At 48.1% G+C, this 102,845-nt stretch overlaps 5 protein-coding genes across 19 annotated transcripts; 2 read left to right on the forward strand and 3 right to left on the reverse strand.

The window, feature by feature from the left end:
* Positions 1-4,582: 4,582 nt before the first annotated feature.
* On the reverse strand, positions 4,583-30,665 carry MXRA7 (matrix remodeling associated 7). Of its 4 annotated transcripts, none has more exons than XM_036900328.2 (5): positions 30,344-30,665; positions 15,780-15,837; positions 11,771-11,867; positions 10,624-10,704; positions 5,023-5,160 (listed from the first exon to the last, which is right to left on the reverse strand). In XM_036900328.2, exons 1-4 carry the CDS (start codon positions 30,617-30,619, stop codon positions 10,671-10,673), a joined length of 465 nt encoding a protein of 154 aa, XP_036756223.2. In that variant the 5' UTR covers positions 30,620-30,665; the 3' UTR covers positions 5,023-5,160; positions 10,624-10,670. The 4 variants fall into 4 exon arrangements, with proteins under 4 accessions (XP_036756221.2, XP_036756223.2, XP_036756222.2 ...); XM_036900327.2 differs by lacking the exon at positions 5,023-5,160 and adding an exon at positions 6,633-7,893; XM_036900326.2 differs by lacking the exon at positions 10,624-10,704 and having other exon boundaries at positions 4,583-5,160; positions 30,344-30,663.
* Positions 30,666-31,886: 1,221 nt separating this feature from the next.
* Positions 31,887-42,319, reverse strand: JMJD6 (jumonji domain containing 6, arginine demethylase and lysine hydroxylase). 3 transcript variants are annotated; one of them, XM_036900074.2, is made up of 7 exons: positions 41,956-42,319; positions 41,076-41,464; positions 40,311-40,597; positions 39,101-39,236; positions 37,690-37,828; positions 36,692-36,819; positions 31,887-35,419 (listed from the first exon to the last, which is right to left on the reverse strand). In XM_036900074.2, exons 1-7 carry the CDS (start codon positions 42,082-42,084, stop codon positions 35,383-35,385), a joined length of 1,245 nt encoding a protein of 414 aa, XP_036755969.1. In that variant the 5' UTR covers positions 42,085-42,319; the 3' UTR covers positions 31,887-35,382. The 3 variants fall into 3 exon arrangements, 2 of the variants coding, with proteins under 2 accessions (XP_036755969.1, XP_036755971.1); XR_005027663.2 differs by lacking the exon at positions 31,887-35,419 and adding an exon at positions 38,567-38,660; XM_036900076.2 differs by lacking the exons at positions 31,887-35,419; positions 36,692-36,819 and adding an exon at positions 38,567-38,655.
* A 169-nt stretch (positions 42,320-42,488) lies between these two features.
* Positions 42,489-46,775, forward strand: METTL23 (methyltransferase 23, arginine). 3 transcript variants are annotated; one of them, XM_036900080.2, is made up of 5 exons: positions 42,489-42,847; positions 44,762-44,866; positions 45,840-46,077; positions 46,160-46,244; positions 46,387-46,775. In XM_036900080.2, the coding sequence occupies exons 2-5, from the start codon at positions 44,783-44,785 to the stop codon at positions 46,550-46,552; spliced, it is 573 nt and encodes a 190-aa protein (XP_036755975.2). In that variant the 5' UTR covers positions 42,489-42,847; positions 44,762-44,782; the 3' UTR covers positions 46,553-46,775. The 3 variants fall into 3 exon arrangements, with proteins under 3 accessions (XP_036755975.2, XP_036755976.2, XP_036755977.2); XM_036900081.2 differs by lacking the exon at positions 44,762-44,866; XM_036900082.2 differs by lacking the exon at positions 42,489-42,847 and having other exon boundaries at positions 44,778-44,849.
* A 253-nt stretch (positions 46,776-47,028) lies between these two features.
* On the reverse strand, positions 47,029-50,328 carry SRSF2 (serine and arginine rich splicing factor 2). 7 transcript variants are annotated; one of them, XR_008997473.1, is made up of 5 exons: positions 49,709-50,321; positions 49,069-49,379; positions 48,698-48,801; positions 47,968-48,064; positions 47,029-47,470 (listed from the first exon to the last, which is right to left on the reverse strand). XR_008997473.1 is itself a non-coding variant. In XM_036900079.2 (3 exons), the coding sequence occupies exons 1-2, from the start codon at positions 50,068-50,070 to the stop codon at positions 49,076-49,078; spliced, it is 630 nt and encodes a 209-aa protein (XP_036755974.1). In that variant the 5' UTR covers positions 50,071-50,328; the 3' UTR covers positions 47,029-48,064; positions 49,069-49,075. The 7 variants fall into 7 exon arrangements, 3 of the variants coding, with proteins under 3 accessions (XP_036755974.1, XP_036755973.1, XP_036755972.1); XR_005027666.2 differs by having other exon boundaries at positions 47,029-48,064; XR_008997472.1 differs by having other exon boundaries at positions 47,968-48,801.
* A 111-nt stretch (positions 50,329-50,439) lies between these two features.
* Positions 50,440-71,909, forward strand: MFSD11 (major facilitator superfamily domain containing 11). Of its 2 annotated transcripts, XM_036900070.2 has the most exons (13): positions 50,445-51,322; positions 51,846-51,901; positions 53,440-53,547; positions 54,136-54,215; positions 54,337-54,433; positions 55,489-55,547; positions 56,065-56,209; positions 59,288-59,328; positions 63,531-63,596; positions 64,670-64,795; positions 67,694-67,868; positions 68,564-68,699; positions 69,209-71,909. In XM_036900070.2, exons 1-13 carry the CDS (start codon positions 51,227-51,229, stop codon positions 69,368-69,370), a joined length of 1,347 nt encoding a protein of 448 aa, XP_036755965.1. In that variant the 5' UTR covers positions 50,445-51,226; the 3' UTR covers positions 69,371-71,909. The 2 variants fall into 2 exon arrangements, with proteins under 2 accessions (XP_036755967.1, XP_036755965.1); XM_036900072.2 differs by lacking the exon at positions 68,564-68,699 and having other exon boundaries at positions 50,440-51,322; positions 69,209-69,345.
* Positions 71,910-102,845: the final 30,936 nt, after the last annotated feature.

Raw genomic sequence — 102,845 nt, forward strand, 5'->3', positions numbered from 1 at the left:
GAGGATTCCAAAGTCCCCACATCCTCGCAAACACTTGTTATTATCTGTCCTTTTCAGTACGGCCATTCTAGTGACTGTACCGTGTCTCATTATGGTTTTGATTTGCATGTTGAGCACCTTTTCGTGTGCTTATTGGCCATTTGTCTATCTTTGCAGAAATGTCTATTCAGATCCTTTGCTCATTTTAAAATTGGGTTATCATCAATATTTTTTGAGTCTTATTTTCTTTTTCTGTAGAAGGCAAATAATGTCCTTCCAGAGTTGTTGTGAAGGTTCCTGAGAGAATATCTGCAAGGCACAGCGTTCTGCACTTAGCAGCCCTCAGAAAAGTTGGTGAACCTTTATCTAAACTTGCCTGGAAAGTAGAAACTAAGTCGAGTTCATTCAGCATTACATCATCTAGCATAGCGCTTGGCATGAAGACCACTCAATAAATGCCTGAAAGTATGCCTGCCGATTCACACCACTCAATATTCAAATTTGGATCCTATGTGCCTTGCTCCTCTGCTCCCATTTCTTTCATTCAACCTTTTCTTCCTAGAACAATTTTCTTAATTTTATTCCCTTTGCCAGCTGCTTCCTCTCCTGCAATTTAACAGGCAGGATCCCCGAAGCTGATTTACAAGAGAACCGAAGGCATCTAATAGTTCTGAGGTGAATAAGATAAACTGTTGAAGGATCTGAATGACTACCAAGTCTGTCAACATAACCTGTCCCCTTTTGGCAGCTCAACACACAGTAAAGTGCTGAAAGAAGTGAGAAAAATGAGATTTTTCAAAAAACCCTGATTGCAGACTGAAAGTTATTTAACATAGTTGAATAACCCCTGAGGACTCAGCCCAGCCTCCCTTCCGTTTGTGGAGGGCCCAGGCCACTGGCAGGCCCAGAGATTCGAGGTTGGTGGGCCCTTCTAGGGTGACGAGCCTCCAATGGTGAGGATTTGGGTGGCAGAATGGAACAATTTGGTCAGTCAGCCCAGGTGAATCCATTTGATTTCTCACTAATTCACGGTGCCTTGTTAAACCCCAGCTTAAGTGCCTGGGGCGTGGTGGGAAGGGGCCAGGCAGGTGAGGGAAGGTATGGCTCACTTCGGCCTCGCACCTGCTGGAAGGTCAGCCCAATACCGGACACCACGTGAGAACATGGGTGCGTGCAGTCGTCCCCTCAGAAGGAGCTACTGGATTTTACATTAGGTAGGTCCGGGGACGGTGGGGAAAGCGAAGATCAGGTGTGTTGTGTGGGTTGTGGGGTGTGGTGTGATGGATTCAGCCTCAGGACAGTGGTCCAGACTCTGGGCCACTCTCTCGAGCCGGGGCAGGCTGGAGATGGTGGCTCCTGGGGGTGCAGGGCCGGGTCGAATTTAGAATCGCGTCGTGGCGGCCAGCACGGAGCACTGCGCGGGGGCTGACCCGGCCTCCTGGCCCTGCCGCGGTGGGGAACCAGGAACCGGCCCAGGGTAGTACAGTTCGCCACGCCGCACCCCCGAGGCGTTGGGGCAGTCGGCGCGGGCACAGATCTCCGGACCCGAGCTGCGGAGGGGTAGCCGGGCAGGCAGGGAGCAGCGCGCCAGGCCGAAGCGCCAGACAGCGGTCCCTAGGCCCGACACCGGGCAGCGATTGAGAAGGGGGCGGGGCATCGCTGGGCGGAACGCGCCAGCCCGCACTCCTCGTTGGGCAAAGATGGTTGTCAATCACTGAAGAACCCTAACTGGACGCGCGCGGACATCCGGGACTTCCCACTCGGAGCGAGGCGGGCTCGGGGGCCACGGAGGACGCGGTGCCCAATGGTAGTCAAGATGTTCGCCCGGCCGTGGAAAGTGATTGGGCCAATCTGCCGGCGCGTGAGTTTTCCCGGTGCGGAGTTACTGCTCGTATATAAAGCGCTCGGCTAACGCGGAATTGAAATTGTGCTGTGGACAAAATTTTTTGCTTTTCCTCAGTTTGGTGTTTTGTCTGTCACTAAGGCTCCTGATTTGGAATTACCTAGATTTTTCTGGACTTCTCTGTCAGGGTCAGGCCTGGACAGTAATCGACACTGCCCCCCAAATCGCCAACATAATCCTTAAAAATTGAAAGCAAGTACACGTCATCCAGATCTGTGGGGGAAAGAGCTGTGTGCCCAGGGAGTTCACAGCAGGTTTGCCCTCAGCGTTACGCTACTGGTAAAGCTGCTTAAATTGCACGTTGTCCTCACTAGCCATTTTCAGTGCAGGAAGTGAGGAGACACCTAATTTTGCCCAGATGGTGGCAGTTACAATGCACTCTTTGAGGAAAGCGGGCCCTGAATAATTCATAGCAAGCAGAGCTTGGTAAATAGACATGAACTGTCTGTGGACATGGTTTTAACCCACTGCACGTGTGTGATGTGCGCGATGGGTGTCAAGGCATGTTTATCTGTGTCGTGGAGGGAGGCCAGCCTGTGAGCAGGGCTCCAGAGCAGAGTGGAGGGGCAGGTGCAGGGGGGAGGGACTGAGAGGTTCTGAGCACCCGGAAGTCTCTTGACCCCCAGGCCTAGAGATAGTTCCGTTTGATTGGCTTCTGTCCTCTGGGCCTGTGTGGCAGTGACACAGCACACTGGTGGTGTCCTGCCAAGGCCTGCCTTGTAGAAGTCTTCCCTCCGTGTTTGTTATCTTCCTCTGCCTTGTTGCTTCTTTCTCCATTACTTTATGTAGACGTGTGAACAGTTTCCTCATGGTATCAGCTTGCAGGGTGGAGTTTAGCTTATGGTTGTGCGTTGTTTTTGCCATCGACTCCAGGAAACAGAGTCTAAGAATGGGTTCAGAATCTGCATGTACATTTTTTGGAACGTACTTTGATTTTCCTGACCCTTCGGACTATTGATATCTGGTGGGACATGTGGGCGTCAGGTTGAAATGGGTTCTGTTTTAAGAGGACTCCTCTGGTTACATATGGGCTTGAGGGTCCCAGTGAGGCAGGTGTGACAGAAATGGTGCAAACAGAAGCAGGCACTGATCTGGAAATGGCATCAGAGCCACCCATCAGTCTTAGTGAGCCAGCAGCGCTTCCTCCAGGCATCAGAGGCCCAGTGTGGGTGGAGCCTGGGCAGCAGACCACCCAGGAGGTATGCAGGGTGATGTATGCTGGGTACTGCAGACACTGGCTTCCAAGTGACAGAGCAGTCCTGGTGTCTACCCAATACCCATCCCCCAGGGCCCGTCCTCACAGGGCCCCAATCAAGTCATTACCTGCTCCTCCGAAGGCCATGTGTTTAGGGGATGCTGGCCCCAGCCCCAGGCATCTCAGCCAACCATGGTGGGCCCATGTCCTTGCTAGTGATTGATTGAGGGATGGTCACATGATATATTCTGGCTAATTAGGAGCTGAAAAGAAGGAAAGGGGCATCTGAACCAATCCTCTCACTTCTAAAGACACAAGCAAGAGATGGCCCTTTTCTTGTCTCTGGGCAAAACCCCTGAACCATGTGGAGAACTTGTGAGCGACAAAAGCCTGCATTGCAAGGAAGACTGAGTTAAGAGGATTGTGGCCTAGTCTGACCCTTCAGGGCTTTTGGACTCGTTAGGTGATCAAGCCCTCCTCTTGTTTAAGCAGGTTGAGCCGGAGTTCACTTTTCTTTGTGATTGGAACACCTTAGCTGATCCAAGTGTGCGAAAGCTCCTTCAGTTCACTTTGACTCAAGTACCCACGAGTCATTCCCGTTTGGTATCATCAAAGAAGGACTCGCGGAAGGAAAAGGGGAAAGGACAGTGAAGTGGTGGCAGGGCGTGCAGGCTCTGCAGTGTGGCCCGGGGAGAGATGGTCTGCCTGCCGATATGCAGTTGGGGGCAGTGAGAAAAGACGAAGTAAGGGTGGTGGTGGGGAATCCCTGGGGCCTGAGAAGGGAAAATTTATTAGTATGTCAGACAATTTTTTAGAAGTAGTGACAAAAAATAAAAATGATTAAAAAGAGCAAAGAAAAAAGCACTGACGCGTACAGACTTTGAGAGCAGACCCGCCCGCTGTGTGGCTTGTCAGGGGATTACAGTAAACAGACGGGGAGGGAGCCCCAGGAATATTCTGGGAAGATAGGATGGAGGGACGTTAACTGTATCCCCATAATCACTAACTTGAGGTGCATAAAATGCCACTGCTTCTTTTAATTTAGTGTGCTGACTTGGTTTTATTTCAACAAATAAAAATATTTATAAGAACCTCATAGATTCTCTGTATAGCATACCCTGCTTAACTAAGTTATACTGTGACTTTTTCTGCCGAGAGAGGGATCAGAAACAGGACCTGTGCAGCTTGGAGGAACCCCTGTTATTTGTCAGCATGCATTCACTGACTCAGAGACATTTACTTGTCTCCGAAGGTGTCCAGACACTGTTCTGCGAGTCCATCTGGCATCGTATGGAAGGCTGTCTGGCGAGGTTCTCTTTTCCTGCACGTGTGCCTGTCTTTTTAAAGGACTTGAACGTCCTTAAAGGGAGGCACAGTGTTGCACATTAATTTTGCCTACAGTGGCTAGCATAGTTCTAGGTGCATTGTAAGCACTCAAATAAGTCTTAGTTATATGTAAAGTAAGTCTTAAGCTTAAATGAGAGAAACTCTTAGAGGGTCTTAACTCTCATACCATTGTTTTATTCTAGGATAGGAGGTGTGTTGAGTTAGACTTTTGCTGAAAGAATGCCAGAGCCAGGACAGGCAGCAGCCAGGAGCAGCCCAGCACAGCCCCCTGTACATGGCGTGGGAAGGATTCAGGGCTGCCGAGAGGAAGAGGAGTATCAGGTCCGATTGCCTGGGTGTCCAGGCTAATAACACTACACTCGCATTCTGCCTTAGAAGGATTTCTGGAAGCTTCTGTAACTGTATGGAAGCAAGCAGTAGGGGAGCATTCTTACAGCAAAACTATCCCAGTTCCTCTGAACTGATGTATAAATGGCGAGAACTGAGCAAATCTGTATATAACCTACTTCTATATCTAGGTACGTGAAATAAAACAAAGCCTACAAAAGTCTGAAAGTGGAATGCTTCTGGGTCACAGGTCAGGGCGGAGTCGCGGACGTCCTGCTGGGTGGCAGATGCAGCCTACATGTCGTAGAGGCTGAGCTGCTCCCGCACGTCGCCGTCGGACATCTCACCAAACGTGTCCTTGTTGTCCTTCATGAGCTTGAAGATGGCCGCCAGCTGTTCTTTCTGAACTCTGTTGAGAAGAAAGGAGAAAGAGGAAAAAGGTGCTTCTCCCCCAGAGCAGCCAGCGGAGCTGGGCCCCTCCTCTTCCACGCGTCACTGCGCTTGCTCTCCAGGATAAGAAGAAAATGAAGCGAAAATCAAACCCACTCAGCACACAGGAGCTGGTTTGCTCCAACGAGCTCAACTTGAGGGGTTAAAAACTGGGGTTCTAAGTCTTGGGTTTACCCTGGAGATTTGGGGACTCCAGGTTATCACTCAGGCTCTCAGGGCCTCAGTTTCCCCCTGGCCTCCAGGTACTGCTGACCCCACATCTCCCAGCAAGGTGACCAGGAAGGATATGGTCCATCAAGTGGCTGCAGACCCTATGAGGACACATGTTAGAAACACCCTTAGTTTAGAAGTGGGGGAAGGAAATTATTATTGGCTGGGAAAGAGGGGAGCAGACAGATGTGTACACAAGGTGCTTGGCCAAGGGGTGAGGGTGGGTGCCTGGATGAATAGGTCTCTTTTTCTAATTTGCACAAAGATACCTTATGGTCAGTGGAGTTGCCTCTCTTATCAGGGAACAAGAGGTCTGGCTGAAGATTAACTTGATGTTTAGGCCACACAGGCTGGGTGACTGGCAGCCAAGTTCTGTTATCAGCCACGCCATCTGACCAGCACAGGACAGCACACAGCCCCCAAGACTGCAGACATGCAAGGGAGGGACGAGGCTGCAGCACAAGCCAGGGAACCCTTCAGTTCTTGTTTGCTCCACTGTCAGCACAGCTGGGCACTGCGTGCTGGCACTGTCTCACTGTTCTGGTGCCAGGCTTCTGCAGGTCCTCCCTCCATGCCAGATCACCAGGTTGGCACAGGCCACCTTCATAGTATATAAACCAAATGGCAGGACCAGACCTGTCAGCTCCAGCCTGCAGCTGGGTCAGCTATAGTCCCTGTAGGTCCGGCCACCAGCTGCCATGGCCCCCCAGGGCACAGCACTGCCTGCCAGTGGCACCCCTAACACTGCTGGGGTGGGAGTCCCAAGGTCTGCTCTTCACACTTGTCCTAATATAGTCCTTCTGCAATAACCCCACCCATCCATTGGTTTTCTGATGAGAGCAGCATCTAGAAGCTGAAATACTGAGGTCCCAAATCCCAGCCTCTCTTCATCACCCTGAGACGGTTATGTGGACAGTCTACTTCCCTGTCCAGAGGAGAAGGCACCTATGTTAAGTACTCTGCACCCAACTGCGCATTGAAAGCGAGTGCATTGAGCTCCGTGGCTGGAATCACAATCCACATGTGTGTGAGGGCATCCCCCCTGATGGACACACGTTCCCTCATGTGTTCTGGATGGCTCACGAGTTTAACAGGTGGACACATGACCTCGTACGCTGCTGGAGAGTATCAGGCATCAAAATGAGAGAGCTCAAATTTTAATGGGCTCAAGGGAGATTTTTTTTTTCTCAAAGCAAAACTGAAAAAAAAAAACCACAATAATCAAGATCATCTACTCAAAGTTTATTGGACTGAACAAAGGCTGAATATACAGATCCAAGCCATCAGGAGTATATGAGGCTTGGGGCCTACAAGCCACGTTCAGAAAGTTTCCAAACAAACTCAGATAACTAACCTACTTATTGTATCGGTAAGATCCCCAGCCTGGACAAGGACATCAGTACTGCTGTGTGGGGCCATGTGTGCCCACGGGAGTACACCTGCTCTTCATCTATTCGTGGCTCTGTGCGGCTGTCGCCGGCTCTGCCCTAAGCCCCGAACCTAAGGTATTAGGCCCGGAGGAGAAGGTCACTGGGAACAAAACATCCCCTAGGGGTTGACACTGGACATTTCCCAGCCTTCTATTAAATGGAAAAACATTTTCTATAAACTTACTGCTTTAAAAAAAGTTTTAACCAACATCTAAAAACTGCAGATTAGTTTGGTATAGTATAAATATTGTCAAATATAAAACTCCAGGAAATGAATCTGGGACTGATCTGATTATGTGGTGAAGTTCAGACTCATCTATGAAACCTTCTAGGAAAAGGCATAGTCAAGAAATCTCTTTTAAGCAAACACTGTTATTATTGCTTCTGCCAAAGTGAAGGTGGAGATTTGGCTGAGCTGGTAAAAAAATCAGTGAAAAGGTGTCTTTGCAACAAGCCTCCCCTAAATGAGAAATAAGGGTGATGGTCAATGAACGGGTGGCACTTGTTCTCTGCTGCCCGGGTACATGTGGTGCCTCTCGCCCGCAGCGACCCAGCCAGCCGGGAGAAGGAGAGAAGTGGACCCCAGGGACAGGCGGGCTGTCCACTGTCCTTGACCACTCGTGGGCATGGCAGCCCTGACTCACTTGCCGGCCACCCTGCAGAGCCTTTCACGGTGGGCAGTGAGGGAGAAGGCAGGAGGGCTGGGATGGCGCTGTACTGACCTAAAATGCTGAGGTCATTGGTGATGTCACGGTGTGAGGGTGTGGAGGGCAGGGTTGAGTGATAAAAATAAGCCCCGGGTGTGAGATCAAACTCTTAAAACCCTTCAGCTTAACAAAGCAACCTACACAAACGAGGCGAGACACCTCCACCCGGGAGCTGAAGCCCGCTGGGGCCCCCCAGCCAAGGGGCAGTGCTGCCCGAGGGGCCAGGCGCCCAGGGGCCTGCAGGGCTCCTCTCTGGGGGTCTCCATTTTATCTCCCAAGCTTTTAAGATGCCAAAAGGAAAAGCCTTTAGGAGGAGGCTAAGGATAACTTCATTATTCTTCAGTTCTGTAAAGAGAAACAGGGAGAAAAGATAATTTATTTTACTCATTCTATCTTAGAGGTGTCATGGGGGAGGAAAGGGGCAAGGGGGTGAGGAAGGAGAATGTTTGGAATTGCAGAAGCCAGGCTGGTTTCTCAGACACGGGGCAGTTCGGCTCTTGGGTCACGTGGCTGTGCCGGGACAGTCTTACCAGCCTAGATTTCCTAGTCCCGATAGCTGGGTTCTGTCCCCTCTGGGGACACTGGCGCCCTAGGACACGTGCTCCCCAAGATGAGGCCAGCCACGTGCCGCCTCTTCTAAAGGACACACAGAAGCCCGTGGACGCTGAGGGAACCAGGGGCTCCGTGTGTCCCTCTGGCGCCCTCTTCTGGAGATCAGAGTCATAGCGTGTTCCGAGATGCGCACGGGCGGGTGGTTCATGGACCGCCAGACGGCAGAGGCTGGTAGATATCCCACAGGCGGGGTCCCTCCGCCTCCTCTCACCCTGACTGTTATGCCACACAAAATGCCTTCCACTAGAGTCGTGTCCACTTCCAGGAAGGCCAGGTCGGTCCTGTGGACCTGCAGAATGGAGTGGGTGCTGGGGTCCCGGGTCCCCATCTATCAGAGCCAGCCTGGTCTACAACCTAGGCTTTCTGGACCAGAAAGTGGGAAGAACGGATTGTAGACACGGAGAGGAATGGACAGTGGTGCCCTTTCTTTTTCCTGCCAAGCTGGAAGCCAGCCAAGCTCCCCAGCTTCACTGTCTCTCGGGAGGGGGATGGCATCTTGCTGGGGGACAGCCGCCAGCCTTCAAGCCCACTGTCCAGCCACAGTCTGAGGCTGGAAGTGGCACCTCCCAGAGAAGCTGCTGTGGGAACCCAGGGACTCCCCCAGCCAGGCAGAGCCATGCCTGGGAAGCCGAGGAGGAGGCGGGCAGAGCAACAAGGCAGGGTCTTTTAAGCAGCCGCTGCCTCTGGATTTATAAACCTTATCACTTTCTGCCCCTCGGGGGAAGGAATCTGATCTGTGAGCAGTTTCAAGGGTGGGAATGCCCCATTAAACCTGGGGAGGGAGGGATTCAGGGCCTCCTGCTTCCCAAGTACCATGCCCTGACCGCTTGTAATGGAGACTTCTGGGGAACGCTGATCATGTGACCACTAAAGCTCTAGGCTCTAGATGCTGCTATGTTGGCAGACTTAATGAATTTAAAGTCGGGGGCCTGAAGCATTCATTTGTTAACCAGCTTGTACCTAGACCGGGGTCCTAAAGACCTGGAAGGGAGTTGGGAACAGGCAGGGTTTGTTTGGGGAGGATCTGCCAGGCAAGGAGGAGACCATGGCTGTAGTTTTTGTGGTTGGACAATAATACGTATGTTATTTGTCATACTGGGGATTCCAGAGCAGTTTCCTCCACTAGGCTGGAATCAGAACTGTCTTACACCTGTCACTCTCCCAGTCCCCATGGGGACCATCGTGCTATAGATAAAAGAAAAAGCCAAACCTGTCAGCCTCTGCAGCTCCAAGCATCACCATGTGAGGAAGAGAAGCAGCCTCCAGACGGGTGGGCATCCAGGGGACCCCACAGTGTGGTGGGGCTGACCACATGCGGGGAGGAGGGAGCAAGCAGACATGGCAGATGTGTCGGACAGCCGGGGGGAGCATGCGGGGCGGGGGTGGCCATGGAGATGAGCATGAACTCCAGCCCCCACCCCCGTGAGGGCCCTGCAGCCCACCAGTTCCTCCTTCTCAACTCAGGGCGCACCAGTGCTAAGCACAGCCTGCCGATGTGCAGGGGCACCCCACCTTGGCCCAAGAGCAGCGCTAGGGCACGGTCTCTATCCCACAGTGCAGCGGAGTGTGAACCAGTGACCTGAAGATGCCCAAACGTCCCCTAGGGAAGGACTCTCTCGGGCAACGCAGAGTCTGCTTTCTGAATGTGACCCTGAAGGGACTTTCCCTCCCCACGCCTGAGGTTCCAGCTCTGGAGCCAATGACAGTGCCAGTGCGACCCCTGGCCCGAGGCCTGGCATCCAGTCCACTGACTGGTCTTGCCTGTTCTGAGGGTCCCTCACATTCACGTGGGCATCTGTCTGTGCACACAGAATAAGGCGGGGTCCTGGCCACAGCCTCTGTCCGCTGGGCCCTCCAAGGGACCACAGGTGCCTCAAGCCCTCTCTGTCCTTAATTCAGGAGGCAGATGTTTTCTGTAAAGGGCCAGATACTGACTCTTTTAGGCTTGGTGGGCCATGTGATCTCTGTTGCAGCCACTCCACTCAGCCACTGCAGTATGAAGGCCACCACAGGAAAATGCATGTGGCTGTGTTCAGTTGCACTGGGCTACAAAAATGGCCACAGTCGGCCAGCCCTTGCTCTGATGAAAACCTGCCCGTCCCACAACCTGGGAGCCCAGGGCTTCTGCCATGCTGCCTCTAAGTGCATAACCTGCTCAGGGGGACCTAAAGCCTTTGGGTGACACCAGGCTTGTCCCCCCAGCGCCTTGTGATCCCAGGGACGACAGTTCTGCCCTGGTCTCACAAGGGGGCGCCAGCACCCCACACCTGGCCCATCAGTCATGGACCTGGGGTTGCCCAATGCTCCCTGCGCTGGTCAGTGAGGTGGCTTGGTGCCCAGAAGTGTATGCACTGGTTATGAAGGCGGCGGAGGAGGGGGTTCAGGCCCACGTCAGTCATGTTGGGGACACATCAACAGACAGGATGAGGAAGCACTACTAGTCTAAGAAGTCAGTCTCCTTACCAAAAGGATTTGCAAGAATATTTGTGGCTCAGGACCTAAGGAACTTGCTAGAGGGAAGTGAGGTCAGAGGTCAGCTCAATCCTGAAATATAAAGGCAGCAAACGGGTTCACACCCAGAGGCAGCGTCTCCAGCACCGAGGAGTTGGGGGCATTCCTCTGGTGGGGCTTGCACCCCTCCTCCCATAGACGAGCTCTTCTGGGCCGGGTTTGGAAGAACTGGTGACAGTCCCAGGAGGAGAAACCGGGGTTCTCATGGGCAGAGTGGTGTCTGACCTTTGGGGGTATCAGGTGGCTTGGTAAGGGTGGAAGAGGTCTGCATGCCATAATAATAAGCCCTCCCTTCCTCTGCACCCTAGAACCAGCTTGTGTATGAGTTGGGGGTGATTACCACAAGCGCCTCTGGCCTGGCAGGGCTCCCACTTCAACCTGGGCTCAAACCAAAGGACTGCAGGCTGCAGGCCGGCCTATGTGTGCAGGAGTCCGCTGGGCTCAGGGTCAGAGCATGGCTCCTCTCCTGTGGCCTTCCCTGGCTGTCCCGCTGCCTCTGAGAGCTCCTCAGCCACCTCGGTGGGATGGAGTGGGCAGGAGGTGCAGAGGGAAGCCCATGGGGTCTGGCTGGGGTGGGGCGATAGCCCAATGCTAAGTGTGAGGGTGCGCAGCCCTGCTGCAGCTGCCCCAGAGCTCTATGGAGCAGAAGGGATAAAAATGACTCGAGGCGCTGGCCCGGGAGGGTGGAGGAGGCCGCCTGACCGATGAGCACCGGGAATCCCGCTCTGCCCTGAAGTGATGGATGGCTTTTGTCATGGACCCTCCAGGTAAGTGAACGGCTGGATCTCTTCCAGGCCCTTCCCTGGCATTTTGATTTTTCTTTTCCAGTGGAGAGAGAGGGGAGGGTGCCAGGAATGGGCTTGGCTGCCCCAGCCCATGCCAAGCTCCCCTCAGTGTCCCAAGGGGACTGTCTCCAGGGGAAACCGAGCCTGGCTGAATCATGCTGCTGGCCAGGAAGGGCCCCAACAATGCAAAGGGAGCAGTGGGCCAGGGCGCGGCCTGGGGGGCCTCAGCTCCTGGCTCCGAGCGGGGGGGAAGGGCAGCTGGCTGCAGCCTGGCCACGGGAAGCCCGCGGTCCCCAGGGGAAGGTGCGGCCTACCTCTGTTCTTCCTCCAGCTCCTCTTTGGTCATCATCTCCTTGTACTGGTTCCCCCGCAGCATCCCAGGGCTGTACTTAAAGGAGAATGCCTCTCCTCCTGCAGATAGGGGGTGGGGAAGAGCTGGGGTAGGGGTTTGGGTGCCGGGCCCCTCTCACAAGTTCAGAGTCCCCTTTCCCTTTGTTACTAAAACCATCTCAGCCAAAGGGCCCCCTTTCCATGCGGGGCAGAGGGCCCCATGCACCCCCCTGTGCGGGCGCCGGCACTTGCCCTGCCTCAGAGAGGGTGGGACACTCACAACATCTTCTTGCCCCTCCTGCACTGACGGTCCTCCTCCCACGCCTTCCCATGAAACCACAACAACGTAGGGACTCGAATCAGGGTACATGGACCACAGGACGGCCCCCTCCCAGCGCCGGGGTGAGCATCTGCAGACCCGCCTCCAGCAAAGGCTGTCACTGAGCCTGGGTCTGTGAGACTCCCTCATTTTCGAAGCCCCCAACCGCCCACCATTACTGCTGTGCTAGCGACAGTCAGATGGAGGGAGCCGATCTCTGGGAGGCAGGCCGTGCCAGGGTGCTGGACTCCTGCCTCTTCTCAGGTCCCAGGTCTCTGGAGGGTGGCACGGGGGCCCTGGCCGTCCTACTGAGGTCCTCCCATCTCCCGGGCTTGGGGATGCCCACCTGGCAGTCCAGGGGGGTCACGGTGGCTGCCAGTTATTGGAAATCTGAAACAACGTGAACCCACAATAGGACCCAGGAGTAATGTGAGATTTCTCACAGCGCTTTAAAATCAGGCGTCAAAACCAGCACATATCACTGAGCGGGTACAGCAGACCTGCCGGCCCCCGGGAGCAGGCCCCACAGCTGCTTTTGCACAGCAGACAGGCGCCCCGAGGCCTGATGAGGCTGCGCTAGGGGTCTGGGCAGAGGAAAGCAGGGATGTGTGACATGGATAGAAGCCTGGAGGCGGGCACCAGGCATACCCAGGTGAGGGCTGCAAGGGCAGAAGAGAAAGGAGCCCCGCAGAGTGACCAGAAGGAGAGAGCTCTGTGGGGAAGCGGTGCCCTTAGTGGTCCTGCAGCCAGCAGGCGTGGATGGCCGTCAGCCAGCCCCGGACTGGACGCTGCATGGCTCAGCCGCCTTCCATTAACTCAGAGAGAATTGAGTAAGGGGAATGGGGAGGCTAGCAAATGGCCCTCTTGTGCGGATGTATTCTTTTTCAGTTCTGTTCTGAAAGGGTACCTCTCTGTCACTCCAGTGTCAGAATGCTAACACCTCCACATCGTGCCACCCTGACGTCGCCAGCTGGCGGCCATCCCTTGCCATCAGACAGGCCAATGTGGGCTCAAGGGGAGGAAAAGGTCTCCGTCTCAGATCTGGCTTCTCTCTGGCCTAAAGGAAGGGTTCTGGATGCAAATTCCAAGAATCCCCAAGCCCGTTAGAGCACAGAACCAAACGCCATGTGGTGGGGGTTGTGTTCGCTCTCACCGAAACCTGGCTCAGAAGAACACTGGCCGGCTCCCAGGGCACAGCTGTCAGCAGCCCTCTCACCCCTGCCAGCTGCCCAGGGGCTGAAACCTTGCCTCAGGGAGCAGTAACTAGGCTTGAACAAGGATTCACTTATTTTTCATGCATTCTGCAAATATTTAGTGAGTGCTATGCTGGGCGAGGACCTAGCAGTGAATAAAACACTCGGCAAAGATGAGTACTTGAAGCACAGTTCGCTGTCGGTCCTGGGGGCTGTGCAGAAAAGGACAGCAGCGGGAGACAGAGGTTGGGAGGGGGGTGCTTGGAGGTTTAAATGGGGGTGGGGTGCCAGGGAGGGCTTTACAGAAGGGGAGGTGTGTCACCATTAGTTGAGAGGGGGCAAGCCCTGCGGTGTCTGGGGAGACAGATCTGGCACAGAAGGGCCAGTGAAACTGGTGGCAGACGGCAAGGGGCAGGTGGATGTGGGAGGCCTAGGTTCCTCCTCCTGGTGGGACGGGGCTTGGTGCAGAGCCAGGGCGAACCCAGCCCTCCCACCGCAGCTCCCATAAGCTGGCCCCTTCCTCCAGCGCCCTTCCTTCTGGACGTGCACAGTCAGGAGCTTGTAACAGCATAGGGCTTGGAGTGCCCACGTCTGGGGATCTGGGAACTGTGCTGAGTGATTCGGAGGCATGACTGAGGGGCCTGCGTCTTTGGTTATCAGGAAAGCCCTGAAAAGCCTGCCGTGGGCTGTGACCACACGGAGCTGCCATCTCAGAAAAGTCCACCCCCACGACTCACTTCCGGACCTCAAAAAGAGGCAACAAAGAAAACCAATTAACCTCAACATCAAGGTCATTGTGTGCTATGCTTTAGAAAAATAAAACAAAAAATGCTGCCAACTACTCAACGTTTCAGTTTGTGGGGAAGGTCTGATTGGTTTATGTTTTTCCCAGCCAGAGAGCACAGGCGACTTGCAAAGGCTTCTGGAATCACACCTGGCAACCTAGTGAGGCACGGGGGCCCAGTTTTGCCAGACCATGGGGTTCCTCTCCTGTCTTCTGTGACTCCACCAAGTTGCCAGCAGGCATCCTAGCAACACTAATCAATCAGCCTCGGGGGCTGAGCTGCTCGCTGCAGAGGCCCTGGGCACCAGGCAGGTTTTCTTCTGACAGCTGGGGCCGTGAACCTGTCCTCCCTCTGAGTTGTTAGCGCTGGCAGGAGGCTGCCGGGCACTGGGGGCTGCCCAGGGGCCGCAGTCAGGTAAGGAGGGGGGCCCAGGGACAGCCCACATGGCTGGGTGTGGGGCTGAGCCGGACAGTAGCCACAGCCATTTCAGGAGAGCAGGCTGCGCCCCTCTGTCCTGGCCCAGGGGCCTCCCGCCCTCCCTTCTACATCCCCAAGTCACTAATAGGATCCTGACCGACACCCCTGCAGCTGCCTTGGGGCCGTGTGGCAGGGACCGACCCCAGGCCAGACCCCAGTTCCTATGAGCCCCTAGCTCAGATGATCGAAGAACCTGCAGCTTGGAGAGGGAGAGACCCCCACCCCCCCGCAAGGGGCTGACGCCCCTGCCCCCTGCTGCCCCTGCAGCTGCTGCCCTTCCCCCTTCCTGAGGAGGTGCTAATTGAAACCCACAGTCCTGGGGCCCGGTGGCGGGGGGCTTGGGGCCCCTAGCCCTGCCCTGCTTTCCAGGGCCCCTGCCAGCAGTCGGCTTAAAGTCACAGCAACAGGCTTGTTTTTTTTAAAAATTATGAAGTATCTCAAACACACAAAAGTACAGCACACAGAAAGTCCTGTACTTGCCATATAGGTTTAACAAATGTGGGCATTTTGCCCTTTTTTGTTTCAGCTTTTTTTTTTTTTTTAAGAAATAAAACATGGCAGAGCCAGCAGAAGCCCACCCGTGTTTGGTTCTGTGTCCGTCTGGGGTGACGGCCCCCGTGGGCCCAGGGCACCTTCCCTCGGCAAGTTCAAAGCGGTCCATTTCCGCAGTGCCCCTGGGTACTCCCTTGCTCTTCTCCTGGCTGCCTGGGACCTGATGGCCGGGGAGGTCTGGCTGGTCAGCTACAGCTGCTCAGAAATCAGGCGTTTCCTCTCCTGGGGCCTTTATTCTGCAGAAAGCTCGGGCAGCAGACCTGAGAGCGGCTTTAGTCTCCATAAAATAGGTCAGAGCCATTTGGGAGGAAACATGAAATGCATGAGGCAGCAGAGAGGGGTGTCAGGAGGCAACAGGAAATGGAAGGCAGGGTGCTTGGTTTATCATTCCCAAGATGCTCCACTGCATGCGGAGACAACTCAGCCTACAGAGGAAAAGCAGAAGACCACAGAGCACGGGAGGCGGGCAGGGTGGTGGGTGAGGAGGGCGAGGGCTCAGAGGGAGTGGACCCTGGCCGGACGACCCCTGTCCTCTCCCACTCCACGCGCTCCCCTCGTCCTGCCACTCAGATCCTTGGCTGGGGTGCCCCAAGGGACTTTGGCACAGTCCCGCCTCCGAGGCCAGTGAGGGGCAGCAATGGGGGCCTGGGGGCCGTGTCCCACTCACCATCTTCTTCCTCAGGCTCTGCTTGGGGTGGGCCCTCCTCGCCACCCTGCTCCTCTTCCTGCAAGACAAGGAGCGGGGTCAGAATGCAGCCAGGCGTCACTCTGATGCCGCACCCCCGTGTCCGCCGCACCCCTGTGTCCGCCCCATAGGAAAAGCAGCCTGGGCACTGGGCCCGCTCGCAGGAGATGCACCAGCCACAGCGCGTGCAGACTGGCAACCGGTGGCCGCCTTGGGGGATGGGGCAGCAGCGGGCAGGATGTCCGGGAGGGACGGGGCCGCCAAGGGCCAGCCTGGCCATGCTCGGCGCACGCCCCTTGAGTGTGACTGGGAGGACCCGCTTGGGGCCAGTCAGGCAGGAGGAAACGTTTGGCCGACGATGAGGGGAGACTGTTGGGCTGTGCTTTGGCCCTTGCACCCCAGTCCCTTCTTCACTCCCTGGTGGGTGCTGTCAGAGAGCCTTAGCATGCTGTCCTGATGAGCGACCTGCCCACCCCTCCAGCTGCCCCCAGGACCGTGCGGCTGCCTGAGGCCTGGGTGGTACCACAGAGAACCCGCACTCGTGGGCCCAGGCTTCATCTCTGCTCCCTCTGACGTCCTTTCTGTCCCTAGCCACTAAAGCGTCCATTTACCCAAAATTGGAGCTCTACCTCCTCTAGCCCCAGTTCTCTCCCAGGCACAGACACAGTAAACAGAACGCTGGAAGGAGCATCCCGGGACGGCCTTGGCGGACAGAAGGAGCCACTTCATCTCGCAGGAATTAGGAGTATGAGAGGGATGTGCCCTCCCCCATTGTGAGGGACGGGAGGGGGCACTGTAGCGCACAGACGTGCGGCTCAAGGAACAGGACCGGACTGGAAGCCCAGTGGGCAGAGGAGATGCCGCCCTCGAGTTGCCCCACCACAGGCCCAGACCCCCGGCGTTAGGACCCTGCTTTGCAAGGCCCTACCCAGAGCTTGCAGCCTCAGCAGGAGCTCCAAGCGGCGGCAGGCAGGCCCCGCACAAAACAGCCAACAAAGCTGAGAGCAAAGTTGCACAAGCCCAATAGCCTGTCATAGGTGGCAAGCCCCGAAGGGCCTTGAGCTTCTTGTTGTGACCTTCTGGGCCACACAAACTGCAGCCAGAAGAGCTGGGCGGGAGGCAGGAGCTGGGTCTTCTCCCCTCAGCAGTTTACCTCAAGCTGAGCACATCTAAACGTGAGTGATGCTACCATGAGCGCTGGTCAGCACCTGTCCAAGACATCTCCCAAAATATGCCCAGCAAAGCATCCTTGTGGCTGCAGGGGGTAGGCAGGCCTCTTGAGCCGGCAGGTAAAGGAGACACCCCATTGACTCAGTGAATCCACTTCAAGGGACCTGCCCAGCACTGGAAAACCATCTATCTGGGTTTTTATACAGCAACTCTGGTTGTGAGCAGCATAAAACAAGACAAAACTGGAAACAACCGAATGTGTATCCGTAAAGTTAAATATATTACAGTCAAATATATGTGCTTAATATGTTCACCAAAATATTAACGGGTTGAATACATTATAGCAACACTGTGCAGGAAAAAGGAGGCAACTGATGTGAAAAGTACATCAGGAAAAATTACCAAGAGGAAAAAGCAACACAGTTGGAGCAGAGCAACCGGCCTGGTGTAAATGTTAAAATGGAAGTGCACACATATACTCATAAATGCAGAAGAAAGGGTTTCTGGAAGGACACATAAGACACTGTTAACAGTGACTGCTTTTGGGGAGAAATGCAGGGGCTGGGGCCAGACTTTCCTATTCATCTTACATATTTCAGTATAATTGGGATTTTCTAACTATCTGTATGAATTACTCTTAGCATATTTAAAAAAATGCCACACAGGGGTCTCTGAACTGTGATAGATAGGAGCTGTGCCTTTTTCTTTCTTTATTTTAAAAACAGAAAGACGAAAAAAGAAAAAGACAAACAGCCATTAACCTGTTCAGGGCTGGACACCGGCTGTAAGCCCATATTGAGACGAGAGGTGATTGATTTTCCTATGATGTGCGAGGGACACAAAGATAAAAGAAAACCAAGACAGTCACAGTCCATTCCTTCAGCAGCTCATGGTCCAGCAGGAAAGGCGCAGACACAACTCACTGCCACCTAGAGTGAGAAATTCCAGAGCCAAGATAGCCCCCTCACCCCGAAGGGCCACCATCGTCCCAATGGGACATGGCGATGGGTGACCTGCCAACACCCTCCTGGGGAGAGGCTGGTCTATGTTTGGATTTCACACTTGACTTCTGAACTGTGGTGCTTTTCAAACTGTGGTGGGTCACCCATGGGTGGATTATGAAAGCGATTTAAAAGTCGCTACTAGTATTTTTAAAACTGCAGGCCAAACCTTAGTGTGACTTTAAGCTCTAACAATTGTGGAAGCACAAATGCTAGAAATGTACCCCCAAAATGACATTGGAAAGGATATTTACACTTTCAAATGTATTGCTGTTTCTTATTCAAATGCGTATAACAACACTATCCGATGCTACACATACTGTAGTTGATTTTCAGATTGAAAAAATGGTCACAGGCTAATTGATGGTCAGTGATGGCAGAGGTTGCCTTTGTGATTCCAGCCTTTCGATCTTCCGAGGATTTGATGCACATGTGACAGTTTGGACATGACCTCAAGGGAGACAGACGTGGAAGAGGACGCCAACCTGCCCACCTCTCCTCATTCTGGCACACACAAAGAATTAAAACAGAAAACTTAGCATTCAAATGCCAGGAAACTAAATACAAAATGAATTTAAATAAGCAAATATTCATCTGATGTGTTTTGTAGGCCTGTAGCATTTACACTTAAATTACTAAAACTTAAAACTTCACTAAGACTTTGGGGGCATCCTGTCTCCAAGAATTAAAGATAAATGGTACGTGTGGTAGAGACAGACGCCAACCTGTAAAACTGCTGGTGCAGTTCTGTGACTCTATACGTGGAGATGCAATTTAAAAGACTTTTTATTGTGCATCATGGAGTTTGGAAAACACTGATGAATTGACCACTTGCTGTTTTCTGTCTGCACAGCAACCCCTCTTTCAGGAGGTACCCCTTGAGGCCTGTGGTCCCGTGGAGACTGACAGACAGGACCGCCACCCCTCTGTATTGCAATGCTTCCCTCAGATGTGGATGTGACCCGGGGGCCCAACTTCTGCCTGGGGACAAAGGACCTCTGGTCCCAGAGCTGTGAGCCTGCGTGGAGGGGCCCCCAGCTGCGGCTGCCCCGGCGGCCGCTCCACCCCGGCCTTCCCCTGTATGCCTGAGACTCAGCCCTGGGTCCTGCCAAAGCTGATCCGAGCAGAGATTTGCCACCACCAGCCAGAGAGCCGACCACTGTCACTGTCCACTCGCACCCCACTTTCAAGGCCAGAACATCTCAGGTTCTCCTGGGAGGTCGTCGCCTGTGTCAAATTCCAGTTGCACAGTCTGTGGGGAGGGAGGGGAACAATGATGGGGTTGTTTTCAAACTGCTCCAGGGAGGCGCCCCAGGGCCCCATGTGTATCTGGGTTACGTTACTTAGTGGGCTTATACATGACATCATAACAATGGAAAGGATTCCATTATTAAGAAGAAAAAAAGGACAGCACCTCTGTCTATTGCACTTGCCCTATTTTATACAGACTGTGTTCACAGCAGAAAAGCAGAAGTGCTGATACTGATACTAAGGGCAGGTTTCAGGAACTACGTGACTGAGGCAACGACGCCGTCGTTCCGGGCGTGTTGGTACTGTAGCCTCAGTCCACAGCACGCACGGTGGTGAAGGAGGGGCTGAGGGAGACCATGCAGACGCCAGCTCCACTCCCACCGTCATTGAGGACTGCGCCTTTGTACCTTCTTACACCTTCCACCGTTAGCTCTGCCCTGACACAGGCCATTTGCCGGTATGTTTTCAGGAACGCATTATGCATTTAAGCAACACAGTATGTGGGGGCCTCAAGGAGAGGTGCTCAGCGGAGCCCGATGGTCACAGGGGAGGCCTCAGAGGGCAAGAATTCTGAGCTGGTCTGAGATGGGCTTTTCAGGCTCGGCACATGTGTCTTTTGTTGCAATGTGGTGTGACTGCAGGGAGGGGAGTGGTTGGGATGCAGGACCTGGCCCACAGGGGTCTTACACAGGACAAGGCAATGAGGGGCTCTGGGAGAAACAGGGTGAGAGCTGCATTTTGGAGCAGTATGTGGGAATGCACCGGCAATGGGCGAGAGCAGGAGAGATGCCCAGGAGGGCGTGCGAAGCTCAAGTGAGAGATAAGGGCCTGAGCTTGGATGTAACAGAACCTGGCCCTGTTTTTGTTGAGTGAAATCCTTGTCTGTTGAGTGAACAAGTGGAGGGCTGGCTGTTGCTGGCCAAAGGCAATCCCTTGAGGGTCTCGAGGTCTGAGTCCCTCCTGGGCTTGCTCCCCTGCGGCCAGCCTGGGCAGCTGTGCCTCACAGCTCATGCCTGGAGGCGGTGTGACCCTGCCGGCTGCTCAGAGTGCTGACTGCAAACGTCACAAAAGCCATCACTGCCCATTCTCCTCCATGCCCTGGGTCCTCAGAGTGTTGCATGGCACCCATGTGCTATGATTGCGATTGTGTCCCTCCCAAATGTCTGTGATGAGGTCCTGACCCCCAGTACCTCAGACTGTGACTGTATTTGGAGACGGGGCCCTTAGGTTAAGTTAAAATGAGGCTGTTAGAGTGGGCCCCAATCCCATCTGACTGGTGTCCTTGTATGAGGTAATTTGGGCAGAGAGCAGGGATGCACGTGCACAGAGGAGAGACCGTGTGAGGACACAGTGCGGAGGTGGCGTCTGCAAGTCAGGGAGACAGGCCTCAAAAAACCTAAACCTAGCCAGAGACGGGTAAGATTCCTCAAGGGAGGAACAACCTAAGACAGGCACAGTCGCAGGGGGGTCATCAGGTGAGAAATTGGGGATCAACAGAGGTTAGGCTTACAACCTCACCCCCCCTGTTTTGAGAGAAATCATCTGCATCTGTGGATGTTTTGTTGCCCTTGTCTAGCTTGGATTAATACTTAGCCTACAGGCATGCACCTGATCATCTACTTTTGCTTTCTTACAGCACTAAACTATGTTTTCTACCTTTATCTTGCATCTACCTACCACTTCAGCATTTTATTAAAAAATAATAATAATAATAATAATAAGGGAGAAATGTGGGATTCACATATAAATCAAGTATAAAAATCAAATGAATATTCATATTTGACCTGATTGTTTATAGTTCATAATGCGTGATCAAAACTGAAAGTTTCTGTGATGACTGCCCTTGTACTGCTCACCATGTCAGAACTTATTCACTATGTAAGAATTTGTTCACCATGTAAGAACTTGTTCGTTATGCTTCAGAAGATCGGAGACTGATGAGAATTAGGCTTGGGGTGGATTAATGATTGTGCATCGAGTCCCCTGTACAGAATTTTATTGTTGTTAACTGTTAACAACCATTTGATCAATAAATATGAGAGATGCCCTCTCAAAAAAGAAACCCAAACCTGAAGACACCTCAGTTTCAGGGCTCTGGAAAATCATGCCAGTTGTTCCAGCTGTGCCGTCTGTGGTCCTTTGTTACGGCAGCCCCAGGACACTAATACACTACACGCTAATGAAAGTCAATCAGTTTCATGAGAACTGTGAATTGGTAACACCCTCGGAGAGCCTGGCATGGTCCTGGCTGGGCCCCAAAGCAGGCCTGGGCTGAGACCCAAGCCTGCCACCTCACTGACTAGCCTCTCAGCGTTCTACCTGGGTAGAGACCAAGTTTTAAGATCACGTGTCCAGGGGCACTTTTCTAATTCAGCCTTTTCCTCCAGTGGAGGGGTGACAGTGGGGAGAGACAAAGCCCAGGGACCAGGTGGGTAGGAATGGTGATCAGCGGCTGGGGGGGGCATGGAAGGACCCAGAGGGAGGCATCTTGGAGCCACAGAGAGGCGAATGCACACTCTGCAGGCAGCATATCGCCATTTACGGCTGCCCTGGCTGACCTAGGCCTGATGCACAGCGCTGACGTAGCGCAGAGGCAGGGGAGGAGAGAGACAGGGAGGGACAGACAGAGTTAGGGACAGATCCCCCTGTCTACCTGAGGAAATGGTTCTGCCCTGGTGTCCTGCAAACAGGATCTGTAGGGACCCTGTGACCAGCCACCAGATCCGACTCCTGCTGGGACTGCCCCCAGCCCCCTGGTTAATGAGGTTAGAGGACCACAGCTCCACTGGACGGGGAGAGGGAGGCCTGACCTTGAATGTGGATTCAAGCCTGACGCCTCCTTTCCTTTCTGGCTCCTCAACTCTGTCCCTGCTTTGAAAGAAGTGAGTCTCTGGGACTCACCCTGTGCCTCCTCCCCCTACAGACAAAGGTAACAGGAAGCTGTCAAGGGGCCTGCACGGCTCCCCAGGCAGCTCTCCAGAGCCTGGCTCAGGCCCAGTCAATCACAGGAGCTCTGCAGGTTTCTGAGATGGGCACAGAGATGGGACAAGGGGCAGGCGCGGCCTCCCGGTTCCCAAAGCAGATGGGAGTGGGCCTGAGAGTGCGTTCCCTCCTTCCAGAAGGATTCCATTAGGCAATTCATCTTTCATTCCATTAGGCTGTTGTCTTTTGCATTCAGAGGAGAGCGTCGGCTGCCTGGGGTGAGTGGAGAAAGCAGAGTGGCGCCAGCTCCGGGGGGCCCAGGGCTGGGCGAGGTCACGGTCTGGCTGGTTCCACGCATGCGCACCATCAAACAGCTCAGCCACCGAACACCTCCAAGTGACAGCTCCAGGCAGAGGACGCTCAGGCCAGTTCTCTAAAGCCATATTTGCAGCTGCGCTGACAAGGAAACTTAAGTCTTCTTCTAGACTGGCCCCCACTCAACTCGTCCAGCTTTCTCTGTGGTCACAGCACCTCTGCCACTTCTCCTGGCCAAGGAGTGTGGATTCAAGCCTGACGCTTCTTTCCATTCTTCTTCTCAACTCTGCCCTGCCTTTGAAAGGTCTCTGGGCCTCCTGCGCTGGTCCCCCTGCCCCTGCCCCTGCTCTCCTCCAATTTATCTGATCTACTCTGAGAACATCATGAGGTAGCGACTTAATGATGCTTTTTTCCTGCTCAAGCCCCATGATGGTTGCCATGTTCAATTCAGAGAGTCCCTGGCTTTCAAAGCTCTCCTGCTGCCAGATTTCCTCACGCCTTACTGGGAAGTGCTGTCCTCTCCTGCCGGCTGCATGGCCACAGGGTGGAGGGCGGGCGGGAACCTACAGCTGTCCTTGAGATCTTGGCCTCTAGCAATAATCTGTCCTTCCTGACCCACTGCCTTGCTGTCTGGGTAGGACCCTCCAAGAACACAGGGTCTGGCTTGGCCAGCCTTGAGCTCTGGTTTTATCCTTCCCTCAGTGGGCAGGGCCCTGGAGCTCTGTGGGCATACTGCAGGGGCAGCTGCAAGTTGGAAGACGAGGAGTGGAGGGGCCAAGACCCCCACCCAGGGCACATCTGCTTCTGCACTGGCCTTCCAAGATCAGAGAGGAAAAACAGGTAGCCAGTGCTTCAAAAACATTAGAACACCACGGATCTAGTGTGGCTTTGACCCAGTACAAATTCTAGTGGATAAAAACCTTTGCTGAATTACCAGGTATCCAGTCCTGTGCACACACTTCTAGCCTCAGGGGCTTACTCCCATGCACGGCAGTCTGCCTTTTGGGGGGCATACCGCACAGGTCTAGAGCTCAAAGGTGACATGCAAGGTGCCGGGCAGAGGCCTGGGGCCTGAAGGGAAATAAGACCCCTGCCAGCTGCCCAGGGTGGTCCTACGAGGGGACTTCGTACTTGGGCAGGGAAAAGAAACACAACACTGTTTTCCTTCCTTCCCTTAAGTTATTGTTGTAGCTCATTCATTCAACAAGTACTCACTGAGTACTACGGTGCACCAGCCTGTTATATAAGCAGGGGACGTGGCTGTAAAGTGTAGCAGGCAGGGACCCTATTCTGATGAGCTGACATCTCACTGTGGCAGACAATGCACCCCTAAAATAAAAGACGACCTCAGAAGTACTGAGTGCCAGTGACATGAGGAAAGCCAGATACAGTAGTTGGTGGCGGTGGGGTTACATCCACTAAGGTGGTCAGGGACACAGACACTTGAAAGGTGAGGGGGAGCAATCGTGTGAAGATCTAGGCCTGGGATGGTCTGCCAGGCAGAGTGCAGAGCAAACACCAGGGTCCAGATGTGGTGTGTGCCTGAGCACTGGAAAGGCCTCTGTGGCTGCAGTGGAGGTGGCAGGGGATAGCAGGAGAAGAGACAGGGGGCTGGCAGGGTCCTGCTGGGCCTTAGGGGCTGGGCTGACAGCTGGGACTTTATTCTGCATGCAGCGGACACCACTGGAGGGCTCTAAGCAGGGGAATATGAGATGTGATTTCTGAGTTATAAGAGAATGCTGGTTGCTGGCGGTAGCACGGGTTGGGGCGGACTGGAAGCAGGGAGACCGGTTAGCAGTCTATTGAACAGCCCAGATGAGCCGTGGGCTGGAGTAGTAGCCAGAAAGACGAAGAGAAGCGCCCAAAGCCAGGAGGCCCCCTGGGGACAGAGGTGACAGGACTTGCGGATGGAGTGACCGCGGGCAGGGGAGGGAAAGGAGGAAACCAGGATGACGCCTGGGCTGTGAGCCTGAGCAGCTGAGGGAGTTGTGCCGGGTCTGAGAGAGGTGATGAGGAACCCTGGGTGGGAGGCAGGCAGAGGACGTGCCGGGCAGACAGAAATCAAGAGCTCTTAGCAGACATGTTGGTCCGGGGTGCTCATTGGGCAACCCTGGGGAAGTGTCAAGTGGGTGGCTGGTCTTTGGGATTGTGGAGCTTGGAGCAGGCTGGGCTGGGTGCAGAAATGTGGGCATCACCCACTACTGATCAGGAGGATGATGGGGGCCTGTGTGTTCCGGAAGGCTGCAGTGGTGGTCCAGGCCTAGAAGTCGCCCTGCCCTTGATATTACAGGCCTGAGCTTTTCTAGGGGGGACAAAGAGCAAGGGAGAAGCCTGCCCAAGCCTCTAACTCAAGAAGCAGGGATGGGCAGAGGGAGAGAGGCCAAGACTTGGTTTTCAGGTTCCGAGCTGCACAGCACCCTGGGGACAGTGAGGAGTCAGCCTGCAAGGCCTTGTGGTCAAACACCCAGACTAAAAGACCATCCTGACTCTGACGTTATATCCCAACCCAGGGCACATTCACAGGCCCTAAACTCTCTCTCTCAGACGATGAGCATGCCAGATTCAATCCTATCAGATTAATAGCTTTTGGCATTGTTCCTACAAAGAGGATTTAGAGGACATCAAAAGCTTCATAAACAACAGCCTGGGGCAGCAATCCTACTCTAGCCCTCACCAGTGAGCACTGGGCCAAATTCTAATCTCTACGTTATGAGATAGAGAAGGTTGAGCACAGGGTAGAAAACCAAGGATGGACAGGATCAGATCTAAGAGGGCCCAAGAAAAGGAAATCATCATTTCTGGGACAACTGGGCTGAAGAATTCTGACCATGGCCGGCTGCAAGGACAGAACAGAAGACGGGCAGCCCATGTTGAAAATATTCTGAGGAGGCCTCAGCCACAGGAAGAGAAACCAGTTTTAGGCCTCATGAAAAAATAAAGGTAAGAATGATTTGACTCTGGAGTAAGATTCCTTGGTCTTCACAGGATACCCCGGAGGGGAGGTATGTCCTGTCTCGAGACCGAGCTCAGACTTGGAGTCCTCAGCAAATAAGAATGTAGCCAGGAGAAACAGTACTAACACCAAGGTCACAGAACTGGGGCCTTGCTGAGAACATTCCAGGGTTGTCTCGTGCCGAGCTCAGGCTGGCAAGCACGTTGGCCCTGTGTGCAAGGAGTTCTGACCTGAAAATACTAAACACATACGCACCCCAGGCTACGAAGCAGGAGCTAATGACTGGAAAGCAGGCAATCACGGACAAGAATTCAGAGATGGTGGAGAACATCTCAGCTCCAATCCTTCGTTTTGAGATGGAGAAACTGAGGCCCAAAGGTGAAGTGACTTCAAGTCTTGGGCTATTCAGAGGCCTAAGTATTGGATAAACAAGTTCCTTGGATTCTTACACTGGGTTTCCCCTGGAACCACTTAATCTCATTAGCCATTTTTCAGCCACTGTGAAGAAAAATGATGGATGCTTCTAGCTCCCGAGCAGGAGGGAGGGAATGAGTGCTGCAGCAGCCGGGGCTGCCTTTCCACAGGCAGGATGCCAGCCAAGGCGCTGCCTGTGTGTATGGACCCCTGGCAGGAGGCTTCTGGGCTCCCTCAAACAATCCGGTTCCATTCATCTGTCCTTAACAGTAGCGAGCCGAGTGTGGGTGGACTCACGTTATTCCAGAAATGCTCTGGCCACCAGGGATTTGGCATTTCTCAGGAAGCACGCCCACCAAGGGTCTAAGTTGGTCTTGCCCCTCCTACACCATGGTTTGGGCTGATTGTCTGAGAAAGAGCAGGGCTACAAAAAAGAAACTGTCTTCAAGGGAAGCTGCTTTTATTTCCAACTCTCCAAAGCTAGGCAGCTTTTTTCTTAAGATACGTTCTTTAAAAATGTATTACTTCCCACCAAATAGAAAATTCTAACTGGCAGCTAAATTTTCTGTGTGCAAACAAGATTCTTTATCTCTAAAAGAAAACAAAGTTTAGCTGTTAGGAAAGCCCCCAGACTTCTTTCTCACATGAAAAGAAATTATGTGCTTAAATGACTTTACAAAGAATACCCTCTTGCACTACTGAACACTCGACTGTTCACAGCCCTGTGCATCATCTTCCATCCCACTGAGGTTCATCATTGTAATTACTTCGGACACACCATTACTGTTTTGTGTTCCGTGCCTTTCCTTTCTTATTTCTGCCAATTTGCTAATTACTCCAGTGTCCTCATTAATGGGCATTTGGAGTGTTTCCAGTCCCCCCGCCCCAGCAAATCCCTAGCTCTGTTTCAGGGTGAATGTTTGTGTCCGCCCACCCCCATCCCCACAATCCATACGCTGAAGCCCTGACCCCAAAGGGGAGCCTTTGGGAGGTGATTAGAGTTAGATGGGGGCGGGCAGGCGGGCCCCTGTGACGGGATCAGTGTCCTTACAAGAGGAGGCAGGGACACAGTGCTCTCTCTCTGCCCAGTGAGGACACAGCAAGAAGGCAGTGGTTTGACTGACGGCCAGGAAGCGGGCGCTCACCAGGAGCCGAATGGGCGGGTACTTCTGCCGTGGTCTGCCCAGCCTCCAGAACTGAGACATAAATGTCTGCTGGTTAGGTCACCCCATCTGTGGTATTTGTCACAGCAGCCCGACTGACCAAGGCAAGATTCCGAGGTGATAGGAGCAACTGCCAGGTATCTATCTGGCCCTCCACCAGCTGCTTTCCCCGCTTGTGATAAGAGAGCAGAGAGGGCGGCCATGATATAGTCATGGTCAGGATGGAAGACGGGAGGGGGAATCCGCCTGCTCCCTGGTCATCCTGGGAAGCCTTCGGATGGGCTCTGTGGCCTCGGGGGGTGCACGTCTGCGGTGACAAGGATGGGGAGGGGAGAGACAAGATGGACCCAACGGCAGGATGACTTCCGAAAGGCCACAGCCCAGCTGCGTGGCAACGACAGACAGATAAGGCTGTGTTGCCTAGTCAGACCAACACCACCGCAGTGTTTGAAAAACTAAGCCCTTTCCTGAGAAATTCCCCACTGGGTTCTTTCTTCCAATATTATATATTGAAACATTCCAAACCTACATAAAAGTTGGAAGAAGAATACAGGGAACCTTAATATCCTTTACCTAGATTCACCAGTTGTTAACATTGTGCTGTCTTTGCTTTCTCTCTCTACACAGACACCCACACTGTGGGTGTGTAGCTATTTGAATCATGATATGTCATCCCTAAATGTTTGAGCATGCATTTTCCCAAGGACAAGGACAGTTTTCTACATAACCACAAAGCCAGCATCATGCACAAGAAATTGAGCATGGAGATAAAATGATCTAATAAAACATTCATTTGAAACAGATCTCAATTTTCTCCAAAATATCTTTATAGTGCCCTACCCCCACCCCAATCTGGAATCCAACTCAGGATCAACCATTGTTTAATCTCTTCAGTCGCCTTCAATCTGGGAGAGTCTGTTGTGTTTGGTGACATTTGCCAGCTGCCTTATGGGAAGTCCCCATTCAGTGTTTGGGCAGAGCTGGAACCTGAGTGCCAAGATGTCTAAATTCTGGCACAGACTAAGCGACTTAGCTCTAGTGCTATTCAAATGACCCTTGACCCTTCGTCCAGCAACCACTGTTTAGGAATCCTACAATATAGCCTTGCTGGAATCCCCACCTTCATTAGGTCAGAAGCCTGGTAATCCTAAAATCACACTCTACACATCAGCACCTAAAACTGTTACCTGGCCTCCAAAGAGACCAGCACGTTCTGCAGTTTGCCGTAATTCTTTGTGAGGGTGGGGCATCTCTGTTATGCTTCCTTCCTGCCCACCCCCACACAGATGCCTAAGAGGAATGAAAGAGGTCCTAATAATAGAACTCTGCCTTCTGCTCTGCCTCCCTGCCCTGGTGGGGCTCATCTCCTAGCATTTCTCCAGTCACTTCTCAGTGTCTCAGCCCATCAAGGGCCTTCACGCTTCTTTGATGTCCAGCACCTCAAGGGATGCTTCCCAGTGACCCACAGCCACAGCAGGAGGCTGCTTTCCGGGGTGCAAGGCCCTTTTCAATAATCAGCTTTGTGAGACAGAGGCAGCAGCTGCCCCAGGCCTCCCAGGCAGGGCAGGGAGGGAAGATAATTGGATTAGAAGGGCCTCAGTTAATGGAAAATGAAGGGGGAAGGGAGAGGGGATTGGCGCTGTGGCCATTCTCTGGGACACTGGTTCCCCCACCCTCCCTCCACTCCCCTGCTGGCCAGCACTTAGTGAGAGGCAAGGAGCTGGCCCAGGGCCTCACCTGCTGCTCCCCAAACCCCCATCTGAGTTCTTTTCCCCATAGGTCCTTCCCACCTGCTCTCCAGGCTCAGGCAGTGTGATAGAAGGAACACCGAGATCTGCTCTTGAAAATGCCCAAGTCCATTTTCAGACAATTTCTTAGCAGCTTCTTCAAGGACTGATGCCACCACCAGGAAGGCAGGGCAGTGGGTGTCTGTGTCCCCCGAGCACCTGATCCAGGGCCTTATGCACAGCAATGACCTCATGTTTGCCAGCGGGAGTTGAGGGGGTCTTGCCAGCTCAGAAAGGGCTGGGGGCCTGAACCCCAAAGGGAAAGAGAGACAAGACCTTCTGTGAGGAAAGTGACATCCTTGCATTGGGTGGATTATCTCAGGAGAGGGTGTTGTAGAGGGAGGATGGCCCCAGTCTCAACCTGAGTCCCCCTCTCTGGCGGCTGGCACCCAGTCCTGCCCTCCCCCGATGATTACAATAGCTCTCCCTCAGGCTGGTTAGAATCCACTCTAACGACACAATTAGTCACCCACATGTTAGGCAAAGCGCCTGCTCAGAGGGTCTGGCCCACTACTCAGCAAAGAGAAATGCCTCTGCTCAGCCTCGCTGCCTTCCCCTCCCCCGAGGGTTCTCTCTAGTGTAAACCATTGTGGCCAGCAAAATTCAGAGTGGGCACAGACATGCTGACAGTGCACCAAAGATGCCTGCTCACTGTTTCTGTCCTGGCCATCCCCTCTCCAAGAAAGGGAGCTCAGGACTAAGAATTCCCCTGAGACCCGGGATTCTGAGTGCTGGCCTGGAAGGGCCCAGAGTACGGATATGCTGGCAACATGGGCTTCACCCTGACCAGTAGGTTTCCATTCTAACGAGACGTATTGTAAAAAGTGCATGGGGCTGGCTGGATGAGTGCCAGGGGCTATCAGACACCTCTCTGGGTATCCTGGAGGAGACAGCATGGTCTGGGCACAGCTGATGGGCACGAGAGGCAGGAGGGCCGGTTTTGGGGTGCTCAGTGCGCCATAGGAGGGCTTCATCCTGCTCCTTAAACTCGGTACAGGCCAGACTTGGCTGCAACCTCACCGCGGGACATGTGCCAAAGCCGAATGCAGTTTGAAAAGGACTATACAAATGATGGCAATAATCGGTGCTTTTCTTTCAGTCCTGCTCTACGGGGCTTTGCGACGTCAGACTCTGGAATCTGGATTTCAAATTGGCCTAAAAAGGCAGCTTTCCTTTTTTTCCTCTTTAAATATTATTTTCTATCAAGACACCTCTCATGATTGCAGGTCTTGAATTAAGTCTCCTGCACGTGGATTTGGGAACCCGTGGGCCGGAGGGGTGAGGTGTGGGTGTGACCCGTGCCGGGGGCAGGGACCTGAGGCCGAGGCGACCTAAGGCAGCAAAAAACGCAACTACACAGCTCCGCAGCCCCGGCATTCGGCGACACTTCTGGGGGAGGCTGGTGAGTTTGCTCGCGGGGACCCTCCTTTCCTGCCGGGCGCGGCTCTGCCCTCCCTCGGGGCAGCTCGGCCCGAGGTCGGGCCCGGTTCCCGGCTCGGCACGGGGGGACGCGGGGGTCGGCGCGGGGAGCCGCGCCCGGGGTGGGGGGGCGCCCGGGGCCGGGCCGTACCTGCCTCGCCGCGGCGGCCTGCTCCTCCGCCTCCGCCGGCGCCGCCGCGCGCGCCCCCGGGGGCTGGGGCTCCCCCGGGCCCTCCGGAGTCCCCGGGCCCTCGGGCGCGGCCGCCGGCTCCGGGGCGCGGGGCACGGGGGCGCCTCTGGCCTCGGAGGGGCGTGCGGGCTCCGGGCTTGCGGCCGCCCCGCGCCGCACCAGCAGCCAGGCGAGCAGCAGCGCCAGAGCGGTGGCCAGCGCGGGCAGCGCGGCCAGCAGCTCCGCCGGCGCCTCCATCGCGCCGCGGCCGCCCGAGTGCCCGCCCGCCGGGACCCCGAGGGAGGCCGCCGCGCCCCGCCCCGGGGAGGAGCCCCGCCCGCGCCCCGCCCTCCGGCCCCGAGGACCGACTCCTGCCGGGGACCCGAGCCCGGCTCCCTTGGGATGCGCCTCCCGAGGCCCGACGAGGCCAATCCGTCCGGGCCGGGCAGGCCTGACACTTAGAGCTTGGTCCCCTTTCGTAAACCAGTTTGAAACACTCTGCCCAGGTGCCCTTCTAGTACTGTCATCTTTGGGCATCTCAGGGCATCGTTTTGGCCCTGAGCAGTTGGAAATGTCAGTTGGCCAAGTAAAGCCAGGAAGGCTCACTGGAACTGAGGCACTGGACTGCCTAAAAAACAGTGGACAGCCTTCTTCAACCCGCTTACTTACATTGCCAGGACCTGGCCGGTGGCTGCCCTTTCTAGGTTGAAACCCAGCAACCTTCATCAGGCCTCATCCTAACGGGCCTGTCCCCAAAGCTGGGTTTCAGGAGCCCAGCTCCAAGTGCTTTCAGTCAAGTCTGCTTCAGTACTTTCTTTGCATAATTCTGGAGTGTTATGGGAGGGTGGAATGAGGGAAGGAAGTCTGGTGCTGGTTCTCCAGATCCTCCCCGGACTCTGTTGCTGAACAGTGTATATTTGAGATCAACATGCTGTAACTAAAAACTTTTCTTTACCACTTCCCAACTCTACTCTAGTTATTTTAAATAAACACAAGGCAGGAAAGCTCGTCAGGTACCATGCCAGCCAAAGCTCAGTGCGCAAACAACGGGGTTCCAGTGTCTGCTTGGGATGCATTTGATACCTTTGTGGAGACCTCCAGTTCCCGACTGGATACTGGTGTGAGCCACGATACTAGACGGAGCGCTGCTTGTTAAATGGAAGATGCAAGTACATCCTCAGGCTTCCTCATGAGCGCAGTGTGACAAATGGGATTCAGTAACAGGGCCCACTTACTTCTGCACATCACATAACATTAAGTGGGGGCGAGCAAAAAGGGAAACTAGTGGTGGCTGATGAAAAACGCCCCACAACTATGAAACATGGACTGGGGTTAATCTCTTGGCTACTGGCTTTCGAACACCATGGGACTTTCAGCCAAAGTGTTTGGGCCTTATTTTTGTCCCCTGTCCCTACTGTTTAAAAGCATGTATGTAAGAGCTCCTATTGTGCAAAGTTACATTCTATCAACTTTCAGATGAGAAGGAATCAAAAGAAACAGGAACAAAACAACATAAAAACCCAACTCCAAATCAGTTGCTTTATTTAAAATGATGAACAAGTTTCATCCAAGTGAAAGTTAAAAATACCAATCAAATGGCAGACCCGCAGGCAGGTGGAAAGGGGAGCCGAAGGAGGGGGCTGCTCCGAGTGTTCTGCCTGACAACCACAGGAGGCGTGCGGCACTCAGCAGACAGCCCCGGTTCTTCTGTAACCTTCAGTCCCCTCAGAGACAGCAGGCCTGGCCAGTTCTCCTGGGAGATTCAGTGGGGGGCTAGGTGGTTCATGTTTACGATATAACAGTGAGATAAAGCTGAGCCTCCAAGGCAGTTCATGTAGTTTTGCAGTACACAATGTAATGTCAGTGTAACATCTCGACAGAAGCCAGGGAGGGGGAGGATGAGGAGCAACCAGACTATACACGGAACCACCAGTGGCACCCGGTACATACACGAGACAACTTAGTTGTGGAAACGCTATGCACAATTTAAGGAACCTACACCTGCATGCTTACATGCCTACCTCCTAGAAAGCACTTTTACAACATTTACTGCAGAACTTGTTCCATCCCACACTCTTGCCTAAAGTCCTAAATGATATACCAAGTCTGTAAGGCTGTAAAGCACTTACACTGGCAACTTTCTTGCCACTCACTCCTTAGTTAAATACCCTCAGCTAACTGACAGAGAAGCCAAGAACTAAGTTAAAAATACAGCTACAATGTTCACTGTGTTCTTTTATGAAGATCTCATGAATGTGAATTCCCTAAGGTCTGGTTTTGGAAATGGACGTGCACAGCTCTGCCTACCCTGACCAGCAGCAGCCCTTGTGAACAAGAGCACATCCACTGTTCCTTAAGCTCCACGAGTTTGGGGACCTGGGCTTGTCTCTGCTGCTTCTCTAGCACCTAGAACAGTGCCTGGCACACGAACATTTGTTGACTGCTTAGTAAGTGGACATCTGCAAGCACGAGCACAATGTGAATACTGTCCCCATTTTGGGTGGCTCTCGCCTAGTGGTGTCACATGCCCTGGGCATCACAGCCCTGATGACCCCAGAGGTACTGTGTGCAGCACGGATCCCTGGGACTGATGGGGTGGTGCCTCCCTCAGTCCCAAGAGCCCAGAGCCTCCTGATGTCCTGGCTGCCCTAGGTCCCACTCATGTCCCACCCCACCCATCCTGCTCCTCCCTGTCAGTAGTTAGTAATCCAAGACCTCCTTCCAGGACCCAGCTCCTTGGTTTTCACATTAGCTAGGGTTGTGGAGGTCAGTCCTGAAAATAGTTTGATGTTGCATCTTCCTCTTACTATTGTGACACCACTCAAAAGCAGTAGCTCATGCCAAGTGGGCAGAAGGATTAACTTCAGAACAGATGAACCCTCGGTTCCCACTTCCCACCTTATCCTGATCACCCTGCCCTGGTCCTCTCCCTTCTCAGTTTCCCCACCGCCTCCCTGCCTCGCCTCCATAAAGGTGCGCTCTGGCTGGCCTGCAGTGCCGGGGAAACGAGGGGCTGTTCAATCTCTGGCCCGGCTAAACCAAATGGAGTGTCCCATGGCCATTCAAGGGGTGGCAAACAGCCAAACACAGCACGTAATCTGCGCTATACAGACTTTCGGGAGAGGTGACTGAGTATGTCAGTGGGCCGGTTCCCTTATTTCTGCATATTGTTTGTCAAACAGGAATCCCCTTTGGCATCTGGGCAAGGAAAAACTGGGTGGCTAATCTCTCAAATTCAAACTGCCATTCCGCCATCCCAGCCACTGCAAACGTGTCCCACTACTCCCCCTGTCGGCAACAGCCTTACAGTTTTGGTTTGTCCTTTAAACTGAAGTTTATAGAGAGGAGCAGTTTGTATGAATTTGGGAAGAAGGGGAATGTGAGAGTTCGGTAGCAATACTGGGGAAAAGAAAAAAGCACTCTGAAGATGGTCAGAGAAGTTTTAAGAGGAGGAACACCATTCAGATATTAATACAGAGGTTACACCTTCTGGGTTTGACTTTACTCACACCCAAATGCTATGGGGCCACCTGGGAAGCAGAGGGCGCCCGCTGCAGCCTGAGCTCTGGAGGGGAGGCGGGGTGCTGCGCCACGTGGCAGGCAGAGCTACGGCAGCAGCCAAGGAAGGGGCAGAAGGTCTCCATCCTACCCAGCCACTTATTTGGGCTGGCATTTTAGGATGCAGAAAACTGGACTAGGACAACTTAGGGGACCAGCCCAGTATCAGGAAGTGATAGCCGGTTAAAAACATTAGCATTTGGCAAAGAAGACACCTGGATTGCCCCTCTCATATTACTTTTAGGGGGGATTCTGAGAGGCCACACCAGGCAGTTCTGGTATGTCTGGTGTCCACACATACCCTCCCGCTGCCGGGGCTCTATGGCGACACCTCCTTCTCCCTCCTGGCTGCTGCTGCCCCTGCCTCCACTGCAGCCCAGAATGGTGCTCTTCACGGGGCACATCCCTGATTGACACACTCCCTTGTTTTCACTGAAATTTAATCGCATTTAGGAGCAGATTAAGGCAAGTAGGTGAATCAGGAGGGCAAAAGATGGAACATACTGGTCATCCCTAAGTATTCCTAACAGAGTTATTTAGAAGCCTAAACACATCCTAAAGACTAGTAGCACCATCTCTGAATTTATGGCCAGCATGTAACACAAAAGCTACTGCTAACACCTGCAGGTCAAACCAATGGAGACACTAATCATGGCGCGTCTCACAGAGGGAGAGCTTCTGACTTATGAATCAATGTGGTGAGAAAGAACAGGACGAATCTGTTAGACCCTGGCCATTTGTAATTTTAGTTCTGTGAGAAACCATTAAACACCTTTCTGACTCTGTTCATAAACAAATAACCCTGTGTATCATCCCTCCCCCAAAATACACTATCCAAAACATTCCTGCAATTGAACAGCCTCTCTGATTGTGGAGAAAAGGTTAACAAATTCTAAGCACTTCTACGAGGCAGTGGTGAGCTGCACAGGACACGCAGGCTGGGTATTGCCATGAATGCGTTTTTGGACGTATGGAGACATACAGGATGGTCACACAGTCACGGTACTTCTTACTGGAATGGATTCACACACAGATCAAAGTCGGCTCACCACTCTTAAGTGTCTGCTGGTTTGCTTGCAGCTGCTCTGTGGACAGTGAAGTTCTTTACCTACATTAGTGAGGGAACAGATGATACATGACATCCAAAGGAGCCCAGCTTCCCAGCCTTGTGGTTGGCCAGCTTGGTTTTCAAGGAGGCAGCACAGAACCTTCTTACCCCACATCACGCCAGCCTTCAGAGTGTCAGGGTTTCACTGTGCTTGCCGAGTTTTTAAACTTCTGGGCAATTTATTCTTAGTATGCAGTAAAAACAGTGTTTGTGTGAAGATGGCAGCTTGGACCAGAGAAGGGTTATCCAAATTCACAGCAGACAAAGGAGAAGGTAGGAGCAGAAGACGTGAAAACTGAGTTGGGTGGCACTGACAGCTCGCACGGGAGCCACCTTGGGGAGAGTCTCTATCTGCTCAGGGGTGAGCCCGGCCTCCACAAGTGTCCCTAATCCTGCCAAGGAAAGTACAACTTCCTGTAATCAGCATGTAGATGGCACAGCTCAGCACAAAGCTGGAAGAAAGGGTTAAGCCTAGAACCCCACCCCCACCCCACAACAAGGCCCCATGTTTAAGTAAAGGCAGGCTTTCTCCTACAAATTGCAAAGTCACACATCAAGGGCAGATATAAGCCTATTAATATCAGGAACAACTTACATAGGCAAGCTGAGAAATTAAGTACGGCTGTGAAAAGGACAACTATGGTGAGAAATGCATACTCTAGTCTGATAAATTCACTGGAATAAGACTCCTGAATTTCCCCAGGAAATTCCAGTTAGACCTGAGAGGTTGAGGAAAAGACAGCAGAAAAAGGAATGTGGATCTTGAACTTTCATAACACATTTAAGAATATACTCAGCTGTTCAGGGATACAAAGAACATTAAGAGGAATGTCACCTGCGCAGTCAAGGACTTCACTTAGAACCCTACAAGCTTCAGTGTCTTACTATCTTCGAGAAACCTTACCTCTTCATGCTACTGACAGACACACTTCAACTAGTGCATCAAAAATAGGGTTCTGGGGTTTAGACCCTCGCTGCGTGCAGTCACCCAACTTCACTGTAAGTCTACTACATGCCCAGGGACAGGGTGGGAGCTTGCCAAGAGATTACCTTAGTTTTAATTTATTTAGGTCCAATCTGGTTTCACAAGAAAGGCTGACAACAAGAATAAGACCTTATAAAAAACCCAAGGTCTTTGCTGCTTCCGGCCCGGCAAGAGCACTGAGATCAGCAATGGCAAACTGGGCGGAAAGACGGCAGGTCGCACCTGCTCTTCAGAAGACGCCGTCACTTCCCCTCTTGCCCACCATTACTGCCGCCACTAGCACTGCCCACTGAATGCATGCACGTCCCCATGGAGTCACTGCTTTCCCCCAAGGCCATGACAAGAATGGCAACAAGGGGAGGTTCTGGTAGTCTCAATGTAAACAATTTCAAAGCTATAAAATGAACTTAATTTTTATTAAATAATGTAAAAGGCTTCCTTGGTACCATCCACACAGATTCTTGCCTTTCAGCATGAAACAAACCACATTAATTTGCATTGGTAGCAGAGAAAGAAGCTACTGGGGCAAATGCTCAGTGAGTGGACTCATGTTCCCAGGGTGTCCTCATCTCTGGTGTTCGCCGGCCCCCTCTTCTCTGTGATCTGAAGGGCTGCCCTCCCAGGATCCTCCCCTCGTGTGGGCATGTTGTTCTACACGGACAGCAGCATGCGTGGTCACCTGGAGGAGCTGCGCTCTTTGCTCACACAGTCATCCTGGGAGGTGGTGTCCCCATTCCCCACCAGGCTGCACATCCTCCTCTTCTTCCTGCGGTGCATTGTCCCATCGCCTTCAGACCCAGACTCACACTAGACACGGGAGGCAAAAAACAGAATGAACTAGATGCAATCCACTTCTTCATTAAACAAACCTCCAGCCTCGGGAGACAGCACAAATATTGTTCACTTTCTCCCAGAAGCAAAACAGCCATTTATGATAGCTCCATAACACAGTCTGAATATTTCTCTTCTCAGATGTTTCTGGCTCCCAAAGAACTGTAATCTTCCCTCAGATGCCAAGCGTCCCTGCAGTGCTCCCTAACAGAAGGGTTATTTGTTTGAAATCGAGATAGGCATTCTGGGCGTACTCTGCAGTCAGCACTCTGAGATGGCACTGGGGATCTGGCAGTGCTGACACAGAGGCTGACGTGTGAAGGGGAGTACACCTCTTAACAGTCAAAAAACACTCCTCTCGTGCCGAGAAAAGACTCAGTCAGTAGAGTATGAGAAGTTAAAAAATAGAAGTTCCACCTGTCAATGGCACAGGACCCTGCTACCCAGTATTCTGTTTTTTTAGCAAGTCACTCAATTTGCTAAATTTCTAGGGTTACAGTTTACCATCCACAGAGAGAATTCTTAACCTGGACTTTGAGGCCAGAATGCTCAGAGTGTGAATCTTGACACTGCTGTTCGCTAGCTGTGTGATCCTGGGCCATTACTCAATGAAATCCCCAAATTCTTCTCGCACCTTTGAGGTTACTGTAACGACTCACACACACGTGTAAAGCCTACTAAGGGGGCAAAATCCACCACGCTGCAGGAGTGGTGGCAGCTGCAATGCTTGGGACAAAGTGAAAAATGTCCACAAAAAACTTTCTCCTTCCTAAGGAGGAGAAAAAGTCCCATCTGGTTTTTGCGGGCGACCTGCCCAGGAGGCCTGGCGAGGGAGTCGGGGCTCACCTCGGAATCCGAGTTGGACGAGCTGGAGCTGGAGGAGCTGGAGGAGTCGCTGGAGCTGTCTGAGGCGATCCCTGTGGATTCTTGGAGGTCAACAGAGTCGGCAAGGACGGCCAACTCAGGGTGTTCTTGCTTCAAGATCCTGAGAGACAGGAAGTGGTGTTCTCAGCGTGGGGCCACGCCACGACCCCCACACACAGAGACCCAGACTCAGGGCTGAGACCCGTGTCTCAGGAGCGTCTAGGAATGCCAGGTGCCCTGCTCCTGGCCGGGTGCTCTACTGTGGTCAGGCACACGAGTCCACAGGCTGGGAACAAGAGCCCTAACGGGCTGCTCGGGCTTCCCTGCAAGGAAAACGAGCTACACGCCCTTTACTGCCACCTGCACCAATGAGCCGCAGGGGCTGCCGGGACATGCAGCAGCGTCCCTGAGTCAGTCTCACCATCTTCCCTTTGGAGAAACGGTCTCTCCTTTTTGTTTCTTTCTGAACCTTCCCTAACTGATTTGTTTTGAACCTTTCTTTTCCACAGCATAGCACTTAATGATATGGTGGACTGTGTTGAATTCTAAGAGTAGGAACAATTAGGTTTGACACCTAACAGAGGGGGACCCCCCTCACTCGAGGAGAAAACTGAGCTGGACTTGCAGAGGCAGCAGCCCTCCCCTCGGGACCTAATCGGGCATCCACAGTAAACCGGGGACAAAAGACCTGCTGTAGGCTAGGGCCTTCAGAATGGCCAAACCGCAGCACGCAGTGGCCTATGGGGCAGAGTGAGCGGGCCTCAGATGCCCGAGAGTCTGGGGACAACAAAGCCACCACCCTTGCTGGCCCTCTCAGCAGGGAGGCTGAGCACTGAACAAGCCAGAATCCCTCTCTTACCCCGAGAGCTGGTCCCTCCAGGTCAGGGTTGGGACACAGTGGCACGGGGTGGCTGGGGGTGGCTTGCACTGCCGCTGCCCGTGCTGTATCTGTTCTGTGGATAAACAGAGGAGCTAAGTCTCCAGGGCAGTCACCTCACTCACAAGAACTGAAGGCAGTAAGTTCAACTGGGAATAATGCTTCTGGGTTAAGAAAAAGAAATAACCAAAATAAAACCCAAACAAAACTTTCTCTGCTACTGTTAGCTTTGGGGAAAAAAAACAAAACAAAAACAGAAAATGAGAAATACCAATTATGACCATGTTTTGAGTGACTGGCTTTGACCAACATGCAGAGTCTCACCCTATCATCTCAAGGCTGGCAAGCATCTGAGAACTACCCTGACCTTGGACCCAGTCTCTACCCACGAGGGTCTGCAGCCCCCGCTTCTCCTAGACCTGTCTAGAATCAGCACGTTCCTACAGCAGTGGACTCTTTCCATTTGTCTCTGGGGTAGAAATTGGAACAAAGTGAAAAGAAGAAAAGGTCTCTCACCTATACCATTTCCTCGATAACTTTGGTCTCCCTCTTACTGTCTTGTGCCATACAACAGGGAAGTTGGTGCTGCTGGCAAAATTTTGGGTGATGGCAATAGTGGTGTCAAGATTGAGGACAACGTGCCACCAGCCTCCTGAAATCCAACAAATAAACAGTTAGCCAGGGTTTGGTTCTGTATGTGATCACATATAACATAAACTTTATGTAATGTCACATACGACATAAACTTCAGGAATGGGGATGCCTGTCCACAAGGGAGAGTCTCTGAGACACAGGGTCCAGCGCGGGGAATTCTACTCCTGACCCAGGCATCACACCCCACCTGTCTGTATCAAGTTCTACTGGCGTACAGCCGGGCCTGCCTAAAAAATGTTTACACATTGTCACGGCTGCTGTCTTGCTCCCCAGGCAGAGTACAACAGTTGCACAGAGACTGTATGGCCTGTGGTGCCTAAAATATTTACTCTCTGGCCCTTTACAGAAGAAGTGTGTTGATCTCTGTTAATTTAAAATTGTAATCAAAACTGTAACAGCATGTTTTTCAGCTTCTCAAGGAGAACACTCCTCTTAAATACCCTCACTCCCAACACTGAACCTAACAAAACAGTGTAGTTTTCAGGTGGGGGACTTCCTGCCCATAGGCATTACGTCACTATTTCTTTTCTTTTTATTAAGGTATCATTGATACACACTCTTTCACATGAAAAACATCGTGGTTATTACATTCACCCATATTATCAAATCCCCCTGATACCCCATTGAAGTCACTGTCCATCAGTGTAGTAAGATGCCGCAGAGTCACTACTTGCCTTCTCTGTGCTACACTGTCTTCCCCGACTGAGTCACTATTTCTTGACTCAACACACCCAGTGCTATACTCTATCAAAAACCCAACTTAGAGAAATATGCATAAGTCACTGCACACACACAGAGACCAGAGGAACTACTAGGGATGAAGATGAGTAGGATCTTTTCATACAGGAAGTTTATCAAGAATCATTATATGTTGAGGTTACAAAAAGTGGACAGCAGTCCCCTATGCGCCTGGCAACACTGTGATGTACGTCACTGTCAGAGGCGGGCAGCAGTCAGCTCAGTTAGAGTCAGCACACAGAGGGGTTTCTTTGACTTGCTCTATACACAATTGGGCTCCAAAATGACAAATTACGGAAGTCAAAGGATATATTATCTTTCAGTTCAGCTATACCTGGTACAAAGACAGTCTCTCCTGGTTTTTGTAAGATTTCCAGTGGTCTGAATTCAGGTGGCCAGGTTGGAAGCTGTGTCCGGGGATGAATGATATTAAACCAGGTAATAGCTTCATCTTGCTGGTTCCCTCCTTCTTCCCGGGTCACCTTGATGAGCTCCCTGGGCGTGCTTGTGGGAAACAGGCACCAGCGCTTATGGCCCTGAACTAAGGCATTCCAGGCACTGGTTCCCAGAGGGTCGATGTGAATTCCAGTTCCAGAGCGTGGTGGCCCCATCACAAACCACCTAAATGAACAGAAACATCCAAGATGTGAGAAGTTATTTAGCTATACATGTACATACACACCACAAAATAAATACTTGCTTTGTACACTCTATTATCTTTATTTCAAAAACTATGCAAGTGCTGGTACATGGAAGTGTTGGGTAAATTGTGCACATACTGATCCTGAACAGAAAAAAGAAAAATCACTGATGTGGCTTACTGCTGGACTTAAACTATTAAAACTTCCTTTACAAATCAGTGGTTCAACTTTGGTTGCACATTTGAATCACTCGGGATGCTTGCAGAAATCCTGATGTCCAGGCAGCACCCCAGATCAATTAGATTAGTCTCTGGCAGTAAGACACGGTAGGCATCAGCGGCCCCCAAGTGTATCCATGTGCAGCCATTGTTTTAGGAAAAGGTTAGGTGACTGAGCTCCACTGACACATGTTGTGGTGGAGAATATCGTAAATGCAAAGGCTTCACCAGGTACCTTACCTGTAAGGGGGCCTGCGCTTCTCCCCTGCATACTGGAAAAGGTCATCAGTGAAAAACTTGGGCACCCTGTAGTCTTCCAGAAGTTTCCTTCTTTTGGGGTGTTCGCCGTAGCTGCTGTCAAAGATGTAAAGGGGGCTGTCATCTCGAGTGCTCTCCATATACTCGATATAGTATTTCATCTTCATCTTCACTGAGTAGCCATCATTATCCTCACCGCACTTGAACTTTTGGTTCCGGTATTTCCTTTTAAGGCGCTCCAGGGTCCATTTCTCCTGAGCAGACCAGCCCTCTTGGGCATTCAGCAGAACCACGGGCTTGTAAGGTCTTTCATAACGTTCCACAAATTCTTCCACCGACAGTTGTAACGCGTCTGTCCTTTCCACATTATCCTGAGGGAATCAAAAAAGACCTATATAGTTATAAAAAAAAAAAGTCCAGCGGCAGATAAGGTTGTTCCCCCAGGGCCAATTAACAATGACATACCTAAGGAGCCAGATTCTAGTTCTGGCTACTCTTGGGGCAGGGCAGGATCTGCATGCGGGAAGATCGCACCCGGCGTCACCCCACCAGGGGACAGGAGCTTCGCATCTCTCACTCCTGAGCCTTGACAGCCAGTTCCCCCAAAGAACCGCCGTGCAATAGGGCCAAGGGGAGACAGGACTTTTCGTTGAAAGCGCCAAATGCATGATGCCCCAGGTGCCCGGGCAGGCGGTGGCTTGGGCACTGGAGGAAGGAGGCCCGCCCGGGAATCCGGGCCCCGACGACACATCGGAACTCCGGGAGACGCGCTCGGCGTGGGTGGGCCAACGGCCCCGGGAGAGGTGCGCAGCCGCCCGTTGATGCCTACGCCCGGCCCGGCCCGCGATCCCAGCCAGCTCACCGCCACTGCCGCCGGGTTCAGCGAGAAGCTCTCGTAGTAGTTGTGCCGGGTCCAGTCCAGCGAGTCCTTCAGCTCCGGCCGCGCACTCCGCTTGGCCTCGCGGATCCGCTTCTTGCTCTTGTGGTTCATCCTGCGAGGGTCACCAGCTGGTTCCGCGACGACCTCGGTGCAGCTCGCTTCCGGCCACCAACGCGCCCACTACCCGGCCCGGGCGGTGGCGGCACCGAAACGCCCTTAGCTCTGGCCCGTCGCTTTTAAAGTCGCCTTCCAGAAAATTCACTCCCAACCACCTCCCGGGCCTCGGGTTGGGTATGCGGTCGATCTTCCCCGCCCCCGCGCCTCTCGCCGTAAGCCATTGGTCTCGGAGCCTCCGGGATCCGCCCTCACAGACGCCGCATCTCCGCCATGTTGGGAAGGTCTGACCCACGGTGGGCCCCTGGCTGCTGCCCCTCCTCCCCGCCCGTTCCGGTTATGCGTCACTTCCGGAAGCGCCCAGCCAACTCGAGGTTTGCTTCCGGCCGGCGCGCCGTGGAGGCTAAGCTGTTCTGCGTGTAACTGTGTTTGACTTTGGGTCTGCGCAGCTCGCCGCGTCGCCGCATCGCCGCCTGAAGCGGTGCTGTCCTCACCTCTTGTCTGAGGTTGTAGCGACCCGAAGGGATCCGCGGGGGGCAACGTGGCGCCGGGAGGCGGCCCCAGCCGGCCCGGGGATTCCCGCGTTCGCAGCCTGGCAGCCCCGCGCCCTCATCTGCTCCCGACTCGCCCGGGGGCCACCCACTGCTCTCTGGAAGAGCGTGGCCTCCGAGGGCATGTGGTCCGGACCCAGTGCTTTCGGTTTTCGGAAGAGCCGGGCCTTGAAGCCGAGGGGGCCGTGCTGGAGGTCCGAGTCCCGCAGGTGCGTGCAGCGGCACTCGCCGGGAAGCGCCTCCGGTCCTTTGCTGTAGCGTCCCAGGCAGGAGCGGTTCTTAGCGGACCTGGGAGATGGGGAGGTGGGCCGATGGCTTCCTGCCTTAGGATGGACCACAGAGCGAAAAGGTTTGGTGTGAAGTCCTTTGGCAATCTTTGAGTAAAAAATTTGAGGATCCTGCCAGGAAGGGGGTCTTTCCACGCCTAATATTTCCTGCCAGAAAGGTGGCATTCTTGACACCCAGTGTTTTCTTTTACGGGCTTTAAAATTTTTATCTGGGACCGTGCATTCCAACCCTCACTGCCCTAATAAAGTTTCTTGAGTTGGCAGTCACTTCTTCCTTGCAGCTCACGACTGCCCCCAAACTCTAAATAATAATTATACTTTTTAAGGGTCAGGTTTTTGAAAGCATTTTCACGTTGCAGTGTTTCATTCGATTTTAACTTCAGCCTGTGAAGTAGGTATTGGTAGTGAGTTTAAAGATGAAAAATGGCGTAAGAGGAGTGAAAGCTTTGAGTGGAACCCATTTCAGGTAGTTTCTAAATGCCTCACGTTTAAATACCCGTTTGGATTTCTTCACAAATTTAGGTGGGGAAGATACTCCCTTGAAAATCAAGACCCCTCTGCACTCAGGTCTGCTACACAAATTACTTCTCTGGTCAGAAATCCTTTGTACTCTTGGGGAAAATATACTAGGAGAGGCATTTTCGTCTCTTTTAGTCACGTTGCACCTCCCACTCCCCACCCCCTACACTTAGAACCATCCCCAGCGTATTGTAGGCACTAATATTTTTGTTGAGTGAATTGAATGACTTGAGTTCAGACCTTCATTTCCTTCCCTTGATACTTTGGCCACTTCAGCCCCCTTTCCTACCATTCTACCAAAGGCTCTAGAAAGCATACTAGCAGTTTTGCGGTTTAATAATCGCTAACCTCGTATTCTTATTTTGTGTCTGTCACTAAGTAGTTTGTATTGAATCTTTCTAGTCACCCTATGAGATCTATCTTGGGAGTTGAGGAAACAAGCAGACTTGAGTGAGGTCACACAGCTAGTAAATTACACAGCTAGTAAATTACACATCTGGAGTTTGAACTCAGGCGGGTTCGTTCCAGAGGTGTGAGCTGTTATCTTGCCTCCCTAATCACTGCTCTCTCAGTTTGGTGCCTTTCTTCAGGCTTTGTGAGCTGCCTGCCTTCCTAACAAGGATGCAACTTTTCTCAGACCTTCTATCTAGGATGTCTTCCTTCCCAGGACCACGTTGTTTGCCACTGTGTTGCATACCAAGTTATGCCTGTGCTTAAAACCCTCCAATATGTTCTTGTTGCACTTAGAATAAAAGCTAAACTTCCTGTGGTCTACAAGACCCCATGGCTCTGGTGCCTGCCTTCCCTGACCTCCACCTGCACTACACAACCGTACCCTCCAGCCTCCACACTGCCAGTGCTTCCTGTGGTCAGGCCAGAGGCCTTTCAGTTCCTGCTTTCAGGGCCTTTTCCTGAATCATCCTCTCTCATCTAGGGCAGCCACCTTGTGGCTGTGCTCCCCCTCCCGACCCACCCTGCCATTACTCTCATGTCACCCTGTTACTCTATACAGTGTTATTACCACTGAAAATAATTTTATTTGCTAGTTTTCTCTCTCCCCAGTAGGGTATATATGTCAGTCCCACCTCAGCCTAGAATAGCCCAGTCCCTGGATAAATGCTTGCTGATAAATGAGTTGTGAAGAGTGCTTATCACATGGTACTGCAGTTACACAGATTCCCAGGGGATGTGGACTGGAGAGCAGGGAACTGGCATTTTGGTAATGGATGCTAGTGCTGGGCACAGAGTAATTGCTGTATAAGCCGATGTTCTGATTTCCAGCAGATGAGTTACGGCATACAAAAAAATTCTTTACAGGTCCTGCATCTCCAGTATGGAATGTATGTTTGGCCCTGTGCTGTGGTCCTGGCCCAGTACCTGTGGTTTCACAGAAGATCTCTGCTGGGCAAGGCAGTCTTAGAGGTACAGGTGCTCTTGAGATTTTCAAAGATCCTGTGTTAAGTCTACATGCTTGTCGGTGGCTTCTATTAAGTACTTTGAAATCAGGTGACTTGGTCAGCTTGTAAGGCATGTGTGCTAAGAATGCTTTTTTACTTACATATGCACTAGAGTTCATGAGGCCCAAGACTGAAATACTCTGGCCCTAACTTGCTCTGACAAGTACTTCTTGACCTTTATTCTAAGTGAAGCCCACTGACTGGTTTTAGTTATAGAATCTTGGCATGGAAGCATCTTCTAGGGTGTCTCAGCAGGGTCATAATCCTTACCATTTTTGGAAACTTTGATTACATATCCCATATTCTCATCACTCCACCTAAAAATGCATAAGGCTCAAAATGAACTTTGTCGTTTGCTCAAGTGGTTCTATATACCCATCAGAAGCTTAACATGTCACTTAGCAAAACCATGTAAAGGGAGGCTAGGGAAAGCATTTGCCATACTCATGGCCCAAAATGGTGGCAATTGTTGGCATTCAGAAAGAATCCTTTTTGCCCATCCTCAAACTCAAATGGGAAGCTTGTTTCGAATGTCACTTAGGGAGGCCTTCCTTGGCATCACTCCTTAGTATGTTTTAAGGGCCTTGGCTTTTCAAGCCCAGCTGGAAAATCCCCTTGAGCAGAAAGCCATGTTGTAGGCCTGTCAGGCTTCACTTACATGAAAGCAAATTTAACTGGTAGTAACAACCCAGCAGCTGGTTTTAGTCACCCATTGAGCTTCTACAGACCTGGTGTCCTGTATGGGACTCGGTTTGACCCAGTTAGAAGAATCACAAGGAAATACATTTTGTCCCAACAAATTCAAAGCCTTCAGTGAAGCTGTGTTTAATTATGGCAGTTTTAGACTTCACAAGCTCAAGAATATACATTGACCCTGTATCCTAAAGTCTTTGCAGTTTTAAGCTAAACTGTGAAATCCCATCTTTTAAATTTACTAGATTGGAGCTGGAGTGAGCCTTCCAGGAATCATAGCTGGAAAATGTGGTGCTTTAGTAATACTGTCAGACAATTCAGAGCTGCCTCACTGCCTGGAAATCTGTCAGAAAAGCTGCCAAATGAATAACCTGCCACAGGTGTGCATTGTGGGACTGACATGGGGTCACATATCTCAGGACCTTCTGGCTCTACCACCGCAAGATATTATTCTTGCATCTGATGTGTTCTTTGAACCAGAAGGTATAATAAACCTTTTTTGCTTTTCAATACTAAATTTGGCCAGACATGGAATGTAGGTCCATTTAAGTTCTTTCTTTTTCAGACTTTGAAGACATTTTAACTACAGTATACTTTCTGATGCAGAAGAACCCCAAGGTCCAACTGTGGTCTACTTACCAGGTGAGAAGGTAAGCATGAATATTCCTGGTTTATTCTTTTATTAAAAAGCCTTACTACTCATGCAATGCCTACTTTTAAGGGAAAAAAATGAACATGTATCTGAGGCAGAACAGGAAAAGCATGATTCAAGAAATTTTTTTTTTTTTCCAGTGCTGACTGGTCACTTGAAGCTTTGCTCTACAAGTGGGATATGAAATGTGTCCATATTCCTCTGGAGTCTTTTGGTGCAGACAAGGAAGATATAGCAGAATCTGTCTTTCCAGGAAGACATACTGTTGAAATGCTGGTCATCTCCTTTGCAAAGGACAGTCTCTGAATTATACCTACAAGCTGTTTTGGGACAATGTCAATGCTGATAAACAACCTAGCATGCCAACTAGGACTCAAACCACACTTCAGCCTCTTGAGAGTACAAGCAGTTTATCTGAAGATAGGCATAGGCAGGTCTGTTGGCCTTGGATTGTGATGGGTCACCTAGATAATACCCATCGGTTAAAGAGCCAGGAAAACAAACATTAAAACACCTATTAAGAAATAAGGACTCAGACTGCTCCTAAATCATGAAAATAGGACATAAATTATGAGCGAAGGGGTAGAGGAGGGACTGAGCTACAATCTCAAAGTGCTACCTTAGAGCACTGATTTTAGGGATAATAAGGTGCTGAAATGGCATTTTCACTTAACTTAGGGAAAAAAGCTACTGAGTATTTTTAACTTTTCATACTTTAGTTATTAACATTCACAAGAGAATCACACAGGTCTTTAAAAGCTGGGAAAAAAGACCAAGACATATTCTGAGAAAAGCTAACACCAAGAAAACGTTTTAATTAAACTACAGAAACAATGGTTATAGTACAGAATATTCATGAGCAAAAAGATACACCATGTTATAAGTACTTACAAAGTTACAAACCATTTGCTTCCTTAACATTTTCTGTATTTTGTTTATACATGAAGATTGACCATTTCTCTTGGGGGTTGGGGGAGAGAAAAAAGGTATTTATCATCAGCTAGATGTGCTCACTGTATGCTCCATTATTTATATGCAAGGCCCGGGTGACTGGAAGTGCAGTTGTCAGGCATTTTAATAAACTGGACAGCCATTTGTTTCTGCACGACAAGGCATCTTTACACAGGAGCAATCAGGAGAAAACAGGAAACAGCCAAGCACTCTGCACTGCAACACGCCACCTTAACAGCTAACCAGCATTACTCAACTGCTACACAACTGCGCCTAGTGCACAAAAATACATAAGAGAAGAGATTAGAATTGTGTTTGGTAAATAATCCTTCCAAAAATTAAGTCTTTTCACCTGAAAAGTCTTTATACAAATTTGGGTTCAAATCACCATTTAGATCTGAAGGCAAATAACATATACAAATTTACACCAACTTTTGTAGGTTTTTAATTTTAAGGAATGAAGGCAATGTTGAGTCAATCTCTTGACAGCTTTAGGCTGTGTGTAATGCTGCACACGTTTCCTTATAAGTCAGGAGGCCACAAATTAGGTTACCAATCTGTTTAATTTCAAACAAAAAAAGTCAGCACTATACAAACAAAAAGGAAATTTTACCTCAAATATCCAAGCCAATAATGAAATCTGAAGTCGTTCACCTCACTAAATTACAAGAAATTTGAATAACAGCAAAAAAATGGCACAAAAAATGAAGTTTGCCACCTGAGGCAAAGCTTAAAACAATAAAAAGTTAGACAAAATGTTACAAAATAACCTTTTCAATAGCCAGTTGCTTGTTCCAAGGACTCCTGATGGACTGAACATGTGGTCCTTTTCCCCCAAGTCCTTTGTTATGTTGCTTGTCGACACATCTAGGTTTGAAAAAAAAGAATCTCAGTTTACCTTCAATTACTGTTACGTTAATCGAAGGTGTACCTGGCTTCACTTTCAGGCATGTACTTACTAAGGCTCTGGTGAAACAAGTAGGTTACAGAAAGGTTCCACCCAGCCATCATCAGGTTTTTAAAGGCCCATTTAGGAAATTTTCAAAGGCTACCACCAGCATTTACAAATTTTTGCTCATACATTCTTGGCCAAATAACCAAGGTGAAGAAAAATGGTAAGGGGGTAAAAAGAAAAAAGGAAAAAAAAAAAGGGGGGAGAGGGGCTGTATCCAAACAAAAACTTTAAACCAGAAAATCGATATGTAAATTTTTAGTTCTCAAATGAAACATTTGGCAATTGAGAATGCTTTAATATCTGAGCTACTTAGGGCCCTTTCCTTTTAAAAAACAGGACCAAACAATTGGAGAGTTAAAGACACACTATCCTTTCCCCACCCAGTGCAGTACCTGTAAAATTTTGGGGGTTCCGAAAGTTCATTGCTTCTTTTTGCAATTCGTTTGCCACATCCATTAGAATATGAAGTCCCAGTCAGTACAACAATAGTTGAACTGATTGTTCGCTCTATGAGGATAGTGCATCTTTAACATTTAAAGACAAACCTGCTCCAATACACGCCCACAGAAACTGGTCCCTGGAGGATCAGCCAAATCAGTTAAAATCTGCAATACTGGCCAATATTCTTTTATCAAACAGGAGACCGCAGCTTTAAAGGGGAAAATGCAGACGTTGGATAAAAACAGCAAGAAATAGTCATTTTCATTAATAGGTCTCAAACAGTTTACGAAACAGCCATTATTATCTAAGCTTTATACACATCCTTTCTGCAGACCCCTCTTCAGTATTACTCCCAAAGCTGTTAGTTCAGAGCAGCGCTCCTATCAGGAGCCACTTGTACGCTAATCCGGATCAAAGACCACACCAAACCCCAGCTCCGAATGCGAGGCGTGGGCCTCGGACCCCCGCACATTACCGTTTGTTTAAGAGGACACCGCTCCTTCCTCTTCAGGCGACTTGGGGGGGCTCTTGGATCGCGACCTGGACTTAGACTCCCTCTTGGACACGGGCGGAGGACTCCTGGACCGGGACCGGGACCGGGACCGCGAGCGGGACCTGGAGACCGACGAGGACTTGGACTTGGATCTTCGGGCCGATCGGGACTTGGAGGTGGACCGCGATCTTGAGCGAGTGCGAGACCGAGACTTGGAGCGGCTGTAGCGAGATCGACTCCGGGACCTGGACCGGCTCCGGCTCCGGGATCGGCTGCGGCGACGCCGCCTAGGGCTGCGGGCGGGAACGAGCAGGGCGTCAGGGCGCCGGCTACCGGGCCGCGCCCCGCCCGCCCAGGCCGCCATTATCTCGCCGCCAGACGCCATTTCCCTGGTCGCGAGCTGGGGGTCCTCCGCCCTCCCCACCGGGGTCGGGCGCTGCACGCGCCCCGCCTGCCGCCCCAGGGGGAGAGTACGGGGGTGGCCAGGGAAAGGCAGGCCGAAGGACCGTCGCCGGCGGCGAGCGCCCCCCAGCTCCGCCCGCCGCCACGTGCCTCTGAAGACCTTTGTGCGTCAGCCCAACGCCCTCCCGACAAGCCCGACCCCGGCTCCCACCCCGTTTACCTGCGGCTCCGGCGTCCGTAGCCGCCGCCCCCGTACCTGCGGGGTGGCGGTCCCCGGCGGCTATGGTGCGAGTCCGGGGGACGGCCGTAGCGCGCCATCTGCACCCGCAACTCGCGGCCATCTAGCACGGCCCCGTCCATAGCGTCCATGGCGTCCTCGGCGTCGCGCTTGTCGTGGAAGCGGACGAAGGCGAAGCCGCGGGACTCCTTGGTGTAGCGGTCCCGCGGGATGTACACGTCGCCGACGCGGCCGTACTTCTCGAAGACGCGCCTCAGGGTGTCAGGCGAGGTACGGTAGGTCAGGTTGTCCACCTTGAGGGAGGTCATGCCCTCCACATCGGGAGGCGGACGACCGTAACTCATGGCTCTGGAGAGTCGGCCCGGGGCCCGCGACTTCGCGCCGACAAACTAATGCCCTGGGCGGGCCCGCGCGCACGGCTGAGGTGGCGGCGGTTTCTTCAGAGTAGCTCGGCTCGACGCCGGGCCTCTCTGGCAGGCAGCTTCCTCGTGGAAACGTTTCGGGAAGCCTGGACGTAAGACACGAGAGGGAGAACTCCACAGCCAACCGCAACAGGATAAACCGGGCGAACTGCCGGCCCCAGTGTCTATTTATACGCCTCCTCACAAAATGGCGCCCGCACCACCCGGAAATGAATTCTCTGATTGGCTCGCCCCTCCCCTCCCCGTAACGTCGCTGCCGCGCGCCCCGCCCCAACCCGGTGCGCCTGCGCAGAGCATGGCGGGCGGGTCGAAAAGCGCGGAGTCACTGCTGCGGAGTGGGGGGGAGCGGAATTTGCGGGCAGTTGGAAAGCCCGCGAAATGCTCCTTCCGGCTGCGAGGCTGTAGTGGTGCTCTCCCGCACCGGGAAAAAGAGGAAGTGTTCTCCTCGGGGCTCCGCCTTTTCATGCCAATATCCGAGCTCCACGCAGTTTCTCTGCGCGGACTCTCGCTCGCGCTCCTGCCTCTGTGAGAGGGGGCACTGTGCCGTTTGCCCCTCTGTGTCTCTGGCCTTGTCAGACTCCGCTACGTCGTCGCTAGGCTCCCTCCCTCAGTTCCCGACCCCTCCCACCTCCGCCGCGCCCTCCTCGGGGGCCGAGGGATTCCCCTCGCGGCGCGCAGTTCCATCCTTGGCCGCCCTGGACTATATTTCCCGGCGGGCCGAGCGGCCGGCGCCGTGGCTGCGGTCAAATGACCGGGTCGCCTGACCCTCGTTGAGTCAGGGCCCGCGGGCGGGGCGGCGCTGGCCGCTGCACCTCGTCCTTGGCTCCTGATCCCCCTCGCCGGTCCCTCAACCTGGGCAGCTACATCTTTGGCGCCTCTCCGGGTGTCGGGCACTTCCCCACTCGGATCGTACCCTTGGAATGTCCTGACTTTGCCCGCGGGGAGAACTTCGGCTGCCTCGCTCGGGGTCTGCCGCGTCTGACCATCTCATTTCTTTCTCCAGGACTGTCAGCGAGTTCACCCCGACGACAACTGACGGCCCTGGGCTGCTGCTGGTCTCCGGCAGAGTTGAGACAAAATGTCCCCGGAATCTAAAAAGCTTTTCAATATCATTATTTTAGGAATTGCCTTTATGTTTATGTTCACGGCCTTTCAAACTTGTGGAAATGTGGCGGTGAGTTGGGATCTGTTCTCCCTCCTTCGAAGTGCCTGTCATAATGCATTCCAAAAATGATAATAAACGTTAATTATATTTAACAGTGCGCTTAAATTGCACCTTTTCTTCCCTACCCTCCCTCATTTTTTTATGACTAGGTTTGATTTCATATGTCAGAAATATGAAATTGTTAATATATGGGGTGTTAAACATTACGGTTTATTTTTCTGATTTGATTGGGGTTTGCATATTGACTTGTTTTACTTCTTGTCAGCATCAAGGTCTGCACTAGTACTGGGAAAGTTAAGGAAATAAAATCCAAAGCATATTTATGGCTGGACTCCCCCTATCCTCTTCTTATCACTCACTAGTTTGCCTTCTTTTATTCTGTACACCTTTTTCTTTTCATAGTCGACTTTCAGTATTAAGTATTGAGCATCTTGAATTTTTACTTAATTCTCTGTACTTGGAGACAGCCTTTCCAGGGGGGAGGGAGATTGCAAAATGCTTTCATTTGATTAATTTTTTTTCTTCCACACAGCAAACTGTCATCCGAAGCTTAAATAGCACAGATTTTCATGGCAGTGGATATACCAGGTATTGTACTGTATGATTGATTTTACTTGATATATTACAGCAGTTGCTTAAATCTCATCAAAATCACAGGCAATAAAATATTGTGGTTGAAGTAGTGATCGTTTTTTTCTTTTCTGTTACCTCTTTGGGAGAATATAATAGAATAAAGGTGATGACTTTAGGTTTCATGTAGAATTAGACATTGGGTTTGAAATCCTGGCTCCACAACTTCATTTGCTGTGTTATCTTAGGCAAGTTGCTTCTATGAGCCCGGTTTCCTTGCTCAGATAATGCATGTAAAGCGCTTGGCAGAGTTTGGCATTTAATAAGCACTCTACTGTTGTCACAATTACATCTTCCCAATCCTAAACAGAGAATGATTTATATGATTCTTCAAACATTTGGTCTTACTGTTTTTGTAATTTCATAATGTTTAGCATAGTGTCATCAGGAGCTTTTAGAGTTTTGGTAAGATGTTTAGTCCCAATTTTGCAGATGGAGAAAATGAGTGAGAAGACCTCTTTGTAAGTCACCAGTACACTGTGATTGAAGCTGGGAATGTAATACAGCCATGTATATAAACGCAAACAGGTTCCTTAATTTCCCCATAGTTAAATATTAGGTCATGGCCAATACTCCTCCCCTCCCCTCCAGCTCTTCTTATTTGGTTCTTTATTACCTATTGTAAACCTGATCTTGTGTCTGATATTCAAGAGTAACGGATGTTAATGTCCATTCTTCTAAGTGATTAATAATAATAATACAACCTTTTGTAGTGCTTTGTCTTCATGTGTATTCTAAAGAACAGAAGAGAGAACATTTGATTTTTGAGAGATTAATAAAAGCCAAAGAATAATCTACTATTGATTCATAAATAGTGACTGGTAAATGAATTCAGGAGGCTGGAAATGGTTTTAGTCACACTTTGCTGTGAGGCATGTATACCAGGCCTGGGTCTGCAGTAGCTGAGTAATGTTCAAGTGAGACCACTGGGTTGAGTTAAGTGAATTCTGGTTTAAGCAGTCTATAACTCTGTGCCTGTTATTTATAGCAGCAAAATTTCATGCAGTTGCCAGGAGTTGTAGGCTGTTTGTAGAGCAGACTGGTTGACCAGGGCTTCAGGAGTCAGGTTACCAGGGATGGGATCCTGGCTCCACCATTCACCAGCTATCCAGCTGGGTATTTGGCAGGTCAACCCCTCTGTCATTCAGTTTCTTTTCTGTAAAATGAGGAACATCATAATACCATCTTCATAACGCTGTTAGAATTAAAAGAGAAATGTGTATGAAGTACTTGGCACTGTACCTGTTAAATGTTATATATTATATTAGCTGTTTTTATAATTTATCAGCACATTAAGACAGTATTGCCCAAGGCAGACTGACTCAAAAGACATCTAATGAGGCTTAAATTCTTTCTACAAGTGACATCCAGTTTCATGGTGTAATTTTATAAATGCTTACTGAAAAAAGACCAAAACAGACTCTGAGTTGAAAAAGTGAACTTTTGAGACAGTGCTTCAAGAGTTTTTTTTTTCCTTTTGTCTGTTATGTGAATAGCCTGGCAATTATTTATGGAGTGTTTTCTGCTTCGAATTTGATTACACCATCAGTGGTTGCCATCGTAGGACCTCAACTCTCTATGTTTGCTAGTGGTTTATTTTACAGGTGAGTGTGTAATTTCTTTCACTCATTTAATTAGGACACCTTCATCTTTGAAGCATATAGTAAGCTTTTAACAAGAACTTGCCGACTTGGATCGAATAGACAGGTGATATTTTAGGGATTTGGCTCTCTGTCTGATGCTCTCTACCTGAAGCATATTAATGCCATATTGCTTGATGTGATGGGATGTATGTATATTTGCTTTTGTTTTACTATTAATAAAGTAACCCAAACATCTTTCTATGAGACTTGAACATCCCATGAAATAGTCATTTTATATCAAGTCGAATATTGGGAATTCAAATGAAAAAGCAAAACTTCTGGGCTGTAGAACTCTGGTCCCATCGTGTGCTAAGCTGTTTGCAAAGGCCAGTTGCAAACCTTCATTCGATATCTGATTTTACAAATTTGAAATAGTAAATTAAGAAATGAGTAGGTCACATCTGTCCCTTTTCCCCTCAATATTGGAGAAGTCCTTTACAGGTTGAATTTTAAATGAAGAGAACCCTCAGAATTGATTCCTAGAAGGCATAATTGGCATTCCATTCCAGGTATTGTTTGACTATAATACATTGACCTGTTATATTTTAGCATGTACATTGCCGTTTTTATCCAGCCTTTCCCATGGTCCTTCTATACAGCCTCTGTTTTCATTGGAATTGCAGCTGCTGGTAAGCATTTGATGTTTATTTTCTCTTGTTTTCCTGGGCTTATCTAGAGTATCATTTGTGAGTTTCATATGTACAGCTAAGTCATTTCAGTCCCATAATGAACTTCTGGTTTGAATTTTAGTACTTTGGACAGCACAAGGAAACTGCCTTACGATAAATTCAGATGAGCACACTATTGGGAGGAACAGTGGAATTTTCTGGGCACTCTTACAGTCTAGGTAATGATCCATTTGGAGCTCAATCTCTATTTTAATGTTTTGGTCATATCATTTTTTAGATTGTTGTATGGAAAATTCAGACTTTCCATGTTACATGAATTAAGTTCCTAGTTGTATATGATATAGATTTAAAATCTTGCAGAATTACTTAAAATGCATGGACCTACCTCATTGGAGTTTAAGATTAGTAAACAGAAAATAGCATTACCCATGATGTATTTAGCATCTGCTATTTTCCAGAGACTTATGGGTTCAATAATTTCAGTAATCCTTACGACTCCTGTGAGATGAGAAGGCATTACCTCCATAGTAAATAGAGGCTTAAAAATTAAGTAACTGACCCAATCGAAACCACCCTTACCTGGATTCCAAAGACCACTGGTCCTTCCTACCAAGCTGTACTTAGCTGATAGCTGTTAAATATGTTAAAACTCAAAAGTGATACTGATTACATCAGCACTGAATGATACAGCATGGTACATATTTCCTGAGTAAAAAGCAGCAGCTGTCATTCTTCCCTGGAATCTGTCCTAGGGATTTACCCTCATGGATCTTGCCGAAAATTTTGGTGTTGGTGATGCTTACAAATGGAAATGCTTCGCTTTCAGGGGTTGTACAGTAAGAAACCAGAGTGTATGCAAATGATTCCCTCCCTAGGAAAGTATTATAAATAAATACCTGATTAGATGCAGATAACTAAATCATGAACATTTTTTCATAGATTATTTAAAATACAGGGTTTTAGAAGAGCATAAACTTGTTTCCAAAGCATCTTTTCCAGAGTTCCAGTAAATCATATGTTTTAAAGTGAGTCAAATCTTTGAAGGGTGGTTCTGAATCAGGCTACTGCCATGTGGAAGGAGACTGAATTCCATCTAGGTCAGTTAAGTTGTTCAAAGTCAGGGTGGAATTGGTACTTCTAAATGACCTAAGGCAGGTAGATACTTTTAAAATTATATATGCCACCCCCGCTGTTGTTTTAACAAATAATGAAAACATTGTTTAAAAAACTATAAATATGAAAATGTTCTAACATCTCACTTTTCTTCCCTTAGCTTGTTCTTTGGAAATCTCTACATATATTTTGCTTGGCAAGGGAAAACGCAGATATCAGGTTTGTTTTATTCACTTTGCTTATTCAGATGTGTTCAAAGCATAACAGCAGTTCCACAGGAATGCTCCTGATTGCTCTGCTCAAAGTGTTCTAATGAGCCGTGGTACCTTAAGTCCTTTCAGATTTTAGCTTTTAGTAACCTTGTTCCTTGGATTATGTTATTAAGCTAGGATTAGAGTTTACTACTGTGCTTCCAGTGGCATCTCAAGGCATGGGAGGAGGTTTACTAAGTACAGGTATGCTAATCAGCTGTTAGACTTTTGAGCTCATAATTGTTCGGTCTTTACATTATTTTTATTTAAATAATATGGTTAAGTTCTTGGGCTGTGTTTCTTTTGGCTTATTAGTGTTTCTCTAAAAGGACAAAGATGGAGATGTCCTATTTATCTTCTTGTCCTGGGTTCTTACGAATGCAATAAAGTAAACACCGAATGAGGACGTGTGTGATGGTTATAATCTGAACATAAATGCTAACTCTGAAATTGTTTTGTGCTGTCTCCTTCTTTTTTCTCTGTAGAGAGTGACCGAAGAACTGTATTTATTGCCCTGACAGTGATTAGCCTTGTGGGGACAGTTCTTTTCTTTCTCATTCGGAAACCAGATTCTGGAAATGTCCTGGGAGAAGATGAATCTTCTGATGACCAAGACCTGGAAGTCAATGAGTAAGAACTTGGAAATGTTCCTTTTTATTTGAAAATACATTTTGGGCAGATGTAGTCTAGGGATTACCTATTGTAACCCTAACTGATAGTATAATACTGGGCAGACCACAAGGGAAGAGTTTAAAAGCGAATTTGGATAGAAAGAAGATAAAGGGGAGTTGTTGGGGAGGAAGAAGGAAAAGGAAGGTAGACGGGCAGGGGAGGTAGTGAAAAGGTTTACAGGGGAGTTAAGTCTAAGCCCGGGTTCCTGCTGTCAAGTGTGTGACCCTGGACAGTAGCAATAAGCCCCTTGGTTTCTCTTGGTTTGTTTCCTCATTCAGTTCGGCAGCTGTCCGTGTTGTAATGGCAAAGAGATGGGCTTATAAAGTTAAATAGAAAGCAGTCTTTGCACTCAGTAACTGTTTTTGATCCAACCCTTAAATTTTCTTATTCATGGGGCACATGGGAATGGCAGGGCTGTCAGCACCTTGTCAGGATGAGCCTGACCAAGTACATCATTGATCCTGACCAAGATGTACCCTTGTGTGTAGTGCCTGGTTCTTGCACTAACCTACGCAGGTAATTTTCCCCAAAGTAGTTCAGGTGGGAAATGAGTATATAGCCGTATGTTTTTCTAAAAATTATAAATTACCTTGAGCATATATCTCAATTATAGGTAAAACTATTCAGAACATCACAGGTGATTTCTCTGCAGGTATCAACTAGATTTGAGGAACAGGAAGTAAGAACTCTGTGCCACTCTCATTTTACTTCGTTTGTGAATAGTATCCTGTGAAGATTGCCTTACAGCATTTCACCTACTGTTCAAACTTTTGCATTGAGCATTCTGTGCTGCCTTGTTAGTCCAAAAGGGCCTGAAATTCATAGGATCATTAATTGTTCAAAATTTCACTAAGCTTATTTAAAGCAAATGAGAGGCATACCTTGGTTTGAATATATATAATATGTACGTAAAGAACATAAAACTCTGTATGTATACATACATATATCTGTATGTCTTACATATGTGTTTTTTTAAGCACAAACCAATACATATGGGAGAAGGAGTCTATGAAGATGAATACTACAAATCCATTTAAACATCTGTTCACTCAGCAACTGTTAAGAGTTTGTGCTTTGATGACAAATAAACCTGTTTTCAAGGAACTTTGCTGAAAGACAGGGCTTATATAACCCTTGTGATAAGGTGCAGTGCTGAGGAGCATGTTCTCTGCCGGAACTGTCCCAAACTGGAAGCTTCTGTGTTTTTACTCCATTTATAGCACCCACTATGTACCAGCCCTCTTCTGAACCTGAGGGATATAGCTGTGAACAAGGCAGAAAAGTCCCTGTTCTTACAGGGCTTGATTTTAGGAGATTGGTAGACAGTACACATATAAGAAAGTAGCAAAGTAAGTGCTACAGAGAAGGCAGTGAGTGGGGAGGTGATAGAGAGCCAGGTGGCTCCCTGAGCGTTGGCTGGTGAGTAGTGAAGATCAAGTGATGGCCATCGCCAGGGCCACTGGGCAGGTGGTGGAGAGGATGGGCACCAAGAGGAAGTGGGAGTAGGAGTGTCCACAGTAGGGAGGGACTCGATTGTGGAAGCCTATGTCAGGAGTTTGGATTTTATTCTTGGCATGGGTTGAAGCCACTGAGGGCATAAGTAGGATCTGACGTTAAAGGATTCCACTTGAAGGCCTTAAGAAAATGATTCAAAGATGCAAAAAGGCAGCGTGGTATCTCAGGTGTCCTTAGGTACTTACTTTGCATCTCTGAGAACCTGTCAGCTGCAGGAATGTCTTCATTGGCAGTTGCCTGTCTATATCCAAGTGTCTTGTATATTGCAGGCATTGTTTGGAGGGCACTTCACTGAACAAACAGAAGTTTGTGTATTCGTGGAGCTTGCTTTCTAGTGGGTGAGAGAAAAGAGAAACAGGAATTTTTAAACAACAACCTTATTGAAATAAAATTCACATAACTTACAGTTCACCCATTTAAAGTATACAATTCAGTGACTTTTAGTATGCTCACAAAGTTGTACATGGATCATGAAAACCAGTTTAGAACATTGTCATCAACCCCCAAAAGAATCCTTAGCCATCTGGTATTTTAAAATAGGAGAAATCTAAAGTAGAGAAGGGGTATAGAAGTATGGTTTGTGGGGAGTGAATTGCCATTATATATTACAATGGAGTTATTTATATATAATAGTCTATAGAGTGTCAATCAATTCCTACTTATTTGGGGCCTGAAGTATAAAACAGAGGCCTACATTCAATCATATCCCAGTACGAGATGAGGGTACAATTAAATGGAATCTAAATAGTATTTGCTTCTGGGGAAGACATGCGTGTTTATGGTGAGGAAAAGAGTTTTCCCATTGGTTGGAACATACTAACTTTTTTGTAAATGATATTTAGAAATACAGAAGTAGGTATTACCCTATTGGCTGCTAGAGTAAGAAATGTAATCTTTTAAAAACTTTTGTACCATAATCGTAATAAACAGCTACACTTAAATTACGTGATCTCATTTCTCATTATCTCATTTAAGTGATAGGATCCCTATTTTATAAATGAGGAAATGAAATTCAGAGAAATAACTTGTCTAAAACCTCACAATTAATTATGGAAAAGCAGGACTCAGACCCTGAGGCCCACAGTTGTAATCAGTAGATTATACTGCACCCAAGTGTGTACCACAGATGATGGTGTTCTATTTTTAAAAGTTTTACTGAAGAACTTTACTTTTTCCATAGTAGGAGTGGTGGAAAATCGAGTTCTCACAAATTGTTTTTACAGCATGAAAGTAGCAGGTAGAAGAGATTCTGTCCTGCCTGAAGTATCATGTCTGAAAAAGATGTGTGAATTTGCACAATAAACTCAGTGTGAAAGAATTGTGTTCCCTTTAGCCCCTTCTCTGAGGCAAGGACATGGATCACAAAGGGACGCCCTGGAGCATTGAGGGGCACTGTGGATATTTGCCAGGCTATGTAGACGACAGAGCTTTTACAAACTTCAGTGAAAATGTGGTAGGCTTTTTGTTCTCTTCAGTTTTCAGGGGGAAAATAACATTCATTTTTTGTTCTTATTTTATCAGGTCTGCCCCAAACACTATGACAAAGGCAGTAGATGCATTTAGTAAGTATTTTCTATATCTGAATGTGAGCACTGTTCAGGAACAATTTCAGCATTTGCCTTTCCCCTTTTCCCTGGTAACTTTGGATTGACGATACCCGAGTCTTTTCATTTTTCCAGGTATGCTGCTCTGAAATACACTCGTCTTCTCAATAAATGTCTGTGTAACATGGGGGCTTTGAAGGGAGATGCTAATCTGACGGCCCTATCCGAGTTGGGTGCATGGGGTTGGGGGAGGCTGCAGAGAGCTCCCGAGTCCAGTCGGGAGGTCACGTGAGCAAGTGAGCGTGCTCGGAGCAGCTTCCTAGGCACCCGTGTCCCTGCCCAGGGCAGAGCCAGCGCTCTGGTGACCCAGCAGTTTGTCTGCTCATCTGTTGAGGGCTCTTCCTGGCTAAGGCTCTTTTTGCGTGTTTTATTTTATTCTTCCAAAAATTCTATGGGTATCATATAACATGCCCCTTTCATGATCTCCATTTTGTAGAAGAGAACACAGGCTTAGAGAAATTATTTCCTCAAGGCCAAATGGCTAGTACATGGTTGGGCTGGGATTCAGTCCCAGGAAAGGCAGAGCCCGCGTGGCTGCTTGAGAAGCAGGCAGCCGTGGCTTCGGATTCTCAGGAGACCTGATAGGGGCCAGGCCTTTGCTTCCGCCTCCGGTGCTCTCAGCTTCCTCCTCTAGTGAGAAGCAGCCTTTCAGGGCCACGTTCAGGAAACCCCTTGACGGTCACTGTACTGTAACAGAGACTCTAAAGTAAGCAAGGTTAGAGGGCTGATTATGTAGAAAAATGTATAGATTCATACTTCCTATCTTATATGAAAATTCCAGGTAAATTTGTGTAGAAACGAAACCATAAAAGAACTTCACTGAAGAAGTTAATTGCATAGAGAAAAGCCTTTCAAGCAGGTCAAATGAGAAGGGAAAAGAATGCTGTTTGGTTACCTACATTGTAAAACTTCAGTTTATCAAAACAACCCAACAATGTTAAAATGGCAGGGAAAATATTTGTGTATGTGGTAATGAGCTGTTATGATCCAATAAGTAAAGTATAAACACTCCAGTAGAAAACAGGCGTTTTACAAACAGAAAGATTATTATAACGTAACTGCGAGAAATGCAGATTTGAAAGTTGTCTTATCAAATTTTGAAAGATAAAAAATAATTCTCAATGTTATAGCAAGTAGATACTTACATACGGAAGACCACAGGCTGATAAGAATATAGACTTTTATTACTTGCTGGAAGTGATTTGTCAGTAAGGATCAAAAGCCTTAAGATATTTATACCTTTACCTCAGCAATTCCACTGATAGGATTATCCTCAGGAAATAATTAAGAATTTCTGTTAAGACTCAGCTACTAAGATGTTTATATTAGTGAGGAAATGAAAGTAATTTACTATTTAACTACAAGGCATTAGTACATTTATACAGTAGATTCCCCTAGCCATTAAAATGATCTTGATGAATATTAGGAAATGTTTGCTCTATTAAATGAAAACAAATTAAAAAATAGCATATATGGTGGAATTTGTTCTTATTTTTTTAAAAAGCATAGAAAAAGTCTGGAAGGAGATCCATTAGGTGTCAGATTATGGTTTTTTCCTTAATAAAATAGCTTTATTGAGATATAATTCACATACTGTACAATTCATCCAGTTAAGGTGTACAATTCAGTAGTTTTTAATATATTCACAGTTGTGCAACTATCAACACTATCCACTTTAGAAGCTGCTCATCACCCCCCAAAAAAATCTCTGTACCCATTAGCGATCACTTGCCATTTCCTTCCCCCAAACCCCATCCCCAACCCTAGGTATGCATTAATCTACTTTATAGATGTGCCTATCCTGGACACTTCATGTAAATAGAATCATACCATATCTGGTCTTTTGTAATAGGTTTCTTTTACTTAGTGTAATGGTTTCAAGGGGCTCATCCGTGTTTTAAAGTTTGGATTTTTTCTACTTTTTAGGTATAGTGAATAATGCTGCTAAGAACATTTGTGTAAAAGTATTTTTGTGGACATATGTTTTCAGATTTCTTGTGGGTATATACCTAGGTGTAATGGGATTGCTGGGTCATGTGGGACCTGTATGTTAACCTTTTGAGGAATTGTTTTCCAAAGTGGCTGGACCATTTTACATTGTACAGCACTATATAAGGGTTCCAGTTTCTCTGCTTCCTTGTGGTATCATGTGTGTTTGGCTGTAGCTGTCCAAGTAGGTGTAAAGTGGTATCTTGTGGTTTTAATTAGCATTTTTCCCTAATAGCTAATGACATTGAGCATCATTTCATGTGATTGAGTCCATTTGCATCTTTTCTTTGGAGAAATGTCTATTCAGATCCTTTGCCCATTTTATAATTAGGTTATTTGTCTTTTTGTTATTGAGTTGTAAGAATCCTTTATATATTCTAGATAAAAGCCCTTATGTATATGATTTACAAATATTTTTCCCCATTCTTTGGTTGACTTTTTGTGTTCTTGATGGTGTCTTTTATAAAGCACAGAAATTCTAAATTTCTGATGAAGTCTAATTTATCTCTTTTAGCTTTAATTTTTTGCTCTTTTGGTGTCCTAAGAGGGCTTTACCTAACTCTAGGTCACAAAGGATTACTCCTACATTTTCTTCTAAGATTTTTATAGTTTTAGCTCTTACATTTAGGTCTGTGATCCATTTTGAGTTAATTTTGTATATGTTGTGACGTAGGAGTCCAGCTTCATTCTTTTGTGTGTGGATATCCAGTTGTCCTAGCGCCATTTGCTGAAAAGACTATTCTCTTCTCCCAATGAATTGTGTTGACACCCTTGTTGAAAATCAATTGACTGTAAATATAAGAGTTTATTTCTAGACATAGATGTCTCTTTATGCCAGTGCCATGCTATACTGATTGTTTAAGTTTTGAGATTGGAAAGTGAATCCTCCAACTTTAGTCCTTTTTCAAGATTGCTTTGGCTACTGTGGGTCCCTTTAATTTCCATATGAATTTTAAGATCAGTTGTAAATTTCTGCAAATAAATAATGTATTTTTTTTTTAAGTAGACTTCATTCTTTAGAGCAGTTTTAGGTTCACAACAAAATTGAAAGGGAGGTACAGAGATTTACCATAGACCTACTGGCCCCACACATGCACAGCCTCCCCAGTTATCAGTGTCCCCCACCAGCATGGTATATTGGTTATAACTGATAAAGGTACATTAACACATCATCACCCAGAGTCCATAGTTTGCATGAAGGTTCAGTCTTGGTGTTGTACATTTAATGGGTTTGGACAAATCTATCAAACTAAATCATGCTTTAAAATTTCTTTTTGTTAGCCAGATCTTCTGATTATTCAAAACAAACATGCCTTACTAATGTAATTTCTAAAATTAAAAATACTATTTAGAACTTTATATTGATCATGTATTTTTTTCCTGGAAATACATGAAAATAATTGGTGAAAATATCTTACTGCATTTAGTTTCACTATATTTCAGTGTAATTAGAGAAAAAAATATCGTTTGATATATGGAGAAATTCAGGACATAATGTTTATGACTTAGTTAAGTTTTGTCATCAGTTGGCAGTTGAATAAGAACCAAAATCTGGATCTTTTGAGCAGGCTCAAAAAGAGTTAAAATGTGGTTTTTAGAGATGCATTTCCATTGCATATTTTAACTAAATGGACCTGCATGAAAACAGACATTGGAGTGATCACAAACAAATATGAAGAATTCAAGTTTCAGATCCAGAGGATTGAGAATCCCAGGAAGTAGTACCCCAGCTTCTGTGTGGTCGGAAACACCAGTGATTCTGGTATTAAGTCTAGTCTTAAAGATACTCTTAGATAATTCCTTAGGGAAGTTAGCACCTTGCCAACTGTTGACTCCCTTAATAGCCTAGCCTTTAATGAAGTCTGTTGAAATACTCTGTTGTTTTGTTTGATCCTATTTCTTTTCTCTTATTTACTGTTTTTTTAAAATTAGAGGTGGAGAATGTGTTGGAGAAGGCACGACTCTGGAATATACTTAAGCAGTTGAAATAAACATTTGTAGGGCAGATTTATTCATACCTTAAGCATTTTAATCTGAATCAGTTACCTCTGTCCCAAAGTATATGTTTGCTGGCATTACTGACAAGAGGTATTTTGGTTGAATAAATGTTTTAGAATTTTTGTTTGATTAATTAAAATGTAAGTACTCCTACATTGTTTTCTTTTTCACAGAAAAGTCTGTTAAGTTATGTGTCACCAAGGAGATGCTCCTTCTCAGTATTACAACTGCTTATACAGGTAATGGGATTAGTTAATTACGGTTTGGGTTTTCTGTTGCTGCATAACGTAAGGGCCAAAAATAACAACTGTGTTATCCTTTCTCACAATTCTGTTTGTTGACCTGGGCTCAGCTGAACAGTGCTTCTGATGGTCTTGTTTGGGGTCTCTTGTGGGTGCTGTTTAGGGTGATGAAGACTGGAACCTCCCGAGAATTTCATTTGCATGTCTGAAGGGCTCAGATGTAACACTGGGCCCCTATCTCTCTAGCTGCATGACCTCCTCCCACGTGATCCCCTCGGGACCCAGCAGGACAGCCATATTGCTTAGTGGCCAAGTGCTCTAAAAAGGGCCAAAGGAGGAGTGAGTGACTGAACCTTCTTAAAATTCAGGCCTGGCATTAGCCCAGGGCCGCTTCCACTGCATTCTGTTGATGAAAGCAAATCACAGGGTCAGCCCAGATTTAACGTGGGAGCATTCTACACAAGGGCCTGAAAACTGGGAGGCGTGGTTCATCCCAACCAGTGACTTTAGGGCAAAAGGGAGCACTCTGTGACTTACCGACGTGTGATGTGGTAATAGGTGGAGCACACTTAGGTCTTAAGAATGATGAGGAAATCTATTTCCTTTTAAAAAGTGCTGTGATGTGCTTGCCAGCTATTACTTCCGCTTTCCGGTGCCTCATAGGTATTAACGTCTTTTCAGGAGAAATGGAATCAGTATTAAACGTCTTTAAGATTCAGTTAAAGTTTTATAGCACTAAGGAATCAGGTCTTCTACTGACTTGACTTAATTAAAACACTGTGCCTTTAAACAAAAGTGGATAGTAAAGAGTAGTTCTCCAAACGGGAACACTATTCATAAGGATAAGCCCTTTGTATTCACTGTCAGAGTCTTAATGTTAATTATAACCTCTGCCCATCCCCTGTCTATACCCAGAGTGACCATTTAAACATAGGGATGTCTTTGCTTATTTGAGCTGTATATTTTTATCTGAAATTTGAAACACCTGCCATCTTATGTTCATTTAAATTATGAAGAAAAGCTCAAAAACAATGTGAATTTATAGTCAATTTAAATCTTTTTTTCTAAAGGTCTGGAATTGACTTTCATCTCTGGTGTATATGGAACCTGTATTGGCGCTGTAAATAAATTTGGAACAGATGAGAAAAGCCTCATTGGACTTTCTGGAATTTTCATTGGCATTGGAGAAATTTTAGGTTGGTTTTTAAAAAAGTTTTTGCATTAAATCAGTTCATTATAATAGACATTTTAAGTGTACTTGACCTCCCTGTCCTTGAATTTGTTTCCTTGCTTATTTTTTACCAAAATGAATGTGTGGCTTTTAAAAAATTATTATCATTGTTCTAATATAACTTAATTATAAAAGATTTGCCAAATGATTTACAGACAGAAGTGTAAATAGAAAAACATATGGTCTCTTCCAGCTTTTCCTCTTAAAATACCTTGGGAGAGTGTCCCTGACTTTCTTGCTCTCTGACTCTCTGATACCAGCGAGGTGTCCCAACAGTGCAGTTCAGTTCTGACGCTGACTACCCATTAGTCAGACATTACAGCCTCAAGGGTCTGGTCCCACAAGACGGCCATCACTTCAGTTGCCAGTTGTTAAGTCCTGAGTCTCCTGGTTACCTATACTTCTGTCCAACTTGGCTGTGAATTTGGGGCTTCCCACAACCCTCCAGGAAAATGCTGTACTTACTATTAAAGTTTATTGTAAAGAATACAAATGAGCAGCCAGATGAAGAGATACATAGGGCAAAGTCTGGAAGGGTCCCTCTGCCCCTGTGGAGTCGGGCATGTGGATGTGTTGGCCAGCTGGGAAGTCCTCCCAGACCTATTTAGGGCGCTTCTGGAGATTGCATCATGTAGTCATATGAGTGTTTCCATTGTTGGCTGTCGTGGATTGAGCTAAATCTCTAGCCCCTCTCCTCTCCCCCTGAGACCAGGGGTGGTGGGGCTGAAAGTTCCAACCCTCTAGTCAAGGCTTGGTCCTCCTGGCAACCAGTCCCCTTCCCGAAGCTATCGAAGGCCAGCCCCGGCTCCTTCAGCAGTTACCTCATTAGCACAAATGCTGGTGTGGACGAAAGGGGTTCCTTACTTACAACAAAAAACCCCTATCCCTCAGGAAATCCAGGAGCTCTAAATGGGTGTGTGTGGCAGGGTGCTGCCAGAAAGTGGGGAGCAAGAGGGAAAAGGCAAAGAACAAATACATATTTTTATTATATTAAATTAATTACCCTTATTCAACAAAGATTTGTTCAACATTTGCAGTATATTAGATATCATGTCAGATGAGGAACTTCTGAATTCAACAAATATTTGTTGTGCATCTGTTGTGTGAACAGAACAGACTCCCTGCCCACCAGGAGCTTGTATTCTTGGCGAAGAAAACAGGCAGTAAAAAAACATAGGAAACTTAGATGTCAGACCATGATGAGCACTATGGAGAAAGCAGACGTGGGTGGTTTTTGTTCCCTGCTTTATTGCCAACACCTGGAACAATACCTCATGACCTATCTTTATATATTTGAACGTGTGGAATACAGTTACAGTCATTGTTTTAATGTTTTTGCTTATTCCAACATCTGTGACACTTCTGGGTTTTTTTTGTTTTTACAACTTTATTGAGATATAATTCACATGCCATATTAATTCACCCACTTAAAGTGCACAGTTCAGTGGTTTTAGTATATTCAGAGTTGTGCGACCATCGCCACTCTCTAATTTTGGAACATTTTCATCACCCTTCCCTCGGCAACTATTTATCTATTTTCTTTTTATAATTGCTTATCCTAGACTTTTCCTATGAATGGAATTATACAATATAGGTCTCTCATGTCTGGCAAAAGAAGCCAGACTTAAGTCTGTGCTTGTGGTTCTTCTGTGTTACAGTGTGTATCAGTACTTCATTCCTTTTAAACACTAAATATTTAGTTGTATGGATAAGCCATATTTTATTTATCCATCCATTGTTTGATGGACATTTGTGTTGTCTCCACTTTTTGGCCATTATGAGTAATACTGCTGTGAACATTTGTGTACAGTTTTTGTGTGAACATATGTTTTTATTTCTCTTGGGTATATAGGCCTGGGATTGCTGGGTCATATGACACCTGCATTTGACTGTTTTTTTCCCCAGGATGGGTCCTATTTTCCGGCTTCTTTTGCCTGCCTGGTGATATGGTGCATACCAGACACTGTGAACTTTACCCTATTGGGGGCTGGATGTTTTGTATTCCTGTAACTATTCTTAGCTCTGTTCTTGGATGTAATTCATTCACTTGGAAACAGTATGATCCTTTTAGGTCTTGCCTTTAAGATTCATCGGGCAGAACTGGAGTAGTGCTCAGATTAGGACCAACTATTCCTGACGTCTGGGGGAAGGCCCTTCCATATATCCCCAGTGCCTGTGAATCATAAGATTCCCAGTGTGGCCGGTGGGACCAGGCACTATTTCCAGCCCAGGGTATGGCACTAATACCTCTAAACCTCTTGGCTGGTTCTTTCCTGGGTCTTGGCTAATTGACTCCCAGTATGTGCTCATCACCAGTGAAGACTCAGGGGGCCTGATCTGTGCAGATCTCTGGAATTGCCTCTGTGCAGCTCTCGTTTCTGAGAGCCTTTCCTGGGGACTCCAGTCACGTTGGTATCCCCGGACTCTCAGCCCATCCCCTCAAACGAGGCTTCGGGGCTCCACACGTCCTTCCCTCTTCCTGCTCCCCAGGGGCTCAGCAGGGCGGTAGTCAGGCTTCCCACATTCCCACATTTGTTTCCTGTATCTCAGAGGCCCCTGCCCTTCCGTGCCTGATAGCATCAAATGATAGCCTGATGTCCTCGAAACCACTGATTAATATTTTTTGTACATTTTTAAAGGCAGGTGGTAAATCCAGTCCCTATTATCCCATCTTACCTAGAAATCTTAAGATTTTTCAAATTTCTTCAGTTTCAATAATTCTTATTTTGTATATTTGTGGGTTTTTTGTCTTGATTGAATCGGCTATTGGTTTGTCCATTTCATTTATATTTTCAGAGAACCATGTTTTGATATAATAACTTGACCTTGAGTTTTTCTGTTCTGTACTTCACTGACTTTATAGGTGGCAGCCTCTTTGGCCTACTGAGCAAGAACAATCGTTTTGGGAGAAATCCAGTTGTGCTGTTGGGCATCCTGGTGCATTTTGTAGCTTTTTATTTAATATTTCTCAACATACCTGGGGATGCCCCTGTCGCCCCTGTTGGAGGAACTGACAGCAGTGCTTACATCAAATCCAGGTACAGTGATGGTCACATTTCTCTAGTTTAAGGAATGGCGGGAAGTTATTGATTGCTGGGTATTGAAAATGGAGCAGTTAATCCTTTTATGAGAGTCCGTTATCTTTATAAGATCATTTGTCAAGTGTTAAAGGAGCCAGAATGAGTTTAGCTAGGAATCCATAGAGAATCCCAAGTTACTTTTATAACTGTTGGTTTTAACCTCGCTCCCCACTAAGTCTTGTTCTTGATCTATGAAAGAGCACGTGAGTGACAGTGAAAGAGCAGTGACATCTCGAGAAGTCAGGACCTTGAGGAAAAGCAGTGAGGAGTGAGGGGTAATCTGCCTGTGGGCAGGCCCTCCAGACCTCTCACGGTTGGCTGTGTAAGTTTCGAGGATATTATTTTACTGCACTCACCTCTCAAATTCATGATAGACATAGACATTTATGCCTAGATACACAGTACGAGGGCAGCTCTGCCTAAAACACAGTGTTGGCTTCCCAAATAGTTGGATCAGAGTCTGTTAGACTGAAGATGAGGATGTTTGAGCATAAATTCTTACTATGTAGATTTTGGTATTCATTTATTTTTGTTTCATAGTGTTTAAAACCTGAAAGTAAAGTGCTTTTGTGGGTGAGCCGCGTCTACATTTTAAATAGCTCTAACAGATATCATTGGCATACTCATTCTAAATAAATTGTTATTTTATTCAGCAAAGAAGTTGCCATCTTCTGCAGTTTCCTGCTGGGTCTTGGAGACAGCTGCTTCAACACCCAACTGCTTAGCATTTTAGGTTTTCTCTATTCTGAAGACAGTGCCCCAGCCTTTGCAGTCTTTAAGTTTGTTCAGGTAATAATTTCTTCAGATTGTGTTTAGTGTGGGACCCTTTCTTCCTAGTGCTTAAACTTCATTTTCTTAATGTTTCTTAAGTGAAAGACAGAGACTTCCTTTAAAGGATTTGGGATTCAGTTTAGGAAACAGAGTGTGATTTTTTCCTCCCCACTTGTGTTAAAGATTTTATGATCTGGTCTCTAGAGCTCAGATGAGAGGCTTCCTTCCTTAGATACCAGAATTCATTTATAATGTAGACAAGTGTATTTCTCACTGTATGTCTACATTATTTTATTACTTGATGTTTCACAAAATACTACCAGCTTGTAGTTTTCTTGATTGTTATCAGCTCTCAACAGGAGTAATGGTGCATGTTTGTGAGCTAGTGACTGCGGGAGTCCTGTCCAGTTGCAGAAGGAGCAGAGGACACTGCCAGTCACAGAAAGCCTTGGTCAGAGAGTGGTGGGGCTGACATGGAGCTGTCGGGTCACTGAATTTTATGATTTGTTTTGTTTGTTTATTCTTAGTCCATTTGTGCAGCTGTGGCATTTTTCTACAGTAACTACCTTCTCCTTCATTGGCAACTCCTGGTCATGGTGATCTTTGGGTTTTTGGGAACTGTTTCGTTCTTCGCTGTGGAGTGGGCTGCCACCATTGTGGCCCGGGGCTCTGACTACCGAAGTATTTGATCCGGGGCATCTGTGAGGTGGTATGCATTTCCAGACAGCACAGCCGAAGGACAGAACTTGGTTGAAGAAACCACCTTTCATTTTCACTGTATATTGGATGCTATTTAATATGGGAAATCAGAGAATTAAGACTGCTAAATCTGCCAGAGTTGGTATTCAAGTTTACAGATATTAGCTGTTTAAAACAAGTCGAATAAGGGAAATTTGTTCTGTCAATTATAATTGTTTGAAGATGTTGTTTTTCAACTCATCTATCCCAAGTTCCCTGTAATCATGTTACAGAATGTAAATGTTTTCCTCTACCTCCTGTTCTCATTGAGAGATCCTGCCTTGATTCAAAATACTAGGCCATATGTCATATAACTATTCTTGCTGGGTGTGGAGTATGTGTTACTATGTAATAACAGGAAGCATATGCCACTCCACATATGTGTGTGGGAATGACATTTAAATAAATCACAAGATGCTGAAGCAGAATACTATCTTTGAAAAGATACGCACTTTCTTCCTCTATAGATATTTTGGTTTAATTTTCTTACCTTGTTCAGAGCAAGGAGTGACTTAAGTTTTATAAGATGAGGTAAAAATTGTCTTAAGTCTTAAAAGCAGGAATCTAATACATATAAATGAACAAAAACACACTTGAAAAACATATACTAGAGGAGGATTTTTGTTAGTAATTTTCCAAAAGATGCAATGCAAGGCAAAAAAAAGTGAGATCTGAGCTGTGGTATCAGGCTGCTGTCGCACAGCAGGTGCCGTTCCGTACATGTATCTGGGAATGGGGTGTAACTGTTTGGGGAGATGTTTAAATTGAAATGTTAACTTTCCTTCATAAGAGGTTTCTTAAAATTCTTTTTTAATTGACATACAATCTAGAAACCATAAAAGTCACCATTTTAGAGTGTACAACTTAGTGGTATTTTCAGTATATTCACAAAGGTATACAACTATCACATGGATCTAATTCCAGAACATTTCGTCACTCCAAAAAGAAACCCCTCTGCCAGACAGCAGTCATTCCCCATTGTCTGGCCTGACCCTAGCAACCACTAATCTACTTTCTGTCTCCATGTATTTGCCTGTTTGGGACATGTCACATAAATGGGAGAGCTCACTTTTAAATGTGATATTTAATTGTACATGTGAGTTTTATGGCAAAATACATTTAACCATAGGACAAGAAATACCTTGTTTTCCATTGTTTCTTAAAAGCCTGCTAGAAATTTGGAAATTTCAGTTGTCTTAAAAGTTCAAAAAAATTCAGTAGTGTGTGATTTTCAGACTTTGTGGCAAGTGCAGGGAGTCAGCTAGAATCCTTAGAGAAATTTCCTTCATGTGGAGCACTAAACTCTTTTGCTGCAGGTTGTAAAGTTTTGGCTGTCTTTCTTGAAGTGGAGTAAACTTTGTTGTTAGCTGTTCCTATATAAATAATTTGCAAGTACTATTTCAGAATTAACAACAGTGACTTTATTGCCTCTCTAAGCACATTAATATTTACCCAGGTAACACTGTATAACAAATTACCCCAAAACTTGGCCACTTAGGACAACACATATTTATCATCTCACACTGTCTGTGGGTCAGGAATGTGGGAGTGGGTAGCCCGGGTCCTCTGCTCAGGGAGTGTCACGAGGCTGCAGTCCCGGTGTTGGCTGGGCTCAACTAGCGGGGGACCCGCTGTCCCACTCACTCAGGCGGCTGTTGGCAGGAATCCATTCCTCGTAGGCTGTTGGGCTAAGGGTTGTAACTTCTCATGGCTGTTGGCTGAAGGCCACCCTCTGTGCCTTGTTACATGGTGCTGTCCTCAGGGCAGCTCACAACATGGCAGCTGCTTCATCAAAGGAAGCAGGCCAGAAAAGCCAGAGAGTGATAGCAAGACAGAAGTCATAGTCTTTCACACTTTAATGTCGAGAACGCGGCATCCCATTTTTTGTGTGTTCTCGTTGTTAGATGCAAGTCACTAGTTCCAGCCCACACTCGGGAAGGGGATCACACAAGGCAGTGAGCACCAGAGTCCAGGGGCCTTGGTGCTGTCTTACAAGGGTGCTCATCACACCAGACTTAACCTGTCTTACACTTAAGCTGAGAAGTGGGTCCTGTAGTCCCGCATCCCTCATTCTCTTGTGCTCTGATTGTTCATAATGGAGCTGCAAAACACCGGGCTGGGAGAGGCTAACAGGCTTCTGTTAATGACCCCAAGTACTTTCCTCCATGGAAGCCATAGCATCTTAGCACCACTTGTAGGATTCCCAGTAACTCCTGTCAAAAGGGAAGTGCAATGGAGTGAGGTGCATGCATGACTGCTGGACTGCCTTCCACTGCTACGTGCTGTATTATTCACTTTAAGTTCTGTACTCACGTTTTTTGTTCTATAGGGTTTTGTTTTCACTCAGTTTTTATGTCTATAATAGTGTTCATCTCGGTGGGCTCTTTAGATGGCTGGTAATATTAAGCTCAACTCTTAAATGTTTATCATTATTTGAGTTAAAATTGAAATGTGGCAATGAAATAAAGAGTTTAGTTTTTATATTTATAAGTACTGTCATATAATTTTATCTTCATGTCTCCAGGTAAGCAAAGGTCTTAGCTTGGCTTCACATGGGTGTGGATACATGTAAATATGGGTATGCTGCTCTTTCACTGAAAATTTCATATGGTATATATTGAAATTTGGCTTAGACCTTGAGTCGCCTTTACTGAGTCACAGATGGTTTCTCTGTGAGTAAGAAGACCTTCCACACTGAGTTTCTACATGCCAAAAGGCTTGAGAACCTTGAAACCTGGGCTTTGGTTGTTTACACCAGGGGTTTCTTTTCTCTGGGAGTTTTGGTTGATTGGCTGGTTGGTTTTTTGCATACAATAAATCCCTTAATTTCTCAAAATACAAATAAGTTGCAACTAATAGTTAAAATATTTCGGGATCCTCACACCCACTAAGATGGCTACTATCAAACACAAACAAACAAAACCCCAGAAAATAAGTTTTGGCAAGGATGTGGAGAAATTGGAACCCTTGTGCACTGTTGGTGGGAATGTCAAATGGTGCAGCCTCTGTGGGCAGCAGTGTGGCAGTTCCTCAAAAACTGAAACTAGAATTGTCATATGATCCAGCAATTCCATTTCTGGGTGTATATCCAAAAGGATTGAAAGCAGAGACTTGCAGAGAGATCTGTGCAACCATGTTCATAGCAGCATTATCCACAGTAGCCGAAAGGTGGGAACAACCCAAGTGTCCATTGACAGATGAATGAATAAACAAAATTGGTATATCCACATGCGGAATGTTATTCAGCCTTTAAAAGGTATGAAGTAGTGCTGACACCTGCTGCAACATGGATGAACCTTTAGAACATGATGCTAAGTGAAATAAGCCAGTCACAGAAGGACAAATGCTGTTTGGTTCCATGTATGTGAAATACCTGTAGTATCAAATTTACAGAGACAGAAGGAATAGTGGTTGCAGGCCTTGGGGGGTGGGGGAATGGGGAGTTGTTAAATGGGTATGGAGAGTCAGTTTGGGAAAATGAATTCTGTGGGTGAATGGTATTGATGGTAACACACTATGAATACGCTTAATGCCACTGAACTGTACACTTAACAATGGCTAAGATGGTAAACTTTATGGGGACTTTTACCATAGTTATAATTTTAAAAACTGGGGGGAGCTGCATAAGTGTTTCAAGGGACCTCAGGACCCACCCCTAAGTTGGGAGATTAGCAGAAGAAATCATGGGACCTAGCTGGTGGTACTCAGGACTAAGGTTTGTGTGGGGGCATGGTAAGGATACAAGCTGGATCATAAGGGACAAAGACCCAAGTGGAGTCTGGAGGAATCCAGGTGTAGACTTCCTTATGCCCTCACTCTCCTGAGGGTCCCTCAGAGCTCCCTCTTCCCCTAGCTTGGAAAACAGCAGGAAAGTCGACTGTGGACACAGCACCTAAGTAAGGTATTTACACGGGTGTTCTACCTGGTGATTGCTGAGATTCTAGACTCCCAGAAAGAAAGCAGGTGTCTACTGAGCATAAACCACATTGTTTGCACCAACAGTCTAGGTACACTGACCCACTCTTAACCAGTTAAGTGTTGACTAGAAACGCCTGGGAAACCCAGATTTCCACCAAGGACCAACCCTGCAAGCAACCTTCTAAGGATGGTCGTCTTAGGCCTGCTTTCCTAACCCTTTCATACACAAGGCCAAAGCTGTGTTTAAGTAGAGTCTTCTGGACAAAGTGGAATATTCTTCCTCATCACCAGTAATATAGACAATCCTATAGAGGGAAAGGCCTTGAAATGAAGTAGCCCTGGGCTTATTGTTAGGTATTTCCTTTAGGGCCACAATCATTGGAATTGTTCTGCCTTGATCTTGACATATGTGTATATGTGTGTGTGTGTGTGTGTATACACACACACACAACTGAAGTAGATGGGAATCTCCAGTTTCCCCCATTGTGAGGCTTCCCTGGAGGGTTTTGTATTAGGGAATCTTATAGTTGCCCTCTGGTACCTCCTAAGCCCATTTCTAGGCATGACTCCTTTCAGTGAAGGTCAAAGGCCAGGATGGTAAGGATTTGAGATTCTAGAAACTGTCATTGCTGTTCTTGAATCAAGTTTCATCATGAATTGTGTCATTTGGGTAGAATATGTGTGTCCTTTCTTATTTTCTCAAATCAAGAGACTTAATTGTGTAACTGAAAGACAGTATGCTTTGTAACACAGCCTAAATACCCACTTCTGTTGCTTTGGTCCTCCGTGAGAACTGAAGTCTTAGACAAATCGGATCAGATTCCAGCTGTAGAGTGGGTGAATGTAATACCATGAACCATTGTTGTATGATTGGTGGTGAAATGATTATGAATATGGATTATAGATATTGAAATATAATTAGATTGGAAAAGTTGATGTCTCATTAAAATGTAACAAAGCTTCTTTGGCTCTTTTGGTTTTGTTTCCAGCAAGTAAAATATGGTTAGACAGCTCTTTTCTCTACAACTCGTGTTCCTTAAGAATTGTCTATATTTTCTATGTAGTCCATGGAAATACTCTTGGCTCTTGAAATTTTCTGTGATTGTTTGTTTAGAAACTTTTATTTAAAAAAAAATAGACCCTTTTGTTAGTTTGTAGGGTTTTTTTTTTAATAGGTTTTTTTTTTTAGAGAATTTTGGGCTCAGGGCAAACTTGAGAGGAAGATACAGAGATTTCTCATATGCCCCCTGCCCTGCTCACGCAACATCCCCCATTACCAGCTTATCCCCTACAGTGTGGGGGTACCTATACTGACGGTATATATGTATACATATACATATATATACTTACATTTATATATATACACTTATATGCCTAATTGAACCTGTATTGACACATATCACCCAAAGTCCATCTTTACATCAGGGTTGACTCTGGTGTACATTCTGTGGGGTTGAACAAATGTATAATGGTATATTCACTCCTATAGTATCATTCAGAGTAGTTTCTCTGCTCTAAAAATCCTCTGTGCTTCCTATTCATCCCGTGCCTCCTGGCAACCACTGATCTTTTTACTGTCTCCATAGTTTTTGCCTTTCTGTCATATAATTGGAATCGTGCAGTTTGTAGCCTTTTAAGATTGGTTTCTTTCACAAAGTAATATGCATTTTAATTTCTTCATGTCTTTTCATGGCTTGATAGCTCATTTCTTCTTAGCACTGAATAATATTCCAATGTCTGGATTGTTAAAAACAAGACAACAGGCCCCAAATGGAGTCACTTATGCTAAGTCCCAATCACCAAAATGAGATGTAACAGTTTTGCTCTCCCAGAAATGGAATCTTAAACCCATCGATCAACTGCCTGATCAGCACTACTTAGGTAATCAACCTGATAGACCCCTGCCATCTGTGAAACTGAATGAAGGAAACCTCATTTAAAATAGGATTGGGGTGCCAGAATGGGAAACTCTCATACCTAACCAACTCATAGTTAATTGCAGACCCCAACAGGAGAAAGCTTACTTTAATACCCCAGCAAGAGGGAGGAAGATTTTCTCCTCGCCCAGCAACAGCTCAGCCAATGAGAAATTCACCAGAAAAGTGAGCTCTCACTCTCCTGCAGTGGACTTTTGTTGAAAGTATCCCCTCCCAACATTCTCCTTTTCTTTCTAGAGTAATAGTTCCCTCTCCTTTGCTCTCTGGACTTGCCTATGGTTTTGCTATAGTTTGCATGTCCTGAATTGCCATTTTTCTGCCATTCCCAAATAAACCCATTTATTAAGAATAACTGGCTTCTTATTTTTAAAGTCAGCACATCTAAAGGAAAATAATCTTGCGCCAACCAACACGCTTTTTCCCTAGTATAACTCCCTTGTTCCTGCTTCCATCTGCCTATAAAAGTCTTTCATTTTTACAGCTCCTCAGAGCACCTTCCTAGCTACTAGACTGAATCTGCCCAATCCAAAAAATTGATTTTTGCTCAAACTCTTAAAATGTTTAATATGCTTCAATTAATTTTTTTATAGAATGTGCCAAGTTTACTTATTCATTCACCTGTGAAGGACATCTTGGTTTTGAAAATTATGAATTATAAATTACTGCTGTAAACATCTGTGTGCAGGTTTTTGTGTGGACGTAAGTTTTCAACTCCTTTGGATCAATATTGAGGAACACAGTTGCTGGATCATATGTTAAGAGTATGTTTAGTTTTGTAAGAAACCGCCGAACTCTTCCAGAGTGGTGCCATTTCCCATCCCCACCAGCAATGAATGAGAGTTCCTGTTGCTTCCCGTTCCCACCAGCATTTGGTGGTGTCAGTGTTCTGCATTTTGGCTGTTCTGCTAGATGTGTAGTGCTGCCTCATTGTTTTAAGTTGTGTTTCCCTGATGACATAACATAGTATGTGGAGCATCTTTTCATGTGCTTACTTGCCATTTCTACATCTTCTTTGGTGAGGTTTTTGTTCGTTGTATCATTTTGGGTAACAGTCCTTTATCAGATGTGTCTTTTGGAAGTATTTTCTCCTAGTTTATGGCTTCTCATTCTCTTGAGTGTGATCCCTTTTTGATCCATTATATACTATTTGATCCATAATATAATATCCATAAAATATAATTTTAATACCAAAAAGTATGTTTTTGTTAACCTGGTAGGCCAAGAAGCTATAATGTTTCATCGTGGCTTTCAAACTTAACATTGTTTTCAACTTTGTATACAAATATATGTTTGTGAGCAAATATGTTTGTATAGAAATACATGATGCTGTGAGCACCTCCCTGGTGCATCTGGTTGTGATAGTTGGTTTTTTGAGCTGCTGTCAAGTCTGGAAGGTTTGATGTTTTTATCAGGAGTGGTTCTGCCCTAATTCTGTGTGAACTGAGATAATTAGAAGAAATGCTGATTGCAGTTTTAAAGACATCAAATCCCAAAAAGGCTCATTCGGGCATTTCTTTTTTTACTTCAATTCATCGGTCCTTTTTTTTCCCCTTCCTTAAAATGTCAGATATCCCCAGTTCTTCAGTCTTCTTTGTTTATATTCTAAGCCTATTGGGCCTTTTTTTTTTTTTTTGGTTCTATTTTATATTTTAAAAGGGATCTTTGGGGATAATTGTCACATGAACTGAAAACACAGTCTTTTGATGATTCATCTTGTAGACACTGTGAGAACATATTGAGAAAAAAGCAGTTTTTTTCTTCCTCTGCTTCTTTTGTATGGTTACAACCATTCAAATAAAAGAGGAGCACAGCAAATGTTTGAGTTGGCATGTTGGGTAAGTAGTCTGTTGGCTGGAGGATGCTGTCAGAGGGAGCCGCGCGGGCCGTCTGGGCTGGCCGTCCTGCAGGTGGCGGGACCCGAAGCTGCACTGTGCGGGCTCCATTGCCGTTTGTTCTGTGCCCAGAACTTGCTTCAGTCATCACTTTGGCACGAGGAGACCCTTAGACTTAGGAACCATTTTGGTCCTATTCATTATTTAGCAGGATAAAGGGAACTGTGTTTGGAATAGTCTGTTTTCTTTCCTGAGAGATCAGCCTCTATCGTTAATTCCTTTCTAAATCAGCATAACTAGTGACAGGTGAGCAACCTAACGCAGGGCGTGATTATTTGTGTCTGTTTGCGTTAAATACTTAATATGCTAAATGAGCCCAGCACATTCACACAGAGCCACAGAATCTGATCAGATACGTCATCTTGTACCGACTCCCTGTGATTTCTCTTGCCAGCCTTCTTGCTGTTTCAGCCACTCCTATAGGCTTAAGTGTTGTTTTCTCTTTTTACCTAATATCTGTCCAGAAGAGTTTTCTTGGAGTCAAAGTGCTGAAGCCAGGTCCTTAAAGGAGGTAAAAAGAGTCCAAAAGCTGACCTAAGTATTCAGTAAGAAATCATTTATTCCAGCAGAGAGGGAAGAATTGCCTTGATAATCGTCATTTATGAAAGTTCTCTGCAATTGAACAGCTGTCTCCTTTGTGCTCTGCTCTTTGAATTAAGTGGGCCATTCGTCTGTGGGAAATAGTCAACTTGCAATAGATTGTTGCTGCTCTGATCATTTTTTTTCAAGAAAGAAAATTATGCATATAATAACCTGTTTGAAAAAGCTCCTTAGTGATAACATCATCATTTGTTTTCTGGCTGCAGAACAATGAGTGCAGTGCATAGGTGTCTTTAACTTTTACTGCTACAGAGCTGATCACTGCAGTGAAAAAGCCAGAGGTATATTCTCTGTTCCAGTGCAGAAGGTGTACATATGTATAATGTCCTGAATTTGTACCTCTATAAATGCTATACCCATCTCAGTGTATGATAGAGTGATGGGCGCGGTCAGACTCTGCCCAGGAGAGTTGTGGGTTTAAATTTCGTGGTGAGCTGGAATAAAGAAGGAAACATTGCAACTCCCAGTGTGAAGTACATTCCATATTAATGAATGTTAACCCCCAAAAAGATGAAGTAGACCACTCAGGTGAGATGGACACACTCCCAGAAAGACACTGGAACTGGCTCAAGATGTAGGAAATCCAAAAAGACCTGTAACAAAGAAAGAAATTTAATCACTAATTAAAAATCTTCCCACAAAGAAAACTCCAGGCCCAGACAGCTTCACTTATCAAACATTTAAAGAAGTAACATTTATGCTTCCCAAAGTAGAGGAGGAGAACATTTTCCAACTCATTCCACAAGGCCAGCCTGTCCCTGTTACGAAAGCTGAAAATGTCACAGGAATAGAAAACATCAGGCATATACCCCTTATGAACAGAGGCCACAACATTAGCCAACTAAGTAAAGTAAACATACAAAGAGGTTTATATGCCATGACCCACTGGGATTTCTACCAGGAGTGCAAGATTTGTTTAACATCCAAAAATCAGTTAATTGTGCCCTTTTCCAGCACCAGCTGGGTATCCTACAAGTCCATGCAGTTCTGACACTAACTGCCTAGAGTTAGCTGAGCACAAATCCAGGGGTTCCCGCTACCCTTCCCTCAGGGTTGATAATTTGCTGGAGCAACTCACAGTGTCAGGAAAGAACTATGCTTACTATTGCAGCTTTATTATAAAGGATGCAACTGAGGAATAGCCAAATGAAAGAGATACAGAGGGCAAGGTGGGGCGGGGGACACAGAACTTCCGTGTTCTATCTGGACATGTCGCCCTCCTAGCACACTGATGTGTTCACCAACCTGGAAGCTCCCCAAAACTGCTCAAGAATTTTTATCAAGGTTTTATGGTGAAGGCGTGGATGATAAAATCACTGGCAGTGGTGTGTACCTGCACTGCCTTCCTGGAGCTGGGGAAGGTGGGCTTCCAACTATCTAATCATGTGATTGGTTTCCTGGCAACTGGCCCTCCCCCCAAGTCTTGAAGGTGTGAAGGGCCCACCAAGGGTTACCTCAAGGGGCTCATTATAAGACAGACACTTGTAGAACTCAAAAAATTCCGAGGGTTTTAGGAGCTCTGACAGGAACCAGGCTCAAAGACCAAATATATATATTTTTTATTATACCAGAGTCACACCCTGTATTAATAAAGGACAAAAACTAGGTGATCACATCACAGAAAAACCACTTGACAAAATCCAACACCATTTATGGTTAAAGATAAATACGAAATAAACACCTTTCATTAAAGCAGGAATAGAGAACTTTTTAGATCTAATAGGGTCATCTGTGGAAAAACCCATAGCTAACAGTATTTTCACCTTAATGGTGAAAGAGAGTGCTTGCCCTGAGACCAGGATCTGGGCCTGGCAAAAGTATACTTTTGCCTCTTCTGCAATAAGACCAAAAGAAGGCCGTCCAGACTGTGAGAGAAAGACCACTCAGCTGTCAATCATAGGTGATATAATCTTGTAGTCAGTAATCCCAAACACACACACACAAGCCTACTAGAACTGAGTTTAGTAAGGTCACAGGATATAAGATCAATATACAGAAACTGATCATATTTCTATGTACTAATACTAAGCGATCTGAAAATGAAGTAAATACAATTCCATTCACAATAACGTCAGGAAGAAAATTACTCAGTAATAAATTTAACAAGAAAAAGCAATTCTCATTTGCTGACCACCACCAAGCATTGCTGAGAGCAATTAAAGATAAAAATAAGTGGAGAGAAGTTCCATGTTACTGGATTAGAAGACTGGATATTGTCAAGATGGTAATTCTCACTGCGTTGATCTATAAATTCAATGTAACTCCTGTCAAAATGCCAGCTGGATATTTTCTGTGGAAATCAACATGTTGACTTTAAAATTTACAGGGAAATACATAGGACCTGGAATTGGCAAAACAATTTTGAAAAAAGAAGAACAAAGTTAGAGGTACTTTCACTTTATTTCAAATTTACTGGGAAGAAACAATCATCAGCACAGTACAGTCCTGGCATAAGAATAGATCAATGGAAGATAACTGAGAGTCCAGCAATCCTTACATTTATGATCAAATGACTTTTGATAAAGTTACCAACACAATTCAGTGGGGAAAGAATAGTATTTTCAATAAGTGGTGCTGCAGTAATTGGATATTCACATTCAAAGGAAATGAACCTAAAATGCCTGAGATGCGTTCATGACCGGCTCTGATAGATTGTTCTACACAAGTACTCATCAGTCCTTTGTGTTAGAATGTGTATGGGAAAAAAAGTTCAGGATGCCGAAAGATCTGTCCCTGTGTACCATGGGGAGTGTGAGTGACCACTGTATCTGGATCAATTTCATTCTGGGCCATTAGGTATTTATCTATGAATATAGATGTGACTTGTTTTCAAGATTTGGGGCCTCTCCAGTCTTTGTTTATATCTTCAGGCTTGTTTTCCTTTCTTTAGCTGTTATAAACTCAGGCCTGTAAACATGCATCAATTCTTGATCCTAACCAAGAGTAACCTGGGAAAACATGGGCCTCATCCCTGACGCGCATCACCTCTGGAAATGAAGGGATAGTAAAGCATTGCTCACATTCACAGTGAGGGAGCATTGCATGCCTGCAGGATGGGGTAGTGGGGCTTGGGTGTTTTCTAGGCAAGAGGGACACACCTGCTCACTCTAGCGGACGTGCCATCCTTGGCTAAAACATGTGCCTCACCCCAACTCCAAGGAGCAAATCTTATTCCTATTACCACATGAAGATCCAAAACAGGATTATATCATACACGCAGGTCATGGGTGAGTCAGCAAAATTGTAAAATTGCAGTGGGGACTCAGGCCAGCTTGGTCAAGGTCAGGTTTGCACTGCATTGTCTCCTTGGGATTCCATGTGGGTCCGGCCTTGAGGCCCTTTCTGGTGCCTGTGCTTTTGAGTGAAAATGATTCTCTTCCTGCAGTCTGCATGTAGAACAAGACTTCACATTTAGAGGACTGGCCTTTGTAGAATGTTTTCATATACATTCTTACTTGAGCCTCCAGAGAAGTCAGCACAGACATTACGGGAGAGGGATTGGTATTCCCGCATTGTGGCTCAGAGCTGAGTGCAGAGACGGGCCCTTGCTAGGAGGGCAGGTGGGCAGCACAGCCAGCTCAGAACAGCTTTGCTTTCCATCCTGTCCTTCTCTGTTGGGGGCCATTCTGCCCACTGAGGATGTGGAGCCCCCTGGCCTCTACCCGCTTGGTGCTAGTGCACCCCTTCCTCCAGTCACAACCACCAAAAATATCTCCAGACGTTGCCAACTGTCCCCTAGGGGGCCAAATCGTCCCCACCCTCTCCTGTTGAGTCCCTCTGTTCTAGGAGGTGGTGAAAACTTGCTGAGTCTGAGAACCTCTGAGGCATTTTGGCACTGATGGGGGCTACCTTGCTCCGAATGGGTCAAACCCTTGCCCCATTGCCTCTCAACGTAGCCATTGCCTAGGTGCTCACTGAATTGTTGGAGTAGCTAGATTTTAGAAGTTGAATTCAGAGCATATGGCATCCTTTTCTTTGACCCAGTCCAGTAGAATTTACTTATTTCGCACTGAAGGAGCTGTGGATATTGCTTTAGCAGGACGTGGGGAGTATATCCCCACTGTGAGGCCTGGTTTTATTGAAGGTCCAGTAGAATTTGGGATTAATATTACTCACTAAGTGATGAGAATGGGTTGGGAAGATCTCAGAAGCATTTAGGAAGGAGTAAATTGTTCAAATTTTCCCAGCACTTCTGAAATGAAAGCGTCTGACCGAGGTGCTAAGCAGCTGAAGTGGGCCCGAAGGTCCCGGCATTTGCTGACTCAGGCTTGTTCGTCTCTATCTCCAAAATTATGCTCTTTTGTGCAGATTTTTTTTTTTTTTTTTACCACTTGTCTCTCTGTGTTATTGGAAACTGCAAGCTATCCACAGTAAAGCCAATTTGAACCTAGTCAAGCCTGTATTAACACTTATGCCTGAAAATGGGAAAAATGACAGAGGTTGCTGAGGCGAGGTCTCATTGTGACCTTGACTGGTGTCGCCGGGGGTGAGAAGATGACAAGTGGCCTCGGGGCTGCAGAGTGAATTTCATTTCATGCAAAGAAAAATGAGATTAAAAATATTTCAAGACAATAAAGTACTGTCCAGAGCCTGCAACGGGCAAGGCAACCAGCAGTCACAGGTGTTGGGAGGAGAAAGGAGAGGCTGCAGCAGGGTCTGTGCACCGTGCGGGACCTGCGCACCCAGGTCGTCCGTGGGGCGGGAGGCACAGGGAGATGAAGTGTGTCTCCTGAGCAGGGGGTGCCTTTCAGAGCCGCTGGGAGCCGAGGCCCAGGCTGGCCCCGTGACTGTGGCTTTCAGTCTCCCGGGCCACCTGAAGGTGTGTCTCATTCTGCAGAGGGCTGCACGAGTGCCCCATTCCCTCCTCTGGGGCCCAGTGCCTTGCTCTGAAGCATGGATTCTCTGGATCCCAGAGCAGGGTCTCTCAGCCCCAGCCCTTTGCTCTCCAGCCCCATCCTTCTCTGTTGGGGACCAATCTGCCCACTGAGGATGTGGAGCCCCCTGGCCTCCACCTGCTTGTTGCCAGCAGCACCCCCTCCTCCAGTCACAGCCACCAAAAATATCTCCAGACATTGCCATCTTCCCTAGGGGGCCAAATTGCCCCCCACCCTCTCCCTTGAGACCCTCTGTTCTAGGAGGTGGCAAAACTTGCTGAGTGTGAGGACCTCTGAGGCATTTTGGCATCGAAAGAGTCTGCCTTGCTCAGAACGGGTCAAATTAATCCCTTTGAGTAAAATCATCTCCATATAATGTATCACTTAATGGCTTGGTGAATGTGGGGCACAGAATAATGGCCACCTAAGGAAGTTCACGTCCTAATCCCCAGAATCTGTGAAAATGTCACCTCCCACAGCAAAGCAGTTCTGCAGCTGTGCTGATGCGGAGATTGTCCCGGGTGATCTGGGCGGGCTGTGTAATCACAGGTCCTTGGGTGGCGGCGTCCTTGTAAGAGCTGCAGCAGGAGGAACAGAGACAGGGGAGGAGAGCTGATGTCAGAAGCAGGGGTGAGGTGGGGGGAGACTGACATGCAGGACAGGACCTCGAGCCACTGGAGGCTGCCTCTCGAAGCTGGACAAGGCAGGGCCCCAGAGCCCCCAGAAGGAAGCAGCCCCTCATGTTAGCCCATGAGACCCACCTCCAGATCTGTGAGGTCATACATTTGCATGGTTTGAAGCCGCTAGTTTGTCAGTTTGTCACAGCAGCTGTAGACGCGAACACGGTAGCATTTTCCCTCCACCAGACCGAGGCCTCTGAGCCGGAGCCCGGCTCTGGTTCTCTGTGTCCGCTTCGGCGCGGTGCTGTTTGTTGGCGAGGGTGGTTATGTCCTGACAGAGACAGGGCTTTCCATAAGTCTGGGGATGAGGGTACGCCCTCCTCTTTCCCGGAGGGGCCCACCTAATTCTGAGGCGACCTCGAAGCCGTTGGCAGCTGTGCCGCTGCATCAGAAGCCGAGCTGCCAGCAGCACGAACCTTGTCGGGCCCCGCGGGTCCTTTGCACTCTCCTCTCCACGGCGCCTCGGCCACAAGTACCTGCCAGCCACGTCTCTCTCTTAGAGCTCCTTGGACTTCTCCTCTCGAGAGCTGGCACTCTGGGGGTCTGTCAAATGCTGATTGGACAGTTAAATTTGTGAGTCCTTTTCCCATTTACCACGGGAGCTGGGCTGTGCAAAAATGTACTGATTTCAGAGGTTTGTTAAGTTTCACTTAAAATTTTAAAGAGAGTTTTAGCAGACTTAATTTTTTAGAGCAGTTGAAGTTGATAGCAAAATTGAGTGGAAACTACAGATTCCCCACCCGCCCTTATCTGTGTACAGCCTCCCCCACCATCAGCACTGGCTCCAGATGGGACACTGGTGACAGTTGATGAACCTACATGGACTTATCCTCATCATTACCCAGAGTCCATAGTTTACATCACGGTCCATTTTTGGTGTTGTGGATTCTGTGGGTTTGGACAAATGTGTGATGGCACGGATCCGTGGATTAAAGCCTCACGCAGAGCAGTTTCACTTTTATTTTTTATTTTTTATTAAGGTATGATTGATATACACTCTTATGAAGGTTTCACATGAAAAAACAATGTGGTTACTACATTTACCCATATTATCAAGTCCCCATCCATGCCCCAGTGCAGTCACTGTCCATCAGTGCAGTATGCCACAGATCTACTATGTGCCTTCTCTGTGCTACACTGTTCTCCCCGTGACCCCCCCACACCATGTGTACTAAACATAATACCCTTCAGTCCCCTTCTCCCTCCCTCCCCACCCGCCCTCCCACACCCCTCCCCTTTGGTAACCACTAGTTCCTTCTTGGAGTCTCTGAGTCTGTTGCCATTTTGTTCCTTCAGTTTTGCTTCATTGTTATACTCCACAAATGAGGGAAATCATTTGGCATTTGTCTTTCTCTGCCTGGCTTATTTCACTGAGCATAATGTCCTCCAGCTCCATCCATGTTGTTGCAAATGGTAGGATTTGTTTCTTTCTTATGGCTGAATAGTATTCCATTGTATATATGTACCACATCTTCTTTATCCATTCATCTACAGATGGACACTGAGGTTGCTTCCATATCTTGGCTATTGTAAAAAGAGCTGCGATGAACATAGGGGTGCATATGTCTTTTTGAATCTGAGAAGTTGTATTCTTTGGGTATATTCCAAGAAGTGGGATTCCAGGGTCAAATGGTATTTCTATTTTTAGTTTTTTGAGGAACCTCCATATTGCTTTCCACAATGGTTGAACTAACTTACATTCCCACGAGCAGTGTAGGAGGGTTCCCCTTTCTCTACATCCTCACCAGCATTTGTTGTTCTTAGTCTTTTTGATGCTGGCCATCCTAACTGGTGTGAGGTGATATCTCATTGTGGTTTTAACTTGCATTTCCCTGATGATTAGTGATGATTTTCATGTGCCTGTTGGCCATCTGAATTTCTTCTTTGGAGAACTGTCTGTTCATATCCTCTGCCCATTTGTTAATCGGGTTATTTTCTTTTTGGGTGTTGAGGTGTGTAAGTTCTTTATATATTTTGGATGTTAACCCCTTGTCGGATATGTCATCTACAAATATATAAAATATATTCTCCCACATAGTAGGATGCCTTTTTGTTTTGTTGATGATGTCCTTTACCATACAAAAACTTTTTAGTTTGATGTAGTCCCATGAGTTCATTTTTGCTTTTGTTTCCCTTTCTCGAGGAGATGGGTTCAGGAAGAAGTTGCTCATGCTTATATTCAGGAGATGTTTGCCTATGTTGTCTTCTAAGAGTTTTGTGGTTTCATGACTTACATTCAAGTCTTTAATCCATTTTGAGTTTACTTTTGTGTATGGGGTTAAACAATAATCCAGTTTCATTCTCTTGCATGGAGCTGTCCAGTTTTGCCAACACCAGCTGTTGAAGAGGCTCTCTTTTCCCCATTGTATATCCTTACTCCTTTATCGTATATTAATTGACCATATATGGTTGGGTTTATATCAGGAGAGCAGTTTCACTTTTAAAGCAACCTGCAGACCATGGGGAATACTTTGCACATGAGGATCGGCTTGCTCATATTTGGTGTAATTCTTGTGTAGCTTCACCTGGCACCTGTGACATCAGTCAGTTATCTATCAGATGTATATCGTTTGTTATAAGGAGGATCAAGAGAGGGAGTGCAGCCAGGTCAGTGTAACCTCCCAATGGCATAAAAAGATGTTTAAGGCCTGCTCACTTATTGGGATAAATTCAGTAAATACCAAGCATCACTGTGCATTAGGGAGCAAAAGCCACTGAGCTCTGTCCTCCCAGAGCTTCCAGTCTGGCACAACGTCATTTAAGAAGCTTGGCAAATGTTGGATCCAAGTGGGGTCTGCCCACCCGGAATAAGCCCAGTTTGCCCAGGTAACACAACAGAACTTCCTTATGAGAGGTCGGAGCTGGCTTGCAGGCCCTATGGCAAACAAAGTCAGGGAAACTCCAGATGCCACACCACTGGGCAGGCGCCCTCTCCCACTGTTCTCTCTGTCCTCCTGGGGTGGTTGGTTGCTCTTATGGGTGGAGGAAGAAGAATGATAACAGAGAAACCTGCGCTCTGGTCCCAAGACCCTCTGCTGGGGGTCTTGAAGCAGATCATGGACTCTCTCAGACCGAATTTACTCATCTGACTGACAGTGCAGGTTTGGACACAGCAGCTTCTAGGGTCTCTCTTCACCAGGACAGACTCCTATTCGTATGCAGCTGGAGGCCCCGCTGGACCAGGTCCACCTCTGTTTGTTTCCATGTCACTGGTCAGCTGAACACCCAACCCTCAGCAAGTAGCTTCAGATGAATTCCAAATGCCTGGGCAAATGTTTCAGCCATGGTCCTCTTGCCCTCAAATCCTGCATCGCTTGCAAAATGAACACATTCCAAATAGGATGCATCTCTTTCCAGCCAGAGGGTATGTAGGAATTACCGTGCTGGTTTTGGAGTCTTGCCAGGAAGAAACCTCCAGGTGCAGAAATCAGGCTCCCGTCCTCCATGCCCTGCAGAGGGCGACCCTCTCTTGTAATCGGCTGGTGCTTGTCTGAACATTCAGTGCTTCCTTTTCGTGTGGCTGACAGCACGGGCTCGGGTGAAAGAGAAATTGAATTGACAGAGTAAATTAAAATGCATTTAAACTTCACCTCAGCTCCTCCAGTGAAGTCTCTGCTCCCCACTTGTGCGGCTCTCCCCTGGGCTGGTAGAGGCATCTGTCACTGTCCTGTAGCCTGTGACCTGTTTCCTGATGTTCCTATTGAAGTCCCTGAGTTCATAGATGCTTCTTATCCTCCATTTCCTTCTTGAAAGGCACTGAGAACTCAATTTGCGGAAAATTGAAAACCTTTCCAGATATTACTCTTTTGAAAGTGGTTTTGCCTAAAAACATAACAATGCACCAGCTCTCGTAGGAGTGATTCATTTAGCTCTTCTTTCCCTTGACCTAAGAAGAAAACACAAGCAGGAAAGCTGGGAAGTAACACTTGAAACTAATATATAAATTCATTTTTAGCCAAGGGTCTGTTTTTCCCCCAACTCTACAATTCTTTGAAAGTACAGTAGATCAGGGATATATGTATTTTGCTTCAGAACCATTTAATACCACTGCAGGTCCTACAAGGAGACTCGATGGTGGGCACAAAGGTGGGGGGTGGGGCCAGTCCATGTCAGGGTCCAATTATTGCTGAGCCCCGGTCGCTCCAGGACGCATTCGTGGACTTTTCCTAGCCCTCTGTGTTCTCTGTGATCTCCTGCGCTTTGCTACATGAACATAGTATGGGGACCCTCAGGAGGGCTCCGGGGGCCGTTTGTCCCTCCCCAGCATCCAGGGGAAGGGTCTCCCGCCTGGACACCCGTGGTAGCACCCCTCAACACTTGCCATCAGAGAGAAGCAGCTTCTGGCCTGCCTGAGCTGCCCATACTGGGGCTTAGATGAATCTCCCTGTTCTTTTTTCAGGCCAGGCCAGTTACCCCTCTGTAGTGGGTTGGGTAGTGTCCCCACAAAAGATAGACCTGTACCCTAACCCCTGGGAGCTGTGGGCGTGACCCTCCTTGGAAGGGTCTTGGCAGATGTGTTAGGATCTCCAAATGAGATCATCGTGGACTCAGAGTGGGCAGGCCCTGGTGTTCTTAGCGGGGAGAGAGTGGGAGCTGAGATGCAGGGACCCACGGGGGAAGGCCAGGAGAAGACGGAGGCAGAGAGCAAGTGGGGCAGCGATGTGCCAGGGACGCCACACGTTGCCAGTCACTCCCAGAAAAAGGAGAGACAGATTCTCAGGGCTTCCAAAGGAACCCGCTGTGCTGATGCCCTGGTTTGAGACTTCCAGCCCCAGAACGTGGAGGAACAATCATTTCTGTTGTTTGAGCCATGCAGGTTGTGGTGACTGGGTGTGCCAGCCCTGCGGGATTCATGCACCTTCTCCCAGGCCCCTGCTGTTTTGACAAGGGTGTATGATGGCCGTGTCTCATTTTTACTTTCAGTTAACCAATCCCATGTCTTTGAATAACTGATATTCCACGACTTCCATTTTGACACACACTCCTTGCCTTGCCCCAGAGCCGAGCAGGAAGCCGCACGCTGTGGGCACCCAGGGCTCCTGAAATGACGACCATCACCCCTGGAGGGGCTTGGTGGCAGGCAAACCTGGCTTCAGATGACCCTCCGCTGCTTCCCAGGTGCCAGCCGGGTGAGGGGTTTAGCTTTTCTGGGCCTCGGTTTCATCTGTGTAGCGTTGGAGAAAAGGCTGCTCCATGGGGTGCTGTGGCCGTCATTCACTGAGGCCGAAATGAGGTGTGAGGCCGCTTTGCACGGAGCAGACGCTTGGTGAGCCCAGCGAACCCGAACTGCCCCACTCCTCCCTGAACGCGTGTCCCTCTCCCAGGAGAGGCAGCGTGTTGACAGGCACGCCAAGGCAGAAACGCTGTTGATCTCCGTGACGGTGGGTTTTGCCACTGGATCCCCAGGTGGGCCGGGACAGGTTAGGTCAGGATGGGAAAGGTGGTTCTATTCCTATTCTGGCAGGGGGCATGTTTTCTGGTGTAGGGGACAGCTGACCCACTCAGCATATTTTCCACTGGCGCTCAAGCCCCGGGACCTTCGGGGTGCTTCCCCATCTATGCAAGAGGACGTTCGGTTGCAGCTGCACCAGGTCGTTGACGTCATCTAGTTCATCCTCTCCTTTTTGGCAGCTGAAAACATGGTGCCTGTGGCCACCTGCTGGGTCCCGGATCCCTGAAGGAGGCAAGTACAGAGGAGGAGGGGTGGGGCACGGGCTGCACGCTTTGGCGTATTGGCCTGGATATGAGGATGAGGTGAAAGGCAGAGGAGATGGGTGCTGGGAAGGGTAGGAAGGCTTTGGGAAGCTGGAATTCCCGCCGCCATGCCTTGGGGCCTCTCGAGGACATTTGTATATTAAATGAGTCATTTGATGGACTCTTCTGCCACCGCGGCCACCCAGCAGCACCAGAGATGTGGACAAGGAGAGGCGAATTTTCCTGACCAGGAAGGCGGAAGGATGGGTGCTGCCTAGACTCTGGGGGTGGGCCTCTCCGGGTTGGGCTGTCTGAGTCCACTTCAGGGTCAAAACATACGCCCTGGACACAGCCCGAGTATATTGTATTTTTAACGAGAATATAGTACTTTTATGATGTATAAAAACCCTTGATTAAAAAATTTTTATTTAAAAGAAGTCATCACACCATTGTGAATGTACTGAAGGCCACCAAATGACACACTTTAAAATCGTTAATGCAATGTGCATTTCATCTCAACAATTTTTTAGACATGGGGAACGTTATAAAAAAGACTAATGAGTAATCAAATGAAATTCATAAACCTAGAATAGTCTGTTTAAAGTAAGTAGTTATAAAAGACATTCTTGGGAAATTTTTAACATATGGATATGGATTAGACATTAGGTGATTAGATCATGAGATGACATATTTTGGGATTATTGTTAATTTTCTGATTATGATTATGGCTTTTTGATTATGTGAAGTCGTCCTTATAATTGATTATATATGGAATGATTATATATGAAAATTGTCCTTGTGTTTTGAAAATTTATGCTGATCTATTTAGGGGTGACCTGTTTATGCTGTTTATAATAAACTGAAATTATGCAGTGAAAATATGAGAAAAATTAAGCACATATGGCAAAATACCAAGAAAAGGTTAAATTACTCTTTTGGTGGCTTCCCCTTGATGTCCTGTGCCCTCCCCACCCCTGCCTGGGCACGCGTGGGCACACATGTAACTGCCCGTCTCCGCGGCCTCCTGCTATGTGTTCCTACAGCATAAAGCTTCACTGCAGCCAGTCTTGGAACAGCAGATTGGCTCACATTCCATTTTTTATTTCAGCCATGTTGGCTGGCCTTCCAGGGCTCGGGCCTCCTCCCGAGTTGCTGCTGTTTTGCACAGCACTGCCTCCAAACTCCTGGCACCTCTCCTCTGGCTGCCCAGCCCAGCGCCATCCTGTGTCTCCTCCCCAGCTCCTCTCTCTGCTGCTGCCGGCCGAGCGGGTCCCCTCTTCCCTCCATCTGATGGTCCATCAGCTCATAGATTTCTGGCCTTTCACAGGGCTGAGCATAGGAGGTGCTTAGTTCCCGGGGGCCATGGTAACAAATGACTGTGACGTGGGGGGCCTAAAGCAACAGATATTTATTCTCTCACAGTTCTGGAAGGTGGACGTCAAAGCCAGGTTGTCAGCAGAGCTGTGCTCCTTCCGAGGATTCCAGGGGAGAATCCCTCCTTGCCCCTTCCCATTCTGGTGGCGCCGGGCTTTCCTGGGCTTGTGGCCCCGTCACTGAGGTCTCTGCATCGTCTTCACAAGGCCACCCCCAACCCCCAACCTCCCTCTGCCCTCTGCCTTTCTCTCATCAGGACACTTGTCAGTAGACTTAAGCCTAACTGGATAATCCAGGATGGTCTTGTCTGGAGACCCTTAACTTAATGACACCTGCAGAGAATCTTTTTCCAAATAAGGGCACATGCACAGGGTCCAGGAAGTGGACAGATTCTTTGGGGGAGGGAGGCACTGATCAAAGAGTTAGCATGTGTTGCATGCTGCCTCAGCTGTTTCTGGGCTGTCCTTCCACCCCAGGCCACTGCCTGTCTGGCTGGCATCCTTCCTCTCACATCTGTTGGCTCCCTTCCCTAGCACCCTTTCCTCACCTCATAAACATCTTCTGATGTTGAGCACAAAGCAATTTAAAGATCAATTCTTCCAAGACCAAGACTGCTCTTCCTCCATCTCATTTTCCTTAGCTCCTGGATGGCCCAGAAGAGGAGTCACAATCCTGCCCCCTGCCAGGGCCTCTGCGGGGAGCCCGAGCCTGCCTCTGGAGGGGCTCCCCGACCTCACCTGCGGGCTGGAGCCTCTCAGGGCCCACATTCTGCTGTGTTTCCTGGGTGGGGGCCTTCCCCTCCCTGCTGCCTGGGAACAGCATCTACTGGCACATGTAGGACAACCTGGGGTTCTGCACCTTGGGAACAGACCTGAATGGTCTCTGCTCTACCACTCACTCGCTGTCTGACCACTCTGAGTGCCTTGCGGGCTTTGCACCCAGAACCAGCAGACTGTGGGCTGAAGGAGATGCAGCCTGGGCAGGTGGGGGTGGCCTCCAGGTGTGGGCGAGCCTGGTGTCTTCCTCCCACTCTGCTCTGGGGCAGAGGCAACGGCAGGGCAATGAGCTGCTGTGTTTTCCAAGCCCAGGGGCTCTCGCTCAGCACAGCCCCGTCCTGTCAGCCTGCCCAAGGGTCCCTCCTGTGAGGTTGGTCCCCGTTAGCAGCTGCGTGACCAAGCTCCTCGCCCGCTGTCTCCCCTGGGATGAATGTGCGTGTCTGCAGAGGAAATTCTACACGGATTCATTAAAACGGAAAAAGCGTTTCCTCTGAATTATTCACCAGCGCCCAGGGGAGCCATCATTTTGGTCCTGCCGCAGGTGTGCCGGGGCCTCTCTTTTGGGGGGAGACATATGCCAAGCCTAGGGGCTGAGGGCTGGGAAAGCCAGCCCCCTCCATGGCTTTGAATGGTTTCACTACTTCAGGAAGCCTCAGAGATGACGTGCATTTGCATCACCTGAGATGTAGAATCATCCTTCAAGGGGGCTGCCAACAGGGAACGGTTCACCCACCTGATGGAGAACTGGGGCCTCATCTTCCTTTCTCTTTTTCCAAAGAACATCCACCTTTTCCAGAAGGGCCTTGGAGGTGCAGCTGTCACCCCAGCCCCGCTCAGGGGCAGTGACTCTGCCCGGAGCAGGGCCCCAGGGGCTTCGGGCAGTGTGCACCTGGGAGTCCTGGGATATGTGGGTGCTGTTCTCTGGTCAGGCCTGGAGAGTCAGCAGGAGTTTCCGTGACGGCTGTCCGTGTGTGCGTGTTCATGGACCGCTTCTGGGGGCTGTGTTGCGGGAGCAGGAGCGGCAGGCAGTACAAACCCCTCGCCAATGATCCTGTCCACTTTCAGCCGATCCCAGAACTGAGGAGCACCAAGGATGCTGGTCTGAATCTTTAGGATGGCCCTGCCGTCCCAAAACTGGCTCTGCATGCAGGTGAGCTGGGCTGCCCTCTCCCGAGGCGGGTGGCCCTCACTGGCCGCCTTCATTGGTAACGCCCTGTCCTTCAGCCTCTCCTGGGGCTCTGCTGAGTCCACTTCCTCTTTCCAGGCTGCAAGGCCACCCTTCTCCACTCTACTCTTTCTGTGCTCACTTTCGCATCCCCTCGGGCAATTTCCAGGCTGTCTCTGAGATCCGCGCTTGGCAAAGGCAAGCCCAGGTGCACGTGTCTGAGCGTGTAGTCCAGCGGGCTTCTCACAGGGTGGTAGAGCTCTTTTAAGACAGACTGTGGTTATGTTAATGCTCCTCTCCTTTTAAAAAAATGACTCTCAGGATGATGGGTAGTCAGTGTATCACCAGAACCCCAAAGCTAGTGAGCCCAGCACCGGGTAATCGCCTTGGGTCCGCGCAGAGTGGATGAGTCCAACTCCGCTCTTTCCGTGCTGATGTCTGCACCCACCTGGCCAAGGGCAGGCAGGCAGCATCCAGGGTAATTTGGCTTGGATTTGATTTTCATGAAGTATTTAGAAGTGCTGTTTTGTTCCCTGATTCTTTTCGAGCATTTAAGATACTGAAATACATATTCTTAAAAGTTGGGATTAGAAATAGAGTAATATACCCCATAGTAACAGGGTAGAGACCTCTTTGGCTGGTGCTTAAAGTTCTCCCAGATGGGCTGCTTTGTAGGCAGAGGAGGGAGACAGACTCGTTAGACGTGTCAGACAAGCCGAGCTTTCTGGCTTCCGAAATCTGAAAGCAAGGTGTCTGCCTTCCTACATCTTCCCTCTTACCTCAGACCAAGTGATTCCTCTGACTTCAGAAGAATTTGGAAGGTTTGAATATTAAAGCAGCAATCCATCCTGAAGGTTGTAGACTGCTCTACTCTTATTTTCTGGGGGTGTATGTCTGTTCATGACTTGGTACTTATCCGTGTATTAGTGCATTTGTCTGTGTATTAGTTAGCTATGGCTGAATAACAAATTACCCCGAAACTTAGAAGTCTAAAGCAACAGTTACCCTTTCACAGTTTCTGTGGGTCAGGGATCTGGGCACAGCGAGGAGGGGTGCCTCTGCTTTGAGGCTTCTCATGAAGTCTGTAGTTGGGGTGTTGGCCAGGGCTGGGTTCTCATCAGCTGAGCTAGGAGAGGATCCATTTCCAAGCTCACTTAGGATTCGGTTCCTTGCTGGCTGGGAAGGAAGCTGCCATCCTGCCACATGGGCACCTCTGCCTAGAGCGGCTTACAGCACGGTAGCTAGTTCCCTCAGACAGAGCCGGAAAGAAGCGGGCAAGGCAGAGGACGCAGATGTTTTTATAACCCAGTCTCGGAAGTGACATCCCATCACTTTTGTGTGTCCTGTTTGTTAGAAGTAGGTCACTACGTCCAGCCTACGCTGTGGAGGAGCTTCCACAAGGACACGGAGGGAGGCTCGCTGGGGCCATGCTAGACACACCAGCCTTCGTTGCCTGTGGGACAGCATGCCCGTGGGAGAGTGTGATTTTGTTCTTTTAGGAGCTGCTAATATCCGTGGATTTATAGGTCGCGAGCATTCTCTTTCTGGCTATTTGGAAGAGATAGGCCCACTCAGCAGCCCATTAATTTCTTTGACTTTATCAAACTGTACACTTGGCAAACAACTTGTTTCTGCCTATGATACAGCATCCAGTTAAACTCCACAAATTACAGATACGTGTAACAGCAGGGAGCAGCCTAGATATGAAAATGCCAGCCATAAAATGTCAGCATGAGAAGATGTTTTGCCAACCGTTGTAGTTTGCAGAAGGAGGCTCTGCTTGAAAAGTGGGCCGGGTGAGACTGTATCCTCCAGGGCAGTAAGGGTCAGACCTGTGTTCATGCGCAGGCACACCTGGGCTTACTCTGGAGATATCCGGAGAAAATGATGTGGCAACACTGAGCAGGCTGGGCCAGCTCCTTGGGCCACTAGGCAGAGCACTGGACGATAAGCAAGAATTAATGAAGCCACTCTCCTCCCCTTTCTGAACAAGTACATATTTTGAGGCAACTTAGAAGCCTGGGAATTTACAGGATGTGCTGTGGGCATGTTGTCCCACCCCATTTAACTAAAGGGACCTCCCAAGAATGACCACTGGCCAGGAATTACTTCTGCTGCTTTATCCCTTCCTACCCCCATAATCTATTGCCCTTGGGGGAGCCCCACTCAGCAGGGGGAAGTCCCTGGTTCTGCTGGGCATGTGATGTGGCAGAAAGTGCATGGCTTTGGGATGGGACAGACCCTCCAAGATCCTGGCCTCATGACCCTGCAGCTGTGAGAACTCAGTTTTCCCATCTGTAAAATGGGGGCAAGACCACCTACTTGGTGAGGTTGTGTGAAGATCAAGTAGTTTATACAAAGAACCTGGCAGAATTACAGATGTATCATGTACACGTGAAATATCAGTCTCCTCCTCCTTCCTCCCCAGCCCCCAAAACAAAGCCCCTCTGCTTGGTGTCTCATTACAGGAGCAGCTCCCTGCACATGGCGATGCTGTCAACGGGCAGGGCCTCCTATCGCGACACTGATGGAGCTCGCTCCGCAGTGACAGCCCCCATGCGTTCCTCTGCAGCAAGTTTAGCAACAGAGCAGCCTCCCTGCTCCCTTGTAGGGGATAGTGAAGAAGGAGCCTAAACAGAGTGCTGGGTATGGGCTGAATGTTTCAACCCCCCCCAGTGTGATAGTGCTTAGAGATGGGGACTTTGGAAGGTCATCAGGTTCGTTAAGGTCATGACGATGGAGCCCCAGTGATGGGGTTAATGTCCTTCTAAGAGGAGATGCCAGTGAGCTTGCTGTCTCTCTGCCATGTGGAAGCACAGCGCAAGACTGCAGGCCAGGAAGAGAGCTCCCACCAGAGCCGGACCGTGCTGGCATCCTGATCTTGGACTTCCAGCCTCCAGAACTCTGTGAAAATACGTTTCTGCTGTTTAAGTCCCTGGTCTATAGTATTTGTTATGGCAGCTGAGCAGAGAGCCAGGCTGCCTTTCCAGAAGCTTCTACCTTGCTGAGCAGCATCTACGGCCCAGTGTAGTTGCCTCCTCTTCTGTTGGAGTCTGGGACCCAGAGCCCTTCGATGGAAGAGAGGCACCCTTCTTGGGAGGAGGTTGTGTGGTGTTCAGCAGAGGTCGGGGTGGTGGAGAGATAGTAGATGTTCGGGCCACAGCCCTGACATTTGGTGGTCTCTCCTGATTGAGAGAAAGGCACAGAGTCCATTCTGAGCCATGGCAAGTTCGTGTCTTTAGGCAGTGACCAGATCATGTTCTTCCAATAGCCAGTTGCAAACTGCTCCTGCAGAGACCCTGAGGGCCTCTTGGAAGCCCAGTCAGTGGGGACAGCCACCCATCCCTGACCAAAGAGGGGTCCTCCCCTCACTGCTGATCCCTGTGGTTCTCAGACTGTAGCTGGTTGCCTTTAGGTCCCCTTCTGCACCCGGAGTGGGGCCAAGGTCACCTCGCTCCCCACCTGCCCATCATGCCAGTACCCAGGGGCCAGGCCATCCCTTAGCACGCTGTGCTCTGAGGGTGCTGCTCCCCACCCCATGTGGCCGCATCAGCTCTGCACCTCCTTAAAAGATGTTCCCTTTGTTGCAAAAGTTATTTTTGTCTTGTCTGTGCTGAATTATGCTTATTTTCCTCCATCACTTGGCCTCTGAGCAGGGGCAGAGACTGGGAACAAAAAAGGGAAAAAAAAGATGTGCTCTCTTTGTGCCTATGGAGCACATGTTTTCTTTGTGTGGTTGGAATTTCTGGGCGTCTGAGCTTTGGAAGCTCGTCTTAAATGGTCTGATGCCCAGTCTCAGTCCTGGCTTGGCACCTTGCGTTTGACTTTTCATGGATGGGCAGTTGGGGTTGTGGGCTTGCCTAACTATGGATATTTTTAGCAAATCAAAGTTTGTTTTTCTCTCCTTTGTCATTAATATCTACCAACCTGCTTCCTCCAATCTTATCGCTCTCTATTGTCTCTGGGCCTGGTAGGAGGTCGCCCCTGCGCTGCTGAGTCAACACCAGGGACGGTCTGAATTACAGCCGGACAATGTCCTTGGGGGACCCAAACCGGGAGCCCAGGCTCCACGAAGAGGACACACATTTTTCGAACTCCTGTTTATGCCACAGACTGGGTGCTGAAGCTTCGTGTAAGTCTGGAGACCTCGATGTGGGGTCCCCACAAGTCAGCAGATCTCCGTGCGGGGAGTTTATCTTTACACACTTCAATCAAAATAGCTGAATGCAGAAACACGTGAGAAGCCAGCTGGGTTCGATTAAGCCAGATGTTAAAGAGATTTGTGCTAATGTAAAACACTGCCTCCTTTTTTGGCTAAAATTGTGTTGTTTTGGAAACTAGAGCTTTTCTTTCATTAAAATGCCTTATTTATATTAACATGTAATGGATTATTATTGCTATTATTTAAGTGAGCTAATAAAATGCAAATTTTTCAGTTTAAATTTCTAATATGGTAAATAGTGATCAATGCCACACCTGGAAACAAAAGCTCTTTGGGATCTTCAATAATTTTTAAGAGGGTACAGGGATTCTGGAATAAAAAGTGAAAACTGATGTGAGTAATAACATTTAATTCTCCAGGCACCTTAAGGGGAAGCAGGATCATCCCATTTCACAGATGGAGAAGGTAAGCCCCTGATAAGTTATTTGCTCATGGTTTTGCATTAAGTGACCGTATTGGGATTTGAAAATACTTCTTTTAAAAATGATAGTTAATATATAGTTAACTGTAAAAAAAAATAAATTGGAAAATGAAAAAAATTTAACCTATCTCCAAGTCTGCCATTCAATATTTTCTGTTTCCTGAGCCGACACCTGCCCTGGGTTCCGGAACCATCTCCAGCCGCCCCTTCACACTCACACCCTAATGCCTGTCGGGTGTACTGGGTTTAACTTGTCCGAACTCTTTATCTTCCTTCCCCCAAAGCCCTCTGTCTGCCCTGCTTCCCCCTCCCAGGAAGGGCACCCAGCCGCCCTGAGGCCCGGCCTCCCCGCCCAGGAGTCCTCTCCGGTTTCCTCCAGGACCGCCTCACCTTGACCCAGGTCTGTCTGGGCCCGATGTGAGGACCGTGGCCGGAGTCGGCCTCCCTCCCCGCCCCCTCCCCGCCCCCTCCCCGCCTCCTCCCCTTATCTCCGAGGCCTGAAGCAGTAGAGCCAGACTTCCCTGCCAGCAGACCTCACACTAATTACAAGGCCACAGAGCAACTGCTCTGCTCAGCCCCAATTTTAATTTCTCTAATTATAGCTGAGGCTCAGGGCGGTACGTCCCCTTTAATCTGCTTAATGCAGACACCTCCCCGATCCCACCCCCTCCCCTGGCTTCTAATTTAACCCTTTTGCCACTGGGGGTGGTTTTCTGAGTAGGTCCCTGTTGCAGGCGGCTTTGTGGCCCCTCCCTGGATTCATGTGTTGGAGTCCTAACCCCCAGCACCCCAGGAAGTGACTGGGGTGAGGTCTTTAAGGAGGTGGTTAGGGTAAAGAGGTTGTTGGACTGGGCCCTAATCCAATAGGACTGGTGTCCTTTTAAGAAGAGAAAATTCGGATCCAGACCAGAGGGGAGACCTTGTGAAGGTCCTACAAGCCATGGAGAGAGGCCTGGGACGAAATCAGCCCTGCCCACCCCTAGATCTCAGACTTCCAGGCTCCAGAATGGTGAGAAAACAGGTTTCTATTGTTCCAGCCTCCTAGTCTGCAGGACTTTGTTATGACAGCTTTAGGGGACTGATCCAGCATCCTCTGCAGGGGGAGGCATCCCGGCCACTGCCCAACAGGCAAAATGAGCCCTCCTTCTCTCTGAGGAAGACACCTGCGAGGGGTCAGGCTCCAGGACATACCTTTGGTCAGTGGGTCAGGCGCAGCTGGGCCTTCTCCTCTAGCCTGGCCTCCAAGTGTAGGAACAACTGGTGACACCTGGGGGAGGGGCTCAGTTGTGCATCTCAGATGGTCTTGGCATGCAGGCGTGAGGTGTGCACGAGAGCGCGTACAGAGTGGATATGCGTACAAATGGGAAAGACACTGAATTCCCCCTGACCCCAGGAGCGCACAGCATGCCCTGCTTTCTTTCTTTTAAAAAAAATCAACTTTATGGAAGCATAGCTTTTGAAATTAAAATGCACATGATTGAAGTGTTCCAACCAATGTATTCACCTTGTCACCAACACCATAATCAAGATACAGAGTCTTTTTTCCAGCCTTATTGAGGTATAATTGACAAAGTTGTAATATTTTTAAAGTGTGAAGTACACTCTTTGTGATTGGATATATACACAGCTTCCTACTATCAAGTTCATTAACATATCTTTCACCTTATGTTTATCTTTTTTTGGTGAGAACACTTAAGTTCTCTATTTTTAGCATATCTCAGCTGTACAGTGCAGTATTGTTACCTAGAGTCACCATGTTATACATTAGACACTTAGACCTTACATGGCCTTATTTATCTTATAACTGGAAGTTTACCAACTCTCACCAACCTTCCCTATCTCCCCTCACCCCCTGCCCCACGAACCCTGGCAACAACCTTTCTACTCTCTGTTTCTATGTTCCACTTTGAAAAAGTTTGACGTGTAAGTGATGTCATGCAGTATTTTTCTTTGTCTGACTTATTTCACTTAGCATCATGCCCTCCAGTGTCATCCATGTTGTGGCAAATGGCAGGATTTCCTTTTTTAAAGGCTGAATAATATTCCACGGTATGTGTGTATGAGTGTGTGTGTGTGTGTGTGCGTGCACCATGTTTTCTTCATACACTAGTCTGTTGACAGGTTGCTGGCTTGCCTTGGCTGTTGTGACTAAGAGTGCAGTGCACATGGAGTGCACGGACCCCTTTGAGAGAGTGATTTTGTTTCCTTCCAATGAATATCCGGAAGTGGCATTACTGGGTCATCCAGTAGTTTTAATTTCCTGAGGAACCTCCACACTGTTTTCCACAATGGCTGTACGAAGTTGCATTCCCACACACACTGCATATTTTTGTGTCATTTCTCCCCGTTCTCACCAACCCTTGTTCCCGCTTGTGTTTTCGAAACAGCCGCCCTAACAGGTGTGAGGGGCACCTCAGGGTGGTTTTGGTTTGCATTTCTCTGATGATGAGTGATGTGGAGCATCTTTTCATGTGCCTCTGGGCCATCTGTATATCTTCTTTGGAAAAATGTCTATTCAGGTCCTCTGCCCTGTTTTTCAGAGGGTCTATTGGTTTTTGTTTTCTGTTTTGTTTTGTTTGCTATTGAGTTGTATGGATTCCTTGTAATAGTTTGGATATTAACCCTTTATTGGGTATGTGGTTGGCAAATACTTTCTCTTAGTCCAGGCTGCCTTTGTCTTTCACTGACCGTCATCCCACTTGTTGATTTTTGCGTTTGTTGCCTGTGCTTTTGCAATGTGCCTGTTCTACGAGGATGTCAGAAAATCAGTCGGTGTCTGGTCAGGGCAGAAGCCGCCAGGCTCGGCTGGTGTTTCCCTGAGTGTGACTGTCCCAGATGATCTGATCTGTAATGAGAGGAGAAGAGCAGAACTCATGTGGAGCTGAGGGAGCCGCCCAGCACCCAGCAGGCCGGGGTCTCCCTGGGACTCTGAGCCATGCGGCTGCCACTGCTCCCTGTGGCCACAGTGCCACAGTCCCCTGCTGGACATGCTCACTGTTAGAGACCTTCTGAAGGTCACTGCCAAATTGTGCTGCCCTAAATGCATTGTGTGTCAAGGGGAGAGACAAGGTGACTCTCCCCGTGTCAGAACACTACCCACTAGAGGAATCACGGGCCACTGGATGTGCAGTAGGGAGGAGGAAAGAGGTGTGGATGTGGAGATGCCACCAGGAAGACCTCCCACGGGCAGGCCGGAATCTGAAGCCCTGGAAAATGATGGTGACGTGAGCAGGGAGGCCAGGAGGGGCTGGGTGTAGCTGGGCTCCCTGGCCTGGAGCCGCCTGCAGCGAGCGTGGACGGGGGCAGGATTTCTGCCCTGGGTGCTCCTGTCCTGCGGTGGGCTGCAAAGGCCTGACCCCCACAGCGCCTCTCCGGAGTCCCTGTCTGCATTCTGCCCTCGCCGCCCTCACGCCGGCAGCCCCTTCCAGTTCCGGGACTCTTCTGCTGAAGGTTTCTAAGTTTTCAGACTATTTGTAGCCAAGGCAACCCATAAATACTGCACAAGCTGATTCCTGTTTTGGATGAAGACAGTTTTTTTATGTGATTTCTGCTTATTCTCATACTTCTCTTTGGTTCTCCTGGGTTTTACTGCAGCAAAAAAGAAGAGGAAGAGGAGAAGGGGGAGGGGGAGAGGGCAGAAACGCCGCCGCAGCCTTATTCACAGCCACCAAAAGGTGGAAACGATCCAGGCATCCGTTAGATTAGAGGACGAATGGATAAACGCAACATGCTCCGTCCAAACGATGGATTATTATTTGGCCATAAACAAGGACTGAAGTGCTGATACATGTTACAACATGGAGGAAACCTGTAAACATGCTAAGCCAGTCACAAAAGACCCCTTGCCACATGATTCACTTGTATAAATCATCTTGAATAGGCAAATCCATGGAGACAGAAAGCAAATGAGCAGATCGAGGGCTGGAGGGAGGGAGTTGGGGGTGGCTGTCCAGTGATTTTCCTTTGGAGTGATGACTGTCTTGAAACTGGATAGAGATGGTGGTTGCACCACAAAATGCATGTACTAAGTGCCACTGAATTCTGTATTTTTAAACGGTTCATTTCATATTATGTGAATTTCACTTTGGTTATAGAAAGATAAGAATATGTGGTAGAAAGTTCCAGCTCTGCAGGAAGGGCTTTGTCCCCATAATATGGACTCTGGAGGGACAGGAGTCCTGGGCACCCTGGCCAAGTGCTCACTGCCGTCCCACTGCCTATTCCACATCTGGCTTCCCGGGGTTCCAGAGGCAAAGTTGGGGGTGCATCAACAGCACTGCTACAGTGCAAATTAGATGCAGTGGTGCACCACATACAGACCTAACCTGCAATCAACCAATCGGCACCTCGGGACAAACCCCCACCAATACTGCTATCTGCATTTTCAAAATGCACAAGGAAATGACAAAATCGGCCATTAGCCCCAGGCCTGGGTGACTCGGGGAGAGGTGCCAGGGTCACCCAGGCAAGCCAGCTGCAAGTCTGATCTATCTCAGGTCCCTTAGCTCCGCACCTGCTTTCTCTAAGCGACAGGAAGAAAGAGAAGGTTCATCTCCATCCCTTAATGCTTGAGGACTACACTGGACCTGGTTGATAAACTGATCAGGTTAGGAGATGGGGGCATCAGCAGTGGGTGGGCAAACCTACTGGCTGCAAGAAGTCTTCCTGCCATGAGGGTTTAGGTTCTAGCTGTTCGGGGCAGAGAGCGCACCAGAGCCTTGGTCCCCATGATCACACTGTCCCCCGGCCAAGGACAGTGCAGTCCCCAAGCACCCGGAGAGGAGGGCTGCATTCTTCTGGAGGCTCTGGGGAGAATCCATTCCCTTGCTTTTTTTCAGCTTCCAGAGGCCACCTGCGTTCCTTGGCTGTGGTGTCTCTCTCCATCTAGCCGTATTTCCCATATTGAGGGACCCTGTGATGACATTGGTCCACCCAGATAATCCGAGATGATCTCCCCATTTGAAGGCCTGCTGGTGAACAACCTTAATTCCATCCATAACCTTAATCTGCCTTTGCCATGCGATGTAACATATGTATTCACAGAGTCCAGGGATCAGGATGAAGTCACTGCTGGGTGACCGTAATTCTGCTAGATTCCCCGGGTGGCTGTTCCCACATTTCCACAGTGACCTGTGATGCAGCGGAAACTGTCTAGAAAGAAAGGGGGTCATTTTTCAAAAGTTTCCCTGCTAAAGCAAATTTAAATAAAATAGCAACAAAAACAAGGTAATGTATTTAGAATCCCTGGGTCATTTCCTGGCACATAGATGCTCAATAAATGGAATCTCATCATCATGTTTAATGAAGAGCTCGCCTGTATTGCAAGTGCAGGGATATGGGGTCAGCTTGGGAAGGTCCCCTGTCGGGTCTGTCCCGGGCCTTCCCCCCACCCCACCCCGCACAGGAATTCATACACCCAGGGGCAAACACAGGCACCCATATAAAGCAGCTGATTCTCCTGCAGAAGAAGGAAAGTACAAGATCTGTCCGGGCTCCCCCTAAGCTGTGTGGCAGAATGGCCTTCTGGCATAAATAAAAATATACCCCAGATGCTGATTTTCAGAGGATTAGCCTAAATGTTGTGAAACAAAGCATGAAATATGCATTGGAGAAACAGCTCTCCCCATTCCCAGCTTCCCTGCGTGGCCCCAGGCGGCTGGCATCTGCGTGCGGCTGCTGGGTCCTGCCCGGCAAGGCCATTGATGATTTGTGCACAGCGTCAGTAAATGCGGTTATGACATTATTAATGGTCCGCACTCCAGCAAAGGACAATGGTCTATTGCCTCTTAATGTGCTGTCTGCTGCTGCAGTCAGAGCACATTAAATGGGGATTTCAGACACTGTAAACTACTTGTTTCTTTTTTTCCCTCTTT

This window comes from Manis pentadactyla, chromosome 4, assembly GCF_030020395.1.
Source record: "Manis pentadactyla isolate mManPen7 chromosome 4, mManPen7.hap1, whole genome shotgun sequence".
NCBI classification, from domain to species: domain Eukaryota; kingdom Metazoa; phylum Chordata; class Mammalia; order Pholidota; family Manidae; genus Manis; species Manis pentadactyla.

What these genes read in the sequence shown, in the direction of transcription:
- SRSF2 (XM_036900078.2), bottom strand. Translation starts at nt 50,070, where the DNA reads ATGAGTTACGGTCGTCCGCCTCCCGATGTGGAGGGCATGACCTCCCTC. An exon ending in TACGGACGCCGGAGCCGCAG is followed by an intron (nt 49,380 to 49,708) that starts GTAAACGGGGTG and finishes TCCCGCCCGCAG; the next exon opens with CCCTAGGCGGCGTCGCCGCA.
- MFSD11 (XM_036900070.2), top strand. Translation starts at nt 51,227, where the DNA reads ATGTCCCCGGAATCTAAAAAGCTTTTCAATATCATTATTTTAGGAATT. An exon ending in CATTGGAATTGCAGCTGCTG is followed by an intron (nt 54,216 to 54,336) that starts GTAAGCATTTGA and finishes TTTGAATTTTAG; the next exon opens with TACTTTGGACAGCACAAGGA. An exon ending in AGTGCTTACATCAAATCCAG is followed by an intron (nt 67,869 to 68,563) that starts GTACAGTGATGG and finishes TATTTTATTCAG; the next exon opens with CAAAGAAGTTGCCATCTTCT.
- METTL23 (XM_036900080.2), top strand. Translation starts at nt 44,783, where the DNA reads ATGTATGTTTGGCCCTGTGCTGTGGTCCTGGCCCAGTACCTGTGGTTT. An exon ending in TGTGTTCTTTGAACCAGAAG is followed by an intron (nt 46,078 to 46,159) that starts GTATAATAAACC and finishes TTTCTTTTTCAG; the next exon opens with ACTTTGAAGACATTTTAACT. An exon ending in TCTACTTACCAGGTGAGAAG is followed by an intron (nt 46,245 to 46,386) that starts GTAAGCATGAAT and finishes TTTTTTTTCCAG; the next exon opens with TGCTGACTGGTCACTTGAAG.
- MXRA7 (XM_036900326.2), bottom strand. Translation starts at nt 30,619, where the DNA reads ATGGAGGCGCCGGCGGAGCTGCTGGCCGCGCTGCCCGCGCTGGCCACC. An exon ending in AGGCCGCCGCGGCGAGGCAG is followed by an intron (nt 15,838 to 30,343) that starts GTACGGCCCGGC and finishes CTTGTCTTGCAG; the next exon opens with GAAGAGGAGCAGGGTGGCGA. An exon ending in GAGCTGGAGGAAGAACAGAG is followed by an intron (nt 5,161 to 11,770) that starts GTAGGCCGCACC and finishes TCTTCTCAACAG; the next exon opens with AGTTCAGAAAGAACAGCTGG.
- JMJD6 (XM_036900074.2), bottom strand. Translation starts at nt 42,084, where the DNA reads ATGAACCACAAGAGCAAGAAGCGGATCCGCGAGGCCAAGCGGAGTGCG. An exon ending in AGAGACTGTCTTTGTACCAG is followed by an intron (nt 39,237 to 40,310) that starts GTATAGCTGAAC and finishes GTTGGATTTCAG; the next exon opens with GAGGCTGGTGGCACGTTGTC. An exon ending in TTATCGAGGAAATGGTATAG is followed by an intron (nt 37,829 to 39,100) that starts GTGAGAGACCTT and finishes CCTGTCTCTCAG; the next exon opens with GATCTTGAAGCAAGAACACC.